This window comes from Pelmatolapia mariae, linkage group LG22, assembly GCF_036321145.2.
Source record: "Pelmatolapia mariae isolate MD_Pm_ZW linkage group LG22, Pm_UMD_F_2, whole genome shotgun sequence".
In the NCBI taxonomy this organism is placed as follows: Eukaryota; Metazoa; Chordata; class Actinopteri; order Cichliformes; family Cichlidae; genus Pelmatolapia; species Pelmatolapia mariae.
Genome location: NC_086245.2, coordinates 17,331,198 through 17,445,470, shown reverse-complemented (window position 1 = coordinate 17,445,470; position 114,273 = coordinate 17,331,198). Strand labels below are relative to the sequence as shown.

The window sequence follows — 114,273 nt, the reverse complement described above, 5'->3', positions numbered from 1 at the left end:
TGCCTCCTTGCTGGTGACAGCTATGCTACGAGGCATTCTGTTTTCTGGCTGTCCATCTGTCCATACTCTCTATGTGAAGGCGGTGTCTCTGCACGTCTGGCACAGAAGTTCACATGCACTGAGGGATGAAAGGATTAGCTTTAGGTGGGAAAAGGTCAAGGCCACTACGACTTTGTAAAAATGTTTTTGGTTGGTGCTGTGCAAAAGTTATGAGCCACATTAGATATTGGCTGCTTTTTTGCTTTTACTCATTTTCAGTCCTTGTACGCACTTAACACTGACCTATGAATTAAATGTTAAATTCTGTCTCTAGGCACTTTGTTACTAGCAGGCTGCTGGAAAAACACATAATTTGTTCCCATTTCTTTTGTTGAATCTATGAAAAATACCTAAGCTAACAAAGTGTGACAGACAGGAAACAGTATTTTTACACCTCGAAGAGCTATTTGCTGAAAATCTGGCATGTCTTGAAATGGTGTGCACTGTGTCCTTGAAAGAAAATCTGAGGAAAGTGGACAGGTGGAGGACAAAAGAAGAAGTGTCAGGCCTAAAAACAATCTACAGCAGATGAACAGTCTGTCCTTAAGGAATGGGCTCTTCAGCTGATCCATTTACTGTTCACTAAAGCCTCATCAGAAATGGTCTCCTTGGACGGGAGGCTGTCAAGGAGTCATTCTGAAAGAAGGGAAAGTGCCATCAGATTTTAATCCACCAAGCAATACCATTTGAAAATCAGCTGGCTGGCAACAGCTTCATTTCTCATCATGACAGTGATCCCAAACACACTGCCAATGCAATAAATACATACCTGGTTAGAAAAAACAAACAATGGAGCATGAGCAGTCATGGATTTGGCCCTCAGAGCCCGGACCTCAACATTATTGAAGCAGTGTGGGATCATTTTGACACAGAAATATTGATTAATAGATCCCCCCCTTTTTAAGCCTTAAGTATAAATGCCTCAGAATTTTACTTGAGTAATATAAACTCAACGTTGAGCTGTGCAGGGTTGTATTGTAGATAAAGTGTTTACACTGCTGAGAAGCCACTTTTTGAGTGAGGCTGAGTTAAAAAGAAATAATAATACTAATATTAACCATTCTTCCTCTCACACAGCGCGCTTTTGCATTTGCTCCTGGAAACGCAGCCCAATCTCCACTGTGAGTAAAACAATCTTACCAATAAAGGAATACTGTGTATTCCCACACTCTGGCAATGTCAGTGAACCTCTCTTGTATCTCTGTGACTGCTTTCTGTGCTCCGAGCTCTCATATTTTTGCATGAGTAGTTTACAAACTGCTCCAGTTTTGAACTTCTCTCTCGCCCTCCCTCCCTCGCTCTCTCTCTCTCTCTCTGAAGGTGGGGGCAGAGAGCTATTAGCTGAGCGCTGCAGACATCATTAGGAGGGGAGACGCTTTCCACCGTCAGCGCCGGAGCAGAGCAGGGGAGCCCTGGCAACAAGGAGAGACACAAACTCAGCAGCCCGCTACACCCCGCAGTAAGTCGCACAAAACTATTTCCACAGAGCCGCTTTCGCCAACCTGTCACCGCTTTGACGTTGTCACTCTTCTCTTTTGGAGCTGGCTAAATTTAAAAAAATGGCTGGAAGAACTGGGAAGGGTGGCGCTGAAGCTCTGGTTTACTTCAAAGCCTTAGAAAATGTTTACTTCGCACTCTGACCTATTTTTAAGTGACCACACAGTACGCGGCCACGCGGGCTGTGGGTGGGTATACTTGTCATTTGGGAACGTGAACGCAAAGTGTTGTTTAAATGGGACGAAAGAGGGGCGGAGGTTCGGCTGGATTCTGACCGAGCGAGGAGCGCGTCCGCCGGGTGAGTTGGGAGTCGGGCAGGCGCTGTACTTCCAGTAACTGCGCCACTCGACCTCGGCTCAAAACATTTCCTCTTTGCAGACTATTTCTTTGTCGGACATGTCCGAATAATGTCGCTTCGGGCCACATAGGTCTTTTTCTGAACTCTTTTCTTACTGACAGAGACTGTCAGGGGAAAGCGTTACATTTTTTTAAAATCTACGTTTCACTATCGCGGAAGTGTTTTCTCCACACGAAAGGAGGCGAACTACTAACCACAGTCCACATGATTTCTACAATTTAAAAAAAGCGTAACCGCAGGTGTTTTGCATGTTTCGATTCGTAGGAAGCATTTATTGTTGCGCACGTAATACTACACAATGTTTTACATTGTCAGCTGGTTGTAAAGGACATACGGTTTGTGATTGCAGGACTACCCGTGATGTCATTCATCCTAGCATGGACCATTATATAACGGGACTGTAGGGAAGCCTGTGATAGCAAGCTATTTTTACTCTGTTTACACCTCAGAGCAGGGTAGGCTATGCGTCCCAAGTGGTAGCCAATGCTTTCACTCACACTATAGTTTTTTTTGCTGCCATTAGCATTCCTAATGGCAGCAGACTGATTGACAAAGTGAATGCTCAAGATTAAAAAAAGAAAAAGAAAGAAAAAAAAAAAAGCTGCACTTCTTTCCACCAGCTGCATGCTTAAGTCTTCCTCTTTTCTGATGATGTCTGTGCAATTTATAGGAAAAACACGAAAAAACAGAAGTGGGTTTGCATTACTTGTTGATTATGTCATTTCTCATCTTTGAAGCCTGTCCTGTAGCCTTAAGCAATGAATGACTGGACACCCCATAGAGTGCTTTCAACACACAGATATCTCAGGAGATAGCTGTGATCGTGGTTAAACTTGCTTTCTATCTAAAAGGCTTGTTTTGCTACTTTTTAAACACGTTACTGAAAGAAATAGAAAATATTACAACACCAACAAATTTGAATCTGCAGCTTTCAGTAAAGAAAAAAAAAACACACTTTCTGTTTTATTCCATGGTTCTTGTAATTCACTCACTTGCAGCTACTGTGTGTTAACAAACACTTGCAGAGTGAACCTATAGAGTCAGTGCAGCCTGTCGGCTCCGGTGTTAGTACTTATGGTGTTGGACATTTCTATTAGTGCTGTTGCTAGTTCAAGAACTTCTGTCCTCTGTGGAGGATGCGAGCACAAATGTACGAGTGACCCATTAATTAAATTCCTTGCTTGCTTTGACTCTTGCCTGTAAACACATATTTCAGATTTTATCTGCACTGCCCATGATTGTTGTTATCCAAGTACTGAAAGAAATGTGATCTCGTGGTTGCCATAAATCCCATATACAAGCTCTTCCAACATTTGTTTCAGTGCAGTGAAACACACATTTAGAAACACCTTCATGTGGTACATGGCGTGGAAAAATATTCAGAGATCAGTGTGGAGTTACTTTATAATTACTTTTAATGTTTAATAATAAATAATTTGGATTGCTTACATATTCAGAAAGACAGTGTGAAGAAAAAATGCACACTAGTTTGACTTTTGTCTCTCTTCTGTAAAAAAATACATAATCGACACTGGCCAGCCATTCTTTTAGGTACTGGTATTCGGTTAGACCCTTTTAAACACGCAGATCAACGCATTGAGTTGGTGGCATGTGTTTGGCTGTTGTATTTGCACTTAACAACATGGCCATTAAGTCTTTATTAACCATACTGAAACTATTACGTATTTTTTATGTGTGACTGGTATTAAATACAGCAGGTTGGAGAAGAGAGGAAGGGGTCGCATCCAAGAGGTACTCGGAAAATACACAGCTGAGCTTCAAATCTTTAACAAGGGATGGATTCATGTATAATGATGGGAAGGATGTGGATAATGAAGTGAGTGGGATCCGGTGTTAGTCCCCGTGGGATGCCATGGAAAGGTCTTTTTAATTGAAATAAATTTCTCTGCTAGCGAGGTCAACTAGAGGCGTCCAGGAACTGTTCATGACTGAAGCTTTATAGATGTTAATCCACCGCGGTGCATTTTTAGCACGCAAATATCCACCGCTGTATGATGGCTGACAGCGTGCAGCGCGAGCAACTGGTTGCCTTTTGTCCTGTCCCCTGCACGTTCCACAGGCAGCAGCTTTGCCTGAACCGCTCAGAATGTTTCTGGTGGTAAGAACGCTTATGAACGGGTCTGTTTCCTGCTGTGTGCTACCTGTGAAAACTTTCGCCAGTGTGCTCACCTGATTCTCCAGACTCTGGTGTTCAGGTGTGAAAACAGCTTATGGCTGGGAGATAGATTCATTATGAATGCTTGAGCAGAAGGGAGGTGTTAATATAAAGGGAAGACAGGCAGATTTTTAGAAGGGAGGTAAGGAGAGGGTGTTGTAGTGATTTAGGTAGAGTGGCAGCGATTTGCCCAGTGCTAATCCAAGACTGTTACCATGAGATGCTGAAAAGTAAACTTAGATTTTGTTGTGCTAGTTCCAGTTTGAATTTCAAGGCGTTTTAGATTGAGTTTGTTTGAGTTTCAGAATATTTTTTTCCCCACATTTCTCCAAAAAGCGTTGCCATACTTGTAAGGGAAAGCATGAAGCAAAAGTCCAAACTGTTGTACAAGTCGTGCGGCTGTGAATCAGGCGTGCTGCTTCAGCCGCTCTCCCGCCGCACGCGCGCACACATGCGCACACATGCGCACACTTTACCACTGCTACTATAGCCTTTGATTTGAGCCGCCACTCACTTTCAAATGGTAATGAGTGGCAATTAGAAGCCAATGTGTCCTAATCACAAGTCATTTAACTGAGCTTGGCTCATTTGCCATATGTGTGCATGGACTCACACCGTCAAACACACATGAATACACACATCTGCTAGATCACGCTAGAGTGTCGTCTTTGTGTTTGGAACTTGCGCTGTGTGTGTGTGTGTGCGCGTGCGTGTGTGTGTGGAAATGAGCGGGAGATTTTGTGTCACTGAGTTTGTGTGTGTTTGTGTGAAAGTGTGAGAAAGACATAAAGAGAGAGATCATTTCCAGGTAATGATTGGGTGGAGATTTCACGCCTGAATGAATAGGTGACAGAAATGGTTTAATACTCTGAGTGAATGATGGGTGGGAGGGTCAAACAGATCGACAAATGTGCAAAACAGGTGTCTGCGTGTTTCTGTGTCTCTGTATTGAGCCATTATGTGGAACAAAATGCTTACTCTTTATATTTGGTTGCACAGAAAATTTGACAAGTTGCGCTGATCCACATGTAGTGCAAACATGCCATAAATAAACTGGGATTTGTCATAGAAATGTAATGTAAATTCTAATTGGCAGTATTTTTATGCCAAAAAAAGATAATAAAATTATCATATAAATTACACGTGATTTTTGAGACTACTTGAGGCTACAAAAAAAAAAAAGAAATCTATTTGTTTGTATCGATAGGTGCAAATTTTTTTAAATTGTGGCATGACTCTTATCGGGCGCTTAGATCTACCTGTGTAGTTGTGGTGCCTCAACCTAAAGAAGCAGTGAGTGAAAATGAAAGTTGAGTTTAAAATCTCACAGAAGAATATCTAAAAGCGAAACTAATGTGTGGTATTCCAACTTCAGTCTCATTTTGCCGAAAGTCTTGTGACTTGTGGTGCCGCTGCGTGCCTCCTAGTGTGGATTCTGTTGTTTACCACTACAGTTTGCGCCCATGAAGACAAGTCAGTTAATAAACTGTTGTGACTCTTGCGCGAACTGCTTCCGGGCAGTGCTGTTCCCGCAACTTTCTCCAGTTTGTCCCTCGGGATCCTCAGCTACTCCCGTGTCAAAGTTGAGCTTAATCTCTCCAGTGGGTCCTACGATGACCTTTCCCACTTGGCTTTCTGGTAGTTCTCCAACATCAAGCATCCAAATCAGGTGCCAGAACTGCCTTACCAAGCCACAATGTTCAGAATAGTCACTAAACGCCTTTATGTCTGTTGCTGTAACACAAAAAAAATGTTATTTGCTGTGGGATAATGAAAACGATGCCGCATTCACACCAGACCGCAGTTGCGAGTTAATCCGTGGTTTTCTCCTTTTCTGCTAAAAGCTACCCGAGAGCTTGACAGAAAGGAAACAGTGTTGTTCAGAAATGCAGGGGTATAATAAAAAAAAGCTCCGAAGTGTGGGATCGAATGAGGTGAGCCGGAAAAGAATGACAAAAAGCCAGTGAGGTGAGCTGTGAGGGGGACCAACAAAAAAAAAGTGTGTGAGAAAAATGGTTTTAAAAAGGTAGAGAGCAGTGGGTGGGGATGGGGGCAGATCAAGCGATCGAGCTGTCTTGTTGAACTGTGCGGTGTGCTCAGACCTTTTCAGCTTTTCCTTTTATCCTCCTCTATTCACGAGTGCAGCGAGTACACATGCACGCACTCGAGATAAAGGACACATTCACGTACAGTATGCTGCCATTAAGGGGATCAATGAAAGTTTCCTTGTGTCAGAACACTTCACCATGTGTTATCATGTTTTTTTTATTGACTAGTGTACAGTCCCGCGTTCCTTAATCTGTCGTTTGTGCCCTTGAATCTGCAGGAAGAGTGAAAAACATGCCACTGTTTGCTTGCGCTATTTGCCAGTATTTGTCCCGATCATAGTTTAGTTTATTAATGTACAGCTATCACGACATTAGAGGACCTCAGAAAGGATTGCTCTTGTTTGCCACTTTGCAGCATTCGTTGATCCTTGTGTGTGTGTGTGTGCTCAGACATTAGAGCCTTTGTGACCCTGTTTCTGTGCTTACCGTCTTTATTTTGAAGTGGCTAATCAATACCAATCTTCTGAATGACCAAGATAGTCCCAGTGCCCGAATGAGTGAACGAGACAGACAGAGGAAGATAAATAGAGGGAGAGAGGACTAAAGCCATCCTACAAACTTGTGTTACGCTGTCGGGTCGATAAGCTGCTGTATGGCTCAATAACCATGTGAAACAGGGAAGCTGGCTTTGGGACTTACTTTGGCTGTGTGCTGGCTTTCGCTCTGTAATGGCTGCCAGTGGAGCTGACATGATATAGGGTTGTCTGTTTGCCAGGAAAACAGTGTAAAAGGCTGAAATAGCCTAAACTCCAGGGTGTCTAAATAGAAACAGAGTAATAGGTAAATGACGAGCACGCAGGCTATGAATTTGAATCTGTAAACCAGTAAGATCCTCTGAACTATAAATGAAAGGCAGGTGAACACGCAGTAGTTCATTCACCATGTTCCCACTTGTTATCTCTTTTCCAAGAAGGAACGAAAAGTTTTAGTCGTGGGCCTTTTGAATGCTAAAATAAATGAAGGAGAACCAAACAGGTAACGGCTCAGCTATTAGTAGGGAATGTGTATGTGTTATTGGTTTTATATAGGGCGTAACAGAGGAGTGTCTCTTTAAGATGAGGCTTGAAAGAGCCACAAAACATTTGGTGGGATCATTGAAATCTGGTTTTGTTGCTAAAATTGTTAATTTGCTTATTTCAAAAAAATATTTCCACTCATCTCCAAACTACAAAATCTCTTCTCTTCTCTTCTCTTCTCTTCTCTTCTCTTCTCTTCTCTTCCTTATCAAAGGCAGTAGAGGATTACAGAGGGGAGTTGACGCTGACTGGCAGGCAGACAGCTCCTGCAGACTCTTCTTTTCCCCAGCAGAGCTTCAGGCTCGGGACAGGGATAAGCTGACAACCTGGGACACAGCCAGATAGATAGAGAGAATGCTAGGAATTGGGGTCATGTACATTCATTGGAGCACAAATGTAATGAGTTCTATTATTCAAACATTACATTCACAAATACTGTTTGGGTGAAGGTTATGGCACAAGGTTAACAACTAATGAATTCTTGTGCTCATTCTGACTTTATTGGAGCTGATTTATGGGGCAGTACTACATTAATTAATCAAAATACACTGTTACTTGTGCTATAATTGATTACATCAGGTCATGTTTAGCTTTATTAGTCATCCCAGACAGCTGAATAAACTGAATTGGACCATGCCATTCAAATTCTTCCTTTCATCTTTTCAATTACAAAGAACATTATACCCTTTCTTACAAGTCGCTTTTTGTATTCATGCATTCAGTTATGTCATGTAAACCAGTCTAGTATGAGGCCCTCGTTTTGTAATTTCCCATTTAAAAATGAAACCTTAAAGTTTAACAAACTGTAGATCGAGCTGGAAATGAAGGTGTCCGGACATGCAGAGAGTCCATTACATCACGCTAACTTGTTTGAATTGTGCATTCCAGTTAAAGTGACTCTAAGTGCACCTCTATTTTTGCTGGATTTACCTCAGTGGGTGAGAGCAAAGCCCCATGTCCTCAGTTGCAAAGTGGGTGTGTGGGTATCAACAATGACTTAAGTCTGAGCCAGAAGGATATGCATTGAGTGAGAGGAATTCAATAACAGGAAAATGGCCAGTGATAGAAACAATCCCTGGAATACCAAAACCCACCCTTCACCAGTGTTATTCTTGGCAAAACATTGCTTTCCATTACTACTGTTTACTCCTTGTAAGGCCAGGGTCAGTGCAATGCACCAGAAAACTATGCTGCCTGTCATTTCATTGATGGTCCATGACGTGGCATGTGGAGTAAAGACGAGAATTCAAATAAGGGCTAGATGCTCTCTCTATCCTTTTTTTGACATTGCACCGGTATGTAGTAACAAAAAATCATGGTTAAGCATATGGCCTGGGCCATACATGGGCAAACACTTGATGACAGGTCGAGACAAGTCTGTGCAACTAAACCACAAGCAGTATTTAAAACAGTGTCTGCAACACTGAAACTATTTCCTCTGACAAATCTGTGGTGTGGTTCGAATAGAGCAAGTTGCTGGATGCAGTGCTGCATTTCTCTGTCTATCTGTATGTCAGTCCAGCTGGCTCCCTGTCTGGCTGGTAGCTGCGGCTTGGCTAGTTCACCTTTATACTGGATGGCTGGCTTTGGGTCAGCCTCATCTGGCTGGACGTTTGGCTTGATACTTGGCTTCAGGCTAGCTTTCTGACAAGCTTTCAGGGTACATGTCTGACTGACTGACTCGCTGGCTATTATTTCTGGCCTTTCCTTTAGTTATGTAGTAAGCTCATGACATTGGAACAGGGTCATTTGGCTGTGACAGTCAGGGAGGTGTGCTAAAACACTCCTCCGGAGCGATCCAGGATGATACTTGCCTGCCCGCGATCCCCAGGAGTCCATTCCCAATTACAGTTTCAGGACCTCTCTGGAGAAAGTGTCTTTTCTTTTTAGTTTGTTATTCTTTTTTATCGGCCTAGACTAGAAAATATTTTCACAAAGTTACAGAACTTGACAAATTTATTACACCACCTGTCATAAAAACAAGAAAACGCAAATTTAAAAAGAATAAATCACATTTTCGTACCCACATTCGAGCCGGCACACTGGACCGAGAAGTAGAACATCCAAACACTAATTTTGTGGTAATTTCACCCCAGAATTTAGTTTTTTTTAACTAAGCGCTTTCCTTTTAACATGAATTCACACTCGAATGAATCAGTCGGACAGACACTTGTGGGAATCGAACTACCACCGTTCCAATCAGTAGACAATCTATGTGCTCTATGTGCTGAGCTACAGCCACCCTTATTGAGGAATGCAAGTAAATAACTGTAATTTGGCATCTTAATTAAAAATAAACCCAAAACCCCACAATTCTTTCAGATTTTTTTGTTTGTATAACAGTAAATTTGAAAATCTTTATAGTTTTGCCATTAAAAATATCATTTTAATAAAAGAAATATGATAAAATATTATTTTGATAATGATCAGTACTGTTAATTTAGTGCAGCTGTGGTATAAAGATTACATTGGGTGGTGGTCTAATAAATTTGGTTGGCTCTGTAAACCAGTGGCCCGCAGTTCTTGCTTGGTGAAAGTCACTGTATTGTATGCATTATGAGGTGATGAGAGCTGACTTGTACGGTGGTAGCATCACTCCTGCTTTGAGTGAGTTGACACAAGTATGGTGCAAGACATTTATAGGAATTCATTTCTGTACAATAAAGAGAATTCATTTTCTTCCTGCTGTTTTACCGTCTATAACAGTTTTCTCTTCTATGCTTTTTTTTTAATAGCGTCACGCTTCTATTATCGATTTGATTGGAATGGTGTTTTACAAGATAATGCGATCTTTGTTCTCAAGTTTAGAAATAATTCCTTGAGTTGAGAAAAACAAAAACTGTATATATTATGTGTAGATGTGTACGGAGCCTGGGAGCTGCCATATGGAGGAAAGAAATAGCTAGTAGAACAGGAGACCGTTCATGTGTGAAGTGATTTTTCTGACACGACTGTGAAGGAGTGAAGTTGTTTATAATTTTTGTAGTATTTGTAGTATCAGTGTTGTAGATGGTCAGCTGGGTGCACGTGGTGAGACGCCTCCTCTTGTTGAAAATGAAGTTGCAGCTTGTTATTCGCTGTGCTGTGGCTACAAAGAGGAGCCGCCCGTGTTTTACCAACTATTTGCTCGTGAGTTATTGATTTGGAAAGCTTAAATTTGTGAATACCTTTCCAACAAAGTAAAAGGGAGACTGCCTGGGCTGTCCGACAGCTCTTATTATTGTGTGTGCACAACTTAACCAAAATGGGGAAACAGAAATGGGAATAAATTGCATCTTGTGGTCACAATAAATCAAAATGCGGGAACAAAAAATGTCAAAATAAGACAAAAGAATAATCAGAAAGTTGTAATTTAGTATAATGTGGCCTAAAAAAATGCCTGCTCCTCGACTCTGCTTTCTATTATTTTTGTGTCTTCAGTTTTATAGCTGTATATTTGTGTGCATTTAGTCAGGCATTTGTGTGTTAGTTTTTGTGGATGCTGCAACTCAGTCTCATGTTTTCGTGAGTGTGTTCAACAGTGGGTGACTGTGTGGCAGGCCAGCCGATGAGCTATGACACAGATAAATGAGGTCAATGTAAGGTTTCACTGTGGCCAGGCCAGGTCCAATTCTCTGACACTATCATCTAATATTAGCTGCCAGAGAGCTCAGACTAACGGGGCCCAGTCTCATACCTGCTATGGGTATAGATATTGTTTCGAGTAGTCATGCTTGCACTCATGCTAACATGCAGTAAGGCCGTCATGGACACAGAGTAAGAAACAACACGTACGGGCCATGAATAATCTAACTCTTATTGAGATCAGACATTAACAACCTTACATGCAGCTCAGTATCAGCATATTAGTTGAAAATATGTGCACGGATACTGTGCTATAGCCAGCGTACACACCTATCCGCAGGGACTTGCCCAAGGGAAATACCTGTGGTAGAAGAAGAAAGTTTCTCTAATGGGAAATTACTAGGCATCCTCATCAGAGCAAAATAACTTTTCTGTTTTTGTACATTCCCTAACCTTGACTGCTCTTAAGGGAACTTTGTAACTTCCCTCTTACGGGAACTCTCTTACATCTGGTAATGCATGCATACATGTGCAGTATTTAAAAATACCCGTGTACTGTTTGCAGTATGTCTACAGGGCTTGAATTTCAGCGTAATGTTGCAGGTATTGCGCGTAATTTAATTGATTCGGGCAAATCTAGTGCTGGAGGTTTCTGCACACAGTTACAGAGAGCAGTTAATGTTCAGCTCAGTGCTTCCATCGGTGCAGAACGACCGGTCAGAAGCACTGCAGAGATGGACTGACATCCAATCTGGATGACACCTGGCGTGCTCTCTCTCCCTTTCTCTGTGAGACTGGAGACTAGGAACCTGCGAGTTACTATTCGCCTGCTCTAACCTTCAGTCTTCGTCTCTGACCCACATGTTATTTCTAGCTGCCCACCCTAACATAGACGCGTAGAACCTGGCCTGATCCCCCATCCCCCATTAACACTTCCCTTCTCTTTGGGAACCATTTAAGGTGGAATCCCCACTTAAGTGGTGTGTTGCTCCAGATATGATTTTCCGGCCCTGGCCTGTTGTTTAACGGTCTGACAGTCTATTAGAGTAACTAAACCACAGTTCAAATGGCTTCAACTGAAGTCTGGCAGGTGGATCCCTTTAAAAGTATCTAGGTCGAGGGCTTCTTCATGTTGAGGCTTTTCTGCAAATGTTAACTTGTTTTAGTCATAGGTCTAAGCTGTGATATTGTTTCCATTTAGTAATGTAGGCGTTGTGAAGAGCTATAAGATCATAACAGTAATTAAGAGCCTTGGAAATAAATTGACTGGGCTTAGCTTTCATTGTCTGCTGTTGACACTGCTTCTGTGCTCTCTGCTATTTTCCTCTGATAGCATGGCCCGTTAAGGCCACAGCAGGGCAGCACTGTTAAAACAATCTGTTAGAGAACTGTATTAGTTTTACTGTGTGTTTTGAAAATTCAGAAATAATATTTCTGACTGAAGATTTGGTTGTTTGTATATGGGTGCTTACTACGCCTGCCTGTCAGATGTGTAACATTCACCACTAACGTAACTGTGCAACTACCCTTCTCTTCTCCCCTCAGACCTTTCCCCTTCATTTAGCCTCAAAATTCAGGAACAGCCTTTTCGAGGGGAAAAAGATGCTCTCTCTCCCCCTCCTCTCCAGTGCTTTGGTTTTGGAAACCAGCGCCTAGTCAGCTCGGTTTAATGCTACATGATGTGCCATTAGCTCTCCTAGCTATTTGCCCCCACAGCATCTCTAGCAGGGCTGCTTGAGATGAAGCTGAGTGCATTTGCAACCTGACAGGGCACGCTACCTAACTGTTGAAAGGGTGGGGGGTGAGAGCACTGAGGTAGCATACACCTTTTAAGAGGCATTTTATGGCTACCATTTACACTCTTACCTAAAGCAAGAGAAATGGTGGGGAGAGAGAGGGAGGAGAATCCATGTGTCCATTTGGGTCAAGGGTGGAGTTAAAGCATGCAAAAAACATATTGTTTCAGGACATTGAACTTGAACAAAATACACCTGTCATAACAGCTATTTCAGGAAAGGGCGTAACTGTTGCAGACATCATCGTCTCGAGTTGCTGTTCAGTCTTTTCAGCTCTCATTATGATAAAATAGAGACAACAATGCTTTAGAGATAAGATGTTGTGAAAGGTAAGTGAGGTAAAGCACCTCAGTGCGTGAATGTAAATGCAGACAAATATGAAAGAGACGCCGTCATAGCGCAGAAACAGACGGACTGGTTCATCACAGCAGATAACTGCGTGGACACGACTGGTATGTTAACTACACTGTGTGGTGAAATGCACAGTACTTAAACAGTGCAAGTGCGTGGTGTAGTAAACAACATAGAACTGAAATGAATTCGCTTTAGATCACCGATCCACTTTTCCAGCTGGGATCAGAACAATATGTGATTCACATAATCAGTCGGTACGTCCGTAGTGTAAACAACATGTGTGCGTAAAAAATTTAAGTTTAGTAATAGGTTTTGAGAAATGGCTATGTGACTCTGTGCTATGACAAATGCTTACAGAGTAAGCACGCTTACTTTCAGCCCAGCCCGATTTGGTATCGTAGCACAACCAATCAAGCCAAACAACAGCTTATAAAAGTTGCATGTAGAGCCTCTGAGATCATTGGTTGCGATCTACCGTCCATAGCTTCATACTGTGCCATCAGAATGGCTAGCAGGATTGTTTCTGACCCCTTCCACCTAACACATCACCTGCTCAGTCTTCTCTCAACAGGGATAGGCTCGATCTGTTAGATGTACTTTTTGTATTTGTATTGTGTTGTGTTGTATTGTGTGTTGTTGGGTGTGTCTTGTGGTTTTGTGGTTATATGTGAGCACACTGAGACAAATTCCTATTAGCTGTGTTGTTTGAATGGCTACAGCAAGGTTGAGCAAGTAAATCACAAACAGCATGAAAGGAGAAGCTGGAGTGGAGTTGGGTTGTAAAGCGGCTTGCAGTGTGTAACACATGGTGTCACGCTAAAGCAGCATAAATGTTACACAACCATATGAGATTAGCCAGTTGAATGTGTAAAGGTGCTGAACAGAAAGTAACAGGTTAATGACGACATTACTAGTTTGCGACTTAGCTGAACCGCCCTGGCTGTAATAAATAAATTGGAGGCTATTTCGTTTAATGTGCTTTGGTGTGGTAGTTTTAACTTAAACATACACAAGAGAGCGGGAGAGCCATTTGAGGATACTTTATGTAAACGTCCAAGGCTTTTCTATTTCTTGAACTTGTTGAAAAACAGAGATAAAACCAACTGGAAACTTCACAAGGTCTCTTATTGTGGATATGAAACAAAGCAGGGAAGAGGTTTCCTGGCCTCCTGATGGAAACCCAACAGCAACATTGATGCACACACTGCTAAGTTTATTTGCTCAGATAGACCCGAGCTCTGTGATATTTGCTCTTGAACAGGGCGACCCTGAATCACAGCTATTCACTGAGCAGCAGCTAACATCTGCAGATACCTTGTTGGTTGAGTTCCTGTAAAACAAATTAGAACAGCAATGGTCGGGTTTAAGCTTGTCAGTGCTTATCATGATTCTTATGAGATACTATAAACAGGGCTGTAAGTGCATGTTTCATCTTCCCATGATTCAGTTTGCTAATAGGTTCTCTCCTCTTTGCACCGCATTTAGTTTGTATTACACACATTGTATGATGTGGCACTTATTCATCGGTATTGTTTTAAATTGCAAGATGTGAGAAAATCTCGTGTCAAGGTGGGTGTTTGTTTTGAGGAGCTGAGCTCTATATTTAAAGTTCGAGGAGGTTAAAATATGAGTCAGCTGTCTTGCACCATGGTTGCTAGTGCTCGTGGCTTGTTTATAGTGTGTTGTCTTGGTAATGTCAATATATTGATAGTTAGGGAAATACAGATGTTAGGGATACTTAAGAAAAGGCTGAAGTACTTTCAATATCCTGCTCTGTGCCAGTATTCTTATTTAGAAAATTTAATGCAGCTTTTCCATGTTATTTGCATGCTATTCTGCACAATGTGAGCATTATCAATCCTTCTAACTGTGCAGCATGTGTGCTTGAATGTGTGTTTTAACACAAAGTGCCAGTATGAGTATGTTTGACTTCCTATCTGCTGACCTGCAAGTCCAGGCCTTATCAGTATGACCCAAAGGCTATCTGTATTTTATCAGTTTCTCTTGGAAGTGATGTTGCATCAACAGTTCCTGAGTGATCAATGTAAAACTGGACACATCCACAACTTCAAAAGGTTCATGTTTCAAACGTGTACTTTCATTTCCCAAAATCACAACACAGAAAAATCCAGTCCCCTCTCCCAGCCTATGATCTAATTCTCAGAAAAATTGCACAAGGCTGCTAAGAAGCTGCTGGATTTGCAGGTTTCTGTTTGAACTTTTTGCACAGGTCTTTCTCGGCCCTAAGTGTGTTTGCCAAGTGCAGCACATGATCGGAGTCGACCAATAGTAATACTACTCGGTCCCGTCTGCTCCAGCTTTGGAAAAGAGATTTGTAGGGTTTTATTGTTGTTGTTTACTTCTAATCTTCTAAAACTGAGGCACAGTTTCATAATGCCTCGTAAAAGTAGTAAGCTTGTGTCCTGCACTCATTTAAATGGGTTTCTGTTTGTAAGCCCCGCAAGATGGAAAAAGCCTCGGATCAGTTTGTGTATTTTCTATCAAAATTGGTGCACGGTGTGCACATGTTGAGAGATTTGTAACTGGCATTATACCTCTACCAAGCATAGCCCAGATCAATTGCTTCAAACCTGAAAGCATATGTTCAATACATTATTTTGGGGTAAACTGTGAAGTATGATGCGTCTCTAAGGCATTTTTCTCTGTAAAGCTGATAAACAAGAAGCCCTGATGCGTTTCTCATGATTTCTTTTATTCTTGTTTGTCTTTAATATGGAACTTAGCATTTGGAAAATCATGCAAATCTGAATTTTAAATTCAGGGTACCACAGTGCCAAGAGGTGCCAAAGACATACCACAGTATGTCTTTGGCACCTCTTGTACAGACATGTAACTGAAAGCCATTTTAGTTTTTTTTTGTTCCAAAGTAGAATGATTCATGACAGATTTCCAACATTTGTGCGTGACTCGGAATGAGGTGGATCTGCCAAAAATAGCGCACGTCTGTGTCTGACTACCTGAAGTTTAATTAAGGATTGCAAAGGTTTGTTTTAGGTGCTGCACAAAGGCTGCTGAAAGTAAATGAATCGTGCTGCTCTAAAATAAATGAATGGTAATTGTAATAACTGACATTTGGAATTGATTGTTTAAAAAAATAAACAAACATGTAAAGCAAACATATATTTATTTAACATGAAATACAGAAAATTAAGCATTTCTGTAATAATGTAATCTGTAAAACATCTGTCCTTTGAACAGATGTGTTTGCTGTTCAGAGGTAACTGGCATCTGAATTCCCTGAGAGCTATTTTTAGTGGTTCCAGTATTTGCAGATCTGCAACTTTTCTGTGAAAAGTTCCAAGATCACAAATCAATGGACCAGATCATCTTTTAACACTCGAGGTGCAGTGAAAGGTTTAAGAAATTCTGGCCTTGCACAGAATATCATAGTGATAGAAGAAAGAAGGAAAAAAACCCAAGCAAAACAAAAAAAGAAGCAAAAAAAAATACTGTGCTATTTTCGAAGTAATATCTCAGATAGAAGCATTTTGCAATTCTATAGCAAGGCGAGCATTATGAGTGCAGAATTTATTGTAATGATGCCTTTCAATCCCCCCTGGATATTCTTAATCCTTTAAATTGATCCTTTAATTTGTGCTCGCGTAAAAAGCTCAGGGTAAGCTGTTCTTAAAATATGCAGTACTACATGGCAAAAGCAGTTTGAATTCATAATCAGCTAGTTTACATTAAAAGCTGACACATATCACATATCACATTCACACAGATGAGACATGAGGGTATCTTTCAGCAGTTAGTGGACACCCACTGAAGCAATAGGGCGCTTTATTTTTAATATTTGGGGTGTTCTGGATGTGCTGTTATAGCATAATTATGCAAAGCACCAGGTAAACAGCATTTCAGTCATTTTTTGTTCTGCCAGCACGAGTAAGTGGTTGGCTCCTGTACTCTCCTTCATGGCAGGTATCACCCAATTATTAAGCCAACTTATGGACCTGTTATCTTGTGCTGTATTTATGCACACATAACGGACACAGGGCTAGATCTAAGTATGTGTGCATTTGAGTGGCTGTGTGTGTGTGCGTGTGCGTGCTGAGGTGGGCTAAAAGGAACTGCAGTAATTTCACAGAGAAGAAGAACTGTGCGCCTGCCCCACTTTCAGTCTTTTAATCATGTATAGACACTCGGGGCGCTCCTCTGAGTAAGTGTGTGTGTGTCTGTCTCTGTCTCTGTGTTTGTACGGCACTCGTGGTGTGTGTGTGAAAGAGACGTACAGTATGTGTCAAGAGGGGAATGCACTTAGAATTCCCTGACCTCAGACGACCCTGTGTGTGTGTGTGTGTGTGTGTGTGTGTGTGTGTGTGTGTGTGTGTGTGTGTGTGTGTTTATTTTTTCTAATGCATGCATTTTTTTCTGCACAGAAAGGCAGAAGCAGTCACTACTAAAACCTGCCCTCATTTAAACTTTCGGGCTGCAGTGCCGGCGGTGATTCACTGTTTTATTTCGTGAGATTTTAATGCACTCTAAAAGTACTGACAGAATACAGCTAAATACAGTAGCTACAGAAATACTGTAAATGTTAAGGATGTCCTAACAAGCCCACGCCTTCGTACTTAAAAACAAAAAACCATGCAAAACAGAGATGTGATAAGAAAATTCACCATTTGTATATTTTCTAAAGCGCTTCCTTCCTTATTTAACTGGGGCCATTAACAGCTAAATACAAATCCCTAAGGGGTGTGTGCGTTTGAGTGAGTGCACATTAAATTTTTGGCCCCTTCAACTATGTAATCTCAGCATGACCTTGTAGCAGTTTGTAGCCCCATGGTGCCCATCCCTGTGACTAACGCCCAGTGTAACAAGCTGCCACAAGCAACTGTACTGTTATACTTTACAAGACCACAATATAATGCTGTCTGTAGCTGGACTACAAGCGCCTACATGCCTCTCTTGCCTGTGAACTATTTGTGATATATGAATTGATAGTAAAAGGCCATACACTATTTTAATAGCTGACCTCTTTTAAAAATAGTGCCGTATTTAGTCCTCACTCTGTGGAAGTATTTGATCCATAAGTTCCTGTTCCAGAAAAGTGCGCACAGTGAAAGAGGAATGAAGGACCTGGCACAATGCAGTTAATTTACAAGAACATGTTGGACTTTAAACTAAACGTTTGTCCATCTGCGTCCTTTAAGGTACTCTCCATGGGATTAGGAAAACTAAAGAAAACAAAACAATTCACGTATTCAAATTTGATTAATTGCTACTATTACAGTTTTCTCCAGTGAGGAGATTTCACACTAAGGCATGTTTGAGCTAAGCCCCTGGAGCCTGGACAGCAGCACTGGACATCCAAGTATTGACGCCTTGTCTCACTATGGATTGCTAAGAGGCAGCAGGGTGTGGCCCTGACAGGGTTAGGTACTCTGACCCTTTGACCTTGGTTATATAATTGACTGTCGCTCTGTTGTAGGAGTGAGCGGGAGCAGTCTTTTATGATGTGTCACAAGACAAACATAACTCAACAGTGACATAAAGCCTCAAGAAGCAACTGCGCTGACTTTAAATGTCACATTACTGTTGATGTCGAGTTCCATATTTAAGCTCCTAAAGGAGGGAGTGTGGTTTTTTTATGGCTTTTCCCCGGGCCTGTGTTTTTGATGATTTTGCAGGTGTGGACGCACATAATGCATGCTAAAAATACACACGTCACTTGCAGTCAAGGTTAAACAAAGATAACTGGACCTTATTTGGGTTAAGGGCAGTGCAGCATGTTGGAAGCGAGCCATGACCTGTCCCGCACGCATGCACGCGCTCGCTCACACATCTCACACACACATATAGTACACACACCTGTCAGTGTTGGCATCTGCTCAGTTCTCTTTCTTGTAGTCTCTCTGTTCCTTTGTCCTCTCTGCCTTGGTCACTTGGTCAGGGACAGCTGGTGGGGCAGTGTGAGCACCTGTACTTTGTATGTGTGTGCATCTTTTTGTGTGTGGTTAGGCTTATCAGTGTGGCTAGGAGGATGTATCTGCAGTGTCCCGGCCAAATGTCTGTGCATCAGCATGTGTGTATGTGTGTGTGTGTTCAGTGTGTGTTAAGTGAGCGTATGAGCACCTGTGCTGCCAGCAGGAACCTGCCACGGGCGTAGTGCTTCCTGACGTATGCTGGTGACTTCCTAAGGTCACGCTGTGAACCCCATAATAACTATTATCTTCTTAAAGTTGATCACAGTGTCAAAAAAGAGATGGTAAAGTATTTGGTGCAGGACAGATAACGCCTAATATGTGCACAATTATTTTTGATGTGTTTTCTTTGGTTAAACTTTGCTTTGACACTGTCATTGTTTTTGTTTTTTCTACAGTGTCAGTGTCCGCACAATGTCAGCACTACCCTGAGGGAAGGCCACGTGCACACACTTCTGGTGTGCACGTCAGGTCTGCCTTATGTTCAAACCAAAAACTGAGATTTTCAGTCATTTGTAAGGATGAATCTTTTTTTTTTCTTTTTTCAAAAACAACTTAAACTTAGTCAGCATACAAAATAGTTTCAAACAAGAACAAAGCAGTTGTTAAATTAAAAGATTTAATACTGCCTGCAGGCCTTCATAATAAGATATGTATGTTTTTCTCCTCAAACTTTATCTCTCAGCCAATAGCTGTTCTTGTCAGCAGCTGTGTTTGACCCACTTCTATTCAACTCTCAAGCAAACACGCAAATAAAGTGTATGTAATGTTGTATCACGAGTATCCCGTGGTACATGTTTTTCTTTTCTTTAGATGGAGCAATTACATAAGATGCCTTACGCCAGACTAATTTTCCTTATCATTTTCTGCAGCTTTGTCTTTTATAAATTCAGTTCCTGTACAACGAGACACCCCTAATTTCTTTATATTTTGTTTCCAAGGAGCCAGTCTTTTATATATTTTTTTAAGTGGTCTTGAGCAGCAGTTTTCGAGGCTTTCAGAAGGTTACGCCACTTAACACTGACCTATGAATGATTGAAGCATTAAAAAAGGCACCTGACCCAAGAGTTGAACCGATCCAGGTATCCAGGTAGGTATAATTCAGCACTGAACCAATTTCAAATTGCATCTTCAGGCCCTTGTTATTAGCACCCTATTGCAAAAACGCATAATTTGTGCTTATTTCCTCAGACGAACTCTATTTGAAAGATATTTCCTCAAATAAGAGAAAATAAATGTCCCATGCAGGCATTGAACCCTAGGCTTCTGGGTGAAAGCCCTGTTACTACCTCATGTGACCTTCATTGGTCTCCTGCTGGGGAAAGGATGCTTCCTTTAGTACATATTTAAAAAAATTTATTAATAAAAAATAAAAATAGCCTTTAAAGCTGATAGATGAAGAGAGATTTGAGGTTTAGCTCTAAATGTTTGAGTGGATTCATCTTGTTTTCACGGCGCTTTTCACTTTTCTGGAAGATGACACCCCAACATTTGCTCCGATCGTAGCGTAGTTTCTGTCCTCAACCAGTGAACTTTAACTTTGGCTTGTACAAGCAATTATAACTTCAAGAAGAAACGACTCTCTTGGCACGGCTAAAAGCATGACAGACAAGAAAAAGAGTGGAGGTTGACGCGTCATTCAGCACATTCTGACAGGAATGAAAGTGTGGGGGTGAGTGAGACTAAACGCTTGTGTCAAGGTGTTGAATGAGGTCTCTTGAAACCTGCTCGAGCAGCAACAGTTTGGATCCGCTTTGCTCTCCTGTGGTAGAAAGTCTGTAATCCGGCCATTATACGTGTTGTCTGCCTGACTGTCAGATTACTGCTCGAGAGCGCGCCTGTAGCATTAATGCTGTTTGCTGTCCCCGTTCATATTTAACTCAGTTTTGGACTTAATTTTCAGTGGTGGGTTAGCTGGTTTTGAGCTCTCGTTCATATCGGCGTCTCCTATGTCTGGATGCATCGAACATTCCGCACGTTTCCGGGACACATGTGCTTGTTTGTGGTTGGGAGCGGGAGAGAAAACCTTTGCAGGGAATCAGAGGCAGAAGATTATTACTATGCATGCGTGGGTAGTTCTTACTGTACAGTATGTCTTTTAAATGTTTGGAAAAATTGCAATTGAAGTAATGCAGTGTGTGTGTGCCCATGTGTACACCTTTGAAGTGGTTTTTCTCAGTGCATGTGTGTTCCCTGTAGGTCCTCCTCCCAGCATATTCCCCTTATCCTCGTATTCGAATCTTAGGGAGGCGATCAAAGCTGGGCTCCCTGCGACTCCAGCGTCTCCAGGCTCTCTGTGCTAACGTGGCTCGACTGAGCAATGCTGAGCAATTCCCTGAGGTGGCAACTTGCGCTCCAGTGTTCAACGCTAGTGAACTCTGTCGGCTTCACTTGCGCATGTTAGCTCTGTGCTGTACCTGCGTGCCATGTAGAGAAGACTGTTTGTTCACTTTTTCCTCTCTTTTCCCCCCTCTTTCACCCAGTTTTCTTCTATGCAAATGCACTTTGGACTGTGTGTCTGCTCTGAATTTTACTTCCCCCCACCCTTCAGCTCACATCTCTGTCTTGTGTCATAGTGATGTTGTTATGTTGTGATGTGTTACCCTGGAGAATACTTGTATCAGAAGACAGGAAAAGAGTGTATATAAAAACAAAAAAAGAAGAAGGAAGGAAGAAAAAGAGGAAGATGTTAGGGGGGGAAAAGACAAGGTGAGAGGAGGACAGGAAGTAAGAAACAGAGGATGTTGGATTTGATTAAACCTTTGTTAGTTTACTTTAAGTTTTCTGGTTCAAGGACACGGCACCACATAGTAATCTTACCTAGGAACTGACACCACCAACACTGATATACAAAGTGTGCTTTTACTTGCTTATAGCTTTTTTTTAAAGCCTTTTGTAAAATACTAAACACAACCTCGATGACTGACCTTCTAGTAAAGTTCTTTGTTAATATTATCATCTCATGGCTTTAATTAGTTGTTATTATTTTATAAGTGGTGTAACAACATCAGGAGACAATTAATGGCCCCTCCTGCAAAGGCCTAATGGAGAGCCGTTGGAAAGTGAGTAAGTGCTTTCAACCTAAACCTCTGAAGCATTTCCCCCACACAGCCAGTCTCTGTTGATGCCTCAATGCTGTGTGCTGACAAAAATTTGTGCATGTGCGTTTTCATCTTAATTTACCTCTGTTGGTAATCTACCTTATGAACAGAGTGTTAGAGCATTGTTTGATTGTCATCTAGGTTTGCTGCTGTCACATCAACTTTATAGTGTATTATATTATATTTTTAAACGAGGTAGCACCATAAATAATGTAAGAAGTTCTGTTTTGGAATGTCGAGCGTTTCTGACGTCACCGCCTTGTTTGCAAACAATGGGCGGGTCTGAGTGTGACATGTGTGGTCTGACCAAGATTTACAAATTTGATTTCATATTTTTATTTGGTATAGCCCAAAATCAGTGCTTGAGCCCATAAACTGAGCATGAAAGTTTCCACTCTTCCCCCTCGTGTCTCTGTTTCTCCTAGACTATAGAGGGACACAAACTGTCAGTCCAGCAAATATAATCTCAGAACAGTTTGATGTGTATTTCCCTGCCTTTCCTAGGCCTCATACCCCTCACTATTTGTGGAACATCCCCGGGCCTCCCAGAGCCTGGTTCTGTTGGAGGTATCTGCCTTCCTCGCCACCGTCGCCAAGTGCTGGCTCACAGGTGTTTGTCACATCATTGGGTTTCACTGGCCAGCGATATTCTAGTCTCGACCTTAAAACACTGAAAGACTTGAGATTACTTTTTTGTAAAATTATTAAATTGATTTTGTGTCGACATGTGACAAAGTTTGTTTGTGAAAACAGCACATAAAGAAAGAAATTACTGTCCTCAAAGCTGCAAGACTCTCTTGATGAAAACAGTAATTTGATGTCACAGACATGGAGCTGTTGGTGTACTGCTATGTGCCTTTGTTGTTTTAACACCTTCATTTTAATCTAGTTTAACCCTTTAAGTGACAAAAGTTACACAAATACCCAAGCAAACTAACCGTGTGAGGCAGAGGTAGATTTCAGTATTCTGTTGGATAAAATGCTGCGGGCAGAGATACATTTTCAAAGCCGCTGTTTGTCAGCACTGCTCTGACTCTCTGACTATAGAGTTAAATTAATATTCATGTTTCCAGGCAGCTAAAAACATAAATAACTCATACATACCCCTCCTCTTTAAACAAACAGAACTATCTGTAACTGAGTGGAAACAGTTTATTTAGTGAAACACTTGAATTAAATATTCTAATCTCAGAATATTTTAATAATAGTGCTTCTGACATCTGACATGTTGCTTTGACTCATAACTGAGCATTTAGCCCACTTTGTACCAATTACTGAGATATATATGGTGCATGTATGAATACTGCATGAATGGCAGTGAAGACATATCTGTGTTTGTCAGCAGGAAAAAGCCCGATCATCAGGTACACAGAAGCACATTTGGGACGCTTTTTAGAGTGCTACACTTTGACCCGCAGTTGTAGTGCTGAGGGTTGCTAAGTGAGTTGCATAAGCAAGAGTTCATGTTCCTGTTACAGCCTCATTGTGTGTGTGGGGCTCTTACTTTCTTTCACTGTCACTTGTTTCTTTTCATTTTTAGTTAATTTAGTTTTATTTGCATAATACTTAACAAATAGAATTGGAAAAGCAAAAATCTGTCATCGTTTTGCATGTAAGAATATAAAAGTTTCAATTTAATTCAAATGAGTGAAATTCATTAGGGGATATTTTTCACAGGAACGTTACTTTTGCAGGACTTAAGCCATTTGGTCATAATTCCACCTCTCACATGCAGCCAGTCGGATGCAGGACATGCTGAGGTCAAACAACCAGCTTATTGCTGTTTTGTTGTGTGGAGCCAGTGAACCGGCCTGCAATCCAACACCTCTGCAAAGCTGCACTTTCCTCAGTCCTTGGAATCTTACTCTTTTGGCACATTTCAAACTAGAAAAACAGCTTGTTTATAGGAGTGTATGTTGTGCAGAATAGCCAAGTACTACTCAATTTCAGCAGAGTTCACTTCCAAGGCCATCTGCCTTATAATGCCTTTGGATCCAGAGTTTTTGAACTTTCTTCATTTGCAAAAAGTTCAAATCAAGTACAAAGACAACACAAATGAAGATGGCTCAGGCAGGCAATCAAGGACACATGAAGCTCCCTTCTAGCCTCCTAGGAGAGATTTATTACATTTATCATATATTGTATTAGGGTGAGGGTGGGAGGAACACATCATGTGAGAATACCAGAGTTAAATTGACGTGACATGTAACAGAAATGTGCAAGTTTAGAGCTTTTATGGGAAAGAATGTTATAAAGTACTTAGAGGGTCTGCTTTCTTGCGTCCTCTTGCTTTAGCAGCAGCAGTACTGTTGCGCTCTTTATACATATATATTTACTCCTGTCGTTGTGAGGGCACTCGTCAACAGAGATGGGCAGTAACGCGTTACTTGTAAAGTAATCGGATTACAGTAACGTGTTACTTGTAAAGTAATCGGATTACAGTAACGCGTTGCTGTAATCCGATTACTTTTTTGACGTAAGCGAGTGCGACGTTCGTGGCAACAGCTGTGTGCAGATCAAGAATGGATAATATATCGAGTGCGGGAGAGAGTATGAGCGTGCAGCGTTTAAAGTGTGGAAGTACTGACCTTATTTTGAGTTTAATTCCATAAAAAGTGACAAAAACATTAGTGTCCGTTGTGCGTGGGAAGAAAACTTATTTTTACAGCGAAAAAAACCCCCTAAACTTCCAAGCAAGCACCGAGTGCGCTACCACGTAATGGGAAATTCACAGAGAAACCCGTGGATTCTTCCACTGACCGCTGCAGCACACCTGCACCAGGGTAAACCTCCGCCTGCCCCACTCCTGCTTTACAGATGAAAATAGAGCAACAGGACCGCTGAGTCTTTGATTTTATTTATTGTCTGCTGTGTTTTACTTGCATCTATTTGAAAGAGTGAGTGTAAACACAAAAAAATATTTTATTTTATGTGCTGGAATGTGCAGAAAATAGGTTTAAATGTTAAACAAATTTCTTCCAGTCAGAGAATGTTGCATATAATAAATTTTTTTTAAAAGATTAAAACTAATAAAACAAGTTTTAAAAAGAGACTTTTCCATTTGATTACATTTTGTATGATGGATTATGCAGAAAAAGTAGAATTGGGCTGAAAGATCTATTGCTTTATCACCTATTCAGGTTGTAAATCGTGCTTTTAAAAAGTAACTAAGTAACTAAGTAATTAATTACTTTTGAAAATAAGTAATCAGTAAAGTAACGGGAAGTAATCAGTAATTAGTTACTGATTACTTTTCAAGTAACTTTACCAACACTGCTCGTCAATGCACAGTGCACTGCTTTTTTTATTATGCCTCTCATCCTGACCTTAACCATCACAGCTAGATTACAATCTGACCTTAACCCACAGTCCTAATCTAAACCGTGTCACCTGAACCTTTAACCTTGAGCTGTTCTCAGATATGCACCACAGCGCTGAACTTTTCTAAACATTACCCGACCAAGGTACACGTGAAAAAGCAAATGTCCAACGCACCTGGTTCGGACACACCAGGTCTTTAACCCGCTGCTTCTTTTAACCTGGTGCTCAGGTTAAAGCTCATATCGGTGCTCGCAAAGATATCACTAAAATTTGTCCCTCTCACACGTACGCGCACAGTCTCTGTGTGGCAGAGGGATGCCAGGCAGGAGACCAATAAAAAAACAGGCTGAAAGGGGCAGTGCACAGTTTCACAGGTGCACATGGAGACACACACAAAGGCACAGACACACACATTGGGGCTGCCAGTATTATTGAGTGCCCTTTGCAACAGATGGAGAACTGAATCCGAGGCTGCTGAGTCGGAGGAAAATCTTGCAGTCGTAAGTGTGAGCATTTACAAACCTGTGCTTATATGTAAACTTTTCACAATATTTAGAACACCCCCATTTCCAAGAAGCACACAGGCAAGGTGAATCCAAGTGAAACCCCCCCACATTGAACAAAGAGGAACATTTGATGATTTAGTGAATGGAGACATTTAAACATCCTTATATCCTGATATAAAAAATTTTAAAAATGGGACTGAAAGATGTAAACTAATGACAAAAAATGTCTGTTTATTTATTTTGGATTGTTGACATGGACATGGACATGTTTTGAGACCATTTTCTGAGAACATGTTTTGTATGTTTGCTCTGCTAAGCTTTGAATCAGATTTTTGTATTGTAGGCAGACTAGTACTGCCATACTTTTCATGTCTACATGTATGTGTCACTCTTTCTTCTCATAGTATTTTTACAACATCCAATACTGGGAAAAGGACTTGCACAGCTGATGTCCAACCATATATGTTAATAGCTTCATACATTATTACAATGCATGCGCGGTTGTTGAAAATAACCACTTTCAAGGCTTTGTCTGCTTTAACTGGGGATAAAAGTGACTTTATTCATCTATAGGAAGTGCATATGGGAGCAAAGAGCATGACAGCCATAAATCTGGGGCTCTGAGGCAGATGATGAGCTCATGATTTGTGCATTTCTACCACTAATAAGCACGTATTTCCTCTTTGAAAGACCCTCACAAAAAGTCATCTTTGGTAAAGTTGTTGTCCTGGCCGCTGTGTATGCTGTTGCTGTTTTTTGCGTACCTTTTCCCACGGCTGTGTGGGTGTCTGTGTGTATATGTGACTCTACGAGCTGGATGTACACACTATGTGTTTTGCTTCTTTCGTATGCCTGGGTGCTTGTGTGTATGTGCTTGAATTTGGTGTTAAGTTAGTGCAAACAAAAACATGCATGCTTTAGTATCACTTTCTGTCCCCGGGGAAGGGGGTACTCTTGGATGTCACATGATCAGCTGACCTGATTTTGTGTTGCTGAGTCAATGCGTTGTTTCGGGGTTCAAGTTAACGCTCGGCTCAGCCCTGCGACCTTGGGACATGTCTTTGTCACTGTGGTAACAGCCTCGGGGGTTACTTAAAATAAGAGAGCACACTGGATGGGAGCACTAAGTGTTTCTCTATGTGCTTGTGCATCAAATTAGGCACTGTACCACATTTTATTTGCCCGGGGAACATTAACTCACTCCTTTTTAATGAACATCCTGCAACAAAGCCATAAAGTTGGATTCACACCTGGGCGATAAATGATGCAACAGCGCCCTGCTTTAGGTTATGGTGGAGTGCCACTACAGTAGTTGAGAATTAAGTGCTTTGCACAGAATGCGCAAAAGCAAGTGTATTGGTTGCCTGAGCGTTTGATGCAGGGAACTTGAAAATGGAACTTATTTCCCTGAATGGTATGCATGCAAAGTAGGAAAGGAGAAGTGCGATTCTTTCGGTATTGCTTTAGACATAGCGACTCTCGATCAGAGCTTTCTGAGAAAACGAATTGTAGTGTAAAATTGTTTAACATTTCCAGGCTATGAGATGTGGTTTTCACAGAAATACTACCTTCATTATGAGGGTCTGTTCTCAGTTTACTAGAGACATTTGGTCAGAGAAAGAGAAACACTGTCCTTACTGGAAACTGAGCTAAGTTAATGCGCAAGAACTAAGTAGTTATGATTTTTGTTTAGAGAGGGGAAAAAAAGAGGACACAAGCCTCAAACCGTGTGTCTCATGTGGGTAAACAAAGCGTGGTTACCATGCTGATTCGGCGTCAGTGTATAAATAGCATGGGTGTTTGTTCTGAATAGTCTTCAGAGAGGGAGAGAGCACAACAGAAAAGGGGAAAAGCAGAGGAAGAATCACAAGTGCAGACATTTACAAATGCACATGGTTTAAAGACTTCTATTTAAACAAGGACTGGGATTTAGCAAGTACTACAGGCGTGTGTGTGTGTGTGTGTGTGTGTGTGTGTGTGTGTGTGTGTGTGTGTGTGTGTGTCAGCTTTGTCAAGAAAGGCAGTGGTAGCAATTACTCTGTCATAAACAACAACATATCTACAATTTTCCTCTTCAAATTTGCAAACCCATTTCTTAACACAGAAGGCAAGTGGAGTTTTCTTGTAATAGCAGCATCACCCTGCACCTCACTAATAGTTATTTATGTAGTTTCTCTTTGTTATTTCATGAAGTTTTATGAACGAAGATCGCTTTGCTGTCAAGCTCATTGTTAACGTTGACCTGTTTTGCTCTTTTCCTGCTTCATATTTTTGTTCCTGGACTGTATGAGACTTGCTTTGACTCAAGTTCATCCACTGTCTGAAACAAAATGTTTGAGCTGCGCTCGCTTGAAGGACACCCTCCCTCCAAGCTAACTTTCTTCTGAATGGCTGCCCCTCGTGAACGGGGGGCTACTAAGGCTACAATATTACAATTTAATGGATATTGCTTCTCTATGAGAGCTTAATGTTCCAAGAGTAGCAGTGTTTCTGCACAAAACTGAAATAATTAAGAGGAAAAGAATACTGAATGATTAAGCTGATTATTGTACTTGCAAAGCACTGGATGTGGTTATTATGCTATGATAATTGAGCTAAAGTAAGCAATAACCCAGACCTAAATAATCTCAGAGGATGTAATATTGAAGAGAGAAATAAAAGCCTCTCTGTCTCTGTTTATCTGCAGGGAATTGTGACCACAACTGCCGACATACAGACGTGAATAGACGGCGCACACTTCTTCTCCCTTCCTTTTGGTGGAGAGATCAAGGCTTCACATCAGGAACTACGACTGCAGTCCGTTGTCAGCTCTCAGCTGAGCAGAAGGCTCCACCTACTCGGCCAAAGTAGCTCTGCCTCCTATTCTCAGGTAGGATTCAAAGAGGATGAGTCAGGGAGTCGGTTGTCTCCTTCCCCTCACACCTACCCGGTCACAGCAGATGGCTGTCCCTCACTGAGCTTTCTTCCTGTGAAAAGGGAGTTTTTCCTTCCCACTGTCGCTCCAAATGCTTCTTCATATGGGTTGTCTGATTGTTGTGATTTTTCTCTGTATTTGTAGTTTTTTTTTTTTTTTTTACCTTACAATATAAAGGGCATGTTGTTGTGATTGGGCACCATATAAATAGAATTGAATTGAATAAATTGGACTGAATTGAAGAGACTTTTAACATGTATGTCTGCGCTTTATTATCAGGCAGATTCAGGTCCAGTTGATCTTTTATGATAACCGTTATGAATACACAAGCTAAGCTGCTATTAAAATCCAGTAAGACCTGTGGTGCCCGCACAGTCTATGGATATACATGCGTTAGGTTTTAATGGGTTAAATCCATCTGCTGTATTCAAGCTGTCGAGGGATCGTTTGTAGAGGAGGCATGTATTTTTATGCCAGATCAGCGGTAACCATGGAACCATGCATGGTAACATATAAGCATCACTTATGGTTTATAGCATGAAGGATTATGATTATTGACCAGTTAAACACAGTCACCACACAGTAACTACAGTAACCACAGTAACTTTTGCTTCATGAGATATGAAGAAGTAGAAGCTCCAGCAACACTTGGACTATGTAGGACAATTTAATTACTTCCCCCGTATTGCTTATTATAGATAACATTTTAAATAGGTAATGAGTAGAGTAGAAAAAATAAAATAACCAATCGTACAGCGCCTCAAACATCAACAAGCATGTGCTGGGTTTATGATATTATGGATTAGAGCCAGTCATTCTCCCTGGCAGTAAGTCCAGTGACATCTCATACCTGCAGTTATAAGCAGGAAAAGTAATATTACAATATGAAATGTAATTCTAGTACAGGTTTTCTTGTGTTGTAGTTTTCAACACTTAGTGTGTTCTTGAAAACCCACGCTAGAGACCTTGCACTGCGTGATTTATGTCACTGTAGAACGGGACAAAAACCAACAAACGATCCAAGAGCCTGTGCTAGGCGAGCTAGCTGCATGAGCCAAACTATTCTCCAACACGACCATACGTAGCAGGCTTTACTCCAGTTCAGAGGGGTGCGGTCATTGTACACTGACACATCTCTTCTCCCAGTATATCAAGAATCAGTTATATGTTGTTGGTTCACTGTGCAACCTACGTGAGTCTGAACCAAACGAGTCGAGCTGCAGGTATGAGAGCAGATGGGTCGGGCCTTTCCTTTTTCTTTTCTTCTTTTAATAGCGGTTTTCATAAGATCTGAGGTACTTAGGTGTGCTTTGGGTGTATGTGCGTTTCTGTGACTCAGAGGATAAACTTCTTTGAATGGAACTGAGCTCCTGTCCCTCTCGCCGCCCTCCTTCATGCTTTTTGACTTTTGATTTTCTCGTTTTCGTTTTCACTCTTCACTTTCAACGGCCCATTGTGACGTCCCTCAACTCCTTCTCCCATCCATATTCCCTTTCTCTCTCTCTCTCTCTCAATTTTACTACCCATCCTCTAGCTGAAGAAGCTTTCCGCTCTTTTCCCTCTTACTGTATCCTCGGCCTCTGCCGCTTGTATTGAAGCTCCTCCGCCAGCCCTTTATCGCCGTCTCGCCAGCTGCATGTTGAAGCTCCATTCTCTCCTATGAGGGATAGCAGAATGAATAGAAGGGCTTACTGAGGGAAAGAGTGAGAAAGCCAATCCCTGCTTTTTGTCTCACTGAACATCTTTTACTGTCTTCCTCTCTCTCCTCTCCCTGTCCTAAACTCTTCTGTGACCAATACCGTCACCGCTTTCTCCTGCTGCTCAGTCTGCCTGCTCTGTGAGAGGGGCTGTTGTTGTTATGGGATAGGTGTAGACACAGACAGTATAGAAAGAGAGGATTTTTTTGTACCAGTTATTTTAAAAAATATATCATAAAACCCAAACATGATTTTTGATTCTCGTCCCAGTTGCAGCGTGCCGCCGGCTGCTGCAAAATAAGTTTTTGTTTATCGCCCCTCAGCGTACAGTTATACTCGACTCACCAACAGCATCATTTTATTTTTGCTGTGAGCTACTTCAGGGACTTCCTTCATACCTCTACAAATATGTTTTGAAGTACAGACTAATTAGCTTATTAAATTAACATTGTACCAATTTATAGAGGACTAGTTTTGTGGATGGGGATGGGAGGAGTGTAAGTATAATAAATCAAAAGGTAAGTTAAGAAGAAACAAGGTTGATAATTGGGGAAAAAAGTGAACATAAAGTAGCCTTTTTGGATATTTTTTTTTCTCTAAAATTCAGTCGCTCCCTGCTCCCCTTGTCCTCTTCTCTTCCTTTCTTCAGCCGTCATTCTCGCTGACTGGAAATTACACATTTCACTCCCCGCTGCTTTCTGCTCTCTCTCTCTCTCCTTTGTAAATTCACTGTTGACAGTTGCCTTTCTCTGAACACAAAGTCTCAGAAACGAGCAGATGGAGGGGTGACAGCCTAAAAGCTCAAACAATGACACTGGGCGGCAAGTCGCCGTGGCTGTCGGTGTACCATATAGAGACTGCCAGCTATAAAGAAGCTAAAGATGTAGAATCAGAATGAGAGCGCATGACATAAATCAACTAAAATTTATGTGAAAACATTTGACACGTGGCTTATGTTGTATCCTGTGTGACTTACAGTGAGTCTAAGAGGAGAATAAGCTTATGTTACAACGCAGCTAACAAAGAGGTACCCAGCTGACAAGTGACACGTACACCTCACCTGTCACTTCATTAGGTACGCCTTGCTATTACTGGGTTGGACCCTGTTTTGCATTTAGAACTGCTTTAATCCTTTATAACATACATTTCACAAAGTGCTGGAAACATTCCTCAGAGATTTTGTAGCGTCACACAGTTGCTGCAGATTTGTTGGCTGCACATCCATGACACGAATCTCTTGTTGTTCCATGTTCCACCCGATTGAGATCTGGTAACGGTGGAGGATGTTACAGTGCAGTGAACTCACTGTCATGTTCAAGAAACCAGTTTGGGATGATCTGAGCTTTGTAACATGGTATCCTGCAGGAAGTAGTCATCAGGAGATGGATACACTGCTACCTTACACAGCTACCATAGAGTGGGAGGCGAGGCACACCCTGGACAGGTCGCCAGTCTGCCGCAGGGCTAACACCGAGACAGACGTCCATTCACACACACATTCTCACGTCTTTGCGCTGTGGGAGGAAGCCAGACATCGGTGCCCGAATTCTGACCTTAATATCTGAATCTTGGAACAGAAATCGAAACTCATCAGACCAGACAACATTTTTGCAGTCTTCTGTTTATCATTTTGATGAGCCTTTGTAAATCGTAGCCTCAGTTTCCTGTTCTCAGCTCACATAAATGGGACTGCTGTAGCCCATCCACTTCAAGGTGCTTTCAGAGATTCTCTTCTGCATGCCTAGAGTGTTATTTGAGTTACTGTTGCCTTCCAATCAGCTTGAAGCAGTCTGGTTATTCTCTTCTGACCTCTGGCATTAGCAAGGCATTTTTTAGATCGTTCTCTGTGAACTCCAGAGATGGCTGTGTGGGGAAAATCCCAGCTGACTGGCAGTTTCTGAAATACTCATATCAGCCCATCTTTCACCACGCCACGTGCAAAGTCACTTAAATTACCTTTTGTCCCCATTGTGACGCTCAGTTGGAAGTTTGCAGGTTGTCTTGGTCGTGTCTCCATGCCTAAGTCCATTGAGTTGTTGTTGCCATGGTGTGTGTGTGTATATATATATATATATATATATATATATATATATATATATATATATATATATATATATATATATATATATATATATATATATATATATATATATATATATATATATATATATATATATATAGTATTGCATCATATTGATCTGCTCATTCATTTTCTTTTCGGGGCCTGTTTGCAAAATGCGCTTGGCTTTCATTACATTATTGCATGGAAGGGTTAAACTTATTTATGTCTTGCAGGGGGAAGTCTGACAGCTTTATGTGGATTCAATCAATTTTTTTACAGATTGATTAATTTTTTTTATTTGAGACTGGAATTACTCCTACCCACTCTCACTCTTGTTCACGGTTAAACTCAATGCCTACAGCAACAGCTCACAGTAATCTCGGAGATGTCAAATGACTAATTAACCCAGCGATGCTTTCTGTAATACAGTTTCACAGGAGCCTCTGGATATCCAGCAATGCCATGGGCCGTGAGTCCTTGAACAAATGCTCAATATATAAAATAAGCCGACCCAGTCCCTTTTGTTGGTCACAGGCTAAAAAGTTTATTGCCAATTACGTGTCACTTGTACAATACGAGAATGTAATTAACATCAACTCCTCTAAAGTAAGAAATCTGGTAGATCTGGGGCACAGTGCTGCCATGAGTATATACACAAGTATATAGAGAGGTCATCCCTTCTATGTGTGTGTTTGTGTGTGCGTGAGAGGGAGCATGGATTTCCCCTTCTCTGTTTTCTTGTAATCGCTACGCTCTGCTTTATTTGATCTGGGCCCTGACTCTAATAGTAGAATTGAATTGGGTTCGGAGAGCACGGGAAACACACACACACACACACACCTGAGAGTGCCAACTGCAACAACAGCTGTCACGAATTAAAGTGACAGAGAGCAAACGAGAAGAGGGACAGTGGGAAAGTAAGGTAGAGTTTTTAGAGTGACCAGATATTATGGTGGTATCTTTGCATCCCTTTTGATGTTGATAGAACAATTAGCTAATAATTAAAATCATCTCCGTTTTCTCCAGCGTTCTCTGTACTTCTGCTCTTTCTGCTCTATCTGTCTTTTGTCTCGCTGTCTTTACTCGTCATGCCGCTGCGCTCCACGAAAACACTGACGCACACACAGACTTGAGCTGCCTCTGCACACTAAACAGTTAGTTAATTACCTTGCTCAGTGTTGTTGGGTTCATCCAGACTGAATTACTGAGAAGAGAGGATAAAGGTAGAGAGCAGAGGAGGCAGAAAAAAGAAGTGAAGTGTGTGTGAATGAATCGATATAAAGAGAGACATTCACAATTGGAGGAGCGCCCTGATTTGTATACGCAAGAGAGCAAAGAAAAAGGAACAAAACTTATTTGAATGTTTCATCCAGGTTTGTTCTTTTCCACGTAAAAAGCCTCAAAATTTGGTAAAGAAACGTTTGTAAGTAAATTTCAGATCGTTGGCGTTTAAACCTTTGTTGCATGAATGTAATGCTCCATGTAATAGGAACACAGTGGAGGTCTGATTTTTACATTACTCCCCTAGAACTTGCTTGTTTTTATACAGTAGCTGTAAAGATGTTGAAATCTGGCTTAATAATCAATCCACCTATTAGCTAATGAGGTCAGTATAATTACCTATTTTTATGGATGTTTATCTGTTTATCTGCATGTTTTTGGGGGTTTTTTACATACTGAGGTTATGTAAAAGTATTGAGCCGCCCCTCATTTCTTTATATTTCACCTCCAAGGAGTCAGACTTTCTTGAACAATATGTCTCTGGGCTTTCTGAAGGTCTGTTTTTCTTCGCTGCATTTTCACTAATTTCATGAATTTCAGCTCAGTACTTGTACTGGACCATTTTAGAGTCGAAAATCGGCCTTTGCTACATTTTTTTCTGACACACTCATTTCACTGGCCCCTCAGTTGATCCGTCCACCGTTCACTGAAGCTTCATCAGAAGTGAAAGGCTGAGGTATGCCCAGTTACACTGAACCAAAAATCGGTGGCAACAGGTCAGATGGAGTGACTGATACAAATTTAAACATTTTGTTTCAAAATGTTGTAAACGTGTATGGAGCATCTACAGCTGTCTGTAAAACACGGTGAAGGCTCTGTCATGGCTTGGGGCTGGATTTCAGCCAGTGCTGCTGCTGGTCAAACTGTAAACGCAGAAGTACGGTCAGATTTTCATCCACTGTACACTGCCAATGCAGTAAAGGCATAGTTGGATAGAAAAACACACAATGGAACACTATCAGTCATGGATTGGCCTCACCGGAGCCCGAACCTCGACATTATCAAAGCAGTGTGGGATCATGTTGACAGAGAACAGAACAAAAGGCAGAAACATCCAACATCTGTGAATGTCCTTCAAGAAAACTGGAGAACTATTCCTAAAGAATGCTTGGAGAAATGCCGAGAAAGCTGCCTAATAGAGTTCAGGCTGTGTTTAAGAATAAAGGTGGTCACACCAAATATTGACTTTTAAGCTTTCACAATTGTACACTGAATCGCTAATCCTCAAAGACCTTTACACAGTATTGTATTATACTTTCACCTGCGGCTGCCAGAAGAATGGGTTACATGCTATTTAAATGGTATCAAGATATGTATTCAACTAAAATGGGTGGGTGCTATTAGGTTAAAATACTTTATAGTTATAGCAGCTACTGCCAGCATTTTTTAGATGTGTATAAATGGCTAAGAGGAACCAGAATCTACTGAGATAAATTATACAGTTTTATTTGGTTTGGTTGTACCTCCAGAAAGCATCTGAGGAATGCATGTGGGGAAAAGAAAAAAATCCTGATGCTTGGGCCTATTCGGGGTCAACTCGGATCCAGTGGGCCGCTGGGCTTGTAATACACTGGCAGAAACCCTGCTGTACAGTACGAGAGTGTATTTGAGCGAGATCACCCTATAACATCCTGACTGTACATGTAAGTGAAATGTGAAAATGTCATTTGGAGCTGTGGGGTATTGACTGTAATCGGTGTGGAAAAACATGCCGCTGTAGGTCATTACTAATGAGCCATACGCATGCTGGAACATTCAGCGTGCTGAGGGTGGATGCCTGCATCTTCATCTTTGCTGTGTACTGTGTCATTGTGAGCATGGCTTAATATATCTAAGCATTTACTCTTAAATGTGTATGTAAGGGTAGATGAACTGTGTGTGAGAGAGATTTTTATTCAGCGTGGGTGCCATTATTCACATAAGTGTACTAGTCTCTGTTTGGTGTGATTAAGTGGGCTCTTCTCAGCTTAAACCCACTTTTGTTGCTCTTTTCTTTGTTTTCTCTTGATTCCCTTCTGCTTTATAGCATTAAGCAGTGAGTAATGACGGCTGACATCATCTCTGGCTAGGCTAGTGCTGACTAATTGGCCAGAGCAATCTGATTGCATTAGATGTTATTCCTTCAGGGCATTCCCTGTCTTCCGCGCCTGCTTTGAAAGATATCCCTCATTGTTTGCATGGAGCAAAATATTACTTTTGTGCGGCGTTAGGGTTTTGGCTTTATTGTATTCATAGCAAGGTGAAACAAACTGCATCGGATGTGAATTAGTACGTTTGATTTATGGTTTGTGTGTTTTAACCCGAAACATGAATAATTTTAAAAGCGGTGATTGCTGTCGAGCCCTGACTCGTCTTGTTAATTGCTATCATCTAGAATGCACGTCTCAGGACACCTCAAGGATATTACAAACGCACTACGGGGACGCTAATATACCGCTGAAATGTCTTTGGTTATTGTGCGGATGCTCTGGGTGCTCGTGCGAGAAAGCAATAAAAGTTGAAAAATGAAGTTGTGCTTTAGATTTACTAACAGCCATAAGAGCTGCTCATCTCTCTTCGCCTCTCTCCACGTATTCTCCCGTTCTTGTCTCCTCCACAGAACCTGCTCTAAGAGCCACCTTTTCAAGTGAAGTAAAATGATTATAGTAATGGACGCCCACCCCCTCCCACTCCAACCTCTCTCTTGCTCTCCTTCACAGTTGCTGCTCTGTACATTCTGTTCTGTACATTAGTGTAGCCCCTGGGATGCCCTCTCGCTCTCTTCTCTCTGCAGCTTAATGCAATCACACCTCCTGTATAAGTGTGCTGTGAGAGATGGAGAGAATCGAGAGGAGCGATGAGGGAAAAAGGGAAGGCACAGGTGGGTGGCAAACTGGCAAGAGTGATCACATCATAGGATGATAATTACCTGCAGAAAGGAATCAGAAGTCATGCAAATTTGATAATTGACAGGTTTCCCTGTCAGTCACGGTAGGTCTGTACTTTCTTGGAACAAATGCCATCTGTACGATTAATTTCCTGTTGCCTGTGTGATGTTTTGTACACTTTTTTGTGTGTCTGCAAGATCGCATTCAAGCAGCAAAGAAAAAGGAATCAAATAGAGTACAAAATAGTTCCTGCCACTGCTAATGGCTAGCACAGTTCAACCCCAAAACCAAACTTATAGTTTGGCATTCAGCAGGACAAAATGCAGGCACACTTCTTATCTGTTTTTATGCCTGGATGTTCTGAAATGGTCAGAAGTTCACAATGACAAACACTTCTCTCCAGGAGGAGCTGAGCTCAATTCAGCAACTTCAGCTTTTAGTGAGATGAATGAGCATGGCCTTTGTGGTGCCTGGGAAGTCTTTATGCTGAGACCTATAGAGAGTTTATTGCTTTTACAACTAGGCTGTATGATAAAGTGCCATCTTTGTCGCCACCCACACTCTCCCACTCACTATCCCCCCCACATACCTCACTGTCTCTCTGTTACTGCACCTCTGAGTCTTGTTCCCTTTGTTATCGCCTTCTTTTTTTTTCCTTTTACCTCCTTGTCAACTTTCCCTTCATTTTTCTCCCTTTCATCTTTCCAAGTGTCCTGACTTCCCTTTCAGCTTCTCTCGTTGTTGACTTTGTCTCCCTTTCTTCACCTTGTCTCTACTCTCTTCAATAGTTAACCAGAAGGCTGTTAACCCACCCCTTCCTCCTGTATTTCAGTTTTTTTTCTCAGGTGAGTGTGTCTCAGGTGTTACTAACAGGCCAGTCTAACACTTGTCAACAACTTTTGGTTTTGGTTGTGCTTTTATTTTAATGCTGCTATATAATATCCATTCCTAACCTTTGCATCTGCACTAGTAACGGAATCAATCTAGTTCTTCACGTGAGCTGACTTACCTTTTCTAAAAGATCTTTTGAGCACACAGGAAGAGCACAGGAAACCAAAATATTTTCTTGAAAACAAATGTTTTCCTGTGGGAATCCTACTAACCGTATTTGAGAGGAAAAAATCACCATTATTCTTGTTCTCAAGAGTGCTGTTTATACCAAGCCTTCATGAAATAGTGTGTACAGTGTGTGTGGCAGGGCTGATGGATTGCCACTTACCAATATCCCTAATACTCCACGGTTATGCCGCTGTACTCCTTCCTTTTATGTGTGGAGAGGTGGAGGCTAATAGCCCATTGAGCTAAACTGGTTTTCCTTCACTTGGGGGGAATGTAGTGAACTCGGGGCCCTGTGGTTTCCTGAATTGTGTAACAATGGCAGATAGGCCTTGGCTGAGAAATTTTAATGGAACAGTGGAGGGTGATAGCCAGCAGACATTATTCAACACTGCCACCTGAGACATGCTCAGACTTTGCACCCCTAGAAAAAAAAAAAACTACTGTCACCCAGTTTGGACCTTTTTGTGGGTCTCCATCTGATTGTTTAATTTAAAGTTTTGTTGTCCCCCCCCACCCAAGAATGTCCTTTTTATAAATATCCATCCAATCTTTTTCAATTCAGGGTTGCAGGGTCGCTCAGCTGTCACAGAGTGAGAGGCGGGGTACAGGTTACCAGTCCATCGCAGGGCTATAATATAATATAGCCAATCAAAAAGATCATTCATTTACCATTAGATAAAAACAGTTTGCTACTTTCTTTTTTTTTGGATATGGCAAGAGAAGATAAATTACACTCATCATTACAGATATTCTGAAACTTTTATATAATATCTTCTTGTAGGTAGGCATGCATATCCATGCTTAATTGTCTGTTATATTCTAAATGAGACCATAATTTACACCCATTAGGAAAATGTTTCCTGGGGTCATAAATGGCATGAGATGTAAGGACGTTTTCTTTAAGATGTCTTTATAATCAACCGGCGAGTCACCTCCTCCTGGGACTTTTCAGACCTAGAAAATTCTCAACATACTTTCTCTGCATCACTCAAAGAGATCATGCCACCTACTCACATGACAACTGTTCGTGCTTATGGACGGTTTTGAATCACCAGTTATGTATGTGTGGATTGCCTGAGGAAGCCAGAGTATTTAAACCCTGGAAGGACCTTCTTGCTGTGAGGCATCAGGGCTAACCACTTCATCATCATATGATCTTTGCCTTTTATTTTATTATTGTGTAAAATTAGTTGGCTTCTTAAGGTATAAAAAGTATTTAAGGTCCTTTACATATCATCAGAATTTCTCCTTTAAATAAAATCTGTTGGTTATGTTGAAACCCCCCCAATTTTTTATGAATCTATTCAGGGACTTCATCCAGCCTTGCAATAAAAACATGGAAGTCCACATCACACATCAGCATGAAGCCTTCAGGCTGCCACTGCACATAACTGTAGGTTATGCTGATTAGTGTGTGGGAAGCAACATGAACATAAAGTGATGGAGGGAAAGAACTGTCATACTGTCATATTCAAAAATATGTGGAAACTGGGGGAGGGGGGGCACAGTTCTGTTCTGCATAGTCCTCTGTAGATTATTGGGATTGCTAAAATAATTTAACTGTTAGTATAAGTGGTGATGAGAGCACAGCAGGCATCAGACTTCAAATGTTATTTACAGCAGTTAATTTTTTACCTTCTAGGGAGAAATGCTTCCTTCTCGGTTGTGCTGACGATACCATGCAGGGCTCTCTCACCACAACTGGAGAATAACCTCAGCTCTGTTGGAAGACAGTAGGGTGTGTGTGTGTGTGTGTGTGTGTGTGTGTGTGTGTGTGTGTGTGTGTGTGTTCAGGACATGTGTGTCTGCGGAGGTGTGTGTGAATGGGATTGACAGTAAGGATTACATAAGCGCAGTGCCTGCTGGTGCAGGTTGCCGTGAACAACATGAGCAGAATGACACTCAGAGATGTAAATCATTACAAATTCCTACACACACACACACACACACACACACACACACACACACACACATACACACATATACACGCACATACGTGACAAAGAGCAAGAAGGCTAGTGTATCTCCATCTGGTCTGTGTGATCAGCAGCCAGATTATCTGAAAGAGTGTGATGAAATTCTTTCCCAGTAAGGAGTAAGACTTTTCTGCTTGTTATCCTCAGCAGGTTGACATTTTGAGTAATCACTTCTAGGGAACTACATTTATTTCCCTCCCACTTTAGTGTCTTTGTTGCACTTTAGATTGAAACGGCTGAGTTCCTGGAAGGTGTTTAGGGTGAAACGGAGCATGCAAAAAAAAAAAATTGCATTACGTATAAGAGCATGACCAAGCATGCAGAAAAGATCAAGCGCCTACAAAATGTACACATGCTCAGATACTCACACACACAGTGAATACTTTGTCTTTTGCTATAAACATAGCTTGTATTGCTACACACTTAAAAACCAAAATAAATTATAGTTCTTTTGTTTTTAGCTCTTGGCTAACTTAAAGGCTGTAACAAATACCACTTTTCGGCTCTTGAGATTCAGTAGTGAACCACATTAAACATTTAATAATACCCTCCTGTATCTAGTATGCTCCAAAGATTTTTCACTAGCTAGAAGCCACTAAATAGCTATGATAGCTATTGTAGCTTAATCAAGTTGGCAATAGTAAGGTGAACTGAAGGGTGAAGGTTATGCTTTCAAGTGGAAAACCCCCAAATATATGTATCACAAAAGAAATATCTAAATAGCAAAAAACTATAAGTATAGCTCTCACTGACATTCTGCAAAGGGTTGTTAAGAGAAAACACTTCAAATTAAGACAATATTTGATGCAATGTGTGTCGTCAAAAGCTAAATGCACTTGTCGCTTTTAAAAGTAGTTGTTCGCCTTTACCAGGCATTTAAAAAGATAACAAACTACCTCAATATAACGTATTTATGTCATCCCAGCACCGACTGTATATTAAAGATGGAGGTACCCACTGTTGCATAACCCATTGGTTTGTCCTGTTGAGGTCAGCATCGCCATTTTTATTTTTAGAGACACAGAAGGGCACACTCACAGGATAACCACGCCCTAAAGCACAGTCTAAGCTGTAATGAATTTACTGAGAGTGTAATTCTGCCAGTTGATTAATAAATGTGGTCACCAGGGAGGCATCGCAAATGTTTATTGAAATTCAGAGTAAATTACACCTCTAGTCTTGTCATAGTTCTGTAACAAGGAAATAAATGGCATAATAAATTCAGGTTGTCATATACAATGTAACATGTTACCAGCTAAATGTTTAAACTTGATGCCCAACACAAGCAAGCATAAGGATATGAAATTAAATGAATTAAACCATAGCTATGAAATTAGTACACAGGAGCGCTAATGAGATCTCACTGATATATAGCTCTAATATATAGTTCTTGCCCTCTGCACATCTATAGAAAGCAAAAGCAAAGAGAAATATTGCCTAAGCTGTTCAAGTAGCAGTAGTTCAAGTCGCCCAGTAAATGTCAACATTTACAAGGTTATAAGCCGGAATTAAACCATCTGATGACACCATTATATAAACCAGCAATCACAGACAAGCAGCAAAGTTAGACAAGGTTACCTTGTAACAAACGCACTATAAACAATGAGGTAACTTAACAACAGTTCCTGGACTTACTCAGTGGTTAGCTGCACGCACACACGCCTGACAAAAAAAAGCATGCAAACACAAACTCTGAGTAATGATTCACAGTCCATCAGGAGCACATTTTTTCCTCTGCTTTTGCACACTAACCACCAGCAGTCTCCTACGTGCCAGCATGGAGCGTTCTGATTTATCTGATATATCTTAGGATGCTGTCCTTCGCCACAAACTGGTTCATGTGACTCTGCTTTGGGCCCATTATTTGCAAACTGAAAACTAGCAATAGCAATGACACTATAAACTCATCTGGAAAATGTTTGCTGAAGTTATAAATCACATAAGCAATAAAGTTATTTTTCCTATATAACCAAACTTCTGTTCCTACAAGGGGAGTTGCCCCCTGCTGGCTATTAGAAAAATGGAGGTGTAAGACATTTAGTGGTTTCAGACTGCTTAGTGTTATTGCTGAATAAGATTACTTGCTTAGATTAGTTGTCTGCACAATACGCTAGGAAAGGGGAGAGTACATACGCTCACACAAATGCAAGGGAATCGTTATTTTAAAAAAAGTGTTATATAGTGTACAAATATAATGCTGTCTGTTGCTAAGCCCTTCCTGTTCTTCCCTCTCACTGCAGCAGCTCTGCTAATGAACCTACATTACTCCTTTAATAGAAATCCGTGTCTGCTAGCCAGCAAAACTCCACTCAGACGCTCATGTGCACAAAATAGCACCATGTTTATACATCGTTTTGCAGGCTCAGACGCACATGCACAACACATACTGTGCATGCAAGGCGAGGCTGCTGCAGATGACGTGTCATGTGTGGAGGACACACGGGTCCAGTTTAGGCACAGATTTTATTCTAAATGAAGCAGGAGTTTGTGAATTATTGAAACACTTGTCCTCTTTTCTTCCTTCTCCATCTCTCTCTCCCCTTTCCTTCTTTAGATCTTTTATAGCTCTGTGTTCCTTTTTCTCACATACACTCCTATGTTCCGCTGTCCATCCTTCTTTTTTTTCAGTCCCTCTCTTCGGTTCTATTAAATAAGCAGGAGGGAGGATCAGATTGATTTGTGAAGCAGTAGTTCTGTTTTTGTGTGTGTGCACTTGTGTGGTTGGAGGGATGTTGGTTAATCCGATGTTGTCCTTGGGGACAGATTTGGCCCATATTACAGCCCGCTATTACAGTGTCAGAAATCTCCTGTGCATTGAGACAGTCATTATTTACTGCCGTTCTTCGTCCCAACTCTCTCACTAGCATTTTTATTATACAGCTCCACCCTGCTCTGCAATTGCACGCACACAGAGCCACAGTAGGACGGCCTACGACAAAATACATTTAAATGCATACACTGGGGCTGTTCAGTATTGTTGAGCAGTTATTTGCACAATTACTCATTTTTTATTATTATTTTTTTTAGTGGCTGCTTCTCCACCTCTCTGCATCAAATTTAAATTGGCACTCCTCATTCACATTATTTGAGTGCAGCTCTTTAAAGAAGAACAGCTACTTTTGGCCGCTCATTTATTCACGAGGGGTCGCCACAGCAGGTCGCTCCACACGTTTGATAAGAAGAAAAAAGAAGTTCCAAAACTTGAGATAAAACTCAATCAGCAAGGCGTTGCTTTCATTTTTACATTGTGCTAATTAAATTTTATAAATTAATCATTGCAGACAAATGATATAAAGTCTTTCACACCATTTGTTATACCTGCATGATGGATGTGACTAAAACTCACAACAGAGTATTCTACAGCTGTGAGGTCCCTCTTTTATTCCCCTGCAACGTTTTGCATACAGCACAGATTTTGCCACTTTGGAAAAGTTGACCATTTTCCTGAAGCCTTTGTTGCTCACCATGTTTACTGGACACACGTCTTTGGCCAAATTTCTTTGTGAGCTGTTTGGATATGCTGATGTGCTGCACAGACTTGCACTTATGGGCATCTGAGTTAATGTTGGAAGATTCACGTTAGCAACCACTGCATTGTTTGTGTTGCCTTCATGCATTCATTATACATTAAGGTAAGATAAGATAGCCTTTATTAGTCCCATAGTTGGGAATTTCACATTGTTATGGCAGCAGAGTGGACAGGGCAGGAATAAATTATGTAGTTTGTCGTGTGTTTCCAGGTAGTTTGGTTTGTGTTGCTTTGTGGTACAAACACATGTATTTCCAAACAATGGATGATGATCAACTTCGAAGGATGAGCTCTCTGTCTTCTGTTGTGCCAGGAAGACGGTTAATTTTTTTGTCTTTTAATTTAGTGCAGCGATGTCAAACTCATTATACACGCTGGGTTTTTCTACTTGATAAAGAAATGCTGATGTAGTAAATGAAAGAAATGTGGCAGCAGAACTCTTTGGACTTAAATTGTAAGAATAAATATGTCAAATTACAGAAAAAGAAAAAGAGAAAGTTTCTGTTAATTCACAAAAAAAACCTTCTCTTGTTTTATTTTACCCTAGACTTATTGTAAAAGAAAATCCTATAGTAGATCGTTAACAAACAGGAAGTTTTCTGTCATTTTAAAAGCTTATATATTACTTAATTACTTTGGTGTAGGATGATTGGACATGGGGGAGGTCTTTATCAATAGAAGAAGTTGCTGGACTGATTCTGACCCCTGGGCCTTGTGTTTGACACCTGTGATTTGGTGTTACCGGAGTAGTCCTTTGCCGGGAACAGCTGTGATTGGCACATTCAGACATGTGGTCAAGTGCCAATTTAGAGAGCGCTTGATTTGCTTTGTGTTTTAAATAGCATGGCTTGGCTTGCTTTTCAAATACTGCTCGGTCGTGCTCATTTAATTGTGGCAGGCCAAAATCATGAGCGAGATTAAAACTCGATTAACGTTGCAGGCCTGTGTGACAAATGCTATTTACAACAAAGGAACAACTCTGGGAATTTAATATATAAAAAGTGACAACAAGCGCCATCACGCTAACCAGATAACCAGGTACACCGCTACTGTCCTGTATATCACTGCTGATAAACTCAGCTGTCACATCTACTGTACTGCAGGAATAGGTGGGAAAATACATTACATATATTCTTTCCTCACCCCCATCATTTATCATCCACAGCTTATCTTTTTTAATGGCTGTGGCCTCTCATTCTCTCTCTGGCTGTCACACAAACTTCCAGATAAAAGATCCTGACTTGGGATGTTTGTGAGATGATCGCCTGGACAGCAAGTGTGCTTTTTTTGTCTCCACAGATTTGGTGTCATGTGACATGCATCATATAGAAGTATGTTAGGTGGATAATGCAGTTAAGCATCGGCAATGAGATGGTTGTATCGATGCATGCAAAATTCAAGAAAATACACAAATAAAAACCTAATGTCAAGGTTTGTTGCTTTTGCTTTTTAAATATTTTTAATTTGAAGAAGTGGATATCTATTTTAGCACAAGTTAATTAATTTGGATGTTACAAATTTAAAGGAGGTGTTCAAAAATAATCACATAAAAATGACACTTTATACACCCAAACAATCAATGAATTAATCAAGCAATCAGCAGATTTACTTATTTTTTCAATGAAATTTGCCATTTAAAAGAACTTACCTGAGTACGTCTTTGTATTGCAGTTATTGGGCAGGAACTGCTTTTTCTTCTCTCCCTCCCTGTCTTTGTGTCTTTTTCACCATCATTGATTCCTCTGTTTTTTCTGTTCTTCAATATTGATACGAGCTATCATTGGTCCAGTTATTTCTAAAATCCCTGCCTGCTGTTTTTTCATTGGCTTAGGTTTTACTGTAAAATTCAAGATACCAAGATATTCTCCGCTGTCACACCGCAACAGATTCCAAAAAAAGCTCTTTCAGCTGATACGATGCATTTACACACACATAAGTATGTTGTGTTTTTGACTCTCTAGTTCTTTTTATTTTCTTTCCCTCCCTATTGAAATTGCGGCCAAAGGCTCTTTCCCATAACCTTTTCAGACCTGTGTGTATGTGTGTGCAATTCTGCACAGAAGTCTTAAATAAGAGACAGATTGAAAGGCATGTAAGCCTCGCACAAACACCCACTTGCGTGAGCACACAGATACAGTTGTGCTGTTCAAGCCTCATTACACGATCCCGAGGGATTTATGTAGGAGATATTTCCTGTTTGGGGTTAGGGAGCGAAGGGAAGTAGTGAGGATGAAATATGACGTAACAACAGTGGTGGTCTTCCTGTGTACTCTACTAGAACCAGGGTGTTACCCTGATTTTAGTCTTCCATGGTCATTGCATTCGTAGAGCTGCCATTAGCGCGGTGCGGTTGGTAATCCTGGGGCAAACAAACAGGAAATAGTGGTATGACTCACAAACTGCAGATAAATTTAAGCGGCACACAGCAAATGTAGGTACAATTATTCACATTCAGATAAAAAGCACATGCAGGGTCAGTAGTTTGTAGGGCATAACTACTCCTTAGATTTCCCTTCTTCTGAGTCTAGTTGTAAACTGGGCTTGCTGCTTATCTAAATACATAAATGCAGCGGTCCCCAACCCCTGGGCCTCGGACCGGTACCGGTCCGTGAGTCGTTTGGTACCGGGCCGCGAGAGTTGAGGCTCAGGTGTGAAATGTATGGTTTTCAGGGTTTTTATCGGTTTTCAGCGTTATTTTGTTATTGTTTTTATCGTTAACTCGGTTTTCCTGGGTCTTTTCACGTGTGTTATGAATAAATCTTCTTTTTTTCGGTACCGGTACTAGTTTTATTTTGTTGTATTTATTCGCGACACCTTAAAGGCCGGTCCGTGAAAATATTGTCGGGTATAAACCGGTCCGTGGCGCAAAAAAGGTTGGGGACCGCTGCATAAATGAACTGGATTTGATTTTTGCTCATGCGGCTGGCTGTCAACCACCAATACTCTACTACTGTTGGAACTCATTTTATTTCGGAAGGGTCTAACAAGGCACCGACCACCTGGCAACATTCCCCCCCTATGAAAAAAATGTATATTTCCTGAGTGGCTGCTGGAAGTTGATAGCTGTTGCTTGCAGTAACTGGGTGAAATTGATTGCAGAGAGGGTGCTGCAGCAAAAATCTCCTTGTGATTGCTTTGGTCATATAGACACGGCAACCTCCAGCAACCACTTGCAATTCTTCAGAGAATCCTTGTGTTTCCCTAGCAACTGGTTGCTACCAGGTGGTCACCAGCTGGCTTCTGGGGGTCTCACCTGATTACTAGGATGAAAAGAATTTACACCTGAACCTTTAAAAGTCATTAAAATATTCGTCCTGATTTTTGCTGATTTTTCAAACCTGTTCTTTTTAATTCTGCTGTTTAGTAATCAACAATTTTCATTTGTCCGTATGATGTGTGCCCAAGATATTCATTAAATACATAAAAAAATAAAAATTCACTATTTAACTGTGAAGCCGCTGCATGTTTCAGAACGACTGTAGTCATGTAGCAAAATAACCCACATCCATGAATTTTGTGAATATTTGAAGTTTAACATTAAAAAACAGGAACTACCTCTTAATCTTTTCACTGTTTTTCTAATGCTAACATCAAGTTGTACGAGCATCACATCAAGTTTTATGTTCAGTAAATAATTACTTGTAGTGAATTAGGTTTTCAGTAGAAAGACTGGGTTCACTGCAGAAGGCAGGATGTAAGCTCCACTGATTTCCTTTAGAGGTGTCAAGTCGTGTGCTAAAAACAGAGGCAATGTAACACCTCTCTTGCTGTGTGGATCTTACACATTCACCTTGAGACAAAATAGAGGAACACCCACACCCGTGTGCACACTTTCACATACACAAGATGTCAACAATGATCACTTCATGTACACAAAACAAACTAAAAGTTGAACGGTGTGACAAGTCAAACAAATAGCACTGTAGTTCAACGACTTGGGATTTCTTTTGAATGTGAATAGAGGCGTTCAGTTCTCCTGCATATGTGGATGTATGATTGTCCGGAATTGCTGGCTTTATTGTAGAATTTGGTCAGCTGATCAGCTGCAGCTCCTGAGGAGCATAGAGGGCAAGTTGGTAACTGGTAATTTTAGTGGCTGGTAATTTTTATAAGCATCTCACACCTGCTATACCCTGTAGGGACAATGCTTTGCTATCACATATGTAACTCTGATATATGCAGGGGGGAAAAAAAGTAACACCAGTCACCTTAAAATAGACTAGAAAGCCATGCTTTTGCTCTCCATAGCAACAGTTGAGCACTGGCTCGCAGTTGATGGAGTGGGCTCTCTCAGCACCGTATTCACTCTGTGTGCATTTGTGTTTGCATGTGAGTGCGCTGTATGTCTTCCTGTGAGTGTGTCTCTTGTTTATTTGCGGACGAAGCGTTCCAAGACGTTGTTTGTTTGGTTGACTCCATCACTGTGGAAACCCAGAACTAGGAGTAAAACAGTGAGACTTTGTCTCCTGCTAAGCCCGATAATGAAGTCCTCGCTGTCTCTTGTCGGCTGTGAAACCCCTAGAGGACATCGCCAAACAGTCTGTATACAATTATTTATACTCCTATTTCTGCAATAACACATTTGTAGTATTAATGAGAATGAACAAAGTATGAATCTTAATCAGTCTCGCTTTGCAAAACCTGCTCTATAAGCACTATGTACAGGACTGCACTCAGTTACCTTCCTTTAATCAGTCATGTACGTGCACCCAGAAAACTAACTACTGTAGATGATGCTGTATCTATTTGTAGCTCCAGGGCGGACACAAACACACAGAAAAGGGTGTGCACAGACACACGCACACATACAGTGTGTAGCGTCAGGCACAATATGGGGTTGCATCTCTCCAGATGGCGGGAGCCGCCCACACACTGCCAGTTGTTATACAATATGCATTGTATAACAGCACAGAGCAACAGGCCCCCTCCCTGAAACAACACACACAAACACACATGGAGACACACAAACACGTGCATCCCTGTACTCATACGGGCAGTAAACACATAGAATCCACACAGACATGCACTTGTTTACATGGAAACACGGGACTTTTTTTTTTGTTGTTCTTGTGCTTGGAGACAATTTTTTTATAGCACATGCTATTTTAGATGCATTAGTGCCTGCGATTCAGTCGCAAGATCCCAGCAAGCTACTTAGATACCTTGATCAGTCCGCAAGACAGCTGGCCAGATAGCCATCCAGTGAGACAGTTAATAAATGTGTCTGTTAGCCAGTCGTACAGCTGTGCACAGAGTCACACAGCTGTTCTGTTGACCAGGCTGTCAGCCATTCAGCCAGCTGTGCAGTCAATCAGCCAGACATGTTTTAGCCAGTGAACGGTGGGATGTGCTCGCATGCATTAAGTTAGAGTAAGTTATTTAAATGGCTTTTTATGTTTGGAGGCTTACTTTCTACAGATAATTAGACTTCTGATGCATTTTAGATCACAACTGACAGCAAATTACATGAACCAACAGAACAAATAAGTTACTCAGTAATTTTAGATTGTTAACACAGGATCGCTGATACAGAACATTAAACACGTGGCCTTGTTAACGGTGCTCTAGATTCAGACTGCTGCTTGGCACAGAACCATCTAGACGCATGCAGGAGACATGGAGTAAGCACTGATTTTGTTCCTATTATTCTGTTCTGTTGTCCTTTTTATCTGTATTTTAGTCTTCGCACAACCAGCTTCTCTGTTTTGTCTCAGCATCACTTTGTTTACTTTACGTCTGTGATGGTGGAAGATGCCACCACTCACCACGTCTGTCCATCTTTTCTTTCTTTTTCTTTCTTTCTTCCTTTCATGTCTTACACCAGTCTATCCATATCTACTCAGTAATAGATGCTGAGGAATGTAACCTTTTCACCCAGCTTCCTCATGTAGACATTGAACAGGTGTGTGTGGGTGGTTGCACGTGTGTGTCTGTGTGTGCGTACACGCCTAAGTGTGTGTGTCTTGACCTTTTGTCAAGCACATTCCTTTCTTTCGTGGCACGCTGTTGATTCGGCTCTGCACGTTTCACAGCCCTGATCCGTGCTGACGATTTTTCTTATCGTGAGCCACTAGCGTGTATTAGTCTGATGTCATCTTTAATCTTAATGTCACTGAACACTTTTTAGGTACTTAAACTAGAGAGTTGTGAGGGGAAAGGAGCAAGAAGTGTCACATTTAGTTTTTTTTCTTATATCTTATACCTCTTAGTACTTCTGCTACCTTTTTCCACCTTTACAACTACAGTCACTTGTTGCACTGCAGACTCGGGTTTATATGTAAAACATATGACTCAAACTGCAACTACATACGAGTGTGCAGCTGAAATTTAGTTCAGAAAAAGTTTCTGAACATAGCTATTTTACTTTTATTAAATTTGATATTTAAAGCAATACTGAAATACTTCTCACAAGCTTATTTTTTCCCTTCCACCTTACTTCTCCTACTATCCCTCCTCGTCTCCTAACCTGATTCACTTTCCCTGTTTTTCTTTGTCTCTCCACTCCCCCGGCTGGTGCTTCTCTCTCTCTAAGTGCATTAAGAGGGTCATATTGAAAAGGTATTATAAAGGCTCTTTGAGAGTCAACCAGTGTGCCCTTGCAATCATATGACTTCATTACAGTTTATTCACACTGACACACATAAACACTTGCTGCACAGCTGCAGTTAAAACACATTTTATCTCTGTCTGTATTTGTGCCTGTGTGTATACCAGCTTGTGTGTGTGTGTTTCTTTTTTTTAATGCTAGCAAGCCCAAAGCACCATGTGATGATGTAACGAGATACTGAGCAGAGCAAACAGTGGAATCCCCTAAACACACAAAAACACACACACACACACACACATGCGCGCGCAGGCATGCATGCACACACACGCACACACACATGTATGCACATATACTGAAGTTGTTGAACTAAAAGTGAATGGAGCATATAGAAAAGTCCCTCCAGTCAAACACTTGAGTTTTTCCTTCATTGAGTTTCCTGCAGTAAATTGTTGTAGTGGCTCCCCTCTGTGCTCTCGCCTTCAGCCCATACACACACGCGCGCACACACTCACACACACACAGTGGAAACTCTCTTGCATTCACTCTTTGCTCTGTCTCTGGGTGTTTTTCTGCCCAGCACCATAAGTCTGAATGACAGCATTGTCAGCTTTATGATCGCCCTGTTTGTGCTCAAAGGGCGTGTGTACGAGCGTGTTGGGAGAGTTTATGACTATAACTCGGATTACCTCACCTAACGACTCAAAGGCAGACGGTGAAGAAAGTCGCCCTCGGTGGAAGGTGCGCTGGGCTGATACAGAAAGGTGGGAGGAAGGTGAGAGTGCGTTCAAAAAAAAAAAGAAAAAAAAGAAGGGGCCGGGCGGAAAAGAAAGTGGAATGAGGGACAACCACGGGGAGGAGGGAAGGAAGGGAGATATTTATACTCAGAGTGAGATAAGAAAGGGAACATTTAGACAAGAAGTCAGTTGGAGGAGATAAAGAGAGAGAGTAAAAGAGCTAAGACATGAGAAGATGACTATGCGCTGTCTCGTTCTGACAAGAATCATAGATTTACTAGGTAAATGAGGTATAATTACATGCAATAGTGTTAACTCTGGATTTGGTTATTTTGTATGTAGTATGATATTGAGAGGAGATGGATCAAAAGAAGTGAACAAATTGAGAGATCTTTGCATATAAAAGGAGGGGATTTCACATAGAGTGAGCCTGTGTGGGTGTACATTATGTTTATGAACTCAATAAAATATCCCCACTGTCCCAGCGAAGAGGACAGAATGCACCCACTCATGCACAGTGGTGTTCACACTCTCAGAGGCCCATAAACTAAGAGCGAGTGGCAGGAAGCCATGATGACCTGCCATCAGCCAGCGCCCAGTCATGATAATGATATCATCCTCTCTGTCCCTCTCCGTCTCACACGGACACACACACGGACACTATTTATAGCATCACATATTTATATGAGAAGGAGCTGCAGGTGGACACATCTGTGCGTTACACAGTAGAGCCTTTCATGTGTAGGGCTTTAATAGGATAACAACTGTAAATGTGCTCTGATCAAGTGTTGCAAACAGTGCATCTTAAAAGGATGTGTGGTTTTATTATCGGCCACTGTGTAAGTGCTCGCTGCTATCCTCTTGAGTAAGTCTTTCACTCTCTTTAAATTTAGTTAGTGCTTGTTTCAGTCAGGCATACATGGGAACCATTTGGTTTGACTTCTTTTGTATACTGTGAGATGGTTCCTGCTGACAGCGCAGTGCTAACATTGCGAGACAGTTCACGCTCACATTCACACCTTTTTTTTTAGCCATTTTAGAGCCATCAGTTAGCATGAGAGGCATGTGTTTCCACTGTAGGACAGTGCTGGAGCATTATGCAATATATTTTTGTATTACTTTAAAAAGGTAACACACAATGAGACTAGACAAAATGGAGAGAACATATATATCTGGTTGCCTTTCTACATTTTGAAAGTGTAAAGATGGAGTATTAAGTGAACAGCTGAATTTAGCTGCCTCATTTCCAGGGTCCTGGTATTATGCACGCTGGCGCTGCCATATAGAGAGCACTTGGATGCTAAAGTGAATAAAAACACCTGCTGCACTCACTATAACGATGACTTAAATAATATGTTGTATTTTGTAGTTATGACTGTTGTGTTTATAGCTATACTATACCCTACAGTGTATATATTTCACAATGCCTTGTTTAGTAAAGTCGTCTTTAACTAACGGTCGCTAACCGAACGTCGTATAGCATCATGAACAGGAGAGATAGGAGAGGTAAAAGAGAGCTGGATATCACAGCATAAATACAAGGTATTTGTGTTGGGTAAATAAACTCACTACTATCATATATGTAAATTATTTCGGTTATTTTATTTCTAATCACAGAGCAGCAATGATGTACTTAGTATAGCAGAAAAAACGACGTCAGTATCGGTTTGATTAGCCTTTTAGATATCACTCTTACTGAATGTAACAAGCAACGGGCAGCATGCCCCGTGAGGATACCCTGAGTAATCCTCCTTTATGACACTTACTGTTGATAGAGATTTCATGTATTATAGTCTGTGTCTGTGTTTGTATGTGTTTGTTTCTTTGCCCACTGGCTCCTCCCACAAGATCAGTTGAACAAGCAAGCTTGGGACACCAGTGCAACTTAAGCCCCTGAATGTTCTTGTCATTATCATCATGTCATCACCTAGCATCAGGCTGAAATAACCTACTTTAGGCTTTCATGCACGTATAATGGCTTATAAAAGCATCATGTCATTTTTATTACATGACGATAACATCAAAATTATACCTACAAAATTTCGATAATGCAGGTTTAATTATGATGCCATCAGGTTGCTTGGAAACCGTCCAGCAGTCGGCAAAAGTTACTTGCCTTTTTTGCAATTATAACACCATATGAAAGTATTTTAATTTAATAAGAATTACATTTCATCTATATCTACTAAATCTGAATTACACAGGATATTTTATAATGTCCTCACGTTTTCTAGCAGACACATAGCAACATGATAATTAGCACTTTTTTTGCATTCATGGATAGAACACTTTGTAAAAGCATCGTATCATTTTCGATAGATGGCAAATAACAAGATCAATTTCCAGAATAGTTTAATCAGTGAAATGAACGACTGGGCCCATAAACTCGTCAGGACCAAAAGTTTCCCCGCAGCCTTAAGTATCGCCCCCTGCTGCCCATTAAAAAGAATTACTTCACTTCTCCGACCTGGTAGCTAGTTTAACTTTTTATGTTGTCTCTGATTAAGACAAGTACCTCTGAAACACATCCAGACCACACGGCCACCTGTGAACATGTGATGTGTGACTGGGCTGATGTGTAATGGTCGAGCAGCGTCATACCTTTACTGCCAAATCAAGGAGGTTAAGTGACAGCCCCACGAGCAGTGTCAGGAAGTGTGAGCGGCCAAATACAAATGTGTCACTGAGAATGTACAGCGGTGTGTGCGCCTGTGTGCGTACAGTCTCCAATGTAACAGAATACTCAAAAACAGCACAACACACACACACACACAAACACACACACACACACACACACACACACACACACACACACACACACACACACACACACACACACACACAAAGTTAAAGGACTGTCACACTCATTAACGTGGCTTTGTTCAGCTTCATTCAGTTTTAAATGCAGGTAGTGAGTCTGGTACTAACTCTGTGTTCTTAGACCACAGTAACAAAGCAACAGCCTGCTTTCTGGCTTGTTCTCATATTTATCTTTTTTATTGTCTCGGCTTTTCAGGCTTCATTGCCCTTCTCTGTTTTTCCCGTCTAGTTTATATTGATTTATGTTGTGTCTTTTTAATAGTTCTTTTTATTTTAGCTTATTCTTTTATGCCCTTGCAGGTGCTAACATCAACATGTATTAAAATCCTTCCAGAAGTCCTGTTAAAACCTAGTTAAGTTTTAAATATGTGACAGCTCAGCAGGTGCGGCGGGAAAATCTTTGTCTCCTTTAGGTTATTTGTTCAGTTACTTAAAGCATGCGCTGCACTGTCACCGTCAACATGCTGTACGTTACATAGTATGAATGGTAAGGCCTTGTCATTTGTGTCAAACATCCCTCAAGTGCTCCTTTGACAAGTGTTCACAGGCCATACATGTTACGTTGTGGAATTTGCAAGCGCGGCTTGTGAATGGTGGGCGATGGCAGATAGACGAAAGTGGGTAGGTCAAATAAGGAGAGGATGCGTAGAGCCGACAGCCAGCGTAAGAGACGAGTGACAGATTTCGAATGACAACAATAAAAATACAGCGAGGTGGGAGGATGAGAGACAAGGAGGCGGTTTGTGAAAAGAAAAAGAAAGAGGGGAAAAAAAAAGAGCCAGACAAAGAGAAATTGTGGGCGGGTGGAAGGACTGAAGAGAAACAGAGTTAACAAGGCATGCAAGAATATTATTTCCCCAGACCAAGCAGCCGCATTAACAACCACGGCAAATAATGAGTCCAACTTTATCAGCCGTGCAGATAAGTGATAAAGCCTTACGTGTACAGCAGCGCACATTTTTATGCTGCTGCTGCTGCGAGACTCATCTTCTGTGCGAAGCTGCGAGAAGGAATACAGCGATGCTAGATTAGAATTTTCTCCCAGGGCAAAAATGAAGGAGCAGGAGGAGGCATGTGTCTTCATTGTGTTGTCTTTATTTTTTGTCGCGTTTCAGTCAAAGATAAGAGAAAATATTTGACAAGTGAAATAATACTGCTAGTGAAGATGTCAAGCACTCGGCATAAAGACTCTGTGGTGTGAACACTGGTGTTTAATGAGAAAACAGTGGTAAAAAACAACAAGAAAAGGGGGCATTTACTGGAGACCGACAAGGATATTACTACACGGTACACACAGCTCATGCTTTGTATGACACTGCATTACGTTTGGTGAAATTCTGTCACAGTTTGAGTTCGGAGCTCTTTACCTGCTTTGCTTTTTTCCTTTGCTAAATTTACATATGACAAAATTGTTAACTGATTTTTGCAAAAATACCTAGACTTCCAGTTGTTCGCTTGAAGACAGTGTATCTAATTTCTTCCTCTTTCCTTTTATGTCAAAGGTTCTTCTCTGCCTGACTCAGCCACTTTTCTTTGCCTTCATCTGTCTGTCTGATATTTCTGTGTATCATTACTTTGGTTCAGAGAAGGCTTGTGCAGAGCTTGTCTCCCAGCTGAGTTTGTATGTGTATGTGTATGTGTGTGTCCCACCAGTATTGGTAGCAGTCTCTCAGGAGTGCTGCATTAGTCTTTGAAGATCTTAGAATAAAAGAGAGCGAGAGGGAGGGAGGGAGAGAGACTCAGACGAGGTCCTCGTTCTTTTATCATATTCTGCCACAACTCGGTTTCTTTATTTCTTCGTTTGTGTTTCGTCTCTGTCTTCTATTCACTCCCTCTGTTATCACCCCACCCCTATCTGTCGGAGCATTTTTTTCTCCCACTCCTGTCTTTATTTTATCTGCTTCACAGTCAAAGACGCTCTGTTTTCATTCTGCAGCAGTGCAGTGCGTTTGAGACTCGGTTTAACTACTTGTGATATTTTTACTTCAGTTGCAGACGCAAATCGAGTTTAGGTTGCCGTCCACGTTATTAAACATTCATTGATAAAATGTGACCCACCGCATAAGCAGTAACTTAATCCGCAGCGCATTTAGGCTGATGCATTTCTTTTGAAAGAAAAGAAATAGGGAATGATTTCTCATTCAATAAGAGGCGAATTACTCTTACATTAACTTGTGACCTTTCTTTATGAGATGGTCAGATGAGTCCGCACTGCTGCCCTAATCTGCTTAATTTTTCATTTTGTAACATGTGACCTCAGCAGGAGCACTCTGCTAGTCAGGTGATTGACTCCGTGAGCACCTGAGGCATACCATACACATATATCGTGCAGTTTAACACACTTCACATGTATAATTTAGCCACAATAAATAGTCATTAAGTCAAAGACATGAGGTAAGAAAAATAAACAGGATTTTCACTGTAATCTAAATGGAAATCTACCAAACTGAATGTGTAATGTTTTTTGCAGTTTTGCTTCTATATACAGCGAATACGGGTTCGGCTGTGATTAAGCCAGAAGTCTCCAACTCCAATCAACGACAGCTACTGTCCTGCACAGCTGAATCAAATGGTTGAATTACCTCTTCAGCATACCATCAAATTGGCAAAGGCCCGGTAACAACATTTGATTTAAGTGTGTTGGAACAAGGATCCATCTAAAAGCTCCAGGACAGTAGCACTCGAAGACTGGAGTTGGAGACCCCTGGATTAAGCCAACATAGAAGTGCCAAAAACTGCACTTCCTCAAGTTGGCCACTTGGGGTAACTTCAAAAAGAGTTTTTATAGACACCAGTAATAAGCAGATTTCCCTCTTTTGACTACTATAGATGGATATGATTTTTATTGTTTTTGTACCCATTCATATTATTATAATTCTGCTTAGACAAGTAGGTGCTGCGAGCCACGAGTTGTCTGTAAGGTTACACTTATTTTAATTTGAGTTGCTCACTTGGACTTCTTCTGTGTTTTTGTGATATTAGCTGATGGCAGAACATTGCAAACAGAGCAAGATGTCAGCAGTCACAAATACTAGAACTCAGGCTTCAAAACTGGAGTTCACAAACCAGTAGGCAATGTCATAGTTGCTACTTCCATCCTTTATATACAGTTTGCCACTCTGGTTGCAATACAGTGTTGCTCATCTTAAATCACACCCGCTACAGTCTGATATAATGCAAATTTCCTCGGATGCTCACGGGTGTCTACAGTTAATGTTTAGAGCTGTGATAGAGGGGACTTTCTGTGTTTTTTTTTTTTTTTTTTTTTTTTTCCCCCATAGCTTTAAAATATTGCGGTTTTGTTTATTTGCTCCCATGAGCTTGTTTTTAATTATTCCTGTAAGATTTTCAGGCTCCTCGTGGTGTTTGAAGTCTGCTGAAGAGCTCTGGTTGCACAGGCGACATCAGAGATGGTTGAGCCACGATTGTTTTGTGTGTTTTTGTTTTTTTTGTGACGTGATGGTAGTATTGTGTCTCCTTCTTCTGCTTCTCAATGGGAGGTCATCTGAGTAGCATGAGTACATGTGTGTGTGTGTGTGTGTGTGTGTGTGTGTGTGTGTGTGTGTGTGCGTGTGTGTGTGTGTGTGTGTGTGTGTGTGAGATTGATAACCTGATAGGGCAGGGAGTGAGGTTGAATGGACTATCTGCTTACAAGTGCTACCTAGAAAGAGAAAAAAGGTTATGTTCATAGAGAATAAACTGTATCTGATGAGATTATGAGTATATAATTACTAAAACAGACTAAGGATGTAATTCTGTAATTATGTAAATGAAGCCGCTCCAGAGCAGGTTTCAATAAAAATATAGACACAGATATCTGCTGTTCTTCATTGTCCATAAATTAGGATTGAAAACAGTCCTGTAGTGTTTGTGTGTGTCTGTACCTATATTTTTACATCTTATGTATATGGATATGTGGATTTATGGATAGTTTCCATTTTATCAATTACTGCTATTGCTTACTCAGTTATTAATAAATAATAATTGTTGTGACAGCAGGCAATTACGTTACAAACTTGCCTTTTCAACAAATGGCTAATGTATCCTTCCTATTTATCATTTTACACGAGCTGCATGACACAAACACACACACACACACACACACACACGCACACACGCGCAGACACACAGAGTGGTAAGGTCCAGCTGCCTAGCTGGCGGGCACTGAGCTCGCAGCAGTCGACCATAACAACCCTTTCTCCATCAATCAACGATAGAGTGCTCGGCTGTAGTAATGATGTCATCACACTCACACAAACACGTGCACACGCATAGACCACTCACCACACACTTATCTCATCCTCTTTGTTTTGACCTTGAGTTGCTGGTAGATGTGTGTGCCTGCGGTTGTCTCAGTGTGTGCAGAGTGCAAAAGGATTGAGGTTTTTTGTCACTGCTTTGCAAAGATAGCAGGCGAGGATGCAATCTGTTTCTGATATCAGGTACATAAATCTTGCACACATCAAGTATATTACAAATGCACACACAGACACACACACGCACATGCAGGCGCGCACACACACACAGTCCCAGACAAACCATTACAAATGTTTTTCAATTGCAACTGAAGTCAAGGTTGTCTGAGTGTGTGTATGTGCATGTGTGTGTTTAGTTTCTTCTTTTCTTTGAAATGCTCGGCAGCACACTCATGTGGTTACATAGAATCAGACATTTAATTTAATTGTATACACTGCATGCATGGATTCAACCTGGAAATATACACTGGCTAATTTGGCTGGCTAAACTTTGCTAGTACCAGTGTGAACCCCCTTTACCGTTAGAGCCATTCATTTGTTAATGGCGCAGATTCAACAAGGTGCTGGAAACATTCCTCAGATTTTGGTCAGTTTTGGTTGACTTGAGAGCATCACACAGATGCTGCAAATTAGTTGGCTGCATATCCATGGTGTGAATCTCCTGTTCCACCAAATCCCAAAGGTGCTCTCTTGGATTCAGATCTGGTGACTATGGAGGCCATTTGGATACACTGAACTCATTGTCATGACCAAGAAACCAATTTAAGACATGTATCATGACAGGATGACACATGTATGTATACTTACACTGACACAAGTCCAGTTGTGCCTCTGCCAGGCTCTGAGGCAGGGGGCCAGCACAGTGAGGTGAAGCAAGTGGCAAGAACACTAACTGGCAAATCAGGGGCCAATTAAAAATGCTCAACGCTGTGTGTGTGTGCGTGTGTGTGCGTGTGTGTGTGTGTGTGTGTCCTTGTTTTACTGCCAAGGAGAGGGTTGGCAAAGAAAGCACGCTTCCTATTCTCTCAGCATGCCCTCTTGACGCAGAAGCTTACATACACACACACACACACACACACACACACACACACACACACACACACACACACACACACACACACACACACACACACACACACAGCCATGGGATTGTCTTACCCCATTGTCTTTATTTAGGGCAAATGAATGCCTGTCCTTTCTCGCTGTTTGTTTGTGTGTGTGTGTGTGTGTGTGTGTGTGTGTGTGACAAACACACAAGTGTAGTTTTACAAAGTAATGCTAAGGCAGGACAATACCCTGCCTGTGAATTTGTGTGGGATAAGTAAAAACAAAAAGTAGAAGGGCTGTCAACCTTCACTCAACTGATCTGGCATTAGGGTCTTAATCAGTGGGGAAATATTAAGTTAGTTGCTTTCCTAGATTTTATTGACAGCTAGTGGTACAAAGTGATGATTGCAACCTCGTTCCTTCCCCAGCTGATTGTGACTGATTAAGTAACGTGAAGCAACATTTTCCAACTTGTTAAAAAGATGTTCTGTTTTGCCTTTTTTTGCGAGTCTGGAATGCTCCTCTAATTAAATTACAGTGAAGGCTTTTGATTGATCGAGTCACTATTTTGTTTATTTATATGATATTTTACTGTCACAGAACACTGAACATCAGCTGTCATGTTCCCACGTTTCAGAGCATTTTATTGGGTTTTAATGTATTAGCTGTCAAATTTCAAAACATTCCTGAACTGTATAGTAGTACTTAATCTCTCAGTGTAATTACTGACCACTAAATGTGGTGGTAAGCAGTTTTAACTGGACAGTGACGCTAACATATGTTCTTTATGATATATAGTGCTGCGCAAAGGTCGTGAGTCACCTGTCTTTTCTTTATATTTTGGTTCTACGGAGCCAGGCTTTCATATGGTCAAGTGTTCTTGAGAAATAGTTCTCCAGGCTTTCTGGTTTACAGTCCAGTCCTTGTACCTAACCTTTTTCAAAGCAATGAGTCAAGTGGCTTTACAAGCAAGAAATAGAAAATAAAATCCAGCAAAGAGCAGACACAGTAACTCTGTCTGGTCTCATCAGAAATGGTTGGAAGGTTGAATGTCAACAAAAGAATGAGGTATGCCAAAATACACAAGAAGTGTAGTACAAACAGCAGCGAAACAAGTCTTATTGAGTGACAGAGGACTGGACAAAAGGTAGCCAACATCCAAAGAAGAACTCTAAAAAGTCCTTCAAGAATCCTGGTGAAATACTGACGACTACTGAAAGAAATTACAAGGACACATGTTCAAGAGAGTTTAGGCTCAGGTATGGAAGAATAAAGGTGGTCATACCAAATATTGGCTTACAAGTTTGTTGTAATTTTACAAACTCTGTTTTGGCCTTACATGCATATAAAGAAATGAGAGGTGGTTCCAGAGTTTTGCACGGTTTTGTGTCAGGTTAATTAGGCCTGTGATCACAGCAGCAGTATTGGTGTTCCAACTCTTATCCATACTATAGCTTAGCACTGAATTACATATTGATTCTTTGTTCTTTTAATACCTCCGCACACAAAAAATGTCCTACATGAGATCAATTCTCATTTACCAGTGTGTTTGAAAACAATGACCTCCATCAGTTAAACTGTTCTATACTCCCAGCCTTATAATCATATTGTTGTTCCTTTAGACTTTGAAATGACTAAAAAGGAAATGTTTATATATTGAGTGAACTAGAAATTCCTCTGAGATTTTTCTTATTTTTTTCATGTGCACATGTGCATGTGATTGTTATTTGTTCATCTTCCTACTTTTCAAAAACACATTTTAAGGTTGTATGCTAAAAATAGTCCAGGCCTGTAACAAGAATGATTTGTTTTTGGCACAGACTCTAACACAGCTGCCACGTACACACTTCCAGTAACACGGCAAACATTAAGTTAAGGATAGTGATGATTACTGAAGGACACTGGTCTTTCCAAACACATGTGCGCCTATGATAACATTCCTGTTCTCAGCACCTTAAACGTGCAGAGGGCTGATTCTTCACTTGTGGTATGACAAGATTGTTGGAGTCTAGGGAAATAGGATTGTGGTTGAGGAAGGCATTTCCTTTAAATTACAATGATGGTCAGTCACTCAGTCTATACACACACACACACACACACACACACAAGGACTCAATGCATTCTTCTGCCTCAAGCAACCAAACAGCTGTCAGACACTACGTCAGCTCCTGAAGTATTCCGTCTATGTGTTCTTGTGATTGTGATCGTCTGCCATACTTATAATGATGAATTGTGTGCTGTACTACAGCAAAGGTAATTGGTCTAAGTAAGTGAAAAGAGAAACTGGATTCTTGAGGCTTTGAAATGGTCTTACTTATCCCTCAGTATTTACAGGAAGATAAAGTGCAAAAATCTAGACTTTGAAGGCTTTTTAACCTTAAATTTATCTACTATTTACTAAAATTCTGCACAATTCTGCAAAACATTGTTGAATTAAGGTCTGGTTGATCTCGGCTCTTGAACCCAGCATTTGTGGTTTCTACAGTCTAAAGCAAAAAAAGAAAGGAAAGGAAAAAAATGCACAATACATGTTCGACCAAACTTGTGCTGTAGGCATAGGATTTGGCAGCAGTCATGGTAGATGTGGGTGGATGTTTTATTTGATACACTTGGCGAAAAATGCAAGCACTTAAACAGATGAAGTGATGGTTGAGTGGACAAAAGCATTCATGCCGTAATCACGCCAGCATGCAGTCAAGTACAGCGAAACATTCACACAGAGAACATTTGTTATGCGTGTTGAATATCATCGCCTTTGAAAGAGAGAGCCACGCACTGTTACATGCATCATTGTGAACCCGCTTACCCAAAGTGAGGGCACAGAACAGCAGCAAAGTCACACAAAAGACTGCAGCTTTGGCGTTTGGTCATTTGTTTACTGGCTCCAACACTTAAAGTAGCTGCTCTGGGAAAAGGCTCTGGGCAATATACCAAACTTTTGTACTGTATAATCACAAGTTTGTCTTGATGACAGTGTCAGACAAGTGAATCAGCATACATAAAACGTCTTTCACTGACTGCTGTTGTACAGGGTCTGTTGTTGAGACTGAGGTAGATTAGCAACAAATACATGAATACTGGAGGCATTTTGATCATATGAGCGTTTGCACGGTAGCACTGAATGTGGTCTTTGTTGGTTTGGAGGTTGAATGCACGTATTGCAAGTCACTTTTGACAAATAAATGTAATGCTGTATAATTCTGGTACAACATAATGGAAAACCTTAAGGCACATTCATTTTCAGCACACACAATAAAACAACCTCTCATAAATACACACAGGAGCTGGCTACTCCACTGCGCTTTAGAATTAGATCAGCTATTTACTTAATGTGGTTTACACTGAACCACTCCTGACTAATTTAGCCTTCCTAATTTATGGATGTGATGGATTAATACAGCGTTTATGTGTAAAATAGACAGCGTACAATGTGGAGTATGGAAAAAGCTTTGGTAGGGGTGGGGTAAGAAATAATTATATCGTATTTATCACAATTTCATTTAAAATTTCAAGTGATTTCCTTCTCTTTATGAAAAATGAAATAGAACAACAAAACCAAGATTAGGACTGATAAAGTTGTGTCACACTATATTTACAGTATTTTACTGATAGATTTTGTGTATTTAAAGTTAAATTAAAGTTTTGTTATTTATTTTAATTAGCTTGTGAGTTATTTAGTCTTCTGGATTCATCCCAAACATTCATTTTTATTGCTATTACTAGTGCATGCCCATCCCGCCTGTATTGTTAGCCTGTTTGAGCAGTGAAATTGAAATGGTACTATGCTTGTATAAGGTGTTGTAGCTGCATAAATGAAAAAAAGGATAATTTTAGCAAGTGGTTGCTAGGCAACATGATGATGATATAATATATTATGTGTAACTGAGCCTTTGTGGATATAAATGAGATGTTATTGTCATGAAATTAAAATGATAGGATGCTTTCTTGAGGTGTATCTATGTAGGTAAAGGCAAAAATATAAGGTCATTTCAGGTTGTTGCTAATAATTGTTTTGGATATTAATTAGATGTTACAGTCATGAAATAAAAAAAGTTGCTTTTATAAAGTCTTATAAGTCCAAAAATCCCCAAAACAGGTCATTTTAGCCTGTTTGTGGATGGTTGCTGGGCAACATGATGACATCATAACGTCTGATATAGATAAGAGCCTCTAGGAGCCTAAGATGTGCCTATGTGCCAAGCTTGGCTGCTCAACTCATTACGGTCTAGGAAGAGTTGGCAGTCAAAGAAACAAACTCACAGACAGAGATTTCCTGTTTCATAGTAAAATGGTACCAACTTAAACAGCCAGAGAGATCTCCTATTCCTTATTGCTCATATTCAGACTTATTAAATTCATTACTTTGCACACGTGATGAAGTCATGGACAACAACTTTAACAAAGCTATTAAGATGCATAGGCTCTACTCCCATTATTGGTAAAAGACCAAAGTCAGAACAAGACAAACTGTTGATTAATGAACTCAGAGTTCAGATATCCATTAAGCTCTTTATTTTCGTTTCTTTAAGCCTTTGAACGAATCTACTGCCTGGACTTGCTGAATAATTTTCAGCTGACAGACATTTCTGGTGTATTTGTTATTATTCTGAAGATGTGCAGATTCAAAAGTATCAAACTACCATGAACAAGATGTTGCTTTGAAATAGAGAAAATATTCAGTCAAAACAATTTAATTTTGGACTTATTTGGACACCTTACAAAAGATTAGACCATATTTATTAATCTCTGTTAAGGGAGACGGACTGCTGTTGCAGTACTGCCACCTTAAAAGCCGTACTGAGCAAAGCAATTCAAGTGCAACAACTTTTACAATCACTTACAATAAGTGTGATTAGGAGGTTAATGAGGTAAAACTCTTACACCGTAGATTTCTCATATTTTCTGTGTGTGGATATTAAAAAGGACATTATTAAGTACTTTATTTTATAATGACTAATAAATAAGGTCTGACAGTATTGGTTCTGCTCATGAAGCTGTAGAAATCATGTTACTTTTGTTTTTTTACCCTTCACAATCTAGAACAGAGATTTATCTCACTTAGAGCTTGTGTGTGAGGAGAAAGGTAGTTGAAGGATTAAATAGACAGCTGATTCAGATTATAGGCACAGTCTGAAGTAATAAGAGCATCATGTGAAGGGTGATTTAGATATCAGTTATATGATTAGCTTTTTTGAATCGTAACAAGTCTATTTCTAATTTATAGATATGAGAAATGAGCAAATAAAGCAGTGTTAGTTGGTTGGTTTGTTTTTTGGTTTTTAATAAGAGAAACTTATAAGAGTACCATTTATTTGCTGATAAATTGTGTTGATAAGATGAGAAGGTCTGTTTTGTTTTCCCTGAAAGTTGGTGCAGCGTTAGATGAAAACCCTCGCTGTCTGTCCTGCTTTGCCCTCACTTCTTATCATCCTCCTCCCTTTCTGCTGACATTTTTCAGCTTTTCATACTCCCTGCTGTGCCTCGCTGGCTGTGCCAGTGTTGTCATCCCATTGAGTTTCTATCTGCCTCTTCTCTGCCACCATCTGTTTCTCTCTCTGCCTCTCTGTTGTCTCTCTCTTCCTCCCTGCTTGCTTTACCTCTCTGTCCCCTCTTTTCTCTCCATCTGTCTTTATTTTTCATCACCTCTGGATTGTCTGTACTCTACTTTTTCTTTGGTCTCTCAACATTTTTTTTGGCCCTCTGGTGCTGGGTTTTCTTTCTCTGTGTGTAATGCTTCTTTCCTGCATCCCCCTTTTCTCCCTTGTATTTTTTTATACCATGTGATCAATTCCTTTGCCAGTTGGTGTTTGCTAATCCATGGCCTCAGTGCTCATCTATTTTTTCCTCTTTCTCCTTCTTACATAAACACATTACAAGTCTCTGTAATACACAGAACCCCTCTTGCTTTCTTTGTGCAGACACTTTAATGCATGTGTAAATGTTTAAGCCTGATTCTGTAGCGCACTATCAGTTTTAACCAGATATTTATTTTCTCTCTTCCTCTCTCCGTCCCACAGAGTGATCATGCATAACTTAAAAAGTGTGAATGGAATGACATATTTTACTATCACAAAACCAGCCAAATGCTGTAATTCCCATCTCGGTTTCTTATGAGCTGCAATGAAACACTTTCCCACAGCTAAGACAGCTGCATACAAACTTCCCTCCCACACCTCCCCACCTCTTTTCTTGTTGTCAGACATATAAGAACTAGGTCAGTAGGATGTTTGGCATCCCACATATACCCCATAAACATTCATAGACACACACATACTGCCGCTGACTAACAGCAGGGAACATGTGTCTTGTATCCCCATAACATAGCCGTCACTCCAGCACAACCTGCCTAATTAGTCCCACAGAGTGTGTACACACTGTCGACAATCAGCTAGTCTGTCTCTTATGTTGGTGCGTGGGCGTCTGCTCGAGTCAGCTTGTTGCACATTTGATGTCTTTAAAGATACTCTGGAGTTTCTTCCCCGAGTATGACATGCACTGTGTATAATGATGACCTGCAGTTTTTAAAACAGCGAAGCACTTGAAGCTTCTCATAGATATGGAAGTGCTAGTCCCCCACCTTTTCTCTAACAAATCTAACAAATCATTTTTACCTTATGTTCATGCACAGCAACAATCGCGGCATAAAAGTGGCGTAGTGAGCTGAAGGTCTCTTTTTTTTTTTCCATCCACCTATTCACACATAATTCATCAACATCCACATAATCATGACAGAAGTGCGTTTTTTTTTGTCTTATTGTGGGACTTTTTTACTTGTTTGTAGCAAAATAATCAGAACCACGGTTTTTCTTCTTGACTCAAAGAAGAGCAGTGATTATTTTTATTGACAGAACAATGTAGTCTGTCCTCAGCTGTGTGTCCAGATCCATTCTTGCTATTGCTGACACAGCGTATATGAATATATGTGAATATATATAAACATATGTGCTTTTTCCCTATGTTTCCCTATAAATTTTGAGTAACTTTGTTTGTTGTTTTCATTCACCAGGGAGTGCTGTGTCCCTGAGTCAACACACACTGCATTCTGGGATAGTCTGGAACCCTCTCCATGGGCTGTACCACCTGCTGACACACCTGGGGGCTCTGGAGGGGTTGTGTTGAATGAGGTAAAATTGTCTTTGCATTGATACCATGGTGAAAATTATTTTTTAAAAAGCATCTTCTGTTCTTTGCTATGTAATCTAGTTTCGTCTGTGTACGGCGAAACTACATTACATTACTATGTAATCTAGTATCGTGCGTATCGTGTTTTTAAGTTACTAGAACTCAGGTTATACTTGACAACCTAGGACACAGTAGTCGGCTCATTACTGCTGAATCACAACTGACAAACTGCTATCACATTGTTATTTCAACCTAAAAGCTGTTAGTCTGCCATGGTTAATTTGATGTTATTAGTTCTGGCATCAAGGACTTTTCCAGATCAGTGTTTTCTCTGTGGCTAAGAGTCCAGTTTTGCAATAAACCTGTCATTCCAACTGCTGCACAGATGCGTGTTTAGCAAGGTTCAAATCAGCGACTATTTGTAAAAAACAATACACCAAAAACCACCTTTCATGTGTGAGGTTAATGTAAGGCTTGAGAAGGAATTGTTTGGTTTGCATCTTTTTTTTGCGTTGCATATGTATTTGTAATGTTTTTCTTTCAGTGTCTGCTATCTAATATTTCTCTACAAATAGAGCTGCCGTTCTTCAAGTTTCTTGAAAAGCACAGGCTACAACTGCTTTGATTTTCTCTGAATTACTCACTGCAAAAGTGCTGTCTTTTTGTGGTAATATCGATCCCCAAAGGGGAAATTCTGTTTCGCTTCCTACCCTTACCGCAGGGAAGTAAGATGGCAGGGTCAGCTACAGAATAGCACCTTTGGAGCTGCTGGCGATTATCTCACTCACAGACATTTCAGTGAGGTCAAGGATTTGAACTCGGGTCTTCTGTTTGATGGATAGCCTCTCTGCTCACTATAAGCTGTTTTCCCAGTGAGTCACAAGGAGAGAAACAAGTATTAAAGTAGAATATTTTAACTCCTTTTAAGCCCAGCTTTGGCAATCACATCTAGTAGAGATGCTTAAACACTGGTTTGAAGACAAAAAAAGTGAGCTGTACTGTCAGTAAGGCTGGTTCTTATACAGTATGTCATTGCTTTTTCTTTTTCTTCTTTTTGGAGTAGAAAACATGTTCCTGCCTGTTGTTGTGATGCAGTGGCAGTAAGGGAATGTACTGTAGTCCACATCTCTATCCACCAGTTTACTGCTGCCTCAAAAAAAGAAAAACAAATCACATATACTGTAAGTACACATCCACAGAGAGAACAACAAACCCATTTACCCCACAGGGAGCAGCCAGCGCGGCAGTTTCACTGCCTCTCTATGCTTTTGTATGTCTCTGTCTTTCAGCCTCCTTAGCCCCCCCCCCTCCTTCTCTGAGTTAATTGAAACTCAAATATGTGAAAATTTATTAGCGTCATACTAATCAAAACATATTGTGTCCTAAAAAAAGTCCCACTGCACTGCTTGTTGAAGAGTACAAATATGAATTTAGAAAATGTCCCTCTTCTTCTTCTTCTTTTTCTGTCACGGTGTTGAAGTGCACAAGGCTGTTATTTCCTCCTTCACACTATCACCCTTTTTCTCAAATCCAAACAGTAAAAATGTGTGAGTGCTCATGTGAGTGTGGGTGAGAGAGAGTAAAGCAGAGAGAGAGAGAGAGTGTCGGTGCTATTCTTGGCTGGTTGGGGAAGTCTTGGCTCCCTGGCGTATGGGAAAAGTGCTCTTGGCAAGTCTCGAACCGAGGCATTCCATTATGCTGTCCTCTTGAAACACACACAGACATACAAACTTGTTTTTGCCACTTAAAAGGACATCGCATTCACCAAAACTTACTCAGAGGCGATTTTAACCATAATCACTATGTGCTAAATCCAAATCATTACATTCACGAAACATCAAGAATTTACCCTAAAATGTGATGGTTTACATTTCAGTTGTAGAAGCACACTAGTAGATTTCTAGTACTAGTACTTTATGCCCCGAGGCTCAAAGCTAGAGTTTCACTGTCACTCAGTTGCGCACACACGCAGACAGCATTCAGCACAATATCCTTCGAATCAATTGCCTAAGGAGTGGGAGGCTGTCTGCATGGTTTCTATCAGCTAATAGATCTCTCAACATCCCTTTCTCTCTCCCTCTGTTACTCGCTCTCTTTGTCCGTCTCACTGCAGCGCAAGTACAAGGTGACATCACTGTCTCGTTCACCGTCTCTCTTATCTTCTTTCTGCTTCTCCATCATTTACTTGTACTTTAATCCCGCTCCCCCTCTCCTGGTCCCGGTGTCCGTCTCTCCTGCCCTCTTTTTTTTTTTTTTTTACCCTCTTCTCTCTGTCCCTCCCTCTGTTTCTCTACCACTGCAAAGGCTTACATAACTGCAGTCAAACCCTGTGGTGTTCCAGGCAGAGATTGGGTTTGGCGTTGAAATGGGGTCATGGTCAGAGGGTGTTGTGTCTCAGGAGGACACGTACGACCATCCTGAAGGCAATTTGTGAGTGTTTGAGTGTGCGTGTGAGACTGGGGTTAGGGGGAGTCCCAATAAAGATAGTAAAACAAGGGTGTGTGTCTTTCTAAAACACAAGACAGCTGCATGCATACGGAAGCATATTGCACAGAAATAAGCTTGTTTTGCTAACTGCACACAATTTGCTGGTCTTTCAGTTTGTGTGTGTTTGTGTGTGTGAATAAAAACAAACCGAGAATAATGATGTTAAAAGAAAGTGACAGATTAGTTGGGAAAGTGAAGCAAGCAGTGACAAGCCTGTGTGGTCAGTCTGTCTGTTTCCTTTTTGTCATTCTAGCTTCAAAGTCTGGAGCAGTGGGAATGTTGGAGTGAACCAAATCCAACTCACTGTTTGTGCATACTTGAATCTTTTTTTCTTTACCACAAGTCTCTAAATATAAATTGCTTTGTCAGGTCAGGCGAAGTTGGAAAAATGAGATTGAAGCACTAACATAAACTTCAGTTATGGTATTTCTAGTGTAAGCTAGAGAGTCAAAGTAATTCTTTGGCTCGTATTATCAGCCAAAACATTGCATATATAGCTGGGGAACAAATTGAAGGCCAGAAAAACCACATAAAGTACGTTGGCAAGGTGCTTAAGGTCACTACAGCCCGTCAGAACAACTTCAGTGTAGTGGTGTTTTGAAGATGGTGGTGGAAAGTGTTGCGTAAACACACAGTCGCATTTAAGAAATCTTGAAATGCCGTAGTTCCTTATCAACAAATAGGCAGAAATTGAAGCAGCCTTTAGAGTTTACACATGTAAAGACTTCCACTTCTTTGTTATGTGTGTCCATTGATGAAATCAATCAGTTCTGTGAGGTCTTTTCTTAGGAAAATGTAGAAATACAGTTACCGCTAACTGCATGCTTTCTGTCTTAGTGAGAAAGTTTCCATCTTTATTTGTCTATGTGCATATAACATTTAAAACGCAGCATTATTTTCTGTTGCAGTATTTTCAGTTGATCACAGATTTGGAAAATGAAATATTATCCCTTTGTTACCAGCACAGGAAACCTTATTCCCTTCTGGGAGACCGAGAGGACAGAGCACAGCTATTTCCCATACTGTACAGGGTAACATGAATGGAGGGATGTATGGATTTGTATGCTACGTTAAACTCTATTCTTCTTTTCATCACACAGTTTTTAGCCTCACAAGCAGGGATGCTGCTGGGCAGCATGCAGACACCTGTGGAGCGTGTAGCCTTTGTGTTTGTGAGAGTCTGCCTGTGGAATTTGTTTGTTTGGATGATTGCTGAGTACTGTACTGGCTGCGGTGTGTGCTGCACGTGTGTCCTGTTGAGTCTCAGGAGTGTTGGATGTGTGTTTGTGTAGAGCAGAGGACTTTGATGAATGTGTGCTCAACCAGTGGCGCTGCCGCTCTGACATTTTTGTCCGTGTGCCTTTGAAAAGGTGGAACGCATTATTCATAGACAAGGACACATGCTGAGCAGCCGCTCACCTCTCCTTCATCCACAAAAGGCCTGCTGCCATGCCCATTCATGCCAATTAGTGCCAGTCTGCCTGTCTGTGTCCATTACAGCGGGCAGTTCACCTTCAGCGAACACAGCAGTATGGTTCTCTGTCCTAGATGTCGACACATGCAGCGACCATCCTAAAATCTGAGTGAATTCTTTTTTCGTTCTGTCAAGGAGGGAAGAAAATAAAGTGTATGTGCACTGACAAACAAATCCAGCCACATTATGTATTAATATTTGTCTGCTCAGCCATTCTGTTTAGTGCTGTGATCTCTGCAGCACCTCAGACTTGCGCATCACATGCACCTGTCAGCATAGTCCTCAGCCTGACATCAGATTTTGAAAGCTCTTACTCATGTCAGCGGAGTCTGATTTTTTTTTTTTTTCTTTTCTTTTTCGCATTTCTCCCACTTACATGAACAAATCACCAGATAAACATGGGCATCACAAATTGACTTTTTGTGTGAGAAATGGGATGGAAGGAAGGAAATCGGTTTAATAAGAAAAACTCTGTCAGTCACACTCTACATATGTTACATTGTAGGAGATAATAAAAGAATTATAGAGCATAACTTTCTTCCCATCCAATTGGAAAATCTTATTTAGGGTGAGCTACTAAAATTCTTTATAGGTGCTGTTCACCTGCAAGCTACTTCTCAACCCACCTCCACTTCAGCTCTACAAAGTACAAAGCTTACCTGATGTGTCTGACTAAAACACACCTGCCACTGATTTCACATTTATTCTGAATTGCTGTTGCTCTCCCCACCTAATGATTTGAATGTGTGAAGACAGAAGGGAGGGAATGCCCTAGAGCAGTGCCATATTGGCAAATTACTGTATCAGCTTTAACTATAGTGGTTCTGACTGAAAATTATAATATGGGAAATTTATTATTCTTTTCATCTTGAGTTTGATACCAGTGGTTTGTATTTTATTAGCAGTACTAGTACAGGCCTATGGTACTTAGTGCATGATGTGTTGTTAGGTGGTTTCTAGGCAAAATACTGTCATCATAATACCATGCTCATTTAAAGTTTTGTGATAATAAATTTGATGTTTTTGTTATGAAATTAAAATTATTCTATGCTTTATAAGGTGCTTTGAATGAATAAATGCTAAAAAGCCTTTTAGCCTTATGTGATATAGATAAGAACCTGAAGGTTCTTATCTATATCACATAAGTCAGGAAGGTACATTTTTAGCAACCTGCATGTCCATTGGGTACTCAACCTGGGTGCATGTTTTGGTTGTTCAACTCCTGATTGTGAAGCAGGAGTTCACGGGCAAACAAACTGATTATGTGTATTATAGTAAGATTTGTCAGATGAGTCAGCAAGACAAACCTTTTTAAAATGCCTAAAACAAAAAGTAGTGAAGGAAAGTAATGAAGCAACCATGAGTAAACTTTAAAAACCTTTAAAAGACAAACAAAAAAAACTCCAAACACACAGATTCAGTAAACTATTTCTTCAATATGTGAATATGAAAAAGGTTTTTTGTTTGTTTGTTTGTTTGTTTTTTTCAATTTTTGTTGCTTCATTAGCTTAGTGCAGGGGTGCCAAACATCTGACCCATGAGCTAGAATTGACCTGCCAAAAGGTCCAATCTGGCCCACTAGATTTTTACTCCTTTGGCCAACTTTAGATAAAAATGGGCTGTATGCTTGCACTAACTCCATAGGACCACATGGGGTCAGCGTATGTAATTTACAGTCACCTTATTGGTTGTTGTTTTTTTCTTCTTTGTTTATTAACTACAGTCACTGGATAACTGGTTCTTCTTGTGAACCCTTTTACATTACACAGTAAATTATGATTCAAGCTTGTGGAGAAATATTTCGATGCTCCTAAACACTAATTGAGTCATATTTAGAATTTAAAACAGGATTACTAATTGTATGTATTGCATTTCTTGAAGGGTTGGGGAAGGTGGTTGAATGGACAAAAGGGTTCTAGTTGTGTGGGCAGAATGAATGAATAGATTGCATAATGGTGTTTGGATTACATTTATCTCTCTTTTTTATGCCTCTTTTCTATCTTTTACTTTTTATCTCCATTTTTCTCTCTTCGTTGGGGTCTTTTTTTTTTAACAGAAGATGAAAAAAACCCAACTCATGTTTTCTGTCTCCAGCTACCTCCCATCCCACATTTCTCTCTTGCTCCCTTTTGTACTGCAACACACATACTCCGAACAGGATTATATATTGTCTTTGAAATGATATCTGGGTGTTTATGTCTGCATTTGTTATTGAATAAGTGTGTTGGACTTTTGCCTGCATATTTGTGTGTCTGAATGTCAACGATGACTACTATTGTTTGCGTGAGTGGGCGTGCGCAAATACATTCTTTGTACGTGTGCGACATTGAATGAGAGAGCACTTGTTCGTTTTGTGCGTGCACATCTGAATGCATGTTTGCATATTTACACATTTGTGTGTCTCTATTTCCATGCATGCTTTTGTGTATGTGTGTGTGTGTGTGTGTGTGTGTGTACTCAGTAGGATTATGCAGCAATAGAGGAGCTTAGCAGTGATTTGCCCATCCATTCCAGTCCCTCCCTAATCCTGCAAACACACACATGCATACTTCTTTGTGTGTGTGACTAGCAGGGATCTAATAGTGTGTGTGGATTAGTAGGTTTGTGAATGGGATGTGGCTTGGGCCGAAGTAGCGCACTACACTGCCAGCAAGTTAACACAGTCTGGCAGAGGGTTTGTGAGCGAGACAGAGATGAACGGGTATGGGGGGGTAAAAATGAAAGATGTTTGCAGACCGTGTAAATGCCCCAAAGTTCAGAGGGCACTATTAGCATAATTATGAAATGATTACAAAAGGTTATGAATAATAGATTACTGACAGAACATTAGTTCATAAAGTCTGTCTGGCAGACACAGTTTGTGTGTATGAGTTTGTGACCATTAGATGGCTCTACACCTGCTCTCTCACCAGCTTGTGCACACATACACACACATAGTCACACATAGACCCAGAGACAGATGGAAAGACATGGATAAACAAGGGAGTTGAGACTTTTGCCGACAGAGACGGGGGGGGGGGGGGGGGGGGGGGGATAGATGGGTAAAGAGAGTGTAGGATGGCGGGGGTTGCTGTTGTCATAACCACAGCGTGTGTGAAGTTTGCGTGGGCGACTGAGAGAGAGCGGCACAGAGATTCAGTGTGTGTGACAGGGAGAGAGAGCAGAGCAGTGTGTGATATGTATACGGGTGTGTGTGTATATATAGAAGCTTTTCATCAGTTTCCTTAGTGACTGGCTGTGACTGAGACTGTGCTCTGCAGAAAGGCAGAAGGCTGAGACAGAATAAGGCAGGTTTTGCAGTGAATTTTTCAGTGCACTTAACAATTCATTGATTCTTGTTGAGAGGAGATCATTGACTGAGGTGTCATGTTATGAGTGAGTCTTGTTGAAAAGCTCAATGCGTGTGTTTTGATTCAACCTTCATTCTGGCCATTTCTAATCAAACTCACTAAGGAGTGTGGCTTGTCAGTTAGGTCTGCATTAAAGTGCTTCTTGTTGTATAAAGTGAAAAGGTTATGTCAAATTATTGTCAATCAAAGAAAAAATGTGTGTTTTTCTAAAGCTGGAGATGTACGATGATTATGATGTCGTGTTATACACATACAGCACATTCACCATGAAGCAATTATGTACATTTGTAGGGATTCAACAGGACACTTTTATGCTAAAGGACAATGAGAAATGGGTTTTGAGGAAGACAAGTCGTGCCAAGATTGAGTAATAGTGATGTTTTGGAAGCGTATTGGTTTCCAATTTTCAGTCACACCCAACTGAATCATTTGTCTTGGTTGGGCTTCAGGCTACATTTGAAACAACAGATATAATTTATCTTTAGATTCAGCTGTTGGCGAAAAGTTTCACCAAGGCTTCAGGCGAGACGGTCCACCTGATCAAAGGAGGCAGCCGTGCGGGGCTAGACTTCGGATCGCCAAGCAAGAAGCTAAAATTTCTCATTTCTTTCTGCTCATTCTCTACTCCCACTTTCTCTCGCTCTCTTTGTCTTATCCTGCTTTCACTTGTAAACAAACCCACACAAATGAATTATGATTAAATGCAGAGAGGCTCCAATTAGCTGCTAAGGAAACAGACCAGTGTTGCTTTGCTGCTGAGGTCAGCTGACTTAACAAGAGCACGGTCTAGTCTGGTTTTCTAGTCTGTCTTTTGCTTCGCTTCTTTCCTTATTTATGCGTCTTTTCAGCCCATTCTTTAAAGCTACATGTTGAGATTAAAATACTCTTCTTTAATATTGTCATATTAATGTGTTACAAGTAAAAAATGTACATTAATATACTGAGACTTTATCATAGTTTGCATTGTACTTGATTTAAATGGAAAAACTAATGACTTGTTCTTCTAGTGAACTCTTCATACAGTGAATTATGATTCAAGCTTGCTGAGAAATATTTCTATGTTAGAAGGCTACAGGCTTACTAATCATATTGCATTTCTTGGGTTAGGGCAGGATGTTTAATGGACAAAATAGTCATAGTTGTGCAGTTTTTTGCTTCGCTTTTCCTCCTCAATCAGATATTTTCAGTTAATTCTTTTGAGCTTCATTTTGATGTTAAAAAACTCTTCGTTAACAACTTAATATTACAATTTTATAGCGCATATGCAGTGCATGATTCCTTCATGATAAAATGCAGTGGTGTTGGTTACATTTCCAAAACTGCCTTCAAATTCCCCGATCTTAACATTTCTAAAGAAATGCACAATATTCAATTTCTTTAGAAATGGGTCGAATATTTTTGAAACAGGAAGGAAATTTCGCAACTTTCAGTGCCATAGCAAATCACAAACTGTGCTGTCAACATGAGCGAAAGCCCAACCGTACTAGATGATGGCTTATCAGTAGGAATGCCCTATGAAAAACAAAATAAAAAGACTACAAATAACTGTGACATTCCTGCTTTTTAAAACTCTTAACATTGAGCATTTTACTCTGTGTTTTATATGTTACCACATTCACTGCAAATATTGAAATGTCTCCCGCTGCCTGAAACTATGAATACCCAGTGTTGAACATTGGAACCCTGGAATGATATCAAGCTGACAGGAAGGCCAACTAAAACAAACAGGATGTCTTTTTAGTGCATGTTTAGACCAACTAAATCTTTCGGGAATCATTTTTCCGTAAGTTAGTTAGTCATTGCATGTGTGCGCACGTGTGTTTGTGTGTGTGTGTGTTAACATCCTATAAGAGAGTGCTCATTTCTCTTCTGTGCGTGCTACATCTCTTAGCATTGAAGAGCACATTTCATCTATATTTACTTCCAAATGGTCTTTTAACTAGGTCAGCTAACTAACGGAAATAGACTCCTCTACAATTGTAATCAGTCGTACCATCTAGTGGTCAAAACTGGGAAATGCAGGCTTGTCGAATCCGAGCATGAAACCAACTATATCTGAAAAGGGGGACAAACAGAGGTTCTGATTTTCCTTGTGCCTCCTTGATTTAATTCACAAACTCTTACACCTTTATAAACAAGACACCTTTCCTCGGTTCCTCTCCAGCATATATCAAATATGTCTGGCATCACCGTGATCAGATCAGATCAGCCTTATATGCAAGTCTATCTGTGTGTCTCGACGAGTTTTCCATGTGTCACTCTTTCATGCGCTCACTCTGTTTCTGTCTGCCTCCCTCTCTCTAATCTCTACTACTCACTTTCTCCCTCCCTCCGCCTTTATCTCTCCCACAGTCCCCTCTCTGCCCTTCTCACTGTAACACCCTCCCACCCAGCCTCTCTCTCCCTCTCCCTCCCTTTCGTTCTCTTTCTCTGCTTGTAAGCGGTCTCTGGGCGTGCAGCCAGCTGGCATGTGTGTGTTTTTTGAATGAATACCTGATGAAGTTGGACGAGCGAACTGTGGGAGGGGCCCTGTGTGTGCTTGCGTGCGCGTGTGTGTGTGGGGCAGACAGTGTGAGAGCTCTGGCTCGCATTCAGCCCCTTGCATAATACACGTTGGAGCTCTGCATGCGGGACTCCCTCCCTGTGGGCGTGTGCTAGTGTGTGCTACCAGTTTTGTGTGTACGTTTGTGCGAGTGTGTGTGTGTGTGTGTGTGTGTGTGTGTGAGATCACCTGAGTGCTGTATTTCAGTGGTAGTGAGGGAGCTTCCTGCCTCACTGTCAAGATTTAGTAGAGGGTTGCTGGCTCTCTGTGTGTGTGTGTCTGTGGTGTCTGTTTGGGGGGAGGGGGGTGAGAAAGGCAGATAGCAGTTTGTAGCACAAGTACACTGCTTGGGATTTACCGCCTGAGAGAGAGAGTTAGAGAGAGAGAGAGAGAGAGAGACTCGGGGTGCTTTACAAGGGACACAGCAGAGCAGGAGAAGGGAGCAGTTAAGGGAGCAAAGGAATGAGAGGGGGAGAGAAAGCATGCTGCAGAAGTGGGCTACTCCTGCTACCCTGGTAAGTACACTTCACACAGTTTTGCGCTCACTCTGAATGAAGTGTGTATGGGAGCAGCAGAGTCAGCCTGTGTGTGTGTGTGTGTGTGTCTCAAATGCTTGTGGTGTTGTCTCACAGTATGCCTTTTGTAAATGCGTACTGCCCTAGTTTATCCTACAAGCGTCGTTGCTTGTTTCGTGCATTCGTCCGTTCTCCTGAAGCTCTTCTCTTCTCTTCTCTTCTCTTCTCTTCTCTTCTCTTCTCTTCTCTTCTCTTCTCTTCTCTTCTCACATTTTTCTCATTCTTCTCCTTCCATTGGCTCTCCCTGCCTGCCTGTCTGCGTGTCTGCCCCCTCTCCCTCCTCCCTACCCCAGCCTCCATCCACCCAACCATCCAACCAAGCTCAGGGCTGCCGAGGGGTGAGAAAGTGCAAGTCATGCAACACTGCCTAACTGTTTGTTTTCTGAACGAGACTCTCTCTTTTTCTCACAGTCATTTATTTCTCTCCATCTCTGTCTCCCTTTGTTTGTGTAACTCTTAACCACTCTCCCTCTTTCTCAGTTTCTCTCTGCCTTGCTACTCTCTTTCTCGGTCCCCCTTGAGCTTCTCTAACTCTGTGCCCATCTGTCATTGGCAGATCCTCCATCACTCTCTCACTATCTGTCCGTACTCCTATATGTGTGTTGTTTGTTGTTGTTTGTGTGCAATTACGAGCGGAGGATGACAGTGAATAAAGTGGCAGCCTTGTCAAAGTTCCCAGTCTGGCAAGGGTTCCTCTAATGTGCACACGCACATATGCAGCGCCGTGCTTGCAAACACACACTCACACACATGAATGCAAAACTACGTCGACAAAAAGCTGCAGAGAAGCTTAGATCAAGAAATAAGAGAAGGAGAGACAGACAGTGAAGTATAAGCCTGTAGCAACACTGTACTTTCTAGTTGAACTATATTTAGCTGTGAGATAACACATCACGTTGGACTTATCCCTTTGATCATGATTATGATTATGACTGGGCAATCATGCACCCACACACACACTGAAAGGCACATACATTATGTGCAGCAGCATTTGCATAAAAAAGTTGCAATAGCATGTAAAATGTAAATAAAACCCGAGTGAGATGATTTGCATTCATTTAAACCGTTATTTCATAAAAATATCTTGAAATGAGAAATGTGTTTATTAGAAAAACACTTGCTCATTTAACATTTGATGTCTGAAAAACATTTTGAAAAAGTTAGGATAATGTCACGTTCACCACTGTGTTGCATCACCCTTTTTTAACAATACTGTAAGTGTTTAGCAACCAGTTGCTGTAATATTTACCCATTCTTTATAGGATTTCAGCTGCTCAGCAGTTTACTCTTTTGTCTATTTCCTTTCATAAGGGTGAACCAAAGGGAGTTGTTTAGAACCAGCACACCATAGAGCCAGTATTTTGGTATATGTGCAAAATGTAGTTTGGCATTATCTTCCTGAAAAAGATTTCATCTGGATGGCAGTCTATGTTGCTTTGAAATCTCAAATATTTCTCAGCATTAGTGGTTCTTCACAAATGCCCCCTGCCATGCTTCCCTATTTGAACTGTGTGCTGATAACAAGTCAGATCGCCCCTCTTCTCTGTAGTCCAGAGGACATGTTCCTTATAGTTTCCAAAAGATGTTAAAGTTGTAAAGTTGTATATGAAGGTTGTTGTCCCAGCTTTCTCTCATATGTCTTTCCACGTCAAATTTTAGTATGTTAGTCTCCTTTGTCCTGTTTTACATTTTGTAGATAGCTGGATGTCTTCTGTGTTTTGTGTAGTTTGACATTGCTTGTCTTGTTGTCTTGATTGTTTTCTGCTGTGTCTTGCTACCCAGGCATTTCCTGTTTCCCCGATTACCCCTTAGTGTGTCTCTGTGTGTATAAATAATCATGTCTTCCCGTTGTCCTTTGTCACAGTGTCTATTACCTATCTTGTGTGCCGTCTGCAAGTTTTTGGTCATCGGTTGGATTTTTGCATGGACTTTCTAACCGCCTAATAAAAGGTGCATTTTCTGTTTAAATGAGACTGCATTAGGCTCCTTATCCTGCAAATCTCATCACCTTTTAATCTTTCTATACGTTGTGTTTCACTCACTCTGTAGCAGCAGAGATGCCATGCTGGCCTGCCATTTTCAGCATCTTGGGACTCGGTGTCTTGTCCAAGACACTTGGGCTTGTGCAGGAGCGTATGATTAGTGGCCAACCCGCTGTACCATCTAAACCGCAGCTGCTCAGAAAGTGCAGCCGCATTTCTCGATCTTGTTTATATAAATATCTTTTTCTTTTTATGGAAGAGCTTGAGCTGGCATTTGTGGATACGTCGATGAAATGTGTTGACTAGGACTGGTTCACGACTGACAGGAAAGACCACTACAGAATCTTGTGCTTTTGGCCTCATCCCTTGCATGCAAAGATTTCTCAGGGATGATTGTCAAATTAAAAGACATAATTTTTTTAAATTGCTGAAATATTTGACACCTTTCCAGAGTGGGTAAACACCTCCCCCATCTTTAACTCTGAATGTCAGGTTCCCTGGATGTTTTATGTTATTGACCTGTTTCCATAGCTCTAGGTGCTTTTTAATATTATGCTTTTTTTTTGGCTTTTTACTCCTTTACTAACCCTTTTCAAACTTGCTTCTGGCATCAAATTCATTATTTAAACAGCATCTCAACTTTTTTGGAAGATCATTTGTAGTTTAGTTTTGCTTGTTTACCAATGCTCAGTTTATACACTACTGATTTATTTATTTTTATTCCTTTGCATATTGACTTGTTTCCAGATTGAAACAAAGTTTCGTTTTTTTATATGTCATACATCATATTCTAAAATTTTATGATAAATTGGAACATTTTCAAAAATTGTAATGCAAACAGATGCACTATAGCAAACACTGATCGTGGAGCCTCACCAGTATTTCTGTGTCTATTTGTCCACAACGTGTCTGCTGTATGTTGACTTAATAAGCCAATATGCTTATTACAGTGCTCCTGGGTAGAGATGCAAAGTATAATGGGTTTTTCTTGCTTTGATGGGAGTTTAATTGGATTTTGTTTATTCTGTAGTCACTACAAGTCACTGTTATTTAACAAGATCATATATTTGGGTCATTAGCGAACTGCATTCTGCAGATGTTTGATATAACTCACCAAACAGAGAATGTAAATGTTTGATAAGGGATCCAGTGGTTTTAGAACTCAACAAACATGGGAATTTTACCAACTTGAAAGCAGTTACAGATTGAAAGTGACAACTAAAACTAGAAAATGTAATAATGGATGTATTGGAAATTTAACATCAGCATTCAACATATTTAGTATATTATAGAGGCCTGTTTGACAGATGTATGCAAAGATTTGAGTGAGCAGCTTTTAAAAATATCATTCACTCTATTTGTAGAATTTTAAAGAACTTCCTCATCAGTTTGTACATAGTTTTGCATATAATTTGTCATTGTAGGGTTAGGTCCTCCAAAACAACTGAGAGAACTCTCCAGAAGTTCTTCTATGGATTTGAGTTGTTTCATTGTTTTCCCATCTCTTTGTGTAATCCAGGACTGACTTTGTAATGCTGAGATCAGAGCTCTGTGGGGACCATACAGTCTGTCACAGGACTCCTTGTTCTTTTTGTAGCTGCAGATTTTTCTTTCTGTTTTTTTTAGGTGGATTCTGGCCACTGAAACTTTTTCATAGCTATTATAACTCTTAAAAATAAGTCATCCCTGTTGATGTCTGCATTGCAGGAACTAGAACTTTTCAGAGTTCTTAAAACCCTGCATTTTGGGGTCTTTGACATACATGTGTGGTGGAAAAATCGAAGTAAGCAACAAAAAGGGGGAAAATGGAAGTAATAAAGCATGTGTCAGATTTGCTAGTTCGGGCATCCACCCACATTGAAGCAATGTAGTATGTGTAGATCAAAATTGGCAGCTTTTTCAGTGTACTATATATGCTACTAAGTTAAAGACAACAACTCAACTTTAATGCTAAAAAGAGACTTTTTTGTATTTAATATGCCAGTTTTTCAGCGATAGTTTGGAAGGATATCGATTTGTTAGAGATACAGTATGACAGTCCAGTCCAGTGTTTAAGTAAATATTTTGTAATTGTTGTATTAAACAGTCATAGTTGTGGGTGGCCTTATGACTTCTGTTGTGGCGCCATAACCACAATGCACTCCATTACTGTGAGAGTAAAACATAAAGTGTTTATAAATTATAGATTGCCTTCTAAGGTTAGGGTAAGTCTCCAGGAGATTAATGTTCATGAGTACTGTGTCCTCTGAAGTAACAACTGTGAGAGAAAGGTGGCATATATGAACCTGCAGTGAGTGAAAAATTCCAGTATTTGCTGACCTGCACACAGGTTTTGGTAAGGTGGAGAAGCGTGTTTGTGAGTGTGTGTGTAGAGAAAAAAAAGGCTCAAGCACATGGAGGACAGGCAGCTTGGGTTACAGGTCATCTGATATCTACACACACCCACACCACAGCGCACAGTCCTGCACGTACACACTGCAAGCTCAGCAAGATTCAGGTGACTTAGCTTTTCAGCGAATGTGTGTTTGAGTGTCACTTTCAGTGAAGCAGTCCTCTCTTTGTGCAATGTAGGTCAGCTGAGCCTGCTCTCTCGATCCCTCTCCATGTCTCCCATGCATCTTAAGCCTTTCCTCACTCTCATACCCTCTGCTCTCCAGTCTTTCTCACCTCCCTGCCTCTGTTTATCCCTTTCTCGACCTTCCTCGGTCTCTTCCCTCATTAATTGTTGTTGTAGCCATGTTGTTTTCTTTTTTCTTTCTTTAAGATACCAAAGTTTCCCACCGTGGATGCGAGAAGGGGATTTACAGTGGGAATTACTCTTTTGTTCTACTTTGAGTTCTTTTTCTTTCTCTTTTCCACTATGAACACTTCTTTCTGGCTCTGTCATGCTCTTAGTAACACTGCAGGATAAAATGGAAGCAACCGGGAGGATTATGAAGTTAGCATTGGTGTCTCTGTTCACAGCACAGCTGTGATTTCTAGTTATATTTGTATATTTAAATGCTTTATAATTTCCCACATTACCTTTAATGTGACATGATAGTACACTTTTCCAGCAGAAGTTGTTCAGTAGCTGCTATGCTATTGTTGTCATGACTTGTTTACCTGATTTTTGTCTAAGGTTAACTATTATTTTATGTTGCACATATAAGATTTCTCTTGGAGTACAACCGTTTTCATGTGTCTGAATCAGTTGTGACAAATTGATGCTGCCACGATAAAAGCTGTCATAGACAGCAGCATGAGCAGATCTGAGCTGCATGCACCGACATTGTCCGTGTTTGAGGTGACAACTGATACGAAATGTCTCTCATCTTGGAACACTCAGGCATATAACGTTCCCTTTACCTTAGAGTCTTAAGTTGAGCAAGAGCTTGTTGAGTTGTTTTTACTTAGTGGATTCGGATTTCTTTATTGTCAGTCAGTCAGTACATCACAGATGTGTTGCTGAATGAAGTTATGAACACAGAAGGGAAGAAAAACCACCAAAAACATCACAATAAAAACAGAATGAGGTTAAGATTATAGGGCAACTGACTATTACACATGAACAGTAAAATAAGATAAATAAAAATAGTATTGCACGGTATATACAAAGTCTTTAAGGCTGAGGTGAGGTCAGCTATTGGATTGATGTGCATTATTGTCTTTGTTTTCCATCTAATGTATATCATGACTGTATTTTGTGACTAAACAGTAGCGTGACTGAGGTTAGGTTTGCTGAAGAGACATGTCAAAGATTTATTGCAAAAGGATTCCAAGAGACTACAAGTGAATACTAATGTAGAAAATAGGGAGCATAAAACCATTAAATGGAAGAATGATAATTGAGAATGGTTATGTAGTAGGAGAGGTGGACAGGCTGAGGCAAGAGAGTCAAGTGGAGGTGGAGTGACAGAGAGGAGAAAAAGAGGGAGATGCAGAGAGTGCATCTCAGGGCTAAAAGCTCAGCGATCAACATTCCCTCTCAGCACACATCTGAATCATGCCGGCTCGATTAAACAGATAAAGTATATACTTGAATAAGTGAGTGTGCGCTCCGTACCATGAAACAAAGGCTGCTGTGTGCTCCGTGCGAATGTGAATATGCATGTGTGTTTACTCCTACGCCTGTTTCTGCAGCTGTGTTGTAGTAGCATTACAACACGTCTTAAATTACAGGAATCTGCTTGAGCTGCATGATGTCCCTCACTCTAGAGAACACACATTTACACACATACTGTGTGTGTGGGAATTAGCTAAGAAGGCAGTGGAAGCCTGCAAAGTTTGGTTGAAAAACTACATTTTTGGTTTTTTTTAGCAACTTTAGACTAGGACTCAAATTGAGAACCACTAACTGTTAAAATTCAATGCAGTATTGTATTTTATTTGATGATATTGCCAAACCAGCTAAATAAATGTGGCTGTAACCTGTTTTTAATCTTTTTCCTCAGTCCCATTTGACACGTTTTAGTGGATGGATGGATGGATGGATGGATGGATGGATGGTCCACATCTTCCATCCATCTTCTTCATTAAAGACCCTTTTAGAAAAAGAAAAGTATTTTCAGATGTTAATCATCTGGTTCCTTATTGGGCAAAAATAGTGAAATCCTTTACTTTTATTTTGTCAAGTCCTCATCCATCCATTTTCTTAACTGCATTTCCAGTTAGGGGATTGTGGGGTGCCACAACCTGTCCCAACTGTCTTAGGGCCAAAGACAGGCTACACTCCGGACAGACTCTCAGTCCATCACAAGGCTTTTTTCAGTCTGTAGCATCACTTAGGCGTTGATATAATTTGCTGTTTTACTGCAGAAATGGACGGTTTTCTAAATGTGTAACTGTGCAGGCGGTCACAGAAACCAGGGACGGTACAAACTCACTGACTCTACAAAGAACAAATAAATTGGTGAGCCGTGCAGCAGTGTGTTAGTGAACGATATGTGAGCTACCTGTGTGTGTGTGTGTGTGCGTGTGTGTGTGTGTGTGTGTGTGTGTGTGTGTGTGTGTGTGTGTGTGTGTGTGTGTGAAGTTGTGCTGTGCTTCAAGAAAAAAACATGTGTCAGCATAATTGAATATACACAGGTGTCAGTGTTTGAGTAAGCAAGCGGTACATGCTCGGTGTTGTGTGTGTGTGTGTGTGTGTGTGTGTGTGTGTGTGTGTGTTGGGGATATATGTGCTTGAAATTCCTCTAGATTATTTATGAGTTTCACACTGAGCTTTCCATCTTTCACAGTAGGAGATGCTCGCAAACAGATGGCACACACAGGCACATGCACACACATGTGGTACACTCTCATTTATGGTATACACACAGGCTTGTAATCAAACTGTTATTATTAGTAATCTACTGAAAGTGCCTGGTTATTGTTGCTTGGAGTGGTCATTTTTATATTAGCAGGGTCTCTTTTCTTTAAATTGCCGTTACCCATGACTGACCTGTGTTGCTGTTATTCACATTGTTACATAAAACACCTCCATATCCACAGAATCTACAGGCCACACTTGTTGCAGTGGGCTTTTTGTATCTTTTAGCCTCCTAATTCTCATCTTTGTCACCTTTTTAGAGCTGTTACTTGACCTCCCGAGTGTCCTGCTGGCTTATTCTTCATAGTTCAGAACGTTGTCCTTTTATGTATTTGATGGTACTAAAGTGTTGTTCCATTGTTAAATTTGTTGTTGCAGAAGCTTTTTTGCTCAGACACATTATTAACCTATCTGTCTTTATAGGTCTGTAGATGCGCTGCATTCACTAGAAGGGATGTTGAAAATGGCTCTGTCATTATAGTTGCCGTCTTGCTGAAAAAAAAGAAGCACAGAATAAGAATTATAAAGTATTCTCCTATTCATCAGTTAACGATCCACACCTTTTCTAACCATCTATTTTTTCCTCTCTCTTCCACAGGATTGTGCTGCGTGCGGGCAGACTTTCTTTCACAGGGAGATGATTCCTCATGAAGTGCGACGCACTCGGCCCCCCATCGTCCTCTGCGACAGCGGCAGGTGTGACGTTGTGACGCTCTCCACCTCCACGCTGAGCTCACCCATCAGTCGCTAAAGATCCCCGGACGGAACGGACCGCCCTCCCCCCTCCCCTTTTAACCACCCCTCCATATCGTCATCCCCATCTTTAATCCTTCCTCACCTGCTTGTTAGGGCCTGGATTTTCTTTGTCAAGTAAAGGCCTTGGGTGAAGTGGATAGAGAGGGAAAAGAGACAAGATTGGGGAAGTTTCATTTTGTGGCTAATTAATGTGAAATAAAGGACCGGACATCAAAAAGTGAGAAAGCGAACAAAAGTGACAACAAAAGTGAAAGAGCGAGGAAGCAAAAACAAGGAAAAAAAAGAAAGCTGTAGTCCAAAACTTGAGGAAGGATAACGCAAGTATAGTTGAGGGGCGTGAGGTGAAATCAGCATGAAGTCCAACCAGGAGCGCAGTAATGAATGTCTGCCCCCAAAGAAGAGGGAAATCCCCTCTAGCACGCTCCCATCTGAAAATCGCTTACCTATCATGCCACCTGCCACTGAGAGCCAGCGCTCAGAAAACATGACCTGGCTCGCCAGTGTGGCTGGTGGGAACGAGAGCAGTGTGGGTGCGCACCGTAGCTCCAGTCACTCTGACGGATCGCAGTATAAATCTCCCTCCTCCATATCAGACTCTTTCACCTCTGCGTCCTCACTGAGGGTGGTCTCATCTCTTCCTACAGTGTACACATCCCACCTGCCACAGACCACAGTTGGAGGAGCTGTCCATTACACCCATCTGCCTCACAATATGCAGTTTATAGCCTCACCTTACACTGCCCCATACAGTTACATCCCCTCTCAATTGCTTCCTCCTCCTCCTCCACCTCCTCCCCCCCTGTCCTCCTCCTCCTCGGCTGCACAGAGACCCTCACACACAGAGACGGCCTCTGCTCCTTCACAGGCCTCCAAGCAGGACCAGCAGCGAGCATCCACAGGACGTACCTCCATGCCTCCTCCTTCTACAGACCCTGTCCCTCACCATGTTCAAATATCAACATCCCCACGGACTGTGCCATCATCCCATCACCAAGGAGGAACTCACCTTTCGCCCCACTCAATGCACCCTCATCATACTTTGGGACACAGCATGTCTCAGGTGGTGGTGCAGTATACAGATGGACCCACCAGAAAAGAGCAAGGTGGCTCTCAGAGACCCAGAGAGCTCCACAATGGAGAGCTGGAAAGGGGCCGGCGGTATGCCGCGCCACTCGAGTCTAACATCTCCAAGTCAGGGAGCAAATCACGGGATGCCACATCCTCTTTGTCTTCCTATGAGGCTCGACAGATGGTTCTGCCAACAGACTACTCTCCGCATGATCCATCAGGGCTGAGAACCTCTGTCATGTTAATGCCCAACAGCCATGGGGACCACCAGCTGGTACCACCCAGAGCCAGCCCTGAGAAGGTGACAACTTCAGCCCCTGCACACCTGGAGAAAAGTGGCAACGTCATGGGCAAGCCTGTCAGTCGTGCTCCATCCTTATCCAACACCACCTCCTCTTTCACATTTCCACCCCCACTAAGTGTAGACAGCCTGAAAGCTGCTGTCAGCACACTGCCACCCCAGACCGTCATCCAGACCACCCACAACGCCACAGAGCCACTCTCAATGGGGCTCTCTTCTACCAGTATCTACCCTCAGCAACCTATTATCGGCTATATTGCAGGAGGCAGTGGTAGCAGCTACCACACCAGCCTACAGCAACACTTACTCATTCCAGGCCCCCAACCGGTCATCATCCCTGTCAGTGGAGGTGGAGTCACAGCATTGGAGCCTGTAACCTCCCATGTTACATCATCTACCCAAGCTGCACCTTTTCCTACTACACTCCCACATACGTACATTGCCGCCACCGCCCCCAAAGGAGAAACTCTGGAGACCCACAGTGGCTCATTTCACCAGGATGCCCCAGGTGCAGTGGTCCAAGCCCAGCTTCATCTCCCCATTGTTCCTGCTCCACCAGGGCTGGTGGCGACCTCCGCCGCACATCCCCCCTCTAGTACGGTGCTGCCTCCCTCGCTCCCCCCATATTTCATCAAAGGTTCCATCATCCAGTTGGCTGATGGCGAGCTGAAACGTGTGGAGGATCTGAAGACAGAGGACTTCATCCAGAGTGCTGAGATCAGCAGCGAGCTGAAGATAGACTCGTCCACAGTGGAGCGCATTGAGGGGAGTCACACCTCGCCCAACTTTGCTGTGGTTCAGTTCTCCGTTGGTGAACACCGTACACAGGTGAGGGAAAAAATCTGAAACATTTAACAGACATCGCAGATTCAGGAGTCCAGTATCGCAATCATAAGTTTTCTTAATCAGTTTATCACGTACGGGGATGTTTTTACAATTTTGAGAAACAACCTTATTTGCTTTCTTGCTAAGCAAGAGCATCGTCTTATCTTACAAACTCTAGCTGCTAGTTAGCTTAGCTTAGCATGAAGTCTCTGACTAACAACAAGATTCTTAAAATTCACTGCTCTAGCACGTAACCTCGCCATGAAACTGTGATGTGTTTGCCTTTTTTTGCAAAGGAATTAAACAAACAAGATAGAGGTAGAGCAGGTCGTTTGCTAATCGAAAGGTTCCCCGTTCCTTCAGTCTGCATGACGAGGTGTTCTTTGCCAAGACACTGACCCTGATGTGTTCACTGGTGTGCAAGTGGGTGCTTGATAGGTAAAAAGTGCTCGAAGGAATAAAAAATTAAACTGCTGAATGTGTGCGAATGAGTAAATGCGACTTACAGTTTAAAATCACTTTGAGTGCTCGCTCTTTAGCAGTCCATTTATGGTTTTAAATATAATGTGCTGATTAAAGTTGATTTGTATTTATCTTCTCACACAGCTAGGATGTTTGTTTCCCCTTTGCCTCCATTGTTTTAATGTTTGCAATAATGTGATTTAATAATTTCTCATAATGTTCACACATGGTTTCACAATCTTTACAGAGCTCTGTTTGCATGAGGTTGTCAAAGTTGGATTTATCTCATTCATGCACACAAAGATGTAAATGAAAAGTTACTCGGTCCTGTGGCACTTTCCAGGTGGGACCAAGGTACCAGCACACCTAAATCTAGTATGTGACTAATCTAGTGTCTGGCTAAACAGTCCAGTTCTGGTTTTATTTTTAAGTTCCGTGAGCTTAAAAATAATCTATAATAAGGCTTCTATGTGCGTCATCGTCCTCCACAAATATTTAAAGTTTTCAAGGTATTGAGGACTGGAATCTACTTCAGGTTGTCTTAGTTAATTAAAGCCATGTAAATGTGTTGATATATTGCTACATGTAATGCTTTGGATATTTAAAGTGCTGATTTATACATTTGAATTAGAGCTGGGCGATAGAACGATAACGATATGTATTGCGAAATAACTTTTTCTCGATAGAAAAATTAAACTATTGCGATAGGCCTCATCTCTCTTGTCCTCTTAAAAAAAAGAAAAGAAAGAACAGCCAATCCAAATTAAGTAGCGCAGAGCCGAACCAATCACAGCCGCAGCGTCACGTCACGTGACTTGTTACGTACAGCACAAGTGCCAAGGCGCACATGTGTATTTGTTTTTGCAGCCGGGCTGCCCGGGTAATGGAGGAAATGAGTTTGCCGACTAGAGAAAAATCAACCGAGAGCGTGAGCGAAGGTTACCGAAGAAAAAACAGATGATGGTTCCAATTCCGGAGAGATTGTCGAACGGAAGGGCCATAGAAGTTCAGTAGTGTGAAGGTATTTCGGCTATTTCAAGTCTGACAAAAAACAGAGTAGCGCGCACTGTAAATTGTGCCGAAAGCAAGTCTGGAAATACAATAAACCGGTGCATGCTCAATCTCTGACTGAAAGCGCTAATTCGTCATTCGGCTTTTGTCAGACTAAAGTAACTGTTAAAACTGTTTGAAAAGCTAAGCTATACAACAAGCAGAGATTGAGAATTTCCTTTTAGTTCTCAGTTTATTTGATATTGACAAAAGTTAGTCAATTTTGTCTGTTCTTCTGTAAAACGAACTAAGATTTATTTTTAGAATTAAAATTTTGTTTCTAAGTGGAATTGACAATTTAGTAGTCTGTTTTGTTTGTTCTATTTTGAAACTTAAACGCTTTAGCGGCTGCCTTTTGTGTAGTTTGCAATATTTGCCTTTATTTATCTGAAAAAGTCTCATGTTCCTTAAGTACATCTACCCTGTTTAACTTATTATGGGAAATAAATATTTAAATCAAAACAAGCTGCAGATTATTTCACATTTTACTTGTGAGCAACGGCACATTTAAATCTTACAAATATAGTTATTTGGCTTATATCATGATATATATCGTTATTGCCTGAAATGAAAAAAACATATCTTGATATGAAAAAATCTTATATCGCCCAGCTCTAATTTGAATTAGCAAAGAAATGGAGCTTTCTGTAATTTTTTTCTACCAAAGTACCAGCTGTTGTAAAGTTCTTCTGTAGAAAAAGTCCATCCTTGACTTACTGAAGCTACTTTTAGCAAGATTAATTTTTTCACACAGCTCTTTTTTTGTACATTTGTCCATCAGTCTTTGACATTTGCTTGCTGATGTTTCGTCACTGGTCATCCTTCAGTTGCTAGGTGTTTGTAGGTTTTCTTTATGTACTGTCTATTTTAAAGCCTTCCACCTCATTTCAGTCGGATTGATGTCTGGGCTTTGACGAAGCCTTTCCTTAAGCCTCCATTTCTTCTTTTGCCACCAGTGCTTGGTAGATTTGCTCCTGTGCATTAGATCGTTATCCTGTGCAGAAATATTCAACTGTGGGTCAACTTGAACTTTGGTAAAGGTGACTTTATGTTATCTTCATATTAATTTATTGTTGAATCGGTTACTGTAAGCTGCCCCAGTCAAACCTCCAAAACCACCAAGCATCATACAGCTGGTACGATGCTTAAATCTGTGCCATTCAAATCACAGATTTCATAAAGTCATTGTATTAATAGGCAGATGTTTGGCTCTGATGTTTTTTCCCCTTCCACTAAAGTTCTTTTTTTTCTTTTATCTCTTTCTGATCAGTCATGTGCAATTTGATGCTAATAGAGTTACCTGCAGACCCTGAGATGACATGTTGGTGGTCTTTTTAAATTTTTTTTTATTTTTTTAGTGGTTAAATTGTCCTTTTTGGGGGCATTTGTTTACTTATTTTCTTTTCTACTCTGCCACAGAGTTAAATACAAACATACTTGAATCTCTCATTAACATTGATTATTAATTGTCGGGGTTTCCTCTATATTATTGTAGAGTCTTTACCTTATAGTATAATATGTGCCTTGAGGCAACTCTTGTTGCGATTTGAAGCTGTATAAATACATTTAAATTTAAATTTGAATTGCAGCAATCTCTTAATATCCGATATTATGCCACAGTTTATCTTTCCAGCATTTTTAGGCACATTTGCGCTCACGTACACTCTCATGCAGCTTTCGCCCTGTCTTTGAGGATGTGCGTTGAAGCCAGTTAATCTTTTTCATCTGTCCATGCTGCGACTCGTCCACCCACACAGCACATCTCTAACCATCTCTCTCGCCCCCAGCTGCTCTTTGATGTCGTACCCCACAAAAGCTGACCATCTTTCAAAGACTTCTCTTTCTCTCTTGTGCTCCTTCAATGGTTCCTCTTACTTTTTTCCTGAGCGGCGGTTATAGCTTTGAGTCCACACTCAGAGAACTTACTCCAAGAAGTCAAAAGTTATATAAAACAGGAGGGGAAAGTGTTGCCTGACGTAAGATTTAAGATTTGAGATTTGGTACTTGTCACGTCTTTCGCTTGTATCCTTCTTGACATAGCTCTCTTTTCATTTCCTCCCTCTTCTTCTTGTCCAACCTGCTCTCTCTTTGTAAACTTGTCTTTTCATCCCCATCTTAGAAGCTTCCTCCACTTCCATCATCTCGCTCTTTTACAGCATCCTATCCCTGGCTTTGCCTTCTTTCTCATGTTTCTGATGTTTATTTTCCTTCACCCGAGCCTGCAGCCGATCTCTTTTTGTCATCCGTTCGTTCTTTTTATACATTCAAACACTGATACAGACCCAGTCAGGGCTTTAAGTCCACAGTTTAAATCAGAAGTGAAAGAAAAATCATGATTATTGCATAAATATCTTTTTGCCTTTACAGAACACTAACAGAAAACGTTTGTATTTCTTTCTAACTTAAAATCTTAGAAGAGAAGAGCAGCCAAACATTTTTTTTTCCTTTTTTACAAATATTATGTTATAATGAAATAGTGGACTGGATACCCTTACTGCTTCTTACTGCCTTGCTAAGAGCATTGAATAGCAGCCATGTGCTGCTGATCAAACACTCTTGATTAACTGATGATCAGCAAGTGTGAGCACCTCTATGAAAGTAGAAGTTTTGGAAGTTTCTCACAATAATGTGAGAGACTCTGAAAGTTGTACAGAGAACAAGTTATTGCTGCTAAAGGTGTTTCTACAAGCTACTGAATCCTGGAGTGGACCTCAGAGTTCTGTGAAAACGTCCTTTTTCAGATGAGAGTTTCATGTCTCAAGCTGACAACAGTAATAGTAGTATAGCAGTGTAGTGTTTTCAGTATTCGTCATGACAAAAAGGTTCACAAACAGTAAAGTAATATGCAGCAGATTTTCTCCATGTTTTTTTTAATAATGTGTACTTAACAGGGTCAGTGTTATAGGACATGGTGTCAACAGGATGCCGCAGAATTTCAGATTTCAGTAAAGAAAATGGCCAAACAGAGGCATGGCAGGTTTTCCTTTAAAACTTTTCTCAAATAAAATTCAGGACACTGGCTGCTGTCGTGCTGCTGGGCTGGTCTGGGAACTGGGTTGCGTTCAATTTCCTGTATTTCTTCTTCTTTCTTCTTTTTTCTTATCCTTTTTTAGACACTGCGTTCTTATCGAAGCTCCAAAACTGAGTGGAAAATAATGTTAAAGTCATCAACTTTCATAGTTAACATGTTAAAACCATGGTTTAGTTCATGCCTTGATTTTTGGACCTGAGATTCACAAAGAAAAAATTCCCCATATTCCGATCTAATTTCCCGAAGGAGCTTTAAACATTACAGCTTTCGGCTCCACGTGAGATTGTTTAGTTTAACAAAATCAAAAGATCAAAGTTGATTTTTTTGTGAAACAACAGTATATAATGTAAATAAGGTATTCATTCAGCTTAGTCATTTACACTGCCTCAATTTGAGAATCACTGGTTTAACTGGAAAAAGACAAAATAAATCAGAAGCTGCACAATGAGCTTATTTTTAATGTTTAAATGTCTTCGTTTGTCCCCAATTCTCTTCTCTAGGTGAGCGTGGAGGTCTTGTTGGAATACCCCTTCTTCGTCTTTGGCCAAGGCTGGTCTTCATGCTGCCCGGACCGGACCACCCAGCTTCTGGAGCTGCCTTGTACCAAGCTTTCTGTAGGCGATGTTTGTATTTCACTCACGCTCAAGAACCTGAGGAACGGATCTCTGAAGAAGACTCAACCCCTGGAGCCGGCCGCCCACGCCTCTGTCCCCTCCTCCAGCCACGGACACCTCAAACCCCCTAGAGCTGTGTCGGACGCTCCTCAGAGCTGCAGTGGAGGAGGTCCCAGGCACAGAGAGCGGGAGAACGGTATCAGCCAGCGAGGGAGTGGGGAGAGTGGGAATGGAGGTAGAGGGAGCTCCGGTGTGGAAAACGGGGATCTCGTGTTTGGGGAAAGAGTTTCCAAAGGTCAGGTTGTTGGCAGTACAGAAGCTGGCTCTACTAAGCCATCGGGAAGCAGGAAGCGGAGATGGTCTGCGCCCGAGGGTCGAAAAGTAGAAAAATCAGAGGAGGAACCACCTTTGACCCTTCCCAAACCTTCCTTCATCCCTCATGAGGTGAAAATCAGCATTGAAGGAAGGTCAAATATTGGCAAGTGAAGGCTAGCAGGACTGTTAACAACCCATGGAATAAAAAAACACAGCTAAAAAGATTCTACAAAAACCCCATAAATGTCCACGGTAAAGGTTCATTTGTCGTGGTTTTGTTTTTTTGTTTATTTTTAGTTCACATCCTGTACTGTAGCGGTAACCTTACCCTACACCTTACATTAAGTCCATGTAGTTTAACACCTTTATTTTTTTTTAAATAGATTGATTAATTATCACATGAGCAATCTGTGCAGTTTTGGTGATTTTCATGAGAAGATTTCTGGTGAGGGATTTCTGACCTGTGCGTTGAATGTTTATCGGTTGCTCTGTGGCACACGGGCGCGACATTCGATGGCTCTGCTTGGCCGGCGACACATTACACTGAAATTTCCACCCTGATTGGTTCACAGTCGCACTCTGTGACAGTGATGTTACCTGTGTACTCGGGCAGTAAGGCTGCCTGGATTCGCCTCTGGTAATAATGAAGGATTTGCGGGTAAATCGTTAAAAATGTTCACTTGCTAAATCAGACCAGAAGTTAATATGATCTGATCGTCATTGTGTCATCCGGGCCTGTGGCTGACCGGAACCAGAGGTCATCGGGTCGATGCCCGTGTGCCGCACACAGTCGTGAGGGAACAACACTTACTCTGCTCAGTTTGTAGACAGTGGAGTCTTTGCTTTCATTTCATGTTAGTGTTTTTCATTTGACTTTTTTTTCTTCTTTAACCCCTCATCTCCCATCTCACCACATAGGTTTTACATTTTATTTCAAGATTTTCTAAAACCTTAATCAGGGGTCCTTTTTAATAATCAATCGATCGCGCCTAGGTGGGTCAATGTTAATGTATCAATATGCGATGCCCCTAACCTTAAGCAAATGCAAACACACTGGGTTGGTGAACCCAGTGTGTTTGCACTCGAACGGAGTCTTCGCATACGATCCTAGCTGTTTTGTTTGAGTTTATTTCTTTTATTTAATGAATCACTTTATTTTTTCTTTACAAATCCAGAAAGGTCGCGTGAGGGGAAGCGAGAGAATCTGCACGTTAGCTCTGAGAGGGTCAGGATGTTTCAAAGCACTTAACACACCTGTCACTCTCATCATACAGCCAACAAAAAAAAACCCAACAAAAAATGATGATGTTGTGTCTTTATTTACAAAGTACTGTATGCTCTTAGATTTTTTTCTTTCTTTTTTTAAAGACGAAGGCAGAAAGTAGCAGAAGCACTTTGTGAAAGGTAAAGAGGTTGTTAAGTAACGTGGGAGCAGATGTGCCATGAAATCACAGAGCAAGGGACAAACGTGAGAGCGAGAGGAGTTTCAGTTAGTAGGTTAGGGTAGGGGAAATGAGATGAAGCGGGAGGTATCGCGGTTTTCGGCATGTGCGTGGCAGGAAAGTATTGGAACGTGTCTGGAAAGTTCGATTAAGACGGGAAAAAACAAACAAGTCTTTGAAATATCCTGCTCAAGATCTGTTTTAGACTGAGAGCAACAATCAGAAGCTCACACCCACAGACTTGTGAAGGTCATCATATATTTGTAATATGTGTGTGTGTATGATGCTGGTGTGTTTGTTCACACACACGTACGCGCTCACACAGACACAAAATAGTCTCTAAAATTCAATACGTACTGTACTTGGCAATCCATATTTAGACAGCTGCAGAGGCAAGCGTTTATTTTGGTGCATATTGTCCCTACTGCAAAAGACACTAGTGGACTGACGTTAGATTAATGCACGCGGTGCTGCTACAGTGCAGCCGTGCAGAAAAAAGTGCTCTGAGCTGTGTTTGTGTATGGGTGGGAGTTTGTATAAGAGTGTGTGTGCACTGTGTATAGGAAAATGATATAAAGACAACGCTAAATGTCCAGTGTTTCTACTTGGAGTCTTTAATTAAGAGAATCCTGCAATTTGCACATCAGGAGGAGGGAGTTCAGTCGAGACGCGATTTTTATTTTTTGTTTTATTTTATTTATTTTTTTTTAAGGCCCTGTCCCAAAACTAGCCCTAGAGCCAGATGACACACTGGAGGAGATCAGGGTTTTTGTTCCTAAACAGGCACTTACCACACTGTAGAGGAAACGTTTCTGATCAACAGTTATGGCAAACATCTGCCTGCCTACTAAACTGAATTAAAAGCCAACCATTTCTCGGGTTGCTTAAGGAGAATATCTCCCCCTGCTGATTAAACCGGGGTGCCCAGAGTGTAAAGGGGGGCTAGGGTTCGCTTTTGAACACGGCCTGTGCTCAGCCAGCCAAAACTCATTTATCCCTTAGATAGCAGTTACCTCAACAGATGTGCTTGCGTGGTCAGTCGGTCGATCGTCCTAACGGAGTTTGGGGTTTTTCTCTAACATGAAAGCACGAGCCTTAAGTGTAATTGGCCATCCTTGATCATTTGGCTGATTCTTCTTCTTCTTAAAAACCCCCAAAACAAAACTAAAAATAAAAAAGCAATTGGCCAGTTAGTGTTTTTTTAAATCTATCCCATGTAACATAGAGGTGCCATACAACATGTAAACATATCTCAGGTTATGTGAGATTAGCTTTGACATGTTGCTGGCACAATACTGTTGTTAGGGAGGCAGCGGCTTCCTGCAGGCATGTCTGTTGAGCATATCTGTTCCTGCTCAGCCTGTATTTATGTTTTATGGCTGTTGCTGCTTGCCTTTAGAAAAAGAAAAAATAGAGGCGACAATGTTTCAGGTGGTGGGAGTTTACCAGGGTGATGGCAGGATGGATGTGTACTCAGATGGATGAGGAACGGGTGGATTGGTGGTCGAATGAGCAGACAGACTGATAGTGAAGGCGAGTGAGTAAGAAGAGCCCCGAATGAGATTTGAAAATGCTTTATTTTTTATAATAGAACAGGGTTCTCAGATCGACACCCACACAGCAGTGCATTTTCATTTGGTCCTGTTCCTATTGAAACATCTGGTAGAAATAGCAGTAGGTTATATGTGTGTGTGCGCATGGTTTGGAACCGCTGTGTGTGTGTGTGTGTGTGTGGCAGTGGTTTATAAATGTATGTCTTTTTTCTACATGTTTCTCCAACCCCCTTACCAACAAAAGGAAAAACAGACATCTGAACAAAACCGTCAGCCACTCAAACCATTCAGACTCTTACTGTTGATCAGGTAGATTATTAAAAATAATAATAATAATAAGCCAAAGCCAAGCGACTCTGTGGTTGCTTTGGTTACTTTAGAAAGCAATAGTTAAAAAGTATTCAGGCAGTCTCCTTGTATACGAGTGGAGCGCGCGCTCGGCGAGTCATTCCACTCAAAATCTCTGCAATAAACATTTTAATAACAATCCTCCAGCACGACAACCAAAAACAGTTCTTTTTGCCCAGAGAAGTACAATTTTTGTCTCATACTGCAAAAGGTTTGTAGACGCTAACACCTGAACCCAGCTCGCTCCAGGTACCGCAGTTCCCCTCCTTATGAAATTCATTTGAATCCTCAGAAATTGCAGTTGCAACACCAGTTGCTGATCTTTCAGGGAAGTTTCTCATATATGCAGTAACCCAACACAACCCCTGAAACCTCTGTCCCTGCTGGTCAGTCACAAACACTGCTGTTACACTGTCAACGCTGAAGGCGAACCGACTCGGTGTGGCACGAAGCCAACCAGCAGACTTCTTTTTTTCTCGTCGTTTTTTTGACTCCGCCAAGCTCTGCCTCTTTGCCACGACTCCCGTAGTGACCTCTTTAACTTTGTTTCAGGTACCCAATCATAGCCAGCCAGCCTCACAAGCACCTCCTTCTGAGGCAAAGCAATCAGTTTAACCCTTAACGACAACCGTTCGCTACCTTTCAGTGTGGCCCGATGCGGATATAGGAGGTCTGCCCTCCCAATTACATCATCTTTTCATATTCGGTCTCCTGTTCACAGTCAGCTTAAAAAGGCCACTGAGTTTATATTTTACTATAGATGATAACATAAATCAATCAGCAAGGTTTTTTCTTTTTTTTTGAGGGTCTAGTGTAGTTATCATTTCCCAAGTCTTTCTTAAATCCCATTGAAATGTACCACAATGTGCAATACTTTGATTTTGTTTCCCCCTCTTTACTGTGCCAAGTGTATGTAGCAAAAGTTCGACTCCAGTGTCTGATCCTCGTTAAAGGCTCGTGTATTTCTTTTAAATATCTGTTGACGTGTGTGTCACATCTGAGTCAGGATGTTTGTGAGGAGAAACAGCAAAGCGTTTTTCCTGTTTTTCCTCTCTTTCCCTTTCGTCCTCGCGGCCTTCCTCAGTTGTACTGCGTGTGAGTCTGCACCGTGTGTCGTCGTGAGTGTAGGATGTATGCTTATGTACACCTGGTGTTCAAACGTGTGTTTGTGTGTGTGGGGGGGGGGGCGGAGTGTTTTCTCCTCTAATAGTCTGTGAGATCATAAACCCTGACCCTCGATGGTTCACGGTGAGACCCACAGGAAAAAGAAACCTCATCGCTAGTGGGGACCACTTTTTTTTTTGTAGAAAAAAAAGAGAAAAAAAAAAGAAAAAGAAAAAAAGAAATAAAGATTTTAAACCAACCGAAAGAGATGCACATGTATGTAGATGTAAAAGACTTGATAATGTTTCAGCACTTTCTAATCCTGGGACAGGGCTCGGTCTAACCCCTCTCTTTCAGGCCGACGCCTGTCCTGGGGGGTAACATTCATTCAAAACAGACAGAGAGAATGAAAAAAACAAACAAAAACTAAACGGGGTGACTATTGATGAATAAAAAGAGAGAGAGGGAGAGATGGCTCAAGTTTGCACATCACCTTGCCGTAACCTTGTGTTTTATCTGTCTGTGCTCCATCTCGCTTGGCGCCCGGCGCGTTCTTGGGTCCAACGGGCCGAGGTGTTAGGTGATTCCTTGGTTCTTTTCTACTAGGAAAACCCCTTTCTAATGGAAAGCATCCCCTCTTTCGTTGCGTTCATCTTTTCCAGCGCACACCGCCAACCGGCCTAAACGATTAAATTTGGTTTCTTGATGTTCACGGTTTGGTTCGGTTGTGCGGTGCGGAAAGAGCGCATGCAAACCTTTGCTTTGTTTGCATTATCTTTGGTGCAGGAGCTTTTTGTTGTTGTTGTTTTGTTTTTGGTCTCCTTGTAGCACTCAGTATAATGTCAGGGGACTTAAAACTATGTAGAGAATGTGTCATTGTTGAGTTTTTCAAGACAAGCGTCCTCACTGGAGGAACAGTGCTAATGTCATTTTTTTTTTTTTTTTTAAATTGGCTTCTTGCACAACTTGACAAATAAAATGAATGTTGGTGAGTGAGCTTTGACTTTTTTTGATCAGAAAAAAGGCATGTGTGCTCTTTGTTTCTTAATGTTTGTACTTTCATTTTGCGTAAAAAAAAAAATGTGTTTTTTGGCACTTTTGTTGTGTTTTAAAAGTGAACAGAATTCGATCAGGATTCCACTTTTTTTCATGAATTTATTTTTCTTTTCTTTTTTTTTGTATGATGTCTTGTCGATGTCCATAGCGCTGGATAACCAACTCAGGCAGAAAGAAGAAAAAAAAAAGTGTAGAGGCCCACTTAACAGTTTAGTTTCACACCAGTCAATTTGCATAGTGGGCTTTTTGATATGGGTTATAAGATATGTAAATTTATTACCTATAATTTGATATTTGAATTGATTTGATTAACAAATGTCCTTATTGGAAATTAACTATAAATTATTATGATATTATGTGTATTATGCTGGAGATGGCTTGGATTACTCTTTAGTGTACTGATCATCTCTGGGCGGCCTCTCTGTGGAAGGCGATAAAAACACTTCAGCAGGGGACAGGCTGTGTGGTTCTTGACCTCTGACCCTGCCCACTGCCAGGGAGGGGGTGGAGTTGATCTGTCAGCTGTGTCCTTCCTGTGATCTGAACACTCAGCCCTGAGGCTAGCAACCTGTCTGTCAAGATGTTTCTCAGTTAACCTGTGTCACCACGTACTAAAGTGAGACTTACTGGCCTGTGAGATGGTGGCGGAGAACTGGACATCAGCGCAGACCTGCATGGACAGTCTGGCCTACAGGGGGGGGCCACAGCAGTTCCCAGCCAACTTGTTTGTACTATATTGTACTCACCAAGTCCCTGTGTCTCACCACCCCATTTCCTCTATAGCAATGGAGAACCCCTGTTGGTGTATGTATTTGACATCTGTACAAACGCACCTCTTTGGAAAAACAAAATGAAACCTTGACATATCTGGAACAAATGGGCAATTTGTGTTTTTCTTTGAGTAGCAGTGCATACGTGAACAAAAAATCTGGATATCTGTACAGAACGCAGCTACTGTGATTTCACCCAGTGCTGAAATTTGTACCTTTGATAATATCTCCCTCTAGTGTTTAGTGGGCTACATAACACTTGTGGCCTACAGTTTTGAGCCTTTCCGAAGCTTCAGGGTTATGGAAGCGCTTGCTCTGTGTAAAAGCCCCTGAAGGTTATTGATTTTTGCCTCTCTGCACAGAGCTCACTGTGTGGGCTTAGCTAACTATTACAGTTTGGTCCTATTTGGACACTGACATTGTGTCTCTGTACACAATGACAGTGGATTATAAATTGAATAATCAAGATGTGATTGAATTGCAAACTTTCAGCTTTAACTCAGAGGGCTTCACAAAGGTTTTGCATTAACTGTTTAGGAATTACAGCCATATTTAAAACATAGTCCTATAATCCCAAGGCTTGAAAGTAATTGGACGACTGGCAGGGAAGCATTTTTTTTAACCTGTTGAGGCCTGTTCCCCCCTTATTATTTTATGACAAATTAAGCAGATAAAACTCTGGAATTGATTCAATCTGTTGACCTTGTATTTGGTAGCTGTTCACTGGAACTCTGAATATGAAGTGCAAAGACATGTGAGGGAGTCTATCTGGAAAAAAATAATAAATGAACCTGTCAGAGGCAGTTACTGACTGCAAAATCAATGCTTTGTCCAAATATTTTCAAGCTTCAGAAATGTCTCTAATTCTGAAACAGTTAATGCATCTTTATTAAAACCCTCTAGTTAAAACTGAAAGTCTGCACATCCATCACATCTTGATTTACAATCCACTGTGGTGGTGTACAGAAGCAAAATTATAAAAACTTATGGACCTAAATATACATTAGAAACAAGTTTTCAAGGACCCAACATGTGACCAGCAGCACAAAAGAAACGACTGTTTCATTCCATCTTCAGTTTTAGTACTCTTCCTCCTGATCTTATAGCAGCTACTCCACACGGCTTTGTTTTCACAGGAAGTGGCAACACCAGCAACAAAGAAATATTAGAAATATGTGAGCAGTAAGTGATGAAAGAAGTTTCGTTGCAATGCAACATGAATCTAAATGGTCTTAACTCCAAGCCAGACATCTTGGTAGTTGGTTTACCACTTCTTCTTTTTTTTGAAACTTTTGAATCAGAAAAAGAAACCGAAATCTCAAACGCTTCTAGTTACACAGTTTATTGTCCAGAAAGAGGAATTATGTCTGTGAAGGTTCTCAGTCATCCAGGTCATCGTAGTCTAAGGAGCTTGGAAAGAAAAGCGTCTGGACTTCTTAAAGTTGCTTGAAGACGGAGGAATTATGTTAATCATTCACTGATTAATTACTTCCATTTTCTGTCTTGACTGCAATAAACAATGTAATACTGTTTGTAGTCACAGTATGCATTACATAGTGTAGGTTTTCATTTCCTGTGTTTAATGGCATCGTTACGTTACTTTGCAATGCAGTAAAAGGCACAAATCTCTAGACTTGCATGATTTAAAATGAGGGACACATTTTTAAGTAAATGTGTCTCAAATATACCAAATACTTGAAATGCACAAACTGTGAAGACTTCATTCTCATTATGAAAGCGTCCCAACTCAGTTGAAACTGAAAGACCAACACCACTGAGGAAACCAGCACAAGGTTCTCCATGCAGTTTATTGCAACACAATTTCTGCCTTGACAATTAAAGGCCAGAGTCTCTGGATCTCGCATATCAACTTGCATATTCATTTTAGGATACACTTCAGCAAAATAATTGATCTTACTACTAATACCAACATGTTCCTGCTGAGTGTGTTTTACAAATCTCATATTCTTGCTTGCTCTTGATATGTTGTTAATGTTGAAATAGCCTCCAGTAACAACTTTATATACAAGTTTCTGAAAGATCTCTACTGTAGTAGTTTCATTGCTGTTTCCCAAAACTGGTATGCATTTATCCGGGTGGTTGTAGGTGAAGCGTATTTGTACATTCCCATTCAAAAACAATGTCTGCATAAATTACAACAGTACTTTATTGGTTTCTGCAAGCATAGAAACACACTCACTGTGAGATTAAAGAGAGTAGAGTGTTGTTATCCCTCTGGGTAATTCAAGTCAATTTTTTGAGTTGGTTTAATTGCAGCCTGAAGGAGTTGAAAGCTTTCGGACAGCAGATATCCTGAGAGAAACAGGTGCGTGGTGAAGTGAGGTGTAGGTCTGTATGTGGTCCTGCTGCTACTGGGAGAAAGTAGTACCACCCCCTTAAGTGAACATATGGCTAGACTGCTGTGTGACACGGATAAAGGTGGTTCTGCGGCTCAGCTCTTTGAGTTTGGCGGCACCCACATAGGTGCAGGTGGAGCGGAGTCCCCCCAACACATCCCGGATGGTATTTTCCACATCTCCTTTGTAGGGAACCTCGACCGTCCTCCCCTCTGATGCCCTGGGAGCCAAGGAAAGAGGTGAGAAGGTAGACTTTAGAGACTTTTCTTTGGTAAAATATCTGCTCATCTATTCTAGTACAAGACCAGAGCATGAAAGTTTAAAATGGGCTGATCTCTTTTTTTTTTTATAAAGGCAACTTTTGGAGTTCTAGAATTCTTTTGTCTGCGTTATGAATCATCAAAGTATGAAATGGATTCAATAAGAAAAAAAATGTTGCAAACACCTGAGTCATTAAAGTGTGTCTATAATAATACACTGTTACTATAAGCAATCAAAAAAAAGGAATTGCCATAGCAACACAGATGAAGCCAAAATGAATGACTCACAGGTGTTGCTGTGAGTCTCAGGGTATCACTATCTCACCTATACTCGGCAACTCCCCCGGTGTATTTCTTCATGGCTGTGTCAGAGCTCATGCCGTAAAATAATTTGTACTTCTTGCCGTTCTTCTCAATGACCTCCCCGGAGCACTGATCATGGCCTGCGAGCATTCCTCCCATCATTACAAAGTCAGCACCGGCACCTGAGGAGCAGAGGCACAGCCAGAGGAGTCACAGAGGTAAGATGTATAGAACAACACAGCAAGTTTGAAGAGACAAACACAGTGCACTGTAGCAAACTGTTGTAGAAATATGTACAGTTTTGTTTGTTTCTTTTACAGTAATTTAATTAAAAATGCAGCTTTTGCAATCAGAATTATGATTTGAATCTGTAGTGCCAAAGACATTTTGCTTTTCCAAGATCAGCTTGGGTGTGGGGAAGGTGAAGCCTCCTTCCATGACCATGTCCAACAGGGGCCAAGGTTTAGCAAGCCCCGGACCCCGGCCCAGCCATGGTTACACAGACGCACACACACTCAGTGTTAAGGTGCCATGTTGGGTGGGTGTGTTGTTGACCACAGCATTCCCGTAGCCATGCAGTGTGAAGAATGGGGAAGCACAAGAAGCTGAAGTCAGGGAATTTGGACAAGGACATGAAGTCATGGAGATTATATCGTAAAAGACTAAAAAAACAGTATAATCACAATTTTATGCGACACCATTATGTAAATGTTTTTATCTCAAGATATGTTTTTTGTAGATTACAGTGGGTAAGCTGTATATACATACAAAAGTAAGCTGGGAAATAGATTTGCCGCTGCTTCACTGTAATTTAACTGGGACATTTCTTACAGCGTGGGGTTGGTTACTCACCAAAGGCCTTAGCTACATCTCCAGGGCAACTGCAGCCACCATCCTTAACAGAAGTTAAACGCATGTCAGTTTACTGGTTCACATTAGGTCAGAGAAGCAGGTTTAATGTTTAATTTTAGGACTAAACTGCTCCCCCTATTGGCTGCAAACCTTCAGTAACATGCATGAACAAATCTAGTGATGCATAATTGCACATGTTTTTTGGTTTTTGCACATATTTACAGTGTGTTACACCTGCTGAACTGATGAGAAAAAAACCTGGTCTTTCAAGCAATAAATGCTCTTCTGTTGCTCACTGTTTGCCACCCTATCCTCCAAGTACAACACAATTTAAAATGGAAATCTCTTTGATGCATTTTCAGTATCTACATGAAAACCACATCATTGCACTCTGCTCTGTATCATTTTCATTTCAGCCTCTTGCATATTTGCAGCATATTCTGCAGACAGCTTTCCTACTGTTGCAGAAATTGCCAAGATTTACTTTGATTACTGTTTGACTTCATTATTTTTATTTAAAAAAAAATTATATTGTGGACTTACAGAGATAATGTGACCCTTGAGTCCATGAGCTGAGTCTGCACACTCTATAACGGCACTGAGCTGTGGGTAACCCACTCCTGTCTTGATCCTTGTCGTGCACACAGAACCTGCAACAGTCAGAGCACACATTAGAGAACCACATCTCTATCTCTCTCTCCGTCTGTGCTGACTGCTGCTGTTGTAACTACAGGAACCTGCTGTCTTTTTTAATCTGTTCAAGTCAGGTGACTACTCTATCAGCAGGAGCGCTAAGAAGCAGATGACGTGATGCAGAACAAGCAAACAGAAGAGAAATATTCAAATGCCAAACCAGCAGGCTGTTTAACAGGAAATAATACAGGACTACACCAAAGTCTTCAGCCACCTCCAAGGAGCCAGACCTTCTTATCGTTTTTTAATGTAGTAATAGTTACGTAGTAAGTGGTTAAATAGTAACAGCTCTTTGGGCTTTCTGTTTCTTTACTCGTTTTTAGTTCAATCGTGTACCTGACTTTTTAAGGAGTTTTTTTTTTTGTTTGTTACATCATGTGACACTGACCTGTGAACCATAAAAGCACAATAAAGGCACCCATGTCAAGTGTTGTGTCTGCACATAAAACTGTATCTTTAGGCACATTTTTACTAGCAGACTGTCACAAAAACCACAACATTTTTGGTAAAAACACATTTTGACAAGCATAAAATAGGATTTTTGCACCATCAAGGTGATTCGCAAGGAGTTAATAGCTAAAAATTTGCCAAATGTTGGCATGGTGTGCAGTGTAAAAAATAAACAAACACAACAGTACCACAGTGAGTGCCATTTTTAAACACAGCATCTTGGTTTGGGGCTGCGTTTCAGCCACTGCTGTTGGGAATCTCCAAAATTGATGGATTTATGGACTGTACGAGCAAAAAACAAGTGTTCTTTAGTATTCAGCTGCTTATTAATGAATGTGATTCAAAGGTGCACCCGTTAGAAAACAAGCAGCTTCATCTTATTGTTTTTGCTGTCCTGTTAAGGCCATTTTTATATTCGCTCTATGAAACTCAGTGCTATCTGTGTAAAAAAAAAAAAAAACCCAGCTTGTTTCATGTTTATGTCGTGTTGTTGTTGGACTGAGTTTGCAAGTAAACCCAGGAAGGACAGATAAGTCTGAGGCTGGGAATGGGAATCCTGATTAAACAAACAAACCGTGCAATACCATCTGGAAAGTGTCCGATTGGCGACGGCTTAATTTGTCAGCATGACAATGATCCCAAACATTAGTCTGCTGTAATCGTACCAGTAAAACCACATTTTTCATGTCTCCACAGCAACATTAGAGTGGCTACATTAGTCATGCAATGAGTCAGTAACTTAATGGCGTGTAACATGACCGCTATACGTGGTTTAAAATGCTGTACGTCTCTGTCTTATGTCTCATCTGTGTTTGCATGCCTCACTGCTGGTCTCTTTGTGTTTGAGGACTGTGCAGCTTTGTGTTAAGAGACCTTTGTACCCACTCACCTGGCCCGATGCCCACTTTGATGATGTCAGCCCCAGACAGGATGAGCTCCTCCACCATCTCTCCCGTTACCACGTTGCCAGCCTGCAAAACCAGCACACAGTCTTAAATATCCCATAATCCACCAGGAGACAGACTGCCAGCTAACGTGAGGCACTGTCTTTCCTACCATGATGGTGTGTTTGGGGAACTTTTCTCTGACTTTCTTGACAAACTCCACAAAGTACTCAGAGTAGCCATTGGCCACGTCCAGACAAATGTACTTGAGGACAGGGACGGCTTCCAGGATGGCACACAGCTTCTCCAGATCTGCACTGCTGCTCCCTGAGCTAGCAGCTACGTGCTACGGGGAATGAAAATGTGTTTTATTTTGATTTTCTAGTTTCTTATGAGAGACAACCTACATGTAAAAAGTCTTAAGAGCTTAAAAGAAGGCAACTGGACTTCTCTAAGTTCCAGTTCCTTCTTTTCCCGCTCTTAAGGCGATGACCTGGATGACTGAGAATCCACACACACAGACTACGTTAAAGCAAAGACTGGAAATCTTACCTCTAAGCACTCTGGGTGACTAGCAGCAAAGTTTTTCCAGTCTTCTACAGAGTAGTGTTTATGAATGGCTGTGAAGAGGGTGTGCTAAAGAAAGAAGCAGTCAGACAGAAAGGAAGACAGGAAGAAAATGAGAGATTCAGAAATACCTTAGATACTCTGGGCCACTGACATTCTCTCTATCATCCATCATTGTCCTTCTCCAGTTTTTTTCCACATATTTTCAACTTGAACAGAAGTAACCTGCTGATGAATCCACAACCATACAAAATAAAACAAATGTATTTTTTATTTTTTTATTTTTTTATAACTATTTTCTTCACTCACTTTACTGAGAACTTGTGCCATCTCAAATGTTCCTGTGGTGTCCATGTTGGCTGCAATGATGGGGATACCTGTGTAGGTCTGCTTAGAGTTGCGGAATGTAAAGGTCCTCTGAAGATCCACCTGAGGACGGAAGGAATTTTTTAAAATTTATTAGTATTTTTTTATCTTTGTGATTTTTCTTGGAAATGTGAGAAGGCTAATACTCATCTCCTGAGTGTGCATGGGTGCACTGAATCATTTAGATCTAATGGACAGCTTCTAATGGATATGCCTGTAATGTGAAAAGCTATCAAGCTGAGCTCAATGTGACACACAAGCTGCACCATTTTCAGGAAAGTGTTTGAGTCATTTGTGGAAATTATTTCTTTCAAATTAAATCATTAAAATAAACCTTTTTTCCAGTTAACGATCTAAACGCTGAACTTTGTTACTACTCAAGAATCTTCTCCCAGAACCATCGTTCAACAGTCTTGGTGGCTTTACTGCTGTAGCATTACTTGGTCTGGTGTAGCTTACTAATGTTAGCTAATGTAAGCAATCTAAATGTGTTTACTGAGGCTAATATTATTGGCTGATAATAGTTATTTGCCGATCTTTCAGTATCTGCATTTAACGGCCAACAATAAAAATTTTAAAAACTAAAGAAGAGACAGCAGAAACAGCCTTCACCATGGTGTGAGTGATATTGCATAGTTTGTCCACCAGAGGGCACTCTGAAACTTCTCACTTGTAAATAACTGTAATAGCCCTTTCCCACTAGTACTTACGCGACTCATCTCGGTTTTGGATGTTTTTCCATTACAACCGAGTTCCACCTTATGTGTGTGGGGTCGTTACACAGTCTTGTGACATAATTTGAACACAACACAACAGTGGAGGAAGTTAAGGCGATGGTATACCTGCTGTTCCGTGCATGGCTTCTAGTCAGACTCGGTGACCACATTGTTGTTTTTTGTGTAGCCATTTCTCCTCCCTGGCACAGGTTCTACCACTTAATGGAAAACCCTAAAAACCGAGTCTAGTTGAACCATGCCGAGTAGCTACAAGTGGAAAAGGGCTATAAATGCCAACAAAAAAAAAAAACATAAAAATAGGCTCAACAAATGCCAAAATATCAGAATATTGGGGGTTTAAATCACCAACTATCAGTATTAATCTGAAACATGTTTTATCATTCTCTAATATGTAGAAAATGTAGAAATGTGTCTAACTGGTAAATTTTTAAACTAGAAAAAAAAGAAGGTAAAGATGGTTGGCATGGTTGTCAAAAAGTGGGACATAACGGTGAGTTGCCTTGCCAACAGTTAAAAACAAGTTTTCTAAATGGCTCCCTCTTAGTGCTGAATGCTTTTGTTAAATAGAACCAAGACATTTATTATGCAAAGCTACTTAAGCTATAGACTTACTGTACGCAATGCACCATAACTTTTAATGTGGGCATGTTTTGAATGCCCCAGAAATAAAACGAGGTCATACCTCACAATAGTGAGAGGAAGGAAAGAGGTGGAAGACATGGACGAGGGAGATAAAGTCTATATTGATTCGCTCCAGCACATCAGTAAATGCTGCACACTGACTCAGGATTTTCAGTTTACTTCCTTTCTATTCACCATTAATAATGAGAAAGTAATGATGCTGGTGTAGCTCACCGGGTTGAGCAGGAGACCCATGCGCAGCAAGGCTATTGCAGGGTCATTTGCTGTGTGTCTTCCCATAGGTCTTCCCCCTGCTGTCTTTCTCTTCCTGTCTACTCTCAATCTGTCCTGTCATAATAAAGACTAACCCCCGCCACCAACACCGTCAAGCTGAAAATAAACCACATCACTGCAAAATATGTACTTAAAATAAATAATGACAAAATGCATCCAGTGGTCTCAGTCGCGGCCCGCTGCCCACATTACAATCTGAAATATCAAAATAACCAAACAGCATTCATCAGGTGTCACACATGTGAGACCTGAATCGATGTGATTAAAGCTGCTGTTATACTGATATCTCTGTGGCATGTGGAATGTGCTCTGGTTGGCTGCAACACGCTCAGTCCTATTTTTAAACAACTTTTCTGAGAAGTCTCCTGTGTCTTATGTTGCTTGCTCCCTCAGAGGGCTCAAACTCTTTGCTTTAGATCTAGTGCCACCACAAGTATCGTGATGTTGGACACAATGTGGCCTGCTTAGTCTGCTTTAGATAATAATGACAGGTAACTAGATCAAGGCCAAACTGATCAAAATGTTCTTTTATGCCTGTGTCCAGCCTGTTTCCTGTCACCTTTAAGAAGGTCACTCCACTGTTACACTGTTTCAGCCCAGCACAGAGGCAGTGTACACCTGATAGCTCAACATTAAACAAGACAAGGAGTAGAGGCACTTATGTACAAGTACACTGAGTGCGCATTTCACTCCTTCAACGAGGTATCTTTGTTGATTTAGGAGTAAATGTAAAGTATTTTTCGCATTTGATCAGAACTAGATAGCTCCAAGACGCCACCCTCATCAATCTGCCCTCATGTACAAACAGTTAACACGATATTGCGTCACGCGGCACAATGCGCAGGAGAATACACCTGTCTAACCCAAAGAGCTGTTCTGATGGTTGATTACACTATACCTGTAATGCGTGAGTTATGCGTAATAATGAGCAGACGTAATTAACAGGACCGACCTCTGAGCGGCTCTTCAGGCTGCTCCTCTTGGGTCTGAAAAGGACATCCTTAAAGTCCAGCTTGAGGTCTGCGTCCACTCGAGGCATCTTGAATGCCCCCAGAAATGATGACCAGGACGATGATGGTGAGTATGCAGAGGTAGCTCCCCCGAGGAAGACTGCAGCAGCTGTGGTGGTCGCTGGTCCCAAGCCCCAACCACCAAACCCGAGTCTCAAGGAGGCCAGCGTTTTTATAGCAAAGCGGAACCCAGCCCAGTCCTGGCCCCCATGTCTTTATTTGGGCCTGGACTCCTTCTCTCCCCCCTCTTTCTGTCTTTTCTCTCGCTCCAGCCTCGCCTGCCTCCCCCCTTCGCCGCTCTTCAGATGAATGGCAGGAGCAGCAGTGGCTGAGCTGGCAAGCAGGTCCGGGCTGTCCCATCTGCAGACACACACACACACACACACTCTCTCTCTGTTACACACTCACAGACATGGCAGCACTGCAGTGGCTCGCGTGCTGCAGTGCTAAAGAGCACACCTGCTGTCCAGCTGGGGCATTGCTCCCTTTGCTGTTGATGGGCAAGACAGCGTGAGGACAAGCTAACAAACAAAAGCGGGGAAGAACAGGATACAGGAGGAGAAACTAAATCAGTCACATAGATTCATATGCACACACGTGCGGTAGTGTGCAAAAGTCTTGAGCCACCTCTTATTTCTTTATATTTTGCTTTCAAGGAGCCAGACTTTCTTGTTGTCAAGTTGTCTTCAGCAATAGCTATCCAGGCCTTTCTGAAGGTGTTTCAAAGTGTTTCTGTGGACATTTGGCCAGTGCTTGTACGTGAACATTTCCAGAGGAAGATTTTTTTTTTTGTTAACCCCCATATGAATTATTTAAGCCTGTGTTGTGACTAGCCAAAAACAACAACCCGACAGGTTAGCAAAGAACCAGTTTTAAATCTTTCTATCTTTAGACACTTGGTACTTGCAGCCTGTCACAAAACACATCGTTTATTCTTTAATTGAATCTAGAAAAGATGCTAAAGCTAACACAATCAGACAGGCATTACAAGGAGTTGTTGCACCAACAAGGTGATTCTTAGAGAGCTATTAGCTGAAAACTCAGCATGGTTTGAATTGTGTCCTTACAAATTTGAGGAAACTGGATAAGAAAATAAGGGAATAAGTGGACCCCCCCTCAAAAAAAAAAAGGAAAAAAAGAAAAAGGAAGGCAATTACAGTACATGAGGAGACCAGGAAAACGTTACAACCAAGAGAGAGGGGCAAGAGACACAAAACATCAAGGAGCTGAGGAAGGGGAAGAAGCGCAGACAGACTAGCAACAAACAAAGGAAAACACAGGGCTTAAATACAGAGGCAGTAATGAGGGAGTGAGAAACAGGAGGGAAACACAGCTAGGACTAATTAGACATAAAGAGACAAAGGAAGCAAAGCAGAATGCACCGCACACAGGACAGGGACTATCAAAATAAAACAGGAGACAAGAGACATTAACAAACACGTGGACTTGACACTGAGACATAGAGACATAAGTGACTGGGGAGACAGAGGGAACATGAAGATGAGTGACTAGACGAGGAACACGGGGAAGGCAAAGGAACAGAAACCTAAATCCTGGGAACTAAGAATAAACACAAGCAGAAAACCAAGAATGACAATAATCCAAGAATATAAATTAACCAATAAACACAAAACCCTGAGTCACAGACCCAGTACCAACGTTTCTGTGTTTGACTAGAAATTTCTAATTACACCTTAACCATTTTGTCTCATAAAAATAAATCATCTTTCATAAGCAACACCCTAAAAATGTATTATAATGATTACTTACCCTGCAACCTCACACTCTGAATCAATTACATTTATTATATTTATGTTATTAATGATATTTATTATTATTAGTCAGTGTATTCATACTAAACCCAGTAGCATCTTTAGATAATAGCAGCTGAGCAAATAAAGAGCCCCGTTACAGTTTCCGGTCAAACCAGCAGATGTCAGCAGAGTTTCAGAAAACAGATACTATATTAACGTCAGAAGAGGAGCGTCAACACAACACTTGTTTAAGTTTTTCCTGGGAACAGGATGTCCCTTCCTGATGTTCACGTGCAGTCATGGAAGAGGCATTCTTCTATCATCTCTCAGTGCAAAATATATAACTGAATTGTAATTGGTTTTAGTAATGCATTATTAAAAAATATCACTTCATATCGCAGCTGATAAAGGTGAGGTTAATTTTAACTACGGTATAACTCTATTAAAAAAAAAGAAGATTAGGTACACCCGATCAACTGAGTGTTAATGCAAATTTCTAATCAGCCAGTCACATGGCAGCAAGTGACTTTGAATGTGGCACGTTGTTGGTGCCAGACAGGCTGGTTTGAGTATTTTACAGAGAGTGGTCTGAAAAAGAGAAAATATCCATTGAGTGGTTTAAATGCCTTGTTGACCTCAGAGGTCAGAGCAGAATTCAGACTGCTTCTAGCTGAGAGGAACAACTGCAGAAGAGCATCTTTGAATGCAGAGCAGATGGGCATCCGCAGCACAAGACCACATCGGGGGTCACTCATGTCAGCTAAGAACAGAAATGTGAGCCAGCAGTTTGTACATGCTCACCAAGATTGGAGAAATGTTGCTTGCTTTGATGAGCCTCGATTTCAGTTCATGTAGAGGGTAGGGTCAGAATTTGATGTAAACAACATGAAAGCACCCATTCATCCTTCCTTGTGTCAAGGGTTCAGGCTGCTGGTGATGCAGAGGTGTGGGGAATATTTTCTTTGGGCCCCTTAGTACCAACTGAGCATTGTTTAAACAAAGTCTACCGGAGTATTGTTGCTGACCACGTCCATCCCATCACAGTGTATCCATCGTCATACAGCTGCTTCCAGCATAATAAGACACCATGTCACAGAGTTCAAATCATCTCAAACTGGTTCCTGGAACACGACAACTGTACTCAAATGACCTCCACGGTCAACAGATCTCAACAACAGAGCACATTTTAGTGGAATTGGAGATTTATATCATGAATGTTCAGCCAGCATATCTGCAGCAACTGTGTGATGCTATCATGGCAATATGGCTCAAAATCTCCAGGAATGTTTCCAGCACCTTGTTAAATCTACGTTACAAAGGAGGTCTAACCAGGTACTAGCAAGGTGTATCTAATAAAGTTTTCTAATAAAGTTTTCATACATAATGTACACTCCAGTGAGTGTACATTATGTATGAAAACTATATTGTATGTAAGATTTTAAGTATTTTGTGCAGATGATTTGAGTCTGGAAAATAGTTAAATAGAAGTAATAATAAGAATATAATTAAAAAGTAATAATAATAAGTAATACGATTCTATTAATAATAGAAGTAAGAGTAGCTGTTACAACAATTTCATGCAATAAGATTAGCAAAAATACTACCGACAGAAACAGGTATATGGAACAAAAACATTTGAACTACTGAAACAAATGCTTCAGTACTTTAGTGCTTAGTTGCTTGAGAGTTAAAATCATATAACATATAATAGTATGTTAGAGTATTATATGTTATTAATGTTATATCAGTGTTATTAATAGTATGGATGCAGCATGTTGTTGCTGCAGGTCGTGGAGCTTAGAAAGAGACTGAGTCGTGCAATACCATAGTTTTTGAATGTAGAGCACAGGGTTGTGTAGGATCAAGGACTCAGACCTTTTTCACAGATCCAGTCTCATATTACTCAGCCTAATGCAGAGATAAAGTCTCATCAGCACTGTTAGCTCCAGAGTAACGTTAATGCATGAAACAGATTTTGGAGGGCTGTGAAGAGATGCTTTTTTTGAAAGATATTTTAATGGATCTCTAAATAATACAACAGTGTTACATTGGTGTAAAAAGCATGTTTGCAAATATGTTTAGAAATGTCACTGTTTAAGGTTAAAGTTTAAATATTTCAAAATCTAAAAGCATACCAGAGGATAGATTTCAGTTTCCATAGCAACATGTTTGTTTGTTTCACATTTTTTGTAGTTTGCCACTCTCTATGTCCGTGTGTATGTTAAAGAATAGACAAGAATAAGAACAGAGGAAGAATCTGTATCATTGGTAAACCTGTTCAAAGAACGTTGCACTGTTAATAAGCTGTACTTTATAGAAGTGTAATGCATTCACTAAATAAACATTAAACTAGCTGAAAAGATACAAAGGTTTCTTTGTTTTTATAAATGTATGTGAGGTCTGTTTATTTTCTCAGATTCACTTGACTAATTTATCATTAGAAGAGAATAATAATCAAAAGGGAAACAAATATTCTATTTACCCTGGGCCTGATATACTGATAAACAACTGAGCACCAGCATAGAGCACTCAGGTGTGTGTTAGCAGAATGCTACACCTCTCAGGGGTGGATTTCCCAGCAAATTCATCCCAAAGCCAGATGGTGCAATGTTCAGAAAAACTGCAAAACACCTGATAGCTACATCTAACTGTAAAGGCCTTTGATGAACTGAAGCAACATTGTGGAGTGTAGAAGAGTGGTTGAAAATTCCTCCACAATAATGTGACAGACTGATCATGTGATAAAGACAACTCCCTCCCTGAAACAGATCAAGTCCAGTGGACTCGTTCCCCACCCTTCTTACTGCTTTCAGTATTTCTGAAAGCAGTAAGAAGGGGGAGTCACCTTCATTAGACAGCAAAGTAAAAAGAAAGAAAAGCAGGGAAGAGAAGTCTGGTGAACCATGTGAAGGAAAAAGATAAATGACTGAGTCAGTCAGTGTCACAGTTTGCCGAGGCAAACTGCGTGGAGTGTGAGGAGTGGACCCAGGTGCAGACGTTCTCAAACTCAAACTTAACTGATGGTGAACCGTTTATTAAAGCAGACAGAATAGTACCAAAATAAAAGGGTGGAAACAATGCAAACTAAGCAATAACCTAAACTGGGTAAACTAGAAAGGAAACACGAACAATTAAAATCCTGGCAAACAGAAAAACAAACAAACTCTAAACATGGCAATGATGATGAGGATATATGAAAACCTGAACGCAGGACACGGCATGGGAACAACACAGACGATCCGACCAGGACTGAATGAAAAGGCGTCACAGTGGAAGAGTAAAACTAAACACGATGAACACAAGACCTCTTCAAAATAAAACAGGAAACATAAGACGCAGACATGACAACCTGAACTTGACAACGTAAGACACAGACATGAAACACATGAAGGGCAAGGGAGACTTAACAGGGGTGGAAGACACAAGGGGAATCTAATGACAAAGAACTATAACAACCTAGGCATGTTAAAAATGAACTTAGAAAACCTGAAGGGCTTAAACATAAACCATAAACTAAAACTCAAAACGCTGGGTCAAAAGACCCAGGATTGTGACAGTCAGTGTCTCTGGTCAGTTTTTTTTGTTTGTTTGCGTTAAACTTTTAAATACATGTCACAACATGAATACACGTTCAACAATTCAGTGTCTGACAGAGACAGGAGAGAGGAATCACACAGACCTCCTGAGTCAGCGGAGAGAGGAATAGCCCAGCGGATGGAGCCCCAGAATATTCAGGAAAGAGAGACACAGCAGGTATCCCTGAAGATAGAACTGCAGATCAAAACAGTTCAGAATGACCTGATTGTGCTTGAGAAAAAGGAAGAGTTTCTCCTTGAGCAGAACAGCAACATTGTTGCTCTGCTGTCCAAGTTTAAAAGTGAGAGAAAAGAACAAAAGACAAAGAACACAAATCTCAAGAAATGTTTGGAAAATCTTCTGTGCCAAATGGAAGAAATGCAGCATTTAATAATGAAATGAAGTAAAAGTAGAAGAAATCCTACTGACCCTGAGTGACTTGAGACTCCTGTCTCTGAACCACCTCCTGACGAGGTTCAGGAGGTGGTTCAGCTGGGCCTTCTCAAAGATGTTCAACTGAAGTGAATTTCCCGGCTGTTCTCTGTGGGATTGTGTTTATGATCTACTTGAACCCTACTACAATTTCAGACGTGGACATGTTATCTTTCAAAGAACAGGAATGATGTTGCCAAGAAAATGACTTCAGACTAGCCAGAGCCTCACATGAACATTTTGACTGTGTTGATATGAATAAAGGGACAGAAATGTGTCAGTCTAGAGAATTAGTCCAAATAATCTGGTGTGGCTGAGACAGCCAACCCAAGTTTGTTTCCTTCTGTTTCTGGTCTTGCCTCTCAGCCTGCTATAACTCATTTTTCAGTGAGTGACTTGGGATCAAGTAAAGGACCTATAGACACTGTTTCCATGGACATTTATGCTACGGATGTTTTCTGTGTGGCTGAACCACACTGTAAACCCGGATTAGTTGAGTTTATTCGCATGGAAACCCCTTCTATGCGTTAGACAAAAATAAGAGGAATAGAGGAAAAATCTATATTATTGTCAAATTTGTTCAAAGAATAGTGAACTGTTAATAAGCTGCACTTTATTGAAGTGTAATCCTTATTTATGTAAAGATACAAAGGTTTCTTTGTTTTTTCATGTGTATGTGGGGTCTGTTTATTTTCTCAGATTCACTTGACTAATTTGTCATTAGAAGAGAATAATAATCAAAAGGGAAACAAATATTCTATTTACCCTGGGCCTGATATACTAATGAACAACTGAGCATCAGCATGGAGCACTCAGGTATATGTTAACAGAATGCTACATCTCTCAGGGGTGGATTTCCCAGCAAATTCATCTCAACGCCAGATGGTGCAATGTTCAGAAACACCCGATGGCTACATCTCAAACTCTACAGGCCTCAGTTAGCATGTTAATTGTTAACATTAACTCCCTCGCTGAAACAGATCACATCCACTGAACTTGTTCCCCACCCTTCTTACTACTTTCAGTCTCT

At 41.0% G+C, this 114,273-nt stretch overlaps 2 protein-coding genes across 3 annotated transcripts; one reads left to right on the top strand and one right to left on the bottom strand.

The window, feature by feature from the left end:
- The first annotated feature begins 1,398 nt into the window (after positions 1-1,398).
- On the top strand, positions 1,399-96,723 carry atxn1a (ataxin 1a). Of its 2 annotated transcripts, XM_065470828.1 has the most exons (5): positions 1,399-1,498; positions 28,468-28,650; positions 65,577-65,694; positions 83,991-86,345; positions 91,386-96,723. In XM_065470828.1, exons 4-5 carry the CDS (start codon positions 84,501-84,503, stop codon positions 91,983-91,985), a joined length of 2,445 nt encoding a protein of 814 aa, XP_065326900.1. In that variant the 5' UTR covers positions 1,399-1,498; positions 28,468-28,650; positions 65,577-65,694; positions 83,991-84,500; the 3' UTR covers positions 91,986-96,723. The 2 variants fall into 2 exon arrangements, with proteins under 2 accessions (XP_065326900.1, XP_065326901.1); XM_065470829.1 differs by lacking the exons at positions 1,399-1,498; positions 28,468-28,650; positions 65,577-65,694 and adding an exon at positions 75,641-76,060.
- Positions 96,724-99,876: 3,153 nt separating this feature from the next.
- On the bottom strand, positions 99,877-107,900 carry gmpr (guanosine monophosphate reductase). Its single transcript, XM_065472063.1, has 9 exons — positions 107,424-107,900; positions 104,763-104,882; positions 104,439-104,522; positions 104,059-104,232; positions 103,892-103,973; positions 102,403-102,509; positions 101,860-101,902; positions 101,030-101,189; positions 99,877-100,664 (listed from the first exon to the last, which is right to left on the bottom strand). Exons 1-9 carry the CDS (start codon positions 107,508-107,510, stop codon positions 100,484-100,486), a joined length of 1,038 nt encoding a protein of 345 aa, XP_065328135.1. The 5' UTR covers positions 107,511-107,900; the 3' UTR covers positions 99,877-100,483.
- Between the last annotated feature and the right edge of the window lie 6,373 nt (positions 107,901-114,273).

What these genes read in the sequence shown, in the direction of transcription:
- atxn1a (XM_065470828.1), top strand. Translation starts at nt 84,501, where the DNA reads ATGAAGTCCAACCAGGAGCGCAGTAATGAATGTCTGCCCCCAAAGAAG. An exon ending in TTGGTGAACACCGTACACAG is followed by an intron (nt 86,346 to 91,385) that starts GTGAGGGAAAAA and finishes TCTCTTCTCTAG; the next exon opens with GTGAGCGTGGAGGTCTTGTT.
- gmpr (XM_065472063.1), bottom strand. Translation starts at nt 107,510, where the DNA reads ATGCCTCGAGTGGACGCAGACCTCAAGCTGGACTTTAAGGATGTCCTT. An exon ending in CAAAGTGGGCATCGGGCCAG is followed by an intron (nt 102,510 to 103,891) that starts GTGAGTGGGTAC and finishes TGACTGTTGCAG; the next exon opens with GTTCTGTGTGCACGACAAGG. An exon ending in AGATGTAGCTAAGGCCTTTG is followed by an intron (nt 101,190 to 101,859) that starts GTGAGTAACCAA and finishes TCTGCTCCTCAG; the next exon opens with GTGCCGGTGCTGACTTTGTA.